The sequence below is a fragment of the Schistocerca piceifrons genome, chromosome 3 (assembly GCF_021461385.2).
Source record: "Schistocerca piceifrons isolate TAMUIC-IGC-003096 chromosome 3, iqSchPice1.1, whole genome shotgun sequence".
Lineage (NCBI taxonomy): Eukaryota > Metazoa > Arthropoda > Insecta > Orthoptera > Acrididae > Schistocerca > Schistocerca piceifrons.
This window is the reverse complement of record NC_060140.1, coordinates 846,350,375-846,494,553: the sequence shown is the minus strand read 5'-3', so window position 1 is coordinate 846,494,553 and position 144,179 is coordinate 846,350,375. Positions and strand designations below refer to the sequence as shown.

General features: G+C 43.4%; 1 protein-coding gene across 1 annotated transcript; it reads right to left on the bottom strand.

The window, feature by feature from the left end:
- Nucleotides 1-33,435: 33,435 nt before the first annotated feature.
- LOC124789114 (prolactin-releasing peptide receptor-like) lies at nucleotides 33,436-132,660 on the bottom strand. The gene is made up of 3 exons (XM_047256402.1): nucleotides 131,080-132,660; nucleotides 66,473-67,308; nucleotides 33,436-33,980 (listed from the first exon to the last, which is right to left on the bottom strand). The coding sequence occupies exons 1-3, from the start codon at nucleotides 131,410-131,412 to the stop codon at nucleotides 33,677-33,679; spliced, it is 1,473 nt and encodes a 490-aa protein (XP_047112358.1). The 5' UTR covers nucleotides 131,413-132,660; the 3' UTR covers nucleotides 33,436-33,676.
- Nucleotides 132,661-144,179: the final 11,519 nt, after the last annotated feature.

The following is a 144,179-nucleotide window of genomic DNA, read 5'->3' as shown; positions in this document are numbered from 1 at the left end:
TAGCTTGAGAAGAACTGAGGGCTGTCTGTGGACATAAGAATCAAAATTTGGTGCACAACCCTCGGGAGGAGGTGGATGGACTCAAACTCCCGAGGACCTTGAGGACAACTTTGAACCGTGTCAGAACAAGTTTGGCAGGTGTATGCAACTAATGACTAAATGGGGCCTATCAGACAGTCCTGGATGTTGAGTGCGGGGAAGTCCAGTCAATAGACCATTTACTTGTGTGCCAAGTGTATGGCTATGAGGGTGACCTGAAGAACAAAAACAGGCACGCTGACACAGTCGTAGTATGGCTCAAAAATATTTTTAGTGTTGTACAGTATAACAAGGACATATGTAAGGAATATTGTAACTTAGTATAGAGCAGTAAGAATACCGTACTTAACACATTATGTGGTGATTCCCTTTGTAAGAGTTTTGATTTATACAGAAATTTGTAAGTTTTTTAAAGTTTATGATGTCACGAGTAAAGTTCCTATAGCATCTGACTAATAGCTGTCAACATCTCTGCCAAAGAGGTTGTGCTGCGAGAGACGATTAGTAGAACCTTTACGTGTGAGTGCAGTGCAGTCTTGGAGCGAGAGAAGAGGAGGAGTCGCGTTGTATATCGTGATGAAGTAAGATGTCTTTAGGCCACGCTGCAATAATTTTATTACATTACTTTTGATTTATGGAGAGATATTTTACAATTTCATTCACAAGACTTCAAAAAGTGCCGCTATAGCACATTTTCCGAGACATCCAAGTGTTGTAAATGGGTCAGGCATTTGGAATGGGAGCTTTTTATAATAATATAACAATGTGTGATCTACTAATTTTTCTTCAAATATGGATAGCATACGTGTTTGTAAGAAAGTAAGGAGAATCTTGTTCATGTTTTTCCATAAGTAATGAAAAGAGAATTTTTAATATTTGAGGTGTTAAAATATTTTGTCTTCAGCCAGCAGCTGTATCTTTATTTCAAGTTTCACGTATGTAATTTTGGTTTCCTGAGTTTCACAGAAACAGAACTTTAATTGAAAATTATCGTTGCAGTAATGAGATTCATTAGTACAGAAGTTTTGTGGATGTCTCTATAGTTTAAAGCACGCATTCCACATCACGTTGCTAATAGTTCGAATTTTTATTTTTTAACTAGCATAGTAGCAGCAGCAGCCACAGTAGTTTGGAGATAGCAGCAGCACAGCATTTATTCATTGTGCAAATAGGTGGGCGACTTATAATTTACGTGTGATACAATTAACGTTTGAGGATGGTAGTGACATATTTCTCAGACAGGGCATTGTTGGTAGTTATTTATATTTCATATTTTTATCGCAGTCATTTTCTTAAATTTGATAGAACAGACTGTACTCTCGCCATGAGCGTTGCAGTACACAGGTTAATGTTGCATTTCTGATTAATTTTTGCATTGCTGGTCACTTTTCAAGCATTACGAGATTACTGATGCACTTAAATACGAGCTTAACTCTTTATCTAACCACGAGTTCATCTTCACATTATCACACAGGCAAAATACCAGTGAACATAACTATACATTACCATACAACTAAAACTAATTAGCTACTTTCACCTTTGTAAATGCCGAACGAGTAAATAGATAACTAACAGTACTGTATCTGAAACTTCCTGCCAGATTAAAACTGTGTGCCCGACCGAGACTCGAACTCGGGACATTTGCCTCCGAGTTCGAGTCTCGGTCGGGCACACAGTTTTAATCTGCCAGGAAGTTTCATATCAGCGCACACTCCGATGCAGAGTGAAAATCTCATTCTAGTACTGTATCTGTTCACCGTATTTCACGAGGATGGTTTGATAAGTCACGTAAAAAGCAAGAAAAAATGTTTCGTAAACACCTCACTCCTCGACATGGTCTTCTTCGAGGGATATACATTTGGTCCAGCGATCCTCCAGCTTTTTCATCCCATCGGAGAGATAGGTCCTGTCGAAGTCTGCAAAATATTCGTTGACTGCAACTGTCGCTTCCTCGTTTGATAAGAATTTCTTTCCAGCAAGCCAGAATTTCAAGTTAGGGAGTAGTAAGAGGAAACTTGATGTTAATTGAGGCGCACAGGGTGAATGAGGGACCATTTTAAAGCGCAGTTCATGTACTTTCGCCATTGTTAACACTAATGTTTGGGATGGTGCATTATCCTGATGAAGAGCGTTCCGGACCTGGTCTTTTTTCAGACATCGCAAATTTCAAATTATCCATCAAAGAGGCATTATAGGGTTCAATTATGGTTCTGCATTTTTCCAATTAATCTACGAGGATTATTCATTGGGAATTCCAAAACAGTGGCCATCACCTTACCAGTGGCAAAATTATGTTTGCGTTCTTTGGTACAATTTCACCAGCGTTTGTCCATTGTTTTGACTGCCGTTTTGACTTTGGTGGGTAACGATGGATCCTGATTTCATGAACAGTCACAAACCGACGCAAAACGTCTTGCGGACTGCGATTAAACATCACCAGACTTAGTGTTGAAATGTTATACCGGATGCTCTCTTCGTCGACAGTTAGCAATCGCGGCTCCCACCTGTCGCGCAGCTTCTCCATAGCCAATTCTCCATGCAGGATATTATGCACTCGCTCGTTTGAGATGCTTTCAATCTTAGTAAACTCGGTGGTCTTGCTTTACCATATTGTTGGTTTTGCCAATGTTTTTACTTTTACATGATCTCAATTGGACGGTCGGAAAGCGCTTTGTCTTCAGTGCTTGTCCGATCGCGCTTAACTTCATTAATCTAAAAGTAAATGGTCTTCAGTGATGGTGCAGAGTTCGCGTGAACCTCATCCAACTCTGTTTTGATTTCTGTGGCAGTCCAACCGCTCAAATGAAAAAGTTTAATCACAGCACGAACTTCAGTTTCCTGTATTCCCAGTCGCATGGACACTCTAATTTCGACGGCTGTCAGTAATGAACTGTGCGCTGTACTCCGTTGAAATTCTTTATACGATACTTAGAATAATCAACCACGAAGGTGCTACAGAAGTTTTCTATTCTTTCTTGGAAATTTATTAGACTTATCAAACCACCCTAGTCTGGTACGTAGATTGAATTTTAGTACATTCAGTACAGAAAAAAGATATTTCTACAGAAGAAGAATAGCGTAAGTAAATATTACGAAGGAATTGAAGACATTAGCTGCTAGTTGCCATTGATTTATATCGATAGGACGAGTTGAGAATTTATGCCAGACCAGGATTCGAATCTGGGTCTCCTACATATTAGGCAGTTGCACTGACCACTTCGCCATCCGGACACAGTGGTCACTGCAGCTGCTCGGGCTACCCTCGCACATGTGCCGTCAGACCCACATGTTCAACTTACACCTCACACTACTGATGTGGTGTCTGCATCTCGCTGATTCATGTAAGAGTTCGAGCTTGGTGCGCATCTGCACTGAAGGGATCATTGGTCGTCATCGCCTTAATTATACATGAAAGAACAAACATCACATATATATATATATAATTAAAAGCGATGACGACCAATGATCCCTTCAGTGCAGATGCGCACCAAGCTCGAACTCTTACGTGAATCAGCGAGATGCAGACACCATATCAGTAGTGTGCGGTGTAAGTTGAACATGTGGGTCTGACGGCACATGTGCGAGGGTAGCCCGAGCAGCTGCAGTGACCAGTGTGTCCGGATGGCGAAATGGTCAGTGCAACGGCCTAAAATGTAGGAGACCCGGTTTTGAATCCCAGCCTGTCACAAATTTTCAACTCTAGCAGCTAATGTCTTTAATTGCTTCGTGCCTTGATTCATAGTGGCTGTGAGATCAAAATAGTGTCTGTTCCTTCAGACAAGTCCGAAAGAACAGAAACCACATGTATGCTTGTTGGCTACTGGGCGTGCCTGTGTTACTCTTACGAGGGTAAGTCAATTATTATCCGCAATGAAGTTATAAAATTTTACTGTAGTCAAATAGGAAACTTACAAGAACATCACTTTTCGACATAGTCTCTTTGCGTTTTAACGCACTTGGTCTATCGTTGTACAGGTTTCCTTATACCCTCATAAAAGAAGGTTCTCGGTTGAGTTGCGAGCCAGGAATGCACCGCTTCTTTCACTGCTTTGTCCGAGGCAAATCGACGGTCCCTTAATGCTTGTTCGAGTGGACCAAACAAGTGATAGTCAGAATGGGCAAGATCGGGACTATATGGAGGATGATCCATTACTTGAAATCTGAGATTCTGGAGCATTTCAGCAGTGGGGGCAGCAGTATGCGGACGGGCATTGTCGTGCAACAACACAACACCATTTGACAGCAATCCTAGGAGTTTGCTTCGAATTATAGACTTTAGTTTGCTAGTAAGCATCTCACTCTAACGTAAACTGCTTATTGTTGTGCCCCTTTCGCCATGATGTTCCACTACTGGCCCCTGCGCGTTCAAAAAACCGTAAGAATCATTCTGCGAACGGTTGGGTCTTGAACTTTTTCTTGCGTGGCGAATTTGGATGTTTCCATTCCATACTCTGCCGTTTACTCTCCGGCTCGTAATGATGGATCCATGTTTCGCCACCAGTAATGATCCTGTCTAAGAAGTTGTCCCCTTCGTTACCATAGAGATCCAAATGTTTTTTGCTGATGTCCAAGCGCGTTTGTTTATGCAACTGTGTGAGTTGTTTTGGGACCCATATTGCCACATACTTATGAAACCCAAGTCTGTTGTAGATGATTACGTAGGCAGAACCGTGACTAATTTGCAGACTATGTGCTACTTCGTCAATGGTTAATCGTCTGTCTAAGAGAATCATTTCATGTGAACGCTCAATGGTTTCTTCATTTGTGGCTGTAAACGGTCGTCCAGCTCCTTAATCTTGCTTAACACTTGTGCGACCATTTCGGAATTTTTCAATCCATTCGTAGACACTCCGTTGTGGCAAAACACTGTTCCCGTACTGTACCGAAAGTCTTCGATGAATTTCGGCCCTGATATGCCTTCCGACCTTAAAAAACGGGTCACTGAACATTGCTCTTCTTTGGTGCAAGTAGACAGTGGAGCAGCCATGATTAACAGCACGGCAGCGGTAACGAAACTACCCAAGCAGCTTGAAAGTTGCTAAGATGTAACAACAAATAAAAAAAGCATGTGTCATCAACGTAAAACGACAGTACTACCAAAATAAACAAAACTATAACTAAATTGCGGATAATAATTGACTTACCCTCGCCGGCCGGTGTGGCCGTGCGGTTCTAGGCGCTTCAGTCTGGAACCGCGTGACCGCTACGGTCGCAGGTTCGAATCATGCCAGGGGCATGGATGTGTGTGATGTTCTTAGGTTAGTTACGTTTAAGTAGTTCTAAGTTCTAGGGGACTGATGACCTCAGATGTTAAGTCCCATAGTGCTCAAAGCCATTTTGATTTGACTTACCCTCGTATTTTTCAGGTGGAGATCATACCACGGTGTGGCCAGAGGATGTGCCTGTGGGTCTTACTGCCACATTTAGGACTAAGAATGATCGAATCAGTGGCATGGTGTATATGGGAGAATCATATCGACTGATCGCACACACATTTGACAGTAGTACAAATTCTGCAGTACGGGTGACGACGAGATGGAGGCAGGAAACTGCGTGACAAGGTACTTCTAGCAGGACTACATCAAGACAGGCTCGTAGGATTGTCCCGGTGATCCTGACGAACAGACAGTCGACAACAGCTGAAATCCAACCAGAGGTTACAGCCAGGGTGTCACCACGATCTGAAGGGAGAGAGATTATTGGAAACTGCGACTGCGTAGAAATCTCGATTTAGTATGCGTCGTTTACTCCTGGCACCATGCCACAGACAGCAGGAACTTGCGTGGCGTGTAGCAACAGTCATCTGGGACATCGACTGGCATTGTGTGGTATTTAGCGGTGAGTCCTGCTTCCGTCGTTGACAGATCGACGTCGTCTTGTCCGTAGGCAAGCTGGCTGAAGGTCACAGGAAGCAGTCGCTCTGTGCACCCGTACCTTTACAACCCCTCGAATCTTGATGTGAGGTACTATTCGATATGACAACGGCACAAACTTCGTAATTTTGAATTGAGGTTCAAATGGTTCAAATGGCTCTGAGCACTATGGGACTTAACATCTGTTGTCATCAGTCCCCCAGAACTTAGAACTACTTAAACCTAACTAACCTAAGGACATCACACACATCCATGCCCGAGGCAGGATTCGAACCTGCGACCGCAGCAGTCACGCGGCTCCGGACTGAGCGCCCAGAACCGCGTGACCACCGCGGCCGGCTTTGAATTGAGGCTGGAGGCTGAATGCTCGTTGGTAATTGGCACGAATGATAACTCCTGTTGTCATGCCTCTCATGACAGGAATGCCATGAGAGGCATGACTGGAATGTCTGGAATGTGATGGGAAGACATATACTTTCATATCAGTACCCAATGAGCAACCTTCACGAGCTGAGAGCATCTTTTTCAGACAATTCCTCAACAATACACTCCGAGTCTGTTTGCTTCCTTTCCACAACGAATACAAGAGCATATTCGTGTGTGGGGGGGGGGCCCAGACCACCTTGCATTCCGAATGGAATGAAAGTTTAATGATTTAATTCTCACTATGTGATAAACTTGTTGCAAGTGGACTCGTTGTGAGTGAGCAGGTATTCTCGAATTGTTTAGTAATGGTTTTGTGTTATATTACGTCATTAATGAATATCGTCTGATACAGGTAGGTATAACGATGGAGATGTTACGACCGGTGACTAAGTGGACTTACCTGTGACCTATGTTGTAGTTCGCCCACAAATATCGTTCATGTTCTCCTTCGCAGCCGCTGCGGCCACACGCTGTAATAAACCTGTCACATACACACTAGGACTGGGCCTAAACAAACACTGCGTAAATCTAGGAGTACCATTTAAACTGTGTTTATTAATATATATATCTATATTAATAAACACAGTTAAAGTGGCTATCCGTCTACATTTTAGCAGACGGTTAGACGGTTGCTGTAATTAACAGTTATCACAAGTCAGCCTTTACACAACGCTCTTCTACAGTGTAGGATGTTTGTGTAATATAGGAGGATACTCCCGAGCATCACATCTTTACGAAGGTTAACTAAACTGTCATTGACCACCATTAAGATTACTTTCCAGATAATTTACAGCCTATTACAGCGTTAATCCCACTGTTTCAGTCCACATTCGTGGAGGGTTCGATTGTTACTGGTAGTCGGGTGCAAAGTATATATTTCAGCATTAAATTTCACCCTTTCAACAGTTGTTAGGTGGCACTTGGCATTCGCAAGCGCAAAACTGCACATCAGTCTTTGTTTTTAAGTATTACTTGATCTAATTGTCGGCCATCCGCGCCCCTCACCTGTTTGCTACTCTCATTGCGACCTGTCGACCTGTAGGAGACGGGAGAAGGGGCTGTATCGGTACAAGATGTTCACAGGCTACACAAAGTTTGATAAATATCGGACAGCTGCTTCAAGCAGTAAAATCGTTTGTTTCCGACAGTGTAAGTAGCGGAACTGACTCGCAAGCAGCCCATATGATGTCAAATCGAAAAGCCTGCTCAAGGTAGTGAACTACACGACAATGTTATGCTATCTTACCAAAAGTATCTGGACACCTATCACTGGACGTTAATATGAGGTGTGTGCACCCTTTGCCTTCATGGCTGCTTGAACTGTGCTGGCGATACTTCGAACGGGGTGTTTGAATTTTGGTGGAGGATGTCAGCCCGTTACACCTCAAGAGCCTAAACCAGAGAACGTGGTGATGTTGGGCGACGGGTCCTGCAGTGAAATCTACCTTCTAATTCACCTCAAAGATGTTCCTTAGAGTTCAGATCCTGAGTATTGGCAGACCATTCGTTTTCAGGAAAGTTGTTGTCCACAAACCATAGTCTCACAGATGCTGCTTTGTGACAGGGTGTACTATCATACTAAAACAGTCTTTGCCTTTGAACTGTTCCTCTATTGTCCGTAATACATAATACTGTAAAATTTGATGACATTCTTCTGAACTTAGCTTTATCTTAAATGCAATAAGGGGACGACATGCTAACCACCAGAAACACCGCAATGCTGGAACACCACCCACTCTGTATTTCACCAGTCGACAGGTGGCATCATGGCAGGTAACATTCTCTGGGGATTCGCCAAACATAAACACTTCCATTGGATTGCCATAGAGTGTAGCGCGATTCATCACTCGAAATCACTCGTTTCAAATCATTCTGTGTCCAGCGGCGTCGGCCTTTACGGGACCTAATGTATTCTATAATGTTGACAGGCTGAGCGGTTCTAGGTGCTTCAGTCCGGAACCGCGCTGCTGCTCTGGTAGTAGGTTCGAATCCTGTCTCGTGCATGGATCTGTGTGATGTCCATAGGTTAGTTAGGTTTAAGTAGTTTTAAGTCTAGGGGACTGATGACCTCTGATGTTAAGTCCCATGGTGCTTAGAGCCATTTGAACCATTTGAATGTTTACAACATGTGGCTTATGAGGAGCTGTTGGCCGATTATATTCCATTCCCTTAACTCTCTACAAACAGCTGTTGTGCTAGATGGACTGCTGGAAGCACTATGGTACTCACAAGCGATTCCTTATGCTGATTTCAAGCATTTTTTTTACGACCACCTCGGCAGTGCTCTATGGTCGCTGTCGGTCAGTACATGATGTCAGCCTGGTCTTGGTTTGGCTGTGCCTGTTCCCTTACCATTTCTACTTCACAGTTACATCGCTAACAACCGACTTCAGCATCTTTAGAAAGGTTTGGGATGGTGCGTACACCTCTCGTGATATGTGGTGGCGAATTACACATTATGTAGGGGTGTTTGGATGCTTTTGAGCATATAGTGTATCACTGTACCACGAATGAGAGACGCCTACATGTTGATTTGGTTTCCTGTCCTACAATGTTAACTACTTCCTAATGAAGAAATCTGTTAATTACATGGTAAAAACCCTCATTAACCTGTTCTTGCCTCCCTCTGGCAGGGTTATCTCACAACAGATTGGCTTCATAACTTCAGTCAGTTGTTTAAGGACAATGCTTCCACACCTCAGCCTGATACATTTGCCCTATTCCATCAACCATGCAGGTTTGCGTTATCGTCATGGAAAGCACCCAGTTCAGTCATCGACGTCACATACGGATTAACGTGGCACAGTGACACAGTGTGTGCGAGTGCATTCTGCAGTCTGCGTTACGTGGCTGGAACACTGAGAGAATTCACGCAAAGAAATTTGGACCACTTGGTTTCAATGTACATCGACCCTCTGCTAATAACTGTAAAGTGTGCAGCAGAGGATGTAGTTTATTGTACAAGATATTAAGGTTTCTTGCCCTTTCCACTCATGGATGGAGAGTGGGAAGAATGCTTGTATGCCTCTGTGAGAGCTGCTGTTTACCTGATTTTATCTGCACTACCTCTAATGGGTTGACACAGAGGGGGAGAGGGGATAAAGGATTGCTGTAGTCTCTTGCATGGAAGAAATTTTCTAGGAAGGTTCTTACAAGATGTATGGCGTTTCTGTCAGTTACGTCTTTTCAACAGTTCTGTTACACTCACTGCTTAGTCAGAAAAGTGTGTGAACATTCGTGCTGCATTTCTTTGTACACCGTTGATGCACGCTGTTGGTCCACCTGATATGGGTCCCATACACATGCACAGTTTACATGGTGGGCTGTACAAGTGTTGTATGCAATCTATTTTGCATTCAAGCTGCAATTTATCCAGTATACTAACAATGCATTGTAGACTTTTTTGTAATTAGACATGACTGTCTTAAGGAGAGTGACTAAATGTAATTTTTTTTCAAAATTATTTAACTTCAGTACAGTATTCAAGCCATTGTATTGTATGTTAACATGGGATCTAGAAACGACAGAGAGGCTCCGTCCCCACTGCAGCTGCAGTGGTCCACAACCCCACGACAACTACTGAGTCCACTTCACTCCTCCGCTGCCCCACACCGAACCTAGGATTATTGTGTGGTTCAGCCCATGGTGGACGCCCCCCCAAGGACCGTCTCACACCAGACGAGTGTAACCCCTATGTTTGCATGGGAAAGTAATGGTGGTGTATGCGTATGTGGAGAACTTGTTTGTGCAGCAATCGCCGACATAGTGTAGATGAGGCGGAATAATGGGAACCAGCCCGCATTCATCGAGGCAGATAGAAAACCACTTAAAAACCATCCACAGACTGGCCAGCTCACTGGACCTCGACAGAAGTCCGCTGGGCGGATTCGTGCTGGGGAGCAGGCGCTCCTTCCCACTCCAGAAAGCCGTGTGTTAGACCACTCAGCTAACCGGGCTGGCATTCAAGCCATAGTCACCGTAACCTACAAAAAGTTTACATGACTAGTTTTGATGAAGCTCAGTCACCATGATCAAATGTAACAAGTATGAAATAAGTCTGCCATTAATTATGAGAACCTGAAATGTAAGTAACATCTAACTACAACAAATTTGTCATAGAAACAACACTGTGAATTTATCATGATAAATTAAACCTCATTATGTAGTAATGGCAGGGAACCAACATCGTTGCAACTGGTCGGTGTGAATCCTTTATCTATACAGAGCATCAAAATCTTAACGTCGTATATGTTGGATTAGGATCGGCGTTGTCCAACTACTTCCATATCGAACCTGGCAAGTGAAAATCTTGTCTTATTAATCTAAGCAATTCTGCTGTTATCCTGAAACATGCAGTGCCCAAGTATGAGATGGAACCGTTAACTGATCAGATGGCATCTTGGTGAAGCTGATGAAATAACAACGTTTATGGATGAATACTGTGTATTCGTATCTGTATAAATCGTCTCCAACCCAATTAGACCAAAATCTCCACATGTCAACGCCTTAAAGTTGAAAATACATAGCTTGTAATCTTAAACACAGCACTCAATAGCACTGTGTACAACTATGTGCGTAGGCAACATATATAAAGCCGAGGTTAACACATAATTGATCAACACATCATAGACTGTCGTTAGCGTTATCTACATATGAGCCCATGCGTCTATTTCAATTTCATTTCATGTGTCTAAACAATGCTGCTCCTCAGAAATTTCCACTCTTCAATATCCCACTCATCGTAGAGAGGATGCTCAGTTTTTCAGGCTTTCTGAGGGGAGGACATAGAGGTGTGCATGGGGCACAGTAGCATGTGTACCGGCCTGGAGTCAGTTTTCCGAAGAGACCAGAGTTGGTGCAGGGAGCGTACCAGCATGTTTGTCTCCCAGGAATCATCAGCGGGTGTTGTTGGTGTGTGTAGTACTGGAGTGGGAAACATAAGTAATCTGGTGCATACCCTGCATCATTCTGAGATGATCCCTGGTTGAATAAATAAATCAAAGCACATGACTAACTAGATATTACAAGACTAAGTAGATAGTAATAATGGCATCCGTCCATCCTTGAGGGATGATGGTGTAGCATGCTTGGTTCAGAGTCTGCAGCGTCTGCTGTGGCTAAAATGTCCCACTCGAGAGTGGCAGTCCCTACTGCAATTTGGACATGTGAAATTTGAGGGACTTCGAACAGAAGCCGCTCTGTCTCCTCGCTTTGTCCTCTTCCTGATATGTTCCTGTGTGCGTTCGTCCTCTAAGAGCTTGACGCCGTTGCGCACGGTTACTCGCGACTTGAAACGGTCATCTGCAATGCTTTCCCAGCGACTTGGATTGATGCTGGTCTTGGTCATGTCTCTCTTGCAGACATCCTTGAAACGAAGATGCGGTGGTCCCACTGGACTCACACCCTCCTGAAGTTCTCCGTACAGCAGTTGGTTCGGTATCCGTTCAGGATCCATGCGCCTGACATGTCCCAACCATCTTAGACGTCGATAACTGAAGAGTGCAAAGATGCTGGTTGTGCTTGCACGATGAAAGACTTCGATGTTGGGTACTCTATCTCTCCAAGAGATCTGAAGGATCTTCCGGAGACAGCGGAGATGGAAGGTGTTGAGCCGAGATTCATGCCTAGAACGAGTTGTTCATGTCTCACAGCTATAGAGAAGGGTGCTTATAACACAAGCGTTGTAGACTTTTAATTTAGTTTTTGTGGTAAGCAGTCCGTTGTTCCATACTCTGTTTTTCAATCTAGCCATGACAGATGATTCCTTTGCGATTCTGTTAGTAATTTCAGTGTCCATGGACAAGTTGCTACATATTGTGGATCCCAAGTAGGTAAAGTCATCAACTACCTGGAGAGGATTGCCATCAATGCTGATGGATGGAAGGTTGGTACAGCTCTGCGCCATGATCTTAGTCTTTTGAAGGCTGATGAGTAGACCAAATTTTTCACAGGCATGTGATAATTTGTTGATTATATACTGCAGCTCATCTTCTGTGTTCGCTACTAGAGCTGCATCGTCCGCATATAACAACTCACGGATAACAACTGCATTTACTTTGGTCTTGGCCATGAGGCGAGCAATGTTGAAAAGATTTACATCAGACCTCGTATGTAGATACACTCCCTCCTCACAGTCTTCTAAGGCAAATCTGAGCAGAAGGGAAAAGGAAATCCCAAATAATGTAGGAGCTAACACACACCCCTGTTTCACACCGCTATTAACAGGGAATGCTTGTGATGTTTTACCGTTGAAGCAGATTGTTGCTTGTGTTTTCTCACGGAAAGAGACAATTATCTGTAGTAGTTTAGGTGGGCATCCAATCTTCTGCAACAGTTTGAAAAGCCCATTTCTGCTCACTAAATCAAACGCTTTAATAAGGTCAATGAAAGCAATATAAAGTAGCCTCTGCTGCTCACGACATTTCTCTTGTAGCTGTCTTAAGAAGAAGATCAAATCTTCGGTTGATCGGCCACACTGAGATTCTGGGTAGATTCTGGAAGCTAAGATTTGTAATCACATTAGGATGACTCTTGCATAGGCATAAGTAGATATTACTGCAGTATTCACTGGATAAAATCTCCACATAGACTGCTGCACGGTATGCAAAAAGCTTGAGATTTCAAGTGATACTTTCCGCAAAGACATTACTGTATAACATGGACAGCCATGGTCCTATTACACTCCCCAGCGGCACAGCAGATATTGCTTCAGTTTCTGTAGATGACCGTGCGTTCAGAATAGCGTGCTGCGTCACTCGAAAATTTTCGAACCAATCGTAGAACTATTCAGGTATGCCATAGTAAAGGATTTTCCTTAGGCGACATTGATATGGTACTGAATCAAAAGCTTTCAAGCAGTCTAGAATCACCGAATCAATTTGGCTTTCCCTGTAAATGGCACTGAGTTTATCATGTGAGAATGTTGCGTGTTGACTTCGTGAGCGATGTTTTTGGAATCAATTTTGATTCCGATTTTGTTTCGAGACAAAAGTGATGAAAATAAGGAAGGAGGAAGCTCCAATTAAAATAGTACTAAGCGTAAAAAAACTCAGAAGAACTGAAAATCCTTCGAGTAGCTGGGAAGTGTAATGACATGGAATGGAAGCTGTACAGAAGACAAAGAGGGAGGATTTGTGTGGGAATGAGAGCATTAGGAAAGGTGAAGCAGGTACTAAGATCTAGAAGAAACTATTTGACAAATATTACGTCTATGTTTGGTCTACATCAGTAGCTGAAAGGCCAAAGCGCCTGACTGCCATATGGAACATCCAAGTTCGATTCCCAGCACTGCCAGAGCTTTCCCGTTGGTGGGAGGGCAGGAATGGAACCCAGTCACCCTTGTGAGGCCAACTGAGCTATCTGAGTGAAAGGTAGCGGTTCCTAGGCCAAAAAAGTCGACAACGGCCAGGAAATGTGGTGTGCTGAGTCCACTCCACTCCATACCTCAACCGAATGATGTCATAATGTCAGGGGACGACACGGCAGCCGTTCGGCATCGCGTCGTTCTCTGGGGACTGATCGCAGAGTTCAGTTTTTTTGGTTTTCGGCCACAGTGTTTGAAATGTGAGTGGTATAGGACGGTAGTTACGTGGATTATTTCTCCTTTCTTCTTTAGTGATGGGTGTTCTAAGCTCTTTCCCAAACATGCGAATTTACCTCTGGTCAAGGAATCTGAGGTACTGTAGGGTTAGGCGCTCAGTTCTCACAAATGTTGTATATAGAACATGACAGGGACTCTGTCAGACTCTGGAACCTTAGTGAGATTTTGTGATTTGTCCTACTTTTCAACACCGCAGTTATTGATTACTATGTCAAGCATCGGCGGCATGGACATTGAATGACGTAAATATCACTTAATTTCCGTTTGTGAATCAATACATTCCAAAACAAAGAAAAAAAGGGGCACCACGAAGGAATTATCCGAATGACAGATGTGATGTACATCTGCAGACAAACAAATGATAACAATTCCAGAAGAACTGGGTGATCTGTTCAAGAGAAAGAGCTTCTCAAATTGTTCACGTCAATAATGTGTAGCCGGCCGCGGTGGCCGTGCGGTTCTAGGCGCTTCAGTCCGGTGCTGCTACGGTCGCAGGTTCGAATGCTGCCTCGGGTTGGATATGTGTGATGTCCTTAGGTTAGTTAGGTGTAAGTAGTTCTAAGTCTAGGGGACTGATGACCTCAGATGTTCAGTCCCATAGTGCTTAGAGACACTTGAATAACGGGTAGGTCCGCCCCTGGCCCTTGTGGAAGCATCTATTCGACTTAGCACTGATTCATAGAGTTATTGGGTATGTACAGAAAGGAGAAATTGCAATCTGCGCCGCATTCGTGCAATGAAAGAACTCCTTGACGAGAAATGAAAATTGTACCAAGGACGGCATTCGGAGTCACGTCTCCTGCATACTGGGCAGATGCGTTAACGATCTACGCCACCTTTGCACAGTGATTAGGCACAACTGCACGTAATCCAAGCACGCCTCCGTCCTCTATCCAAATTCTCATTTGCCACACACAAACCAAGTAGCGTCTCATAGCCCTTTTTCCTCTTTTTGCTCGTCGCATCACGCCAAGTCCCACACGAGGTCGGGCCAAGAGTACTCTGCACTGAATAAGCATATTAGCCTTCTGGGCAGATATGTATATATAAAAGAGCACCCACCATTCATATAATGTTACTGGATGTCCTCTCGATGGATGTAATCCCAAATTCTGCCTAACTGACACGTTAAATCTCCAACTTGGACAGCCCTGCTCCAAACGTTCTAAACTGGGGGGACATCTGGCGACCTTGCTGGCCTAGGTACGGTGTGGCAAGCATGAAGACAGCCAGTAAAAATTCTCGCCGTTTGGGGGCTGGCATTATCTTGCTGAAACGTAACCCCAGCATGGCTTGTTATGAAGGGCCACATACGGGGCATAGAATATCGTCGATGTACCACTGTGTCGTAAGGGTGCCGTGGATGACAACCAAAGAGCCTTCGACCTGGGATCTCATTGGCTGTAGCAGAACAGTCTTCAGTGGCGAGTCTTGCTTTGAACTGAGCCCCGATGAGCAGTGGAGATGTGTCAGTAGCAGCCCCGGACAGCAGTGGTGTACCAACCTCAGTGTTGCCCGTCATACGGCCCGACAACCAGAAGTGATTGTCACAGCGGTACTTCGACGATATTCTACGCCCCGTTTTGTTACCCTTCATTGCAAGCCATCATGAGCTTACATTTCAGCAAGATAATGGCCGCCCGCACGCAACAATAGTTTCTATTGTTTGTCTTAGTGCTTACCAAACTCTACCTTGGCCAACAAGGTCGCCGGATCACTCATCAATTCAGAATGTTCGGACCATTATGGGCAGGGCCCTACAACCACCTCGGGATTTAGACGACCTAACGCACCAGTTGGGTAGAATTTGGGACGATATCTCTGAGGAGGCCATTCAACGACTCTATCAATCAGTGCCAAACCGAACAACTGCATGCGTAAGGACCAGAGGTGGAGCAACGCATTATTGATGTGTTCAGTTTGTGAAGCTCTTTCTCTTGAATTGTACTTTTTTCTGAAACTGTAATCATTTGATCATCTGTACATGCACATCACATCTACCGCTTTCCGTTCTATTCAGATAATTCCTTCGTGGTATGTCGTTTTTTTTCCAGTTTGCTACCTCATTCCCTGTCTCATTAACTGAGTTTTGTGCTCCTCACAGACGTAACATACGATCAGAATTTCTTTGAGTTTCTAGACAGATTCCGTGTTGAGTCTACATAATACGAGTATATAAAAGTGCATTCGGCTGACCCTGCAGCCGTACCTGTCACCATATAAAACGGCAGACGTCATGTTTCCGGCTACAGTACTCCATTCTCCCCCCCCCCCCCCCCCCCCCCCCTCTGTCCACCGGTTACCAGTTTTCTTGTCAGGCGAGCTGTCATTTGGCGCTGAAAAAGCTCGCTTTATTTGTTCACCCGAGGCGCCTTCATTTCCAGGTCGATCGTAACTCTCCGTGGAAGATACGACGCCAGAGGGAGAGAGAGACACACAAAGAGAGATACCAGAACAATAGCGGAGACAGGCGAGTCCGTATCTCTTCGTAACTGGGAGTCAACAGATAGTTGCGATCTGGTGGCGCAGGACAAGTTGTGTGGCACCTCATTCACTGGAGTCGGCATCGTATGTCACTTCCAGTCTGAACGTTACACCACGAACAGAAACTCTAGTAACAGGATGCAGCCAGACGGCAGAGGCGGGGTTGGATTGTCCGCGTATATTCCCTAAGGTATAGACATCAAGAGACGTATATTATTATAAAATATTCATATCTAAGGAGTCATTATTAATTTCTAGTTTTTGTCGAGAGAGTCATTAACGCATTCTTCGGAATTTTAAATATAAATCCTTAGATGCTTGAATCAAATTAACATCATCACTGAAAATTATCAAATACTATTAGAAGAAATATAAACTGTATTTGCGTTATGTTTTTGAGACTTTAATAGGCAGACGCTGAAAGGTGACAAAATAGGTGCCAAAAAGACATATTTCTTTACTCCCTGCAGCTCACCACATCACAAGGATGGGGCCCCTCCACGCCCACACCAACGTGGTGACCAAACCAAAAGTTCTACTGTCACCTCCGTAAACATGTTAGTTTTTGAATCAGGCGTCACAGGATGCGGGCTGTGATGTTGTCCATGCGTCTGGGTAAGATTACTCATTAACATGGTCCATCAGGAGATAGAAGTGGTTGAAAACGATTGAAGGGTAGCGGTTGTAAGGGCAGAGGAAAAAAAGTGCCAAGGCAAGAGCCAAGGGAAAAAAACCTCTGCGACAGTAGGACGGGTAATAAGGGCAGTAGCGGCTTGCTATCTGCGACAGTGCATGCAAGGTGTGGTTGTGTTAGTTCGAGGTATCGTGCATCGTTACCTTTGTCGTTGTTGGAGCTTGTTGCGGCGCTTGCTGCAGTTGCTGCGTCCCTGCAACAGTTCAAGGTCGTTGTGGATTAGTGGGCGATCGGTCATAGATCGGCTCACAGACTGTGTAGGGGGTGTGTGTGGCTGGTTTGCGTGCTGTGTACAGTACGGTTTCCCTGCGGTTGCCTGTTTTTCGGCTAGTCGCACATCTGGGCTTCCAGTAATAACTGTGTTGCAGGGGCTCGCCAGTACTGTCGTGTTAGCGTTCTATAGACCATAGATGTTCAGTTCCTAGCCAGTAATGTCTTTGGTCTGTTATGCTTCCATCTATGGTTGTGGTCGTAGTTACCCAGAGAAAGGATAAACGGGTTGCGCGAGTGTCTCGTGTTATTGTACAGTCGTGTGGAGAGTTTTTGGAATACCTGCAAGATAATATCTAGCCGGTATTCCCGGTGAAGGTCCGCGATGCGTGTGTAGCGCGGAGCGTTGCTTATGATTTTGAGTACTTTGTTCTGTATGAGCTGCAGACGGCGCAGGCGAGTTGGCGCAGCGTATCCCCAGACAGGGGCTGCGTACGTCATCAGGGGTCTAATAAGTGTCATGTACATGGACCTAGACACCCTCCTGTTCAGTGTGCTACGCCTGTTAAGCATAGGGTAGAGTTGTTTGAGCCTCGCGTTAGCTTTGTTGGTCACGTGTTGAATGTGGTTCCCCCAGAGTAGTTTCCTGTCCAGGCAGACACCGAGGTATTTGACCTTCTCGCAGAAACGTATTGGGCGTGTGTGTAGCGTTATTGGGTTGCAGTGCTGATGTTTGCGCAGTTGCTTCGGTCTTCTAGTGAACAGAACGACCTCGCACTTGTCGACGTTTACTCTAACACGCCATTTCACCAGCCAAGGCTCCGCCGTTCTGAGTGCGGTCTGTAGTCGTGAGTTAATGTTAGACAGCTTCCAATCTTGCGCAAGGATGGCAGTGTCATCCGCGTAGATTGCTACCGTCGTGTTATGTGTAGCTGGGAGGTCGTTAATGTAGAGGTTAAACAGTAAGGGCCCTAGGATACTTCCTTGGGGTACTCCTGCCTGTATACCATGTCGTGTCGATTGTTTGTCCTGCACGTCAGTGTTGAAACTCCTGTCCGTGAGATATGAGTGTATGAGACGTACGAGCCCGTCGGGGAACCCTGCGTCGCTGAGTTTGCGTATTAGGCTGTTGTGCCATAGACGATCGAAAGCCTTTTCGATGTCCAGGAACACCGCCCCAGTTACCTTGCTTGTGTTGTATCCGTGTGTTATGTATTCAACGACGCGGAGGAGTTGTTGTGTTGTTGAGTGGTGATCCCTGAAACCGAATTGCTCCGGTCTCAGGGTGTCGTTTGTGATGCAGTGCCTGGTGAGTCGTTTTAATATTACCTTCTCAACGATCTTGCCGAGCGCGCTCAGCAGACTGATGGGTCGGTAGTTTTGTGGGAGGGAGTGGTCTTTCCCCGGCTTCCTGAACATCAGGATCTTGGCCGTCTTCCAAAAGGCGGGGAAGTGTTGGTGCTTGAGTATGGCATTCGTAATGTGTGCTAGGTAGTCTACAGCTTTGTCCGTGAACTCCTGGAGGACCGGTTTTGAATGCCATCGTGACCAGGGGCCTTCCTAGCAGTGGTATGCATGATGACCCATTTGATTTCTGCTGTACTAGCTTGTCGGATGTTGTTGCGCGCTGGTTGGGCCAAGATGCGTGTGGCCTCCTGGTCCGTAACAAGTGTGAATGCTGGGTCTGAGGGATCCAGGTTCGGTGTGAATGACGCTGCGAGTGTGAGGGCCATCAGTTCCGCTTTTTCTTCCGCAGAATATGCTGGTCCGTCTGGCCCTTGTAACGTGGGGGTGTACATTTTCTCCCTGGTGAAGTGTCGGGCTAGCTGCCACACGCCAGGCCGCGTAGTGTCTAGCCCTTCGAGTTTCTGGTCCCACTGTTGTGTCTTGAATGTTTGTATTTTTTCCCGGATTATACCCTGGAGCCTGTTAATGTGCCGTTTGAAGTGCTGGCGCCTGGTACGCTGCCAGTGTCTCCTGAGGCGGTTCCTCATTGAGATCAGGCCCAGGATTTCCTCGGGCAGGGCAGCACTGTGTTGTTGTGGCGTGCGGATTGGTATGGTGTCGGCTATTGCGTCCTGGACGGCGCCGGTGAGGGTTTCGACTGCCTCGTCAATTTGGGCTGTCTCGTTAATCGCGTGGGTTGGTGGGATGCGACTGTCAAGCGTTTCCTTGAACTGGGTCCAATTCGCGCGTCTGTAGTCTAACATCCTGCGTTGTTCCATGTTCTGCAGTGTTTCTTCAATGTACAGTATAACGGGTTGGTGATTTGAGGGCAGATCGTTTTCAACGGCAACGTTGAGTGTCGTTGTTATGCCCTTGATGAGGGCCATGTCTACCACGTCTGGCCTGTGTCCCCTCCGGTAGGGAATGTGCGTCGGTTCGGTCGGCGCTAGTGTGATGTAGTTTCGTCCTAGTGCGTGTTCGTATAGTTTCTTGCCGTTGGAGTTTCGTATTCGTGAGTTCCAGTCCGGGTGTTTTGCGTTAAGATCTCCAGCGGCTATTACGCGCGGTGATATGTTGAGTATTGTGCTGATGTCGCGTGTATTGATGTTTTTAGGGCTGTTGTATACTGACACCAGTGTAGTGTAGGCTCCGTTGAACACGACCCTGACGGCGGTTGCCTCTAGTTTTTCGAGTTCAGGGAGCACTATGTTTGTGTGTTCTATGTCTTTGTGTATGATGATGGCTGTTCCGCCGTGACCGGAGCCGTCCGGTCGGTCGGTACGATAGACGCAGTAGCCGGTGAAGTTTAGTTGGTTGCGTGGTTTGAGCTTCGTTTCGCTCAGCAGTGCGATAAGGATACCCTTACGCTCCATGAGCGCGGCGAATTCCGCCCTTTTGTTGTTGATCCCGTCTGCATTCCAGAACAGGATCTGTGTCAGTGTCTGGTTGTTTGCGATGAGGGCGGGGTGTGGTGTGTTATCCATGTATGGGTGTAAACAGTGTGGTGAACGCTGTTTGTATGGCAGTCAAGTACTGCCCGGGTTGAGCAGTCGTGAGCTGTGTGAAGAGTGTGCCGACGGCCGCCAAGATCTTGTGAAGGATCTGGGTGGTCGTGTGACGGGGGAATAGTGTTACCAATAAACCCCCAGATGTTGTGTTGGCGTTGTGTGTGTCGGCCTGTGGCTCGGTTGTGGTGCTGGCGTCCGCTGGTGCGGGTGTTGGCGTCATGGATGGGCTGGCGGTTGTGTTGTTGTTATGTGGAACATTTTGAGGTGCCTGTGTGTCAGATGTGGTGGGGGGAGGAGTAGTGTGTGTGCTGGTGTCGCTGGCTTGCTGACTGTGTGTCTGTGTGTCAGTGTTTTGTTGTCGCTGGGTACTTTGTTGTGGTGCACGTGTGTTCCCGCTCCTGTTTCCACGTGTTCGCCTACGCCTTCTCTGGGTTTTTGGTTCTGGGGTTCCTTGTGTTAGTGTGTTTTCTTGTGTGCCATGTGTAGGTTCGCAGGCAGTGGCTACAGGTGGTGGGGTCGTGTTGTTTCTGGGGGCTGGTGTTGGTACCGGTGTGAGTGCAGTGTCGTGTGTTGGCTGAGACGATTGTGTTGCTGTCGCAGCGGTTGTGATAGGTGCGTGTGCTGGGCGCAGAGGTTCCGCGGCCTGCACCGCTCCTCCAGGGTGTGTAGCCATGGCGAACGACACTCCGTTCCTGACAGGGTTTGGTGCGGGCCTTGGTCGTGTTATGACGTTGGGTGGCTTCGACTGTTGGTTTTTGCGCCTCTGCGCCTCTCTGTATACGTTGCAGCCCCTGTAGTTGGCCGCATGGGCTTGGCCACAGTTGGCGCAACGGCGTATGTTTTCGTGTATTAGTGTACATGCGTTGGATGCGTGTTTGCCAGGGCATCCGCGGCAACGGGGTGCCAGGCCGCAGCGGAGGGGCGAATGACCGAACCGCTGGCAGTTGTTACATTGTTGAGGGACCTGTGGCGGTTCGTAGATTTCTACCCTTACGTCCATCCGCAGAAGGCTTTTTATCTGCAGAAGGCCGCGGGAGGCGGCCGTGTCGGCCATCTCGACCAGGTAGTGTGGTAGACGGTGGTAGGAGCGGAAGCCTGTCATTCTGGAAGCACTTTTGCAGTCGAATCCAAGGAAGTTAAGCGCCGCTTGTACTGTGTTGTTTGGGGTGTTGGGGTCCACTCCCTTTACCACGTACTGCTGTGTCCGTTCTTCGGCGGTCCTGTACGTATAGTGTTCGATTTCCTTTTCTTTGAGGAAGATAAGGAGATCTTTATATTCACTGTTAGTTGATACGTACAGTGAGGCCCTATCCCCAGAGTACTTCGTGTGTAGCGTGCAAGGTGAGTGCCTTTCCGCGAATATTGTGTTGAGGACGCTGAGGTCCCCGTAGTTCTGGATTACGACTGGGGGAAAACCAGTCTTCTGTTGTGCGGGCGTAGCTGCGGTTGGTACTTGTGTGGTGTTGCTGACCGCAAGTCGGGTCGTGTTTGTTGTTGTATTGGTGTTCCTAACCGGACGTGCGGGTTTTGGTGTAGGTAGCAGCGCCTTTCGGCTACCTTGCGAGTGTGGTGGCTCGCTTGTTTGCGTGGTGTTTCTCTGTTTGCGTCGTGGGCCCTCCACCTGCCAGGGCCCAGTGTAGTGTTGTTCTGTGTCCGCATCTGCGGCTGCTGGTTCCGCCGTTGGAGTCAGCTGCCGCAGTGGGACAGTGGTGCATGAGTCACCAGATGCGGGTGAATGTAGTGTTATGTGCAGTGTACTTGTCCGCGTGGGGGACTCATTTGGGCCGCAGAGGTCGGTTATCAATCGACGCTGGCTCAGCAGTTCCTGCGCTTGCGCAGCGATCTGCCGGTCCTTGTCGGCCAACACCTCCTCAACGGCGGCAAGCGGGACGCTGACGTCGACGGGAACAGCCGACTCTCGCGCCTCTTTAGCTGCGGGTTAGGGCGGGGGAAACACCGGCGGAATCTGCCATCGTGTGTTTGCAGGAGCTTTATTTGGTATGGGTGGGCACGACAATTATGCTTTTTCTGAAAAGAAAAGGCTAATAGTAGGTCCCACAGAAGAGGGGGAATGCCCTACGGCCTAGCGTGCGCCGTTGGTGCAGTGGCGCGGCACCTAAAGGAGGTGCGGAGGAAGAGAAGTGGCCTACAGTACGCGGGGTGGTCCGACGTGAACGGGCCCCTGGCACTGATCAACCCTAACACAGAACGAGAGAGTCTCGCTAGGTTTGTAACCGAAGTTACGGGTTACTGTGAGTCAGTGACTCTTGACGACAATAGAGCTTCTCCGCGAGCTACGCGGCTTTTCGACGAAAGGGAGCAAGCTCAACCTTCCGCCGATCCACCGAGCGCTACTGGCGCCTCGAAAGGAACTCTCTGTAGAGCAGAGCGGTCAGCGAGGCCTAAACCCCAATAGCTACCGTTGCACCGGCCATCACCGGCTGAGAGCTCCTTCCGCTACGACGGCAGGAGCGCGTCTTGGGGGTAGCTCACCATGTCTTTTCTTGATTGTCCTAAACCCTGTGTGATATTCTATGGATTCTACCTCCAGCTGTTTTTCAGTTGTTTTGAGAAGAGCTGCAGAAGAGTAGCTCACCATGTCTTTTCTGCAGCTCTTCTCAAAACAACTGAAAAACAGCTGGAGGTAGAATCCATAGAATATCACACAGGGTTTAGGACAATCAGGTCCTGTGCAGAACAAATCAACTATCTGAAGCTAATGTTTCATGAAAGGACTAAGAGACCGAAAGAATACTGCTATACATACGTAGATTATAAAATGGCATGCATCGCTATATACAGGCTGTTTTCATTCAGAAACCTGGAAGAATTTGGAACAGATAAGAAAAAACGGAATTCTTAAAAGAAAAACTAACAGGAAAAATTTCGGATCAGTTTGCGATTGAACACGCGTTTTACAAGGCAACGGCCAATCTCCAATGTTTTTCAACGATGTACTTGAAAAAGAGATTCGAGAGCAAGAAACTGACAGCATCTAACATCGAAAGTGGAATATAAATTGAGCAGAAAAGAGATAGCGTCAAATTTGATTTATAGATTTCCTGCATGCTGGACTAGTTACGGGACAACAACTTGTGTCAATCAGTTTGACGTAGAACACAGCCAAAGTTGCAACATTTAGTTTTTTTATTTAGTAGATGATTAGTTTCAAGTCACCTGAACCCATTTTCAAATCATCCTGTGACACAGAAAGTTAATATTACAATTTCTCCAATAAATTATCATTAAAACTGAGTGCAGTTACAGGATACAGGGTATTGGCGGAGTACATCGGGAAAGCTCAAAGAAGGGCAGCACGTTTTGTATTAACGCGAGGTAGGGGAGAGTGTGTCACTGAAATGATACAGGATTTGGGATGGACGTCATTAAAACGAAGGTGTTTCTTGTTGCTGCGGAATCTTCTCACGAAATTTCAATCGCCAACTTACTCCTCCTAATGCGAAAATATTTTGTTGACGCCGACCTAAATAGAGAGAAACGATCACCATAACACAATAAGGGAACTCAGAAATCGCACCGAAAGATATAGGTGTTCGGTTTTTTCACGCGCTGTACGAGATTCGAATAATAGAGAATTATTCTGAAGGTGCTTCGATGAACCTTCGGGCAGGCACTTAAATGTGATTTGCAGAGTATCCATATAGATGTAGATGTATATCATACCAGGAATATACATACCAAACAGACAAAATGGTATAGTCTGTAATAGTGTGCAAACCACTTTAAGATTGTACATACGCATATATCAAAATAAAATTTTACTATGAACATTGGCAGGACAGGCAAATAACTGATTGTCTACTCTCTACACTGCCTCAGGTTGTGAGTGCCCTACGAGAATGCAGGAAATTTCTTTATTACAACTTCCACTCATCAAGAACAAAAAAATTTAATACAGTAAAAATACAGGTCAACTACCACATTCCAACTTTTAAATTTTCCCAGAAACAGCAGTTCATTTAAAAGCTCTTTAATTTTTTTTCTGAAAAGAACAGGACATCTAAAAACAATGAATAGTAAAAAATGGCTCTGAGCACTATGGGACTTAACTTCTCAGGTCATCAGTCCTCTAGAACTTAGAACTACTTAAACCTAACTAACCTAAGGACATCACACACATCCATGCCCGAGGCAGGATTCGAACCTGCGACCGTAGCGGTCGCGCGGTTCCAAACTGTAGCGCGTAGAACCGCTCGGCCACTATGGCCGGCAATGAACAGTAAACAACGGCAGCGTCACATTAGCGTATACAAAGAAAAGTCCTATGTACAGCGACAAATAACATCGTCCATTGTAATCCGTAAATACTGTGGAAATAAAGATAGTATCACACTGAAAAAAACATCACCTTCCGAATTATTTCGCTCTTGTAAAACATCTAACAAGAAGCAAACCTAACAGAAAACATATCTATAAATATATGTTTAATAACACTTCATAGGTAAAACAAAAATTAAAATGCTGGGTTGTCTCTTCCACTGTACCAAATGCTTTCCCTTCACCTTCCCTAGCCCCATCCCCCTCGTTTTTCTTTTCTTGGAAGTGCTTCCATTCCTTATCACTCCACAGGATGCCCGTTGATCTTTGACCTTAACCCAATACATATTTTACACATCTGACATCCCTACACTACTGTTGGATTAAACAGACAATCAGGTTTTCATGTGTCGTTACAGCCCCCGAATTTGGTACTGTGGAAGAGGCAACCTGGCATCTTAATTTCTATTTTACTTACGAAGTGTTATTAAAAATATTTTTACAGATACATATTGTGTTAGGTTTGCGTTTGATTGGGTATTCTACGAGTACAAATTAATTCGAAAAATGATTTTTTCAATGTCATACGGAGTCTCTTTCCCAGCTATTTATGATTCACAATGAACGACGTTATGTGTCGCTATGCTTACGACTTTTGTTTGTATACGCTGTATGCAGCGCTGCTGTTGTTTACTGTCCATCGCTTTTAAACGTCTCGCTGTTTTTTTAAAAAAAGAACTTATAGAGCATTTAAATGTCCTGCAATTTCTGGTAAATTTTAAAAAGTGGGAATGTGGTAGTTGACTTGCTTTTTTATCGTATTAAATTTTTTGTCTTTGATGGATGGAAATAGTAATAGACAAATTTCCTGCATTATTGTAGCCTTGGATCTATCTTACATTCAGTGGCAAGTACCTGAGCTACCATGTATGAAGACATGCAGATCCAGTAATACACAGTTTTTGAGGATATACTTACCTTTCAGATTTTAGTTCATTTCTTGTAGAGGCACAGGTCCACAACTTGTCATCACACTTTAAGAGGTTTCTATTGCCGAATAGCCAAGTGAATAAAACAACAGAAAAACTTTGCTTAATATCTGTTTATCACTAACACAACAAAAACATATTAATGCAGATAAACAACCCTTGTGTTGACAAGAATGGGAACAACTCCTCAATATGTTCTTACTTGCTGGTCATCACAGCACATGGCATATGTGTAACACAAAAAACGCGAACACTGCTCCCAGCCGCAACTGCATTACCTTCATATCCCTAAAAGAATGTCCCAGGTCTTATCCTAGCAACCCTTGCAACACGTTACAACATCATACTCTCCACAGGCTGTAAGTCATACAAAATCTTCATACTCCTGATTTACCTCTAACTCAATGAGTACTATAACCATACTTCCTCACATTTACCCATCAGCACTATCTCAGTGTTTATCAGGGTCTTTATCCTCTCTCAACACAACCATAAAACCTGAACCAGCTCCTATCCCTTCTTTAACCAGAGTGGATTCTCCTGCAACTTTTTCTCTGATGTCGGGCAACTGCTGTACCCAACAAAAGAAATAAACGCGATTTTGGTGTCCTTTGACCTCGGAAAAGCCCATGAGCATGTGTGGCATTATGATCTCCTCTTCAAAGTGCTGACATACATTATGTAATTAAAAGTATCTGGACACCACCAAAAACATACCTTTTTCATATTAGGTGCATTGTGCTACCACCTCCTGCCAGATACTCCATATCAGCGACCTCAGTAGTCATCAGACATTGTGAGAGCAGAATGGGGCGCTGTGCAGAATTCATAGACTTCGAACGTGGTCAGGTGATTGGGTGTTAGTTGTATCATACGTCTGTAGGCGAGATTTCTACACTCCCAAACATCCCTAGGTCCTCTGTTTCTGATGGGATAGTGAAGTGGAAACGTGAAGGGACACGTACAGCACAAAAGCCCACAGGCCGACCTCGTCTGTTGACTGATAGAGACCGCCGACAGTTGAAGAGCGTCGTAATGTGTAATAGGTAGACATATATCCAGATCATCACACCGGAATTCCAAACTGCATCAGGACCCATTGCAAGAACTATACCAGTTAGGCAGGAGGTGAGAAAACTTGGATTTCATGGTCGACCGGCTGTTCTTAGGCCACACACCACGCCGGTAAATGCCAAACGACGCCCCGCTTGGTGTAAGGAGAGTAAACATTGGACGATTGAACAGTGGATAAACGTTGTGTGGAGTGACGAATCACGGTACATAATGTGGTGATCCGATGGCAGGGTGTGGGTATGGTGAATGCCCGGTGAACGTCATCTGCCAGCGTGAGTAGTGCCAACAGTCGGAGGCGGTTGTGTTATGGTTTAGTCGTTTTTTTCGTGGAGGGGGCCTGCACCCCTCGTTGCTTTGCGTGGCACTATCACAGCACAGGCCTACATTGATTTTTTAACCATATTCTGGCTTCCCACTGTTGAAGAGTAATTCGGGGATGGTGATTGCATCTTTCAGCACAATGAGCATTTGTTCATAATACACGGCCTGTGACGGAGTGGTTTCACGACAATAACATCCCTGTAATGGATTGGCCTGCACAGAGACCTGACCTGCATCCTACAGAACGTGTTTTGGAACGCTGACTTCGTGCCAGGGCTCACCGACCGACATAGACACCTCTCCTCAGTGCAACACTCCGTGGAGAATGGACTGCCATTTCCCAAGAAACCTTCCAGCGCCTGACTGAACGTATGCCCGCGAGAGTGGAAGCTGTCATCAAGGCTCAGGGTGGGCCAACACCATATTGAATTCCAGCATTACCGATGGACGGCACCACAAACTTGTTAAGTCATTTTCAGCCAAGTCTGCGGATTCTTTTGATCACATAGTGTATTCTCTTCCAATTAACTGTGCTCACTTTATTGTTTCCGTTCTTTGTCGTTAATAACAATACCTGTTCACGTATCTACATATCTAATACACTCTTGCAGTTGTGCCCCGATTCTCTGTCCTCTCTCCTTTCCTTCATTTATCCTCTACGCTGCCAATACGCCTAAATCACCTTCTGCTTTGCACTTAATTCAGTACACTGAAGACATTGCTTTCCTAGCCCTCTAACCAACACTCCAGAAGCCCAAACAGTTGATCCAACTCCATTTTAAACAGCTTTTTTCTGGTGTAACCAGTGGCTATTGAGATAAAACCCCTCCTAAACCCAGGCAATAATTATAAGAAAGCCCACACAGAATTTCCGTAGCCATGGCATTTACGTGTGTAGCCATCTGCGAATGGGCTGTTGGTGCTTAGTATCATCTTTAGATTTCAGATCTGTTCTGCCCACGATATGTACTGTAGAAACTCGATATTAACCTGTCTGTTCTGTCTCTTACTTAAAGTATATTGGCATTTCATTACCAACCGTGCTTAGCTAATTTTTTAAGGTTGAATAACAAGTACACAGTTTTGGTCTACTGATTTTCGTTTACTTCTAACGAGTTTTCTGCTTATTAGGTCATCTTAGGGAAGCAACTGACTACCGTTTGCAGGGGACACTATTTCTTAGATAACCAATAATTACAAGCAAAGATGCTGTTCACTTGCACAGAATGTTGCGTACCAAATTTGTTTTTTAACGTTGAAATTTCACTTTAGGCAATGTAAACGTTAAAAACGAATTTGGTGCACAAAATTGTGTGCAAGTGGATTGTATCATATTGTGGATAGTGTCCCTTGTGTACGCTAGTCAGTTGTTTCTTGAAGATGGCCTAATAAACCGAAAACTAGTTATAAATTTTAACAAAAATCAGTAGAAAAAACAGTGTACTTGTTATTCAACCTTAAATATCGAATTTTTATAACAAGAAGTAACAAAAGAATCCATAAATAAGACTAATTTATTACTGTGAGAAGGATTGGTCTATGTTTATTACTGTACACTGTTTGTACTGAAAGAGGCTGAAAGAGTGCAGCCCTTAATATCAAAACAGTTTACTGGCACAGCACCAGTTGTTTTCAACTGTTTACATCGTTTAAAATATTGTCAGAGTCAAAGTAGTACCTCACGCCCAACATGCTTTTCTTATTACTTCAGTAATTTCAGTTAAAATTTCCTTAGATTTTTCCTAGCACACTTACCTTTACATATGCACCTGCTGCACACGTAAAACAATATTCGATCACACCACCAAATTAACTGAGCGCCAAGCGCCAGCATAAACTATAAATTGCCCATTGCAAAACATAAACTGTTCATGGCTGCCATGCTACAAAGCCTCTGACACTCTCAAAAGTAAAAAAAATATCTGTCTATCTATGAGGTGACGTCTTTATCTTACAGCTTCAAAGGAGATTTGCCACACCCAGGAGCCACAACTTCTTATTTTGTCACTTCCGTGGCTCTAAATGCCATCTTCTCACAATGTCTTTCATTCGCTACCCCAAACTTTCCCTCAGTCCATCTCATTTCTTTTTCTTTGCAGGGCTGCATTTTCGAGTTACCTGTGGCAGCTCCTCCGTCAATAAACTTATGTCACAATACCATGGTAACTGCTTCTCTCCTACAGCATCACAAAGTTATTTTTCAAATTTGCAATTTTCTCTCAATTTCAGTCAACCCAATTTTATCTCGTAACGTCATCTCACAGCATTGTCTACAAAACCTGTTTCCTACTCTCCTGATTCCTGATTTTATTTTGCTGGAGAGGATACATACTTGTGAACCGTAGGTGACAGTGCTCTCCAGAGATGATGTGGACGTATGGCCTTTTTCTTAATGTTAGTACTACACAATGATTAGTTTAGCTGACTCGTTACAGTTGTTCCTAGTCCAACTTTATATATATCGTTTTCATCAGTGACTCCCCAATCAACTGAATTTCTGCGTATTTTTTTATTCTTCATAGTTTTCTCCAAGTTGTTTTCGATGTCTGTTTCCCTGTATTGCACATTCCTCAATGCGTTTTGTCACCATCTTGCACAGCCAGGTCATCAGGAAACGATAGGTCATGTGGGTATCTTTCTCCATGGTGAACACTCATTTTTCTAGAATAGTGTTCAGGTTTTTCACTAACACATACTTTAAAAAGTGTTTGTGAAAGATATGAACATAGTCTGTGGCCCTCATTTATGAAGACGTGACCTGAAAACCCTTTGCATATTTTAGCTTTAGCCATATTATCATATAAGCATTTCACAGTATTAACATGTTTTGTATGTATACCACTTGACGCTATTGCTGTACAGAATTTAACTATTAGTACACAGTCAAGTGCTCTTATAGTTAAGTGAATAATAAGTTTAGTTCTTAAGACACTCCAATGTTTTCTCTGTTATTTGTTTACGAATAAACAGATACTATTGCCGGCCGCGGTGGTCTAGCGGTTCTAGGCGCGCAGTCCGGAACCGCGCGACTGCTACGGTCGCAGGTTCGAATCCTGCCTCGGGCATGGATGTGTGTGATGTCCTTAGGTTATGTTTAAGTAGTTCTGAGTTCTAGGGGACTGATGACCACAGATGTTAAGTCCCATAGTGCTCAGAACCATTTGAACCATTTTTGAACAGATACTATTGACACTGATGGTGCTGAGAGTACAAAATTATTTTCATTTACGCCTAACCGACATTTAGACACCCTCTCTCTCTCTCTCTCTTTCTCTTTCTCTCTCTCTCTCTCTCTCTCTCTCTCTCTCTCTCTCTCTCTCACACACACACACACACACACACACACACACACACACACATACACTGTTAGGGATACCTAAAGGTAAATGTACAAATCTAAAACTAATAATATACAAATCGTTAGCAGAAGGAAAAAAAAATTAATAATAACTGCAGGGTGTTGCAAACTCGTTTCTGCTCTACATACCAACGTTATCTTTATTGTTATAAAGAAAGAGGCAACGTCGTTTCTGCTGTAAAAAAACAGTTAGTTTTATTGATAAAGTGAAAAATGTAATGAAACAATAACTTTTTCCTCAAATATGTTACGTACATTCATTTGTGCGACAGACATTTTGGATAAGTACCAAACATATAGACTAGTCATAGATGTATTTCACTTGTGTATTATTGAATCCAGAGTAGAACGAGCATACATTTAGTTGTGTTCATGTCACTGATGTTTCGTTCAAGGTACGAATGCTAGATGCAATAGAAAAAGCAAATAAATTCTACATCATTTCCCAAAATTACTGTCTTCTTAACAGAATCGCTCGTTGTGTTTCACAGTTTGAATGGTGAACGTATGTGACAAAATTATCGTATAATCAGACATCAAACTGTCAGACACTACACTTATACAACTGTTACAATTATCAGGTTACTTGGAGTAGACAATACGAAAGTTTGCGAAACTCAAGAATAAAAAGAAATTAAATCAAGGCTGCATTGCATCTTTTTGCTGCATACAGTATGTGTGCACACTAAAATAAAGAGGTTATAGTAGTTTAATAGAGCAAGGAGAAAATCAACTAAAACAATGAAGAGGAAAGGCAAAGTGAAACAAATGTGCACACAGTTGGTAAGAAAACTTTGTGATTGACAGCTGGGGCAGAAGGATGCGGTGTTGCTAGTTGGCATGCAGTTAGGATGCACAATTGCCTTGTCAACATTACTTTCTACAGAAATGATAACTGAGTGGAATGAAGACCAAAAGAATGCCTGAAAGAGAGCCTTTAGGAAGATGGTATTTCTCACTGTTATTCTAAATAATCACTTGAACCAAATAATAATATCCATAAACACTAGAGATTTGCAGAAGCATCACATAGTAACCGCTATGCCTGGAAGTAAACTTCGATTACATTATTCCATACATGATAATGTAGTTATGAAACAAGCTTTCTACATTCATTACACATAATCTACATTAGCTGAAGTTTTTACTTGCTTTTGTGTGAGATCTGGCCACTTATCATCACAGCAAGTACTACTCAGTTCACTCTATTCAAAAATGCGCAGAACAGATGCTTTTCACACAGACTTAGTGGTACACTTCTGACTAGCAATGGTGTCAATACTGTTACATCCCTCTGTGTGGTAAAGGGATTATTGATACAGAAATACAAAAGCAAAAATGCACTGCATCTCTGAAATGTATTGCATGCAGACCAATGAAAACACCAGCAATATTTTTATGGATTACATATAACCTTAACAGCTGTGAAAAAACCACACATTGTAGACGAATCTGAAGTCTTCACAAGTCTCTTGCTGAGAGTTAGCTGTTAAGTCAATGAAGCTTAGCATGCCATTCAACACTTGACATATTTGGGGTACATGTTGATTAATGCATGAAATTTTTATTTTCTAAAGTTTTTTTTTTGGCACCACAGTCATAAAGTATTTCACAGAAAAATATTCAGTTTGAGACAACATCCACTTTCTTTAATTTGTGATGAGAAGGAGCGGTACACTTCAAAGCTACATTATCAACTACTTGTAGTGTATCAGTATATCATTACTTTAATTGCCTCCAATTTCACTGAATAAAAGGACTCAGTTGTTTGCGATAATTATTTATGAGATTTATCCACAATGTTTAATAATGATAATTACAATATATTATACACACAACCCAATTTGAGTGAACATGCTTCCGTCAGGAGGCAAAACCCACACAAGAATCTTACAGACAAAATATAAACAAACAAATAAAAACAAACAAATGAAATGGATTTTATTTGTTTGCTTCTCTTATTAACCTACAGATGGCCAAAGTCAACTAAAACTGGCAATTTCTGTGAACAGTGAAATGTCAGTCTGGTTTCGTCAGCAATGTAATCACTTTCTGTGGTGTCATGTTCGTAGTGATCCTTAACTTTTTTTCGTTTCGGATTGTGGAGAAGATTCTGAAGGTGACCAGAAGCTCTTTGTCAAGTTGTTACACCTACTGGGCTTCAGAGGTGAATGGCAGAAAAGGGTGAATGCGATAACGGGGTGCACGTGTAGAAAATTCAGTACTGACGTGGCTGCTTCACCATCATATGATAATTTTACAAACCATTTCTTCCGTGCTGTGACTGTTGCAAATAGCGATTTTTTCTTCTTATATATTCACAGTTCATAATCCTCTAAAAGAGATTCAAACGCAGTTAAGGAAGCCAACAAATGCGACGCCCCATACTAAGTGGTGCTATGAAATGACTATGATAAAAGTGGGCAGACAAAAGACCATTACTGGGGAAAAAACCAGAATAGTGTACACAAGGAACCGATGGCAAAATGGCGAGTTCCAGCAACGCAAAAACGTTTTCTGAGCTGGAAGTACCATTAGCTTGGTGAACATACATCGAGAGAAACAGTGTCTCTCCAAATGGCAGTTAAATGTGAACATAGAGTGAAAATCAGTACTCATACAAGCACATTGAACGTTGGAAATTCTGACCCGTTAGCATTACGTGGTGTATGTTCTGTTTGTTGACGTTTTGCCTCAGTTTTCTCTTGACTGCTGCCCCTTTCTCTGTATATGTATTACATGTGCAAATATGTGGTCCCTCCTTTATATGAGATTGTTAAAAGAATGTATTTTATAGGCAAGGTTATCAAGCTATTGTAGGTTCCCACATCTTTACTGCACCAAGGCGAAATTTTAAAATGGAGAGCGGTCCAAAATAAGTCGTTCTGAAAAAAAAGGATAGTAGTGAAGCTGAAGGTGTCTCACGATGATGTCACTCAAACATTGGTTGAATTGGGGATATAGGTAACAACAGAAATGTACAATAAATTTGCATAGCAGTAGGGGACAATGAAAGCGTAACAGTAATTCTTAAACATGATGTTCCTAAAATTACTATTGCCTATAGATTTTGAGGATTATAGAATTGCGTATGCACTTAACGGGTTGTCTGTGAAAGGGCCTCAGTTGTACATACAGGTATAAGGACTTTCGACTTTCGACCTTCTTTGTTTTACAAACACTAAAGATGCACAGAAATATTCCCACTGAGCTGAATGATTTTGTAAGTATATGGTCAGCCAGTATCTTCAAATCATTTCGCTAGTTCTGTTGTATTAGTAGGTGACAGCAGTGGGACAGATCTATTGAGACTTGTTAGATGTGCACGCCTGAGGATTTTTTATAGGTCTTCCCACTGTTTATTCATACACCAATGTTACATGAAACTGTATTTCAGAGACCTAGTCTTATATGCGTAGACTGTTGACCTTATTGGTTTTGCAACTGCCCTAGAGGAGGAAGTCTTCCAGTAGGCGATCTGTATCGTAGCCCATCTCTGGTGTGCCCAGTAGCTCGATATCATGGACATTACCATCTGTAAGAGGCAGGTCCTTTGCGTAGAATGGCTGTGGCAGACTCTGGATGGGCTGGACTCCCACAGATGTGGCTGGAATATAGGCGGCCTGGTCGTGCGGGGTAGAGGCACTGTCAGGCGTCTCGATCCCAGCCGGACACCAACCCTGTGGACAGCAAATCCCATGATCAGACTCCTGTCCACTAACAGCCAATAGTCCTCATTTGGCTAGGAGAAGGCCGTCTCAATGAAAAAAAATTCTGTTTTTTCATTCTTTTCTACATTTCCTGTTTTTTATTACTAATTAGTTTTTATTTTGTGCATTACAACATTTCAGCTATGTAGTCACTCTCCAGGAAAATGATTTAGCATTTTGCTTGAGAATGGGTACTACTAGTTAATGAGTTAAACATTTAGCTAGAGGATGACTACAAATCCAAAACATTGCAGTACACAAAATAAAATAGTAATAAAAAACAGAAAATGGAGTAAATTTCTTCCTTCAAGAAATTTATGGCAGGTGTGGACCCTAAAATGTTTGTAATTGTATGATGTTATGCCATTGTCAGGAATATGGTATGTCAATTGTATTTTCTATTCTTTTAGTGTCCTACATGGACTGTCAATGTACATACAGGGTGTGCACATACCCACCACATTGCATCATTGTTAGGGAAGCTATTATATTTTGAACTTTCCGTTCTGTTGTGCAGATCATGATTTGCTGACAAATGGAAGCAAACAAAGCAATTTTTATTTGATCTAAGTAACTTTAGCATGTGTATTTGTTCGAAACAGCTCATTATCTGCCGAAACACCAGACAAAGCGTGCCTGACAACTGTTTAGAGAGACACAGAGGTCCCCAAAAGGAAAACACCAGGAAACTTTACAGGCAGGTTCCTTAAACGAAAACAAGAAGCAATGTACACTAACACGGGCTTTAAAATACATACCATAAGAGATGTGAGTGCTTGTTGGGTAGAAGAAGAGAGGTAGTTCACACTAGTGAATGTTAAATTTAGGCAGATAACTCAGTTTTACAAACATTTGTAGGCCAGCATCTCCGGCGGAATATGTGACTTCACAGTCCAGTACTATCGCTAAATCGTCCACAGAAGCAAAGCAAGAGATCTGAATGTCATCTTTTGGTCTCCAAATTAGGTAGGCTTCAAGAGATTTTGGCTTTTTAAATCATTTTCCCTTTTCCTTATGCCTTGTCTAGGATGAGTCTGAAGGCGAGTTGCAACATTCCATCTCCTTGGCGAACACCGTCGTTAATTCTTGTGGGCTCTGATCTTTTCCCATAAATTTTACTTTGCACTTCTTGTCCATGAGGGCTTACTGTAATTGACGATTGGAAATTGACGATATATATATACAGGGTGTTACAAAAAGGTACGGCCAAACTTTGAAGAAAGAAAATACGTTATGTGGACATGTGTCCGGAAACGCTTACTTTCCATGTTAGAGCTCATTTTATTACTTCTCTTCAAATCACATTAATCATGGAATGGAAACACACAGCAACAGAACGTACCAGAGTGACTCTTCAAACACTTTGTTACAGGAAATGTTCAAAATGTGCTCTGTTAGCGAGGATATATGCATCCAGCCTCCATCGAATGGAATCCCTGATGCGCTGATGCAGCCCTGGAAAATGGCGTATTGTATCACAGCCGTCCACAATACGAGCATGAAGAGTCTCTACATTTGGTACTGGGGTTGCGTAGACAAGAGCTTTCAAATACCCCCATAAATGAAAGTCAAGAGGGTTGAGGTCAGGAGAACGTGGAGGCCATGGAATTGGTCCGCCTCTACCAATCCATCGGTCACCGAATCTGTTGTTGAGAAGCGTACGAACACTTCGACTGAAATGTGCAGGAGCTCCATCGCGAATGAACCACATGTTGTGTCGTACTTGTAAAGGCACATGCTCTAGCAGCACAGGTAGAGTATCCCGTATGAAATCATGATAACGTGTTCCATTGAGCGTAGGTGGACGAAACTAAAATGAGTTCTAACATGGAAATTAAGCGTTTCCGGACACATGTCCACATAACATCTTTTCTTTATTTGTGTGTGAGGAATGTTTCCTGAAAGTTTGGCCGTACCTTTTTGTAACACCCTATATATGAAAATGAATATATTCTATAAAATCGTTTTTATTATTTTCAATCCTATCTACCAATAACAGCACACACACTTGCTGTTTAAAAAGTGCAAGCAGCTGACTTTGCAGTTGCAGAGTCTTTTAACTGTCAGCTATGTCACGTTTATAAATTGGTGGTACTAGTTGTACGGTCTGGGATTTGGTAGGACACACCAGATCTGGAAATTGGTAAAACTGGCTGTAAAATTGGCAGTTAGATAGGATGCCAGATCGCAGAAACAGTAAACTGGATATATAACTGGTGAACTGGCGTCATACTCCACGTATGCCCCAACTGCTCCACAGTCTCACCACAATTACGCTATGCATAAGCCTCAGATACGCCAAAGAATACACCACGTACACACCATACATACACCATACATAGACTGCACACAGGATGTGTGTATGCCATACATACATGGTGGTAAGACAGTACTAAACAATGGGATCACAGCATACAGCACATCTCAGATATCATACATTTGCTGTTGAGTCTCTCTCCAGTTGCGTGATATACATGGACAGATCCATTTGGTGAGCTGGAAAATACCGTCTCAACGTAAATATAACTTGGTCCCAGTACGAAAGCTGCTTCCTTCTGTACGCCAGTACGAAGTTTAATTCAGCAGCCTTATGCTACTCTTTCAAGATTTCCTTAACGGCCGATTTTCGTCCATACCTTCCTTTCTCGTTGAGATGACAATGTATATTCAAGCTGCTCATGCACAGCTGACGGGTGTTCCTAATTTCTGTGCTGATCGTGAAAGTGTCTTCATAACTACAGTGGAATACACTAGTGTCTTGATCTTTCATCCACCATCCTCTTTGTGCAGTCCTAAAGCATCGACTGCACACAGACCAGTGCAGCGCCACGAAACGGCATCAAGAGGCGCTGACCCACGCGCCACTGGAAAGAGCGGGCAGCGCCACACCTCCACGAAGACAGAGTTCAGCGCCCCCTGTCAACACTGATGTAATCAGCCGCCCATCGCTGGTCGGCCTCAGTTTAGTCGCAGACTTCGAGAGCGTCAGTGGTTGAGTAATAGGAAGACGTTACTTAGCTGCGATGTGCGAGTAGAAATGTGAATGATGTGGCTGCGTGTAGGAGGCACAGGAAACACAGGAGAAGTTAAGCTCATTTCTTATTAGAAGTAAATTGTTCATTTCTTCAAGTGTTATGTACAAATCTACCTCTACATAGATATCTAGATGTATAATCTGCAAATCACATTTAAGTGCCTGGCAGAGGGTTCATCGAACCACCTTCACAGTTCTCTATTATTCCAATCTCGTAGGCGCGCGGGAAGAATGAACACCTACATCATTCCGTACGAGCTCTGATTTCACTTATTTTATCTTTGAGATCGTTCCTCCCTATATAAGTCGGTGTCAACAAAATATTCTCGCATTCGGAGGAGACAGTTGGGTGATTGGAATTTCATGAGAAGATTCCGTCGCAACGAAAAACGCCTTTCTTTTAATGATGTCGATCCCAAATCCTGTATCATTTCTGTGACCCTCTCTCCCCTATTTCGCGATAATACAAAAGACTGATAGAAGCCGACCTCGGGGAAGATCAGTTTGGATTCCGTAGAAATGTTGGCACACGTGAGGCAATACTGACCCTACGACTTATCTTAGAAGAAAGATTAAGGAAAGGCAAACCTACGTTTCTAGCATTTGTAGACTTAGAGAAAGCTTTTGACAATGTTGACTGGAATACTCTCTTTCAAATTCTAAAGGTGGCAGGGGTAAAATACAGGGAGCGGAAGGCTATTTACAATTTGTACAGAAACCAGATGGCAGTTATAAGAGTCGAGGGGCATGAAAGGGAAGCAGTGGTTGCGAAGGGAGTGAGACAGGGTTGTAGCCTCTCCCCGATGTTATTCAATCTGTATATTGAGCAAGCAATAAACGAAACAAAAGAAAAGTTCGGAGTAGGTATTAAAATCCATGGAGAAAAAATAAAAACTTTGAGGTTCGCCGATGACATTGTAATTCTGTCAGAGACAGCAAAGGACTTGGAAGAGCAGTTGAACGGAATGGACAGTGTCTTGAAAGGAGGGTATAAGATGAACATCAACAAAAGCAAAACGAGGATAATGGAATGTAGTCGAATTAAGTCGGGTGATGCTGAGGGAATTAGATTAGGAAATGAGACACTTAAAATAGTAAAGGAGTGATATAAAATGTAGACTGGCAATGGCAAGGAAAGCGTTTCTGAAGAAGAGAAATTTGTTAACAACGAGTATAGATTTAAGTGTCAGGAACTCGTTTCTGAAAGTATTTGTATGGAAGTGAAACGTGGACGATAAATTATTTGGACAAGAAGAGAATAGAAGCTTTCGAAATGTGGTGCTACAGAAAAATGCTGAAGATTAGATGGGTAGATCACATAACGAATGAGGAGGTATTAAATAGAACTGGGGAGAAGAGGAGTTTGTGGCACAACTTGACAAGAAGAAGGGACCGGTTGGTAGGACATGTTCTGAGGCATTAGGGGATCACCAATTTAGTACTGGAGGGCAGCGTGGAGGGTAAAAATCGTAGAGGGAGACCAAGAGATGAATACACTAAGCAGATTCAGAAGTATGTAGGCTCCAGTAGGTACTGGGAGATGAAGAAGCTTGCACAGGATAGAGTAGCATGGAGAGCTGCATCAAACCAGTCTCAGGACTGAAGACCACAACAACAACAACAACAAAACGTGCTGCCTTTCTCTGAACTTTTTCGATGTACTCAGTCAGTCCTATCTGGTAAAGATCCCACACCGCGCAACAGTATTGTAAAAGACGACGGACAAGCGTAGTGTAGGCAGTCTCCTTAGTAGATCCGCTGCATTTTCTAAATGTCCTGCCAATAAAACGCAGTCTTTGGTTAGCCTTCCCCACAACATTTTCTATGTGTGCCTTCCAATTTAAGTTGTGTGTAATTGTAATACCTAGGTATTTAGTTGAATTTACGGCTTTTAGATTAGACTGATTGATCGTGTAACCGAAGCTTAACGAATTCCATTTAGCACTCACGTTGATAACCTCTCACTTTTTGTTATTTAGGATCCACGACCAATTTTGCGCACCATAGAGATATCTTTTCTAAATGGTTTTGCAATTTGTTTTGATCTTCTGATGACTTTATTAGTCGATAAACGACAGCGTCATCTGCAAGCAACAGAAGACGGCTGTTAATTTTGGATTCCTGCCTTTGGCCATTGCAACTTCTCTCCTCCCTTGTTTGTGTTGCTGTGACTCCCACAATAGCCAACATAACTCTTCACCCAGAGATGAATCACAGATTTGCTGTGTTCTAGGGGACGGCAAATGTCACTGGTACAGTATCCATCTTCATAAAGTGCAAGAATGCGACCTTAATAAAATTCCTTCAGGTGTGACATATCGCCATGACGCAAGTAAGTACCTACTGAAGCACTTCGGAAAAGATTCATAAATACCTTCCTCGTAAGTATTACTTCAAATGTTGTGGAAATGTATTTTTTCTTTAAACATCACAGCTAGTAATAAAGTCAGGCTTTTCAGAGACTGAAAGTGAAATTTAGTGAATCAGGTCATATTGCTAGAGCTATCGCATGCTTTTAGTCAACTGTGCCACCCGATGTTTCAGACCATGCAAGTCGATAACAGCACCGCACTTAAGTGAAAGAATGGAGTAGTGAATTAAGCGGTAAGTCGAAACCTATAACTGTTGGGTTCGAATTCTGCTAGTTTTAGAAATTTTTATTCGTTGTAAACAAAGAATTATTAGTTTAAGAGGAGAACGTAGTTGTGGCGTTCAAAGTATTCATAGTGTTGTGTACATTTGAGTGTATGGACTCCAATTCTCGCTCGAGGAATGTGTACACAATTAGTCTCCACTAGCTGCCATATTTTAAATACGCCTCAGTTTGAGGATAAACTCAGCATTCAGTTGATTATCTTATTCTAGTTTTAGCAAAACCGTGGGGGTGAAGCTGATTCCTGCACGTGGTGCCCCTGCATAGGTATCTGAAATAGGTACTAAACTGAACATCAGCATTCCAGAAGCACTTATGAGTTCAAACAAGACACGTGTAAATAAACGGTTCTTTTTAGAAACTGTTCTGACAGTTATTTCAGTAAATACTGAAGGCATGTCACAACCTAAGCAACAGCTGCTTCAAGAACTGCGCCGTGAACAGAAGTGTGACGTACTGTGCATACAAGAAACTCACAGAGATACCCAGCAAAGACGACCGAAAATACCTGGTCTGCAGCTAGCTGCAGAAATACCTCATGCTTAATATGGAAGTGCTATTTTGGTCAAGCCAGAAATCCAAGTCTTGTGTCCCTATTGTACACTTGACAATAACATCGAGGTCATCACCATGCGTTAACATATAAGAGGCACTGCCTAAATACCGAGCACAAAGTGCAGCCAGGAACAATATCATCAGAAAGCTAACAGGCACAACGTGGAGAGCACAAGCCAACACTGTGAGAACCTCTTCCCTTGCATTGTGTTACTCTGCCGGAGAATACGCAAGCCCAGTGTGGCTCAATTCTTGCCATGTCAAAACCGTAGATGTCGTTCTTAATGATACTTGTCGTATCATCACCGGGTGCCTGAAGCCTACTCCTCTGGATAAACTGTACAGCCTCAAGGGAATTGCGCCCCCCGACATCCACCGAGAGGTAGCAGCAAAAAGTGAGAAGAAAAAATCAGAAAATTCTGAAGCTCTCCCCCTATATGGATATCAACCAGCAAACCCACGATTAAAATCCGATTAAGAGCTTCCTCAGATCAACCGAGGCTCTAGCTGGGGCACCACAGCAATGCCGAATTGAAGTATGGCGTGCAAGGCTTACCAGTACCGTGGGATGGATTACACCAATCGAAAGACTACCACCCGGCTACACAGAGAATTGGAATACATGGAAATCCCTCAACAGACTACGCTTGGGTGTCACGAAATGTAAGAGCAATCTGACTAAATGGGGTTTCCTAGAGGAGCCGCCGCTCTGTGAGTGTGGAGCAACGCAGATGACCTTCCACCTGCTCCAGTGTACCCAATGTCCAGCAACATGCACAACAGAAGACCTGCTACATGCAACGCCAAATGCAATAGAGGTCGCTAACTTCTGGGCGGTAAAAGTGTAAATAATTGTCTTGTAAATATAAATACACACGACATGTAAATAGTGTACATTATTTTATACATCGTAAATGCTTCTGACACGAATAAATAAATAAATAGCAGAACTGTACCCATAGGTATGAAACACATTTGCAGCTAATAATTTCCACAGCAACAGGGACACGACTATTGTGTGTTTAAAATTACTTGACAGTTGATGTCTGTCACTTTTCGCTACAGCCTTGCCAAACCGGTCGCCGGCTACTGCTCGGTTCTAGGTAACACACAATCACGGCCAGCCACTTCAGAAATGCTGTTAATGCGGAGCAATTTTTGAAGTGGCCTCCGCAAGGTATGTCGGAAACGCGAGATTCTCTGTCAATAACTGACTTTAAGTCGAATGAAAACTGTGACAGGAGACTGATTTTGTAGCCCCGAATTTAAACTCATGTTCTAACAAAAATCTCGTGATGTGCGTTGGAACCGAGAAAGTGGTGGTCAACAATCTTCAGAAGAACTAAAATCACGTTCGCTTTGATCACGGTTATGAAAGCTAACCTCTACGAACAAACCAAGGCAGAAAAAGTTCAGTTTTAGCTTCAAAAGCGAACTGTAAGTCATTGCTATCATTGGTTACCTAAAACTGGCTACAAGACCTGTCACGTTACCAACTGATCAGCAGTTCTCGTTGGCACTTGGTTGCAGATTATAGATGACACAGGCAGATTCCAGACGAAAGTAGAACGTTAGGTAGAAAAATAAAAAAGTCAATACGATGATGAAAATGGCGTGGCAAACAATTAGAAATAAAAAATTACATTTAAATCGATTAATTAAATAAAAATGATGATCAAACTCTTTTGATTAGATTCAGAAATAAAAAGAAACCCTGGTATTTGATGAGATTCGAACCTACGACCTTTAACATTACAACTTTTTACGCTAACACTTGCGCTATGGCACAACCCTGAGTGACAATGTTGTATTTTTAACTGTAATCATGCAGTTCGCAATGATGAATTTCAGCCTTATAAAACTCGGGTTCACGCAGTGTCGTCCGAAACTTATCTAATGTAAGCCATCTCTGTGTTTATGATAACCGCATAGGTGACGTTGAATCGCGCCTTGAGCGGAAGCATCCAATAGTGTTTAGTTAAGGTGTGTATGAAACGTATGTATTTCATTAGCATCGTTATTTGTGTGTTGTTTGTGGCGTGATTGTCATTTATGATGAAATACGAAATAAAAGTGCCAGACCCATGATTCGGGGCACATAACACATCAACAAAGAATGCCGGACAAGGAACTTGAAGTGATCTGACGAATTATTGTGGCAGTTTTGCAATGGTGAACGGACGCTGAGCGCTCTGATTGGACGAAACCAGTTCCAACGCTTCAAGTGTCAACTATCAAGTAATTTTAATCGGACTGTTGTGTCAACTCTTACGCAAAATACTTGTGGTGTGCTACCAGACGAAACGATCGATCTGGCCTAAGATATGCAGACTTTGTTTTTAAAACTCTTACTAGCTGAGTAACGAGCTTTTGTTATTAGATAGATTTGTGAATGTTGTTACTTTAGAAGTTTTTAGAGGAAACTAAGCCCCTTCACCTACGATGAACGTTAAAAGCTTCTTAACAGCAGTAAACAGGGGTTTGTGAATCGATTTACTGGCCTCATTTTGTTGCGTTTCCCTGGCTGAAAAGGAAAACCTGAGTGACTGAAAATAGAAAAAAATTAAGTATGCGTGACGATCTGCTTCCGAACTATGCAACATTTTTTTTTTACATTCTTGAAGAGGATAGTCAGTTTAAACTAATTCAGGAAACTGTGAACTTGGACCACGTAGAATGCTAAAATTTGAGTTTATTGCAACGAAGACAGTTGAAATGCTGCAATATTTTATAGCTTTTTTTTTTTTTTTTGAGTTATCAGTCTTCAGAATGGTCTGATGCGGCCCACCACGAATTCCTCTCCTGTGCAACCTCTTCATCCCAGAGTAGCACTTGAAACCTACAGTTTTTGCCTTGTACAGCTCCGTCTAGTTCCATGGAAGTCACTCACTGATGTCTTAACAGATGTCCTATCATCTTGTCCTTTCTCCTTGTCAGTGTTTTCCACATACTCCTTTCCTCTCCAATTCTGCGAAGAACCTCCTCATTCCTCACCTTATCAGTCCACCTAATTTTCAACATTCGTCTGCAGCGCCACATCTCAAACACATAGATTCTCTACTGTTCCGGTTTGCCCAGAGTCCATGTTTCACTACCATACAATTCCGTGCTCCACGCATACATTTTCAGAACTTTCTTCCTCAAATTAAGGCCTTTGTCTGATACTTGCCAGACATGACCTTTTTGCCAGCGCTAGTCTGCGTTTGAAGTCCTCCTTGCTCCGCTTATACTATTTGAAATAGGTGACGTCAAGGAAATCATCTGGGAAGAATGATCATAGCAATTACCGGAAGACATTAACATTTTCAGCATTCTACAAGCGTCATTTCTAAGTGGAAGAAACTGAAGTAATGCAGCACGATTTTTGATATCAGTTAATTTAGTTTTAACGTAATGGCAATGAACAGTTAAGATAAGTCCGATACTAACTCGAAAAGTAGCAAAAGCAGTTAGATATGGAAAGAAATTACTTAGGTAGATTAGTTACTTAGAAATGGAATGAACTAACTAAATTAACTGTTTAAGGGCAGTTGCTTCTAAAAATGGCCAAAAAAGAATTAAATTAAATTTCAGGCCCTCCTGAGCGTAAAATTGAAACTGAATGACATTTGGATCTCGGTGCTGAGGAATATGTGTACCAGGCTCCCACCATGGGGTGTCAGCAACAGCGGACGACGACAATCGACGACGGCGAATTGCGCTCGGGTATTCGAAATGTGTGACGTAACGCCACAGCGCGGCAGCACGCCTAAACGGAATTTTACTGCAGTCAGTAGGGAGCCAGGGTGAGAATGGGACACTCGAAAAAGCTCATATCTCCGTTGAAAATTTCCTCTGGAGATGGTAACGAAAAGTTGGTTATGAATGCGAAATCCATTCGACCACGGCTGGCTATTAAAATTGCTACACCACGAAGATGACGTGCTACAGACGCGAAATTTAAAAAATGGCTCTGAGCACTATGGGAATTAACATCTGTGGTCATCAGTCCCCTAGAACTTAGAACTACTTAAACCTAAGTAACCTAAGGACATCACACACATCCATGCCCGAGGCAGGATTCGAACCTGCGACCGTAGCAGTCGCGCGGTTCCGGACTGAGCGCCTAGAACCGCGAGACCACCGCGGCCGGCCGCGAAATTTAACCGACAGGAAGAAGATGCTGTGATATGCAAATGATTAGCTTTTCACAGCATTCACACAAGGTTGGCGCCGGTGGCGACACATACAACGTGCTGACATGAGGAAAGTTTGCAACCGATTTCTCATACACAAACACCAGTTGACCGGTGTTGCCTGAGAAAACGTTATTGTGATGCCTCGTGTAAGGAGGAGAAATGCGTACCATCACGTTTCCGACTTTGATAAAGGTCGGATTGTAGCCTATCGCGATTGCGGTTTATCGTATCGCGACATTGCTGCTCGCGTTGGTCGAGATCCAATGACTGTTAGCAGAATATGGAATCGGTGGGTTCAGGAGGGCAATACGGAACGTCGTGCTGGATTCCAACGGCCTCGTATCACTAGCAGTCGAGATGACAGGCATCTTATCCGCATGGCTGTAACAGATCGTGCAAGCACGTCTCGATCCCTGACCCAGCAGATGGGGACGTGTGCAAGACAATAACCATCTGCACGAACAGTTCGACGGCGTTTGCAGCAGCATGGACTATCAGCTCGGAGACCATGGCTGCGGTTACCCTTGACTTTGCATCACAGACAGGAGCGCCTGTGATGGTGTATTCAACGACGAACCTGGGTGCACGAATGGCGAAACGTCATTTTTTCGGATGAATCCCGGTTCCGTTTACAGCATCATGATGGTCGAATCCGTGTTTGGCGACATCGCGGTGAACGCACATTGGAAGCGTGTATCCGTCATCGCCATACTGGCGTATTACCCGGCGTGATGGTATGGGGTGCCATTGGTTACACATCTCGGTCACCTCTTGTTCGCACTGACGGGACTTTGAACATTTCAGATGTGTTACGACCCGTGGCTCTAACCTTCATTAGGTCCCTGCGAAACCCTACATTTCAGCAGGATAAAGCACGACCGCATGTTGCAGGTCCTGTACGGGCCTTTCTGGATACAGAAAATGTTCGACTGCTGCCCTGGCCAGCACATTCTCCAGATCTCTCACCAATTGAAAACGTCTGGTCAATGTTGGCCGAGCAACTGGCTCGTCACAATACGCCAGTCACAACTCTTGACGAACTGTGGTATCGTGTTGAAGCTGCGTGAGTAGCTGTACCTGTACATGCCATCCAAGCTCTGTTTGACTCAATGCCCAGGTGTATCAAGACCGTTATTACGGCCAGAAATGGTTATTCTGGGTACTGATTTCTCAGGATCTATGCACCCAAATTGCGTGAAAATGTAATCACATGTCAGTTCTAGTATAATATATTTGTCCAATGATTAACCGTTTATCATCTGCATTTCTTGTTGGTGTAGCAAGTTTCAGTGGCCAGTAGTGTAGGCCGAAACATTTAATTAAGTGTCAGCACCTCTTCTACAGACGCCAATCTGAAGCTACCGGAACTTCATGAAACTACAGGGACTGCAGAGGGAATATTTCACGACGCCATACAACAAATTCTTTCATTTTTCAACCGCAACTGGAAGAGGAAAAAAAAGTTGCTTTAATTATTGAGTGCCCCTTGTATAATAGTGTCCAGTCACATCAATGTGACCACCCGCCTTCAATGTGCAACAGCCACTCACCTGCGCCAGGTGGCAGCACTAGTAGTGGAGATTATACAAAGCGTGTCGGGGGATCGCAGACAACAGTATAGTATTTGTTGTAATGCGGAAACAGAGCGATTTATCTGACGACCAAAAGGACGTGCCGAGGGCGGAAGCATTTCCCAAATGGTTAAGTTTGTAAACTGTTCGCGTTCTGCGATGGTTAAGGTATAGTGTGCATGTCAAAACGGCGCTATCGAAAACTGGTGCCGATGCAGCTGGGTTGCACCACGGGCCATAGGTGACAGGGGTGAATGACGGCTGCGGAGATTTGTACGGGCGAGTAGACGAGCAACTGTTGCGCAACTGACCGCCCGGGTGAGACAAGGGGCTGCCAGCAGTGTCTCCTCAACGATCGTTCAGCGAACGTTGCTGCGCACTGTAACGCTTCGCACGTGTAGGTGAGTGATTCGGTCATCCACTATTGGTACGGTGTAGGAATGAAACTGTTGTACCGCTGAACGGTACCAGGCCCAGGGCTCAGGGCGCGCTAGGCGACCGGTACGGGCGAGTCCAGGTACAAAGATGAGCAGCTTTGCAAGAAATGGGAAGGTAACAAAGCTGGAAATTTGGAAGGCTGTTGCTCGCATGGCCTTCGTGCAGACGATGCTTCAAGAAATGGCGGATGTCAGACAAGCTGAAAGTTGGCTTTTTGTAGCTTCATAAGTATCTACAACAACTCACAGTCAAGTATTAAAGCAAATCTGAACACATCTGCGATCTCAGATACATGAGGCACATCCAATGATACAACAATATTTCCAATATCTTTAAAACTACATGAGTTAATACTTCACAGTGACTGAACATTTTCACAGTGAACCTCTGAATTAACAACTTTTAAACGGTTCAGGTGATTATAACATTCGATACTCAGATGATAGCATAGCTGTCATCTCTGAAAAGTATGGATCTGTATCTATTTGATTTATTAGATTTTTATATCTCTTCAAATGGTTCAAAATGGCTCTGAGCACTATGCGACTTAACTTCTGAGGTCATCAGTCGCCTAGAACTTAGAACTAATTAAACCGAACTAACCTAAGGACATCACACACATCCATGCCCGAGGCAGGATTCGAGCCTGCGACCGTAGCTGTCCCGCGGTTCCGGACTCAGCGCCTAGAACCGCTAGACCACCGCGGCCGGCTTATATCTCTTCATTATGCAAATATTTGTGAGAACTTGTAACATTTTCCTCTTGTGTAAGCTGACTATGTGTTTGAATTACCCGTCTGACAGACACAATCTGGACTTGTACCTGTTTGTGGCATGAGAAATTGTGGGGACATGTATTTACAAGCCGCTTCTGGGTTAGTCGGGATCTGTATTTTGTGGCTGATGGGTCAATCAGGACTTTTATTTATTGGTGGTTTAGCAAACAGGTCGGACTTGTAATTTTTCGTGGATCTTTAAACAGGGGCTTATTTTGAGTATCGGCGCAGACGATTTAGAAACTTTACAACGTATGAGGTTCAAATGGCTCTGAGTACTATGGGACTTAACTGCTGAGGTCATCAGTCCCCTAGAACTTAGAACTACTTAAACCTAACTAACCTAAGGACATCACACACATCCATGGCCGAGGCAGGATTCGAACCTGCGACCGTAGCAGTCGCGCGGTTCCAGACTGTAGCGCCTAGAACCGCTACAATGTATGAGGACTCGTGAGTCAGTCTACAGACTTTTAAATTTTTTAAGCACGCTTGGCGCTGGTTTGTACTAGTGGGACCAAAATGAAAATTATGGTTTACAGTACGTAACAGTAGCTAACGTTGTGATACTTCCAAATAAACTCAGGTATTCAATCGCAAATAGTTTTTCTCGACTAGAGTAATTTATAATAATTTGTTATCACCATCATAGTATTTACTTATTGTACACTTCCAGGAAATTGCGTGCTAGTATTTTATTTATTATTCTGCCTGTAGCTGACGTAATTACCCTATAGACAATTAAGAACTGAGAAAAAATAGTGTGGTTGCATTTTATTTCAAACGGTGTTATGATAGCCGCACATTACGTGATATTTTTATTATTGGCAGCCACAGATGCATTACAAGGTGCAGACGAAAAATGCATTGCAGTTCACCCATTCTCACGATCTATAGCCGTAGATTTACTCCGTTTCTGGTAAAAGTTAGGTGCAAGTCTTACACAGACATCAAATACGGACTCTTCCCACTTTCTGACGCCACTATAGCGCCATGGACCACAATTCAGTACACACCTCAAAGAACAGCAGTTTGAGCATAAAGTGCCAACGCATCTTACAACCAAGCCAGGTACCTGCAATGCTTAGCAAGACGCTGGACCACCGCATGTAACTCGTGATGTTTCCAGGTGGCCAACAGTGTCGTAATCAGGACAACATTTATTGAATACAGCAGTGGGCGGACAAGCATTCATATAACCTCTGTCCCACGCCGTGGTTTTTGTTGTCATAGACTCCCCAGTCTCACTTGGCGGCCAGAGCTGCCTCTGAGTCCACGGCAGAGGGCTCCAAACACTGTCCTGCGTTCCCAATAGGCACCTCTATGTTTGACAAGACCCTGAGATCAGCAGGATGTGCCTAAGCAGGCATTGACAGTAGCGCCAGCAACAGCAGTCAGTCTCTACACAGAGGCCCCTACTTTCCAATCAGGCAGTTCCAGCAGGTGACAGTCCCCATTTACCATATGAGGTTGGGAGGTTACACCACTGGAGCTGCAAAGTCCGTGGCTTGACTGAGTGAGGTCTTCCGTTGAGTGGGCCCTGATAAACCTAGAGCCGTCTGATCTGGGCCTAGTTCATCAGCAGGCCTCTCGTCGACTTCTTATGGACATCATCCGTCATACCGAGCACTCTGTGAATGTCAACCCCTCTCAAGATGATCCCAGCCCAGTTCCAGGGCGGAGGTCGACTTGCATAGCCAGCACTAGGATCCGCATTTCTGCCACTGGTGGCAGATACCGAAATTTTTGGGGAGGATCATGGGGCCAATCAACGTGCAGCTATCGTGGATAAATCTTCTGGCCCTTCCAAGCTCAGGCACAGACCTGTAGGTTCCTCATTATACTATGTGTCACTTTTACCTTGTGGCAGAAAATTTATTGTAGGAATTGCTTATTGAGGTTGGGTTGTCATTAACATAGCGTTTAATCGTTACTACCTGTTCTTTAGAAGAGAATCATTTCATAATACTGAGTCCAAATATTCCGATAAACTGTAGGAGGAGTGGCTAATAAGATACTCTTTTACTCTGGTATTGAACTCTAGGGTTTCCAATTTTGTACTCAATGCCTATTTTCAACCCAGAGCAGAACTTTGCACCATATTGGGAAACGATATAAAGAGATTTCTAAGTGTAAAGCAGGCAGAACTGACGTTTTTGATCAATTTATTCACTAGTTTCCTGTTCTTCTGGGTGGCTGTAAGTTTCACACAGTTTCATTTATTGTGTGCCTATCGATCTCTGCTTCTGGTCAAGCTGTTCTTTGTGAACCAGTTGCAAGCCCCATGTACTATTCGACTGGGTGTATCTGGTATGGATACACTCCTGGAAATGGAAAAAAGAACACATTGACACCGGTGTGTCAGACCCACCATACTTGCTCCGGACACTGCGAGAGGGCTGTACAAGCAATGATCACACGCACGGCACAGCGGACACACCAGGAACCGCGGTGTTGGCCGTCGAATGGCGCTAGCTGCGCAGCATTTGTGCACCGCCGCCGTCAGTGTCAGCCAGTTTGCCGTGGCATACGGAGCTCCATCGCAGTCTTTAACAGTGGTAGCATGCCGCGACAGTGTGGACGTGAACCGTATGTGCAGTTGACGGACTTTGAGCGAGGGCGTATAGTGGGCATGCGGGAGGCCGGGTGGACGTACCGCCGAATTGCTCAACACGTGGGGCGTGAGGTCTCCACAGTACATCGATGTTGTCGCCAGTGGTCGGCGGAAGGTGCACGTGCCCGTCGACCTGGGACCGGACCGCAGCGACGCACGGATGCACGCCAAGACCGTAGGATCCTACGCAGTGCCGTAGGGGACCGCACCGCCACTTCCCAGCAAATTAGGGACACTGTTGCTCCTGGGGTATCGGCGAGGACCATTCGCAACCGTCTCCATGAAGATGGGCTGCGGTCCCGCACACCGTTAGGCCGTCTTCCGCTCACGCCCCAACATCGTGCAGCCCGCCTCCAGTGGTGTCGCGACAGGCGTGAATGGAGGGACGAATGGAGACGTGTCGTCTTCAGCGATGAGAGTCGCTTCTGCCTTGGTGCCAATGATGGTCGTATGCGTGTTTGGCGCCGTGCAGGTGAGCGCCACAATCAGGACTGCATACGACCGAGGCAAACAGGGCCAACACCCGGCATCATGGTGTGGGGAGCGATCTCCTACACTGGCCGTACACCACTGGTGATCGTCGAGGGGACACTGAATAGTGCACGGTACATCCAAACCGTCATCGAACCCATCGTTCTACCATTCCTAGACCGGCAAGGGAACTTGCTGTTCCAACAGGACAATGCACGTCCGTATGTATCCCGTGCCACCCAACGTGCTCTAGAAGGTGTAAGTCAACTACCCTGGCCAGCAAGATCTCCGGATCTGTCCCCCATTGAGCATGTTTGGGACTGGATGAAGCGTCGTCTCACGCGGTCTGCACGTCCAGCACGAACGGTGGTCCAACAGAGGCGCCAGGTGGAAATGGCATGGCAAGCCGTTCCACAGGACTACATCCAGCATCTCTACGATCGTCTCCATGGGAGAATAGCAGCCTGCATTGCTGCGAAAGGTGGATATACACTGTACTAGTGCCGACATTGTGCATGCTCTGTTGCCTGTGTCTATGTGCCTGTGGTTCTGTCAGTGTGATCGTGTGATGTATCTGACCCCAGGAATGTGTCAATAAAGTTTCCCCTTCCTGGGACAATGAATTCACGGTGTTCTTATTTCAATTTCCAGGAGTGTATATTTGGGCCCTTTATCGACATATTTCCGTTTTAGAAAACATGGCAGCTTTTGAGGAGTCCACCGAAGGACATATAAATCATTTATATACTTTGAAAGAAGAGAGGACCAAGCGCCAGATTCCTGTTGAACACGATATTTAATGTTTCCACACTCTGGAACTAGTTTAATTCCTTTTGTATTATTTGTTAATATGGCCCTCGTGATTATATTGCTAAGATATAACTGTATTTATGCAAGAGGGACGGTTGCAAAGAAGTAATATTTTTCGTACCAATGAAAAAGTTCGTATGCAAAGTTCCCTAATGAGTATGAGATTCTTCAACAAAATAAGCAAACGGCATAACGATTTATAATAAGTTAACGACTCCACGCAAAGTGTTTCGCCCACGTCCGGAAGACACATTAAGAATAACTCTTTTCTGCTCTGCTGAGTTACCTGCTTCTTTGTATGCTGGTGAATTTCTCCTCAGTTGCCTGGCGTACTTACTTCCTCAGTCAGGAACGGATGCCCTCCTCAAGACAATAAGCTGAGGGCTGATTACGTAGCCGCAATTTGCATCGTGACGTAGCGTCCGCAGACACTTGCCGGGTTTCCGAGTTTGTGCATCGGTTCAGCACCCTCTTACGTACTCGGAAAGGGAATCACATGTCTCGCATCGCAAATAATGTCACCTGTGTTAATCGGAGCTGGTAGTAAGAACGGATGGCACAGAAACACTCTGGACTCCTCAAAGAGGAGGAACATGACCTTGAACTGCATTAACACGGGAAAACAAAGCTGTTTACAAGAAAGGTTGTGAAGTTAGCTTCTACCTAACAACTTTCGCAGTTAGTACCGTTCTCGATGGCAAATTTAAACAATATGAATAGCAACGGTTTCCAGTTACACGTGCACCAAATAGCACACTGGTGCCGGGCCGTTTGGCCGAGCGGTTCTAGGCGCTTCACTCTGGAACCGCGCGACCGCTACGGTCGCAGGTTCGAATCCTGCCTCGGGCATGGATGTGTGTGATGTCCTTAGGTTAGTTAGGTTTAAGTAGTTCTAAGTTCTAGGGGACTGATGGCCTCAGATGTTAAGTCCCATAGTGCTCAGACCCATTTGAACCATTTTTTAGCACAATGGTGCAAACACAAACGGGTGGTTACGTTGCAGTGAAACGTAGTGCCGTGGGCTCGACGAAACGCAAAGTGCAGCAATATTTCATGGCACAAATAAATTGTTGTTAAGTGGAGTCTGTAGTATGAGACACGTAACGTTGTATGGTGATATAAGGACGCTGTTATATCGTACATTTCTATCTACACTGCCTGATCCAAAGTATCCTGACACCCCTGTGTAATGCGGAATTGACCACTAGATGTCACGAGTGTTGACCCACCAGTATAAAAGGAGGCGATGAGTGTTGTGTTGTCAGTAGAGAAGCAACAACAATAGAGTGAGTCCTTCAGGACAGCTCAGCGACTTGGAACGTGGACTACTCACTGGATGTCCTCTGGGTAACAAATCCACCACGGACATTTCAACCCTTACAGAGCTACCCACATCCACTGTTGGTGAAATCACTGTAAAGTGGAAACGCGGAGGAACAACGACGACGAAACCAAGACCAGGTAAACCAGATGTACTGACGGACAGGGACATTTAGTAGTGCGTAGGGTGGTTGAGAAAAATAGCATGAAAACAGTGGAAGAACCATTCATGAGTTACAAATTACTACCATCGGATCAGCTAGCGCAGTGACTGTACGTAGGGAGTTAAAAAGAATGGGCTGCAATGGTCAAGTAGCTCCTCCTAAGCCACATATTTCTGAAGTCAGTGCTAAGCGACATTTGAGGTGGCGTAAAGGGCGACCACACTGTACACTGAATGATTGGAAAAGGATGAGTTGGAGTAATGAATCACGCTACGGCCAGTGACAATCCGACTGAAGGGTTTGGGTTTGTCGAATGCCTGCAGAACGTTACAAGCTACGATGGGCTGAGCCAACAGCGAAGGTCGGGGCGAATGGTGTTACGGTATGGGGGTGTTTTTGCATGTGGTCCCCATATTGCGCTTAAGCAAATACTAAATGCGGAAGGATGCGACCACAGTTATGTACTGCGCACAGTAGAGCTACACTTCTGGGTTGATGGCTGTTTGTATCAGCATGCCAAGGAACAACGTCATCAAGCAGTATCTGTTATGCAACGGTTTGTGGACAATAACATTTCTGAAATGGTTCAAAATGGCTCTGAGCACTATGGGACTTAGCATCTATGGTCATCAGTCCCCTAGAACTTAGAACTACTTAAACGTAACTAACCTAAGGACATCACACAACACCCAGTCATCACGAGGCAGAGAAAAAATTCTGAAATGGACCGTCCTGCCTAGATTCCCGAGCTGAGCCAACAGACCATCTTTTGTTAAAGTCAGAAGGCCGACTTCGCTCCAGACCCAAGCGTCCAGCAGCATTACCCTCTCTGGTTTCGGCTCTTGAGTAAAAATGGGCTGCCATTCCTTCACGGACATTCAAACACCTCATTAAAAGCATTCCCAGCAGAGATCGTGCCATCACTTATTAATGTCCACTGCTAGGTGTCCAGACACTTTTCATCAGACAGTGCATACACCGTTGCCCACATCTGAAAGACTCTAGAACTAAGCGGACTGACAAGTGTCCAATAATTTTCCGTTTTCAGCATACTCCCTAAGCTGCATAAGTCCGTGTGAAGGACAAGCTGGACCTTTCAGTATCGAGTTTTACATTTTCCACCTTCTTCAGCACAGGACTAAAAATTATCATTTTATGTCTATAGAGCGAAGCAGTGAGTGAAAATTTATACCAAGGCTGGGAATCTCACCCGGGTCTCCTACTTACAGGACAGCTGCTCTAGCCGCTAAGCCAGCTTGGCACAACAGTTCGCACAGCTGCACGGATTGTCCATCCAGATTCTCACTGCCGCCCCAGTTTACTTTAAATTTCTCCTTAGACACGAACGGAATTACCGAGGCTCTCCACGTTCTGAAACAGCACCTCAGCACCGATCGTAAATGAGGTATCCAGCCTGAACACTGGAGCAGGTACTTATACAAATGAAATGACACAGTTTCATAGACATTAGTTGTCTCATGCAGATGTGATTTTATATATATAGACTGAAGCGGCGAGTGAAAATTTGTATCAAGACCGGGAATCGACTGGGGCGGCAGAGAGAATTTGGATCGAGGAGGGAGGTGTGCGAGGGTAATCGGTGCAGTTGTGCGAAAAGCCGTGTCAATGTGGCTTAGTGGCTAGCGCATCTGCCTAGTAAGCAGAAGACCGCACTTCGATTCCCGGCCTTGGTACAAATTTTCGCTCGCCGCTTTAGTATATATAAATACACTACTGGCCATTAAAATTGCTACACCACGAAGATGACGTGCTACAGATGCGAAATTTAACCGACAGGAAGAAGATGCTGTCATATTCAAATGATTGGATCTTCTCTATTTCTTTGTTAAGGCTAGACTGACTCGCGAAGTCAAGAATAGATCACACGAGGGTTTTTCTTACACCCAAAGCTCCAGATGTCAGACTCTCAGATCGGTACCAAACGTCGTATGTCGATACAGGGTCAACCAAAACACCGATTTAGTTCGTACTGTGTGCCGTCGTCCAGTAGAACATGTGTGAATTGTAACTGAAGGTAACATCAGAACTACGGAGCACAGGAAATGCGTATCTGTGAGTGACAAACATGTATAGCTTCCGTGGGGAAGTGGTAGAGCGTTAGATCGTCATACCGACGGACGTGGTGTCATACCCAATGATGACCTTTTTTTTACTGTATTATGTGTCAGAGTGTTATATGCGACTATTGATACTTCCGCATGTGGGGTGCAATTGTTTTTTTATTCTACTGTTCCGATTGTTTATGTTTATTCTGTGAAACTACAAATGCACTAGCTGCTTCGTCACGAACGTTGTCTGTTCTCTTGTACATGCCCAGTAGAGTATCACACCTATCTGTACAGTTGTACAAGGTATACAACTTTGCTTCGGCCTTTTTTTCCCCAACATATGAGGCTGTAAGGAAACAAATTGGTTACACATGTGTCATTCAAAGTATTTTCCATCGCTGGCCACTACTTTCTCCCATCTTTCGGGCAGTGTACGAATCCCGCGTCGAAAAAATTGTTCATCTTTTGAAGCGATCCACGAATCGATCCAATTTGTGACTTCATCATGAATCGGAAGTGTTGGTCAGACAGGCCCTGCGCCATTGATCTAAACAGGTGATAGTCAGAGGGAGCAATGTCTGGAGAATACGGCGGGTGGGGTAGGACTTCCCATTTTAACGTTTCCAAGTATGTTTTGATCTCCTTTGCAACGTGGGATCGAGCGTTGTCCTGCTGCAAAATCACTTTATCGCGCTTCCGGCTGTATTGCGGCCGTTTGTCCTTTAATGCTGTGCTCAAACGCATTAATTGCGTTCGATAACGAGCACCTGTGATTGTTCCACTTGGTTTTAACACCTCATAGTACACGACGCCGAGCTGGTCCCATCAAATGCAGAGCGTGATAGAGCCGTGAATACTCGGATTGGCCGTCGGCGTGGATGCATGGCCGGGATGTACGCACGATTTTTTGGGTTTAGGGTTATCGTAATGAAACCATTTTTCGTCCCCGGTCACAATGTGATGCATAAATCCCTTCCGTTTTTGCCTCTGAAGCAACTGATCACAAATACACAAACGCCGTTCAACGTCTCTTGGTTTCAGCTCTCACGGAACCCACGTTCCTTCTTCCTGAATCATGGCCATAGTCTTGAGACGTTTTGAAATGGCTTGCTCTGTCACTTCCACTAATCGTGAAAATTCTTCTTGACTATGACGCGAGTCTTCACTCAGCAATGTCTCCAATTCTGCATCTTCGAAAACATTCTCTCTTCCAACACTATGCCGGTCTACGACGTTAAAATCGCCGTTCTTGAAGCGTTGAAACCACTCAAGACACGTTCTTTCACTAATAGCGTCCTTACCATACGTACTTGAGAGCATTCGGTGAGACTCGCCCGCTGTTTTCTTCATACTGAAACAAAACAGTGACACCTCCCGCAAATGAAGAGAATTAGGCTCGTAAACTGACATTGTCAATCAAGAACAACTTTATGATGCAGTCACAAATCGACTAATGTTTGAATGAGGTTATATTGACCAAGGTCTAAACTAACTGACTGACGCCTGCGATCTGTTTCTTTCGACCGCTACTTACCGTTGTCGCCGCCTATCGGCAAACGGCGGAGGCAAAGTTGTACACCTTGTACTCTATAGGTTTCCTACTTTCAACTAACGAAGAGGAAACAGACTTCCAAAAGAACATTGCTACAAATTCCGAAAAGTTCTTTTACGTGCCATGAAGATGTTCTCCCATAGAACAGTTACACGCGTAAACAGATATATTAAATAGTCATCAGTGGGGTTTGAACGCGGAACTTTTGCTGTGACGGCCTCACCCTCTACCCAAGCACCCACGCGAGATCTACAAAACGATCACTCACAGATATGCTTCTCATGTGCTCCGTAGGTCTGGTGTTACTTTTAATTGCCATTTACGCACGTTCTACTGGACGACAGCGCATAGTACGAACTAAATCGGTGTTTTGCTCGATACTCCATGCTACGGCGTAAAGTGCTGCATGACAAAGCAGAGAAGGCTGTGAGAAGAAGCAGCCAATCGCATTCTGACCGGACCTCCCTCCAGGACGACAACGCAGCAGCGGCCCCTATGTGAAGAGGACATAAGCGCCGCAACCAGTTGGTGACGCCTCCTCTCTACCCCCCGCCCGTTGCCGTGCCTCTATCGCTGTATCCCTCCCTCTCTCCACCTCCACACCCTCCATCTCCTTCATCAGGGCACCTTCCAGCGCCTCCCCCTCACAGATGATGAACTTTGCCGCGACATATACCCTTCCTTCCAACTGTAACCTGGCCTTGTTCCCCCTCTCCCCAGGGCCCCCTTTTTCCTCTCCGCTCCTTCTCCGAGAGCGGATTTTCCTCGTTCTGCGTCCCCCCCCCCCCCTGAGACCCCATCCTCGCCTCTTTCTCTACCACGTCCCTCCCTACCTGGCCCTCTTTGGCGTGACCCCCGCCTATCTCCTCCCCTCTCTTCCTCTCCTTCCCTTCTCCTTTATCTCCCTGCACCTGGCAGATCCTCCGTTTTGATCATCGTCAGTGTGCCACATCAGTGTTGTGTTTAGTGCTGTTGTCCTGTGCGTCCAGAGGTGTGATTTTAATTGTGTGCTGGCCTTGTACTTAGTGTTACTGTCAGTGATTGTTCTGTGCTACGCCATCAGCCGATCCTTTAATGCTCTGGTCATACTTCGCCTTGTGGTCTTTTAGTTGTCCCAGTGTGTGGTTTTTTGTGTGCGCTACTTTTTTATGGTTTTTATCTCCATTTTACAGTCGCCCCTTTTTTGTCTATTGTCTTCCATATTCCCCCTTTTTTATATCTATGTACACCATGTTTTCTCCTTTATGTTATTTTTAAATATCTTCTATTGTTTGTGCTATGTCTTTCGGCTGAAGAGCAGCGCATATGCTGCTGCCAGCTCGCCCCGATGGGTAATTGAAATACAATAAAGAAAATAAAGGAAAAAAATTTAAAAAATTGGTAACGCCCCGGTTCAACAGAAGCTTCAAGACTGGCGACTTGGATAGCAGCGTCAGCTCTAGTAATTTTGCTTGCATTCTCTATGTAGCAGAGACTTGGGATTGTTTATGCGAAAGAAGATTAATTACTTTCTATGCCGTCCTTTGCTTGCGACACATGTGTGTAATTGCAAAATTTAAGTATTGTAATTTTCTTTTTGTAATAAAACTCGTTAATGCGACTTGTTTGAATGTTTGTCTAACGATCCGAGTTGGCAGGCTTCCTAGGCACCACATTCGATCTACATACAACTTTTGGCACCGATCTCAGTGTCTCACATCTTGAGATTGGGGTGTTAGCTTCAGGGGGTGGACGAAAATATGGAAGCACCAAAGCACAAAATATTAACACGCCTAGTACGGTCTAGGAAAACCAATCGCATTCAAAACAACTTCCTGTCATCTCACAGTGCATAAATATAGATTCTGTATGGTTTTCATGGGGATTGTATTCCAATCTTCCTGCAAAATAGCGCGGAGTTCAGGAAACGATGAGGCGGAGAGCGATCACGCACGCAAAGTAGACCACAAAGGCTCAATTGGGGACTGTGATGGACAAGGCAGACGCGACCTTTCATCCTGGTCCCCACAAAACCAGTCGTGCACGATGCGAGCTGGGTGAATAGTGCCCCTGTCGTCATGGAATACAGCTTCACCCTACGCTGTACCACGGGATGGACCTGATCCGCTAAAATGATGTCATAATACCTGGCAGTAATCCAACCCTGTAGGATAGCCGTGTGGCCCATGGAACAACACGATACGGCTGCCCAAAACATCACCGAACTCCCACTGTGTTTCAATCTTGGGCCACCTAAACTTGCCCAGAAGCAGTGGAAAAGAAGACTGTTCCGACCAAATGCCTCTCTTCCATTGCTCCATAGTCCAGGTCGCCACGTTTTCCTGTTACAGGTACTTGCATCATTGATGAGTGTTTTGGAATTCCAACTCGCTCTAGAATTCCCTACTTATGGAGCTCCCATGCTGACAGACATCGCGAGTGGGATATTCAGCTCTGCAGTGACCTTTTCAGCTGTCGTCCTCTTAATGTTTCGTCACAATCCACTTCAATAACCGTCCGTCACGATCACTCGAAACATATTTTCGTCAGCGTTGTGACTTGGGAAATGAAGTTTTTTCCGCTTTCTCTGACTGCGCTATAAATCTTCGAGATGGTGTCTCCTAAAACGTGAGACATTTGAGTTATCTTGGGTTACCGGACTACCCACCACACGAGCAACAACACTTTGCCCACGTTCGATCGGTTTGTCTGTAGACATAATTATGGCTGTCACGGAAATGGATTGGATGTGGGCGGGGCGTGGAGCCACATCTGGCTGTTTTCGATGATATAGCACAAGAAGTTTATAAAACGTGTACAGCGACGATCTCTTACCATAATTTACTTCACGTTCGCTGAGGGGATCGTACAAAAACAACCTTACGATACCATTTAGCGCTGGCATTACGTACTGACACCTACACAGAACACTGTTCCGACCCCCTCTGGCAGTTGAAACCTGTTGAGGACATTCCACAGGTGCCGTTCGTGGCGAAACAGAGCAGCGTAACCTGCTGGCTTTGCTAGTATCTGCATTTATGTTCAAGCATTTTCACGGCGTTCCCATATTTTTCTATAACCCCAGTGTATATTTCGCATTAACGGCGAGTCCCTACACCAAGCACGATTCCTTTGTTTTAATTCCTACACTTTGCTACAGTTTTCTGGCGTTGCAACTTTCCTTCCGACAACGGCACCACCTGCTACGTCACGAAACTTCCTACAGTATCGACCGCATAATTCACACGGTGACAATTATTGAACTATAGGGAAAAAAACGTAAACTAGTTACAAATTACGGCGTGCACACTCTTCATTCAACATGTAAACTTCACTACAGATATTCGGATTTACACTACTGGCCATTAAAATTGCTACACCACGAAGATGACATGCTACAGACGCGAAATTTAACCGACAGGAAGAAAATGCTGTGATATGCAAATGATTAGCTTTTCAGAGCATTCACACAAGGTTGGCGCCGGTGGCGACACATACAACGTGCTGACGTGAGGAAAGTTTCCAACCGATTTCTCATACACAAACAGCAATTGACCGACGTTGCCTGGTGAAACGTTGTTGCGATGACTCGTGTAAGGAGGAGAAATGCGTACCATCACGTTTCCGACTTTGATAAAGGTCGGATTGTAGGCTATCGCGATTGCGGTTTATCGTATCGCGACATTGCTGCTCGCGTTGGTCGAGATCCAATCACTGTTAGCAGAATATGGAATCGGTGGGTTCAGGAGGGTAATACGGAACGCCGTGCTGGATCCCAACGGTCTCGTATCACTAGCAGTCGAGATGAGAGACATCTTATCCGCATGGCTGTAACGGATCGTGCAGCCACGTCTCGATGCCTGAGTCAACAGATGGGGACGTTTGAAAGACAACAACCATCTGCACGAACAGTTCGACGACGTATGCAGCAGCATGGACTATCAGGTCGGAGACCAAGGCTGCGGTTACCCTTGACGCTGCATTACGGACAGGAGCGCCTGCGATGGTGTACTCAACGACGAACCTGGATGCACGAATGGCAAAACGTCATTTTTTCGGATGAATCCAGGTTCTGTTTACAGCATCCTGATGGTCGCATTCGTGTTTGGCGACATCGCGGTGAACGCACATTGGAAGCGTGTATTCGTCATCGCCATACTGGCGTATCACGCGGCGTGATGGTATGGGGTGCTATTGGTTACATATTTCAGATGTGTTACGACCCGTGGCTCTACCCTTCATTCGATCCCTGCAAAACCCTACATTTCAGCAGGATAATGCGCGATCGCATGTTGCAGGTGCTGTACGGGCCTTTCTGGATACAGAAAATGTTCGACTGCTGCCCTGGCCAGCACATTCTCCAGATCTCTCACCAATTGAAAACATCTGGTCAATGGTGGCCGAGCAACTGGCTCGTCACAATATGCCAATCACTACTCTTGATGAACTGTGGTATCGCGTTGAAGCTGCATGGGCAGCTGTACCTGTACGCGCCATGCAAGGTCTGTCTGACTCAATGCCCAGGCGTATCAAGGCCGTTATTACGGCCAGAGGTGGTTGTTCTGGGTACTGATTTCTCAGGATCTATGCACCCAAATTGCGTGAAAATGTAATCACATGCCAGTTCTAGTAAAATATATTTGTCCAATGAATACCCGTTTAACATCTGCATTTCTTCTTGGTGTAGCAATTTTAATGGCCAGTAGTGTATATTTCGCGTAATATCCACGAAGGTGAGATTAGAGAGATTAAGGTTCGTACGGACTTATGTATACTCTAGTTTTCCCCTTGCTCTCTTTGCGAGTTGAACAGGAAAGGAAATGACTAATAGCGGTGGAGTATATCCACCGCCACAGCCCATAAGGCGACTTTCGTGTACGAATGTAAATGTAGATGGTTTACCTATTACTGACCCTATGTTATTGTTCAATTTCATAGCGTTACGGAGGAGAAAATTGGTAATTGAAATTTCGTGAAAAATTCTCGCCTCATCGAAAAATGTCTCCTTTTTAATGATTGCCACAAAAAATAGTGCATCATATCCGTGCCACTCTCTCCGCTATTTCGCTATAATAGGAAACGAGACGCCCTTCTTAGAACTTTTTCGATGTCCTCCGTCAATCCTATCTGGTAAGAATCCCCTATCGCACAGCAATACTCCAAAAGAAGACAGACAAATGTAGTGTAGGCACTCTCTTTAGCATCTTATAAGTGTTCTTCAAATAAATCGCAGTCTTTGATTCGCTGATGTGATCGTTCCGTTTTAAATTACTCATAATCGTAATCCTTGCGTATTTAGCTGAATTAACATCTTTAGGTTTGCATTATTTGTCGTTCAAAGTAAATTTAGTGGATTCTTTTTAGTACTCGTGTGCATGACCTCACACTTTTCGTATTTAGAGTCAATTACTCCTTTTCGCAACATACCGATATCCCGTCTAAATCATTTTGCAACTGGTTTTTAACGTCTGATGAACTTACAAGATGGTAAACGATAGCATTATCTGCAAACAGAGCCCTAACACAGTTCCATGCGGCACGCATGAACTTGCTTATACATCTGCCGACGATTCCCCGTTCAAGATGACACGCTTCTTCCCCCCTATCACGATTAAATATCTCAAAACTTATTTTCCGTCTCAGTCAACAAGAACAATAATGTAGTGATAAACGGTGTAGCACGAACAGGACGTCACAAATCTTTTGGCTCAAAGTTATGCAGACTGTCGAGAATCGTACATTGAGTTCTTTCAGCTAAACAACCAATGGTCGTAAATGTGTATTTAGTTCATTATCGATATAGGCGAGTTATACTGATGACACAAAAACCCTTCAGAGAAATAACTACCAGTCTCAATATGCGCATAACAGCATATTCCATTGAAGAAACTGATTTCTGGGTTCAGAATCACTTGACCCCATCGTTTGTATACTGAATTCCTGCTCTACCAGCAGTCTTCAAACATTGTATTTTTCGAAGCGTGCTCTATCATGGACATAATGTGTGCTCATTGATGAACCTACTCTCACATGCTCCAACGACGATTCTGCAAATTCTACTGCGCAGATGTTCCTTATCGAGATCCTTGACATACTCTGTTGACTGAATGATTCAGTTCCAGTTAAGTTTCCATCCATAGCGATAAATTTCCTGCAGTTACTTCGATGACCATCACGAAACTTTTCTTTGCAAACAGGTTTAGCCTGGCATGCTCTAGATATTGTTACACCATACGTTATATGCATGTCAGTTTGCAAGTTCTTCTAACCTGTAACGTCACAGATTTGACAACTATTCAAGAACTGAAACTTCCTGGCATATTAAAACTGTGTGCCGAACAGAGACCCGAACTCGTGACCATTGCCTTTCAAGGGGCAAATGCTCTACCAACTGAGCTACCCAAGCACGACTCTCTACCTGTCCCCACAGCGTCAATTCTGCCAGTACACCGTCTCCTATATTCCAAACTTCACAGAAGCTCTTCTGCGAACCAGATGCCTGCACTTGGATGCCGGACTGTTTGGGTCTGCCAAGCGTTGTTGTACAGGGGGGTGTACTCAGCCCCTGTGAGGCCAATTGAGGAGCTGCTTGAGTGAGAAGTCGCGGTTCTGTTCAGGACAATTAACAATGGTCAGGAGAGCAGTGTGCTGCCCACATGCCCATCCATATTCACATCCAGTGATGCCTATCAAGTGAGCATGACACGGCAGTTGGTCAGTACTGTTGGATCCTCTGAGGCTTGTTCAGATGGAGATGGAGAGAGAGAGAAAGAGAGAGAGAGACAGACAGACAGACTTATGCCACCTATAAACAGAAGATATTTTGAATCACCTCCAATGTTTGATGGCAGATGATTGATAAATAGCGTGTAGCAAAAATACACAGGCAAATTTCAAGGTTTGCAGAGGCTGTAGGAAAGACAAGGAGATAATACAAAACTATATCTAAAAACGATGCTCTACAGTGTCATGCTTATGGAGGTCTGTGTCTGCTGCTAGGCCACCTATTTGGCAGCAAATGTGAGCTATGAGAAGAGGGGACGTGTTATGAATACCGTGAGACCTGTTGCAAGGATGTTTGTTTTTGATCTGACAGTGTATAACCTCACATTCGCTTCCAACAGTGAGGCCTATAAAATTTTTGTGGTCTGTAGTACTGCTGAATGACTCTTAAGGACTTGAGCTTCTAACTCGCTTGGTTCATCAAGAAACCGTCTAGATATTCTTGAAGTTTGACACTATAATGGGCTCAGAACAGAGCCCTGTGGGACCCCACTTCTTGTCCAACAGTAATCTGTAAAATGTATATTTCAGGTGTAACATAATGAGTGCATATTATTGAGAGTCCTCAATGTATAGTTAAGTAAGTTTTCAGTGACTCATTTTCGTTTGTCATAACATGATTTCTGGAAATCCTGCAAGTGTTTCATGATTTAAACAAAAAACTACAGCATTTACTTATTTTTTCATAATTAGCGGAACGCATTTAGAGAATTTATTCCAATTTTCATGGGCATTTCTTCACAAGAATTTTTTTTTTATTTGCAAGTGTGATTTTCCTTCTCTCTTGCACTGTACGGGGTGTTCAAAATGTCTCTCTGCAGTGCCTTATTATTGTTAGCCACGTGTGCCATATGCTCCAGTGAATATACCGAAATGAAATTCATTGAAATACAAGTTATTACTTTATTGAATATTCATTTTTACTTACAAATTTTCACATTAAATGTGGAAAGTGTCCCCCCTGTTGTTGAATACACTATTCAGTTCGTTTAATCATGTTTCCAAACACAAGCTGTAACATTTCTTCTGTAACAGAAGCAGTGAAAGTGGATATTGCAGTTTTCAATTCATCGATGGATTTTGGACGGTTCTTATAGACAGTTGCATTCGCTTCACCCCAGAGGAAAAAGTCAGGTGGTGTTAAGTCAGGCGATCGTGGAGGCCAAAGTCACTGTGAAATTGTGCGATCACCAAAAACATCAGCAAGCAGTGACATTGAAACGCGAGCTGTATGCGCGGTTGCACTATCTTGTTGAAAATAACCGTTCAGTATTTCACTTAACACAAGTTCTGCTATGAATGGGTACAGAATATCATTGCAATATCGTTGTGCGTTTATTTTTTCGTTGAAAAATATGGGACCCACAATCCGACGCCTAGAAATTGCAATTCAAACTCCTATTTTCACAGAATGAAGTGGTTCCTCATGAATACACAATGGATTTGCAGTACTCCCCATGGGAGAATTTTGCGAGTTCGTGAACCAGATAAATGAAACCATCCTCATCAGTGAAAAACGTTCCATTAAGAATATCCCTTCCATTTTGTTGAACGAAATTTTTGAATCATTGACAATAATGCAGTCTCTTGCCATGCTCAGTATTTTTCAGTTTCTGCACGTCTGTCACTTTGTATGGGAAAAGCTCTAATTTTTTCCTTACAGCTGTGTGGGCCGTTCCGACACTAACATCGATTTCCTGGGCGAGTTTTCTTACTGACTTGTTCGGACTCATGGATATTTCATCGGTAATATCGAGTAATTTATCCACAGACAAAACGTTAGAACGATCGTTTCTCGGTGCATGTGTCACTGAACCTGTACTTCGAAATTTGTTAATCAAATCTCGCACAGTATCGCGAAGTGGGAGTGTTGTCTCCGGGAAAACTGAATTAAATGTTTGACGAACTGAAACTGTGTATTTACCGCCAGCTTTGAACACTTATTCGACTAAAAACACACGTTCTTCAATTGTTAGCATTTTAACAGTGACAAAGACGAAACAAGCGAACAAAGGAACTAAACTCAAACGTTCACGTCAACACGTAACGACACACATCAACGATACTACTGACGCTGGCTGAGATAAACGAAACAGTGGAATGTTGGGAGAGTCCACTTGAAGGGAAGTAACCCAGGCAGGCGAACAATCATACGGCACTCTGGAGAGACTTTTCGAACAGCCCGTAGTTGCCTGTAGGAGGTTATAGTACAATCGGTTAATTGCACAAAATGGAATCTTCTTAGATGCTCTGTTTGAGATGGTATTTTTGTTTGTCTGCTTCCAAGATTGTGGCTCCTCCATTACGGAGAAAATGACACAGGCAAATCATTTATACTGTTTTTTTTTTTTTTTTTTTTTTTTTTTTGTAATCGAAACATGCTACAGAGGTATTACGACAGTTTGGCTTCGCAAAGACTTTGTACACAGTCAGAGGTGTTACACTTTATGTAGATTATATTATATACACGAAGATGTTGATTATAAAATTTATTTTGCTATCATTGCACACTCTCTCTCTCTCTCTCTGAGAAAATGTACATGTTTATGAAACTTAGTACTGTTATCACATGTAGGAAGAAAGTTTTGAAAAATTGCTGATTCGCTATGTACTTTATCACTGAATCTGTTTTCAACTAACTTTTTGTGCTGTACAATAATTTCGAGCTGCACCATTAAACACCTTTGACTGTGGACAAACTCTTTGTGAATCCATAATGTTGTAATACCTCTGTAGCTTGTTTTGATGACAGAAACAAACAGTGTAAATGATGCTTTGCTTGTGGGTGCTATTCTGAGTAATGGTGGAGGCACAATACTTGTCAACAGAAAAACAAAAATACCGTCTCAAACACAGCATACAGGAAAATTCCGTTTTGTCCTATTTCCCAATTGCACTATAGCCTCATAGAGACAACTACAACGCAAGACAGGCAGAAAAACGGGCATGATAACGTCACAAAAACATTTATGTAAAAAAATACATTTGAAAATGAGAATAGATTCTAGAAACGTGTTGTGCTAAGCATTAAAAAATGGTGAAGTTTTCAATATATGAAGAATACCGGATCTATGTCCACCCCTGGCAGCCGAGGAAGGCACATGAAGGAGAGCGAATGGAAGGGCTAGACGGGGAGATGGGAGGCCCTAAGGGAAAGGGAAAAAAAAAGTGGTCAGTGTGACAGAATGTCAATCCTAAGGGCCCAGGTTCGAATCCCAGCTAGGTCGGAGATTATTTTTGATCAGGGACTGGGTGTTTTTCTTTCCTAATCATCGTCATTTCATCCCCATAGACGCGCAAGTCGCTGAAGTGCGTCAAATCGAAAGACTTGTACCTGGCGAACGGTGTACCTGACGGGAGGACCCAGTCACTTGACATTTTTACCGGATCCATGAGGAGTAAATTGTGCAGTTTTTCATTATGTAGATCACGAAATTTTCGATATATGAAGAATACCAGATCTACAAGGAATGTCAGTTATGGAGACTGACCTACATGGAGGGAGTGAGGTCCAGCAGGTTCTCGACAGTCGAGAAGTGGACGACCTCGCCAGAGGCGCAGTAGGAAACGACTGGGACCGCGACGACGCCGACGTCGGACTCTGGCAGCAGCGTCTGCGCCGACTGGCCGGGCTCACAGGCGCCGGCGACGACGTCATCGGCGTGGGCGCCGCCCGCGCCCCCACCCCCGCAGCAGCAGGGCAGCAGGCGGCGGAACTCGCGCCGGAAGTTGTCGTTGAGCCAGGCGTACAGGAATGGGTTGTAGCAGGCCGAGCTGGTGGCGAGAACGTGCGCCACGAAGAAGCCAAGGTGGAAGAAGCGCCAGCGCGTGGCGCGCGCGCTCAGGTCGGCGGCCAGGTTGAGCAGCGCCAGCGGCAGCCAGCAGGCGGCGAACACCGCCACGACGGCCACCAGCAGGCGCAGAGTGCGCCGCGCGCGCGCGCGCGCAGCCTCGCGCACCGCGACGGGCGGGCTGGCGGCGCTGGCTGCGCGCCGGTCGCGCTCGCGCGCGCGCAGCCGCAGCCAGACGCGGCCGTAGCAGAAGGCAGCGACGGCGAGCGGCACGGCCAGCTGCGCGCAGAAGGTGGCTGCGCCGAAGGTGGCGCGCGCGCGCGCCGACGGCCAGTGTTCCTCGCAGGCGCCGTCGGCCGGCCGGTGCTGCACGTGCAGCGCGTACGGCAGCGCGCCCGCGCACGCGCACAGCCACACGGCCGCCACGGCGAGCAGGCAGCAGGTGCCGCGCGGCCGTGCGCGCAGCGGCTGCGTCACCGCCACGTACCGGTCCGCAGCCACCACCGCCAGCGACAGCGACGACACGTACACGCTCGTGCCCTGCACACACACGCACTCACATAACAGGCACATGCGTGCGCTCCGCTGTCACGACAGCCGCTCTCCTCCCCTCCATTTGACATCACAGTAACATCCACCACACCCAGAAGCGCGAGAAGGACTGGGAGCATTTTGGGCCACACACAGACCAAGAACGAATCGCTAAGACACAGATGTAGTCTTTCGACCCTACTGTTCAATCTCTACACCGAAGAAGCAGTGATGGAAACGAAACAAAGCTTCAGGAGAGGAACTGAAATTCAAGGTGAAAGGATGTCAGTAATACAATTCGCTGATAAGTGAAGAAAAATTAAATGATCTGCTGAATGGAATTAACAGTCTAATGAGTACAGAATATGGACTGAGAGTAAATCCAAGAAAGACGAAACTAATGAGAAGTAGCAGAAATGAGAACGGCGAGAAACTTAACATCAGGATTGATAGTCATGAAGTAGATGAAGTTAAGGAATTCTGCTACCTAGGCAGCAAAATAATTAGACAGATGGAGCAAGGAAGACATTAAAAGGCATTCCTGTCCAAGAGAAGTCTACTAGTATCAAACATAGGCCTTAATTTGAGGATGAAATTTCTGAGAATGTACTTTTGTAGCACAGCAATGTATGCTAGTGAAACATGGACTGCAAGAAAACTGGAACACAAGAGAATCTAAGCATTTGAGATGTTGTGCTACAGATGACTGTTGAAAATTAGGAGGACTGATAAGGTAAGGAGTGAGGAGGTCCTGCACAGAATCGGAGAGGAAAGGAATGCGTGGAAAACACTGATAAGGAGAAGGAATAGGATAATATGGACATCTGTTAAGACATCAAGGAATTACTCCCATGGTACTACAGGGAGCTGTAGAGGATAAAAACTGTAGAGGAAGACAGAGATTGGAATACATCCTGCAAATAACTGAAGACATACATTGCACGTGCTCATCTGAGATGAAGAGATTGGCTCAGGAGAAGAATTCGTGATGGGCCGCATCAAACCAGTCAGAAGGCTGATGACTCAAAAAAAGAAAAACCACACAGTGGGCACCAAATTTATTCTGGCAAGATTACAGTCAGCTCGCTGTCATGTCTATTATAGATCAGAAATGAGGTCTTTTTCTCATTTTAAACTAATGAGTGTCACCTACAATGTTACCGCGCGGGGTAGCTGAGCGGTCTGAGGCGCATTGTCACGGTCTGCGCGGCTCCCCCCATCAGAGATTCGAGTCCTCCCTCAGGCATGGATGTGTATGTTGTCCTTACCGTAAGTCAGTTTAAGTTAGATTAAGTAGTGTGTAAGCTTACGTACCGATGACCTCAGCAGTTTGGTTCCATAAGACCTTACCACAGCCAGCCGTGGTGGCTGAGGGTTCTAGGTGCTTCAGTCTGGAACCGCGTGACCACTACGGTCGCAGGTTCGAATTCTGCCTCTGGCAAGGATGTGTGTGATGTCCTTAGGTTAGTTAGGTTTAAGCAGTTCTACGTTCTAGGGGACTGATGACAGATGTTAAGTCCCATAGTGCTCAGAGCCATTTGAACCATTTTCAACCTTACCACAAATTTACCTTTTTTTTTGCCTACATTGTCACCTCCGAACTCACTGCTTTGGTATATTTGGAGACTCCACCGACCAGTCTTTCGCCACTGTCCATTTAACCAAAAACTAGTCACTTGAGTCTTCCGTTGGGTGCAAGTGGCCTATATCAGTGTAGAATTGCGTTTTATTGGCAGGACACTTTGAAGATGCAACAGACCTACTAAGGAGAGTGCCCACACTACACTTGTTCGTCCTCTTTTAGAATACTGCTGCGTGGTGTGGGATCCTTACCAGATAGAACTGACGGAGTACATCGAAAAAGTTCAAAGAAGGGCAGCACGTTTTGTATTATCACGAAATATGGGAGAGAATGTCACAGAAATTATGCAGGATTTGGGCTGGAAATCATTAAAAGAAAGGCGTTTTTCGTTGCGACAGAATCTTCTCACGAAATTCCAATCACCAACTCTCTCCTCTGAATGCGAAAATATTTTGCTGACACCGAACTACATAGGGAGGAACGATCACCACGATAAAATAACAGATATCAGAGCTCATACGGAAAGATATAGGTGTTCATTCTATCCGCGTGCTATACGAGATTGGAATAACAGAGAATTGTGAAGGTGCTTCGATGAACCCTCTGCAGGCACTTAAATGTGATTTGCAGAATCTCCATGTAGATGTAGAATGGAGAGCGATTACGCGAGATTGCAGGAGCAACTGAGGAGTTATAGTATTGCCACTCCATACACAGCTGTTACGAATAACTGTTGTTATTTACCAATATGCTCACCAGTCACCATTGATGAGCAGAAGTGATGAGTGCGGGTCACAGAAACATTTTTGCTGTTAAATACGCCATACTTTGTGTCACTGCATTTTCACTGTACACAATGTCAGCCTTTTATGTATCTTCGATAACAACTGTATTGCAACAATTGGTCTATAAGACCACAAATATGTTTTTTTGATGATGACATGTCTCAGACCAGACTGACATATTTTAACATTTCAAGATGTACTTGAAAAGGCTATAATGACGAAAACATGATTGTGTAAAATATATGAACAATTAAGTCAAATGGTGGAAATTTCTCTCAAAAAATCTATATACCTGTGGTCCCCCAGGAAGGATAGATCATGTTGCTTGTCTGTTAGCACTGACAACTCTACGAAAACGCTGCTGCTGTGGGTCATTAAGTGAAGATCGTCGGCCAGTGCGCTGCCGTGGTGAGCACTAATGCCCGAAATTTGGTATTCTCGGCACACTCTTGACACTCTGGATCTTGGAACATTCAATTCCCTAACAATTTCCGAAATGGACTGTCTCATGTGTCCAACTCTAACATTACGCGTTCAAAGTCTGTTAATTCCCGTCCATGCAGCTATAATCTGGTCAAAAAACTATTCACATGATTCACTTGATTACGAATGACACATCTGCGAATGCACTGACCTTTCATACCCTGTATACGCGATACTACCACCATCTGTATATAACTTTTATTTTCTCCTGCGGCCTTTTCCTCAGAAAATAGCTCTGAACACTATGGGACTTAACATCTGAGGTCATCAGTCCCCTAGAAATTAGAACTACTTAAACCTAACTAACCTAAGGACATCACACACATCCATGGCCGAGGCAGGATTCGATCCTGCGACCGTAGCTGTCTGTGGAATTGCATAAGTGCCACTGATTTCGTATTCGTTGATTTATAGTGAGTTTTTAGAAGTATATGTCGCGTCAGTTCTTTCGGACATGTCTCGAAGGACAGGCACAATTTTGATCCATGTGTTATTACTAATTAGACCCAAATGAATTACAGACATTAGCTGTGAGCGGGAATTGATTGAAGTAGATTAGGAGAATTGAACATTAGTGTCAGATTGGGATTCGAACCCAAACCTCTTGCTTACTAGGCAGATGCTTTGACCACTAATAATCTGAACACAGTAGTCATTGCAACTGCGTGGACTACCCTAGCACGCCAATCGATTTCAATGAATTCCCGCTTGCAGCCAATGTCTGTCATTTATTTGTGTCTTTGTTTACAAGTGGTTGCAACGCAGTAAAGCTTACGAAAGTTGTGTGTAGATCTATTACTACAATCTGCGCAAGCCTTCTTCCAGTAAAGTATAATTACTACACTTTAATAACATGAGTTTACTTGCGATCCGGCAGTAACGTCATCCAAGGTATCCTGTAATGCGACGTTTGACTGACATGGACCTTACGGTAGCTGGGTGTGAAGTGAATTGAAGTCACTGCCTCTCCGGCTGTATTTATACAGGGTGTTACAAAAAGGTACGGCCAAACTTTCAGGAAACATTCCTCACACACAAAGAAAGAAAAGATGTTATGTGGACATGTGTCCGGAAACGCTTACTTTCCATGTTAGAGCTCATTGTATTACTTCTCTTCAAATCACATTAATCATGGAATGGAAACACACAGCAACAGAACGTACCAGCGTGACATCAAACATTTTGTTACAGGAAATGTTCAAAATATCCTCCATTAGCGACGATACATGCATCCACCCTCCGTCGCATGGAATCCCTGATGCGCTGATGCAGCCCTGGAGAATGGCGTATTGTATCACAGCCATCCACAATACGAGCACGAAGAGTCTCTACATTTGGTACCCGGGTTGCGTAGACAAGAGCTTTCAAATGCCCCCATAAATGAAAGTCAAGAGGGTTGAGGTCAGGAGAGCGTGGAGGCCATGGAATTGGTCCGCCTCTACCAATCCATCGGTCACCGAATTTGTTGTTGAGAAGCGTACGAACACTTCGACTGAAATGTTCAGGAGCTCCATCGTGCATGAACCACATGTTGTGTCGTACTTGTAAAGGCACACGTTCTAGCAGCACAGGTAGAGTATCCCGTATGAAATCATGATAACGTGCTCCATTGAGCGTAGGTGGAAGAACATGGGGCCCAATCAAGACATCACCAACAATGCCTGCCCAAACGTTCACAGAAAATCTGTGTTGATGGCGTGATTGCACAATTGCGTGCGGATTCTCGTCAGCCCACACATGTTGATTGTGAAAATTTACAATTTGATCACGTTGGAATGAAGCCTCATCCGTAAAGAGAACATTTGCACTGAAATAGGGATTGACACATTGTTGGATGAACCATTCGCAGAAGTGTACCCGTGGAGGCCAATCAGCTGCTCATAGTGCCTGCACACGCTATACATGGTACGGAAACAGCTGGTTCTCCCGTAGTACTCTCCATACAGTGACGTGGTCAACGTTACCTTGTACAGCAGCAACTTCTCTGACGCTGACATTAGGGTTATCGTCAACTGCACGAAGAATTGCCTCGTCCATTGCAGGTGTCCTCGTCGTTCTAGGTCTTCCGCAGTCGCGAGTCATAGGCTGGAGTGTTCCGTGCTCCCTAAGACGCCGATCAATTGCTTCGAACGTCTTCCTGTCGGGACACCTTCGTTCTGGAAATCTGTCTCGATACAAACGTACCGCACCACGGCTATTGCCCCGTGCTAATCCATACATCAAATGGGCATCTGCCAACTCCGCACTTGTAAACATTGCACTGACTGCAAAACCACGTTCGTGATGGACACTAACCTGTTGATGCCACGTACTGATGTGCTTGATGCTAGTACTGTAGAGCAATGAGTCGCATGTCAACACAAGTCAACATTACCTTCCTTCAATTGGGCCAACTGGCGGTGAATCGAGAAAGTACAGTACATACTGACGAAACTAAAATGAGCTCTAACGTGGAAATTAAGCGTTTCCGGACACATGTCCACATAACATCTTTTCTTTATTTGTGTGTGAGGAATGTTTCCTGAAAGTTTGGCCGTACCTTTTTGTAACACCCTGTATACAGGCGCAGCGGACGGCCAAGGGAACGCCTGTTGTCATCCGCCTTATGCCACCAGTAGTAGCCTCTAAATGGCCGCATCCTCTGACACATAATATTTTATAACAATGCCATGAATCAATTTAGAATCTTCGTAATTTTTGTATGAACGGCTAAAATCATAGAAAAAGTTTTAGCTCGTCTGCGTTTAAACTTTCCAGTCCAGAATTTTTTGAACGGAACTGACAGTAGAACATGAGCTCTGAACTATGAGTTTAAGTGAACTTACATTTGTTTTTATTTACATCCAGGTCTTGAAACTTGTCATAGCGCTATTATTTAATAGGCCTCATTACGTGTTGTAATCAGAACTTTCTAGCATTAATATAACAGATACATAATTTACTACAAATAAAGACGTTTTTGTTCCAAATTTAGTTTTCAGTAAATTATTCGAAAACCATTGGAGATAGCTTAATAGGGTCACGTAGTTCCTGTTTTTATGCTAAACTGAAGCGTCATACAAATTTTCATATTTCTAAGTCTAATATTTAGCACCTTCAATTTTTCTTAAAAACATGGATTCTGACCAAAATATTGCTTTAATCACGTTGACACTTATACCAGTTAATTTTGACATGCATCTGCACATTATAGCTTTATTATTTGGCACCACTTATTTTTTTCTTAATACCAAATGGTTCACATGGCTCTGAGCACTATGGGACTTAACTTCTAAGGTCATCAGTCCCCTAGAACTTAGAACTACTTAAACCTAACTAAACTAAGGACATCACACACATCCATGCCCGAGGCAGGATTCGATCCTGCGACCGTCTCAATACCATGTATTTATAGAAAGATACTTATCCGATTAATCTCAGATTGACAGTTTAAACATTAATATGCTAAAGCACATGCTGACAAAATTAGGAAAAGCAACTTTAACTTTTAATTTCATTCTTAAATTATGGTGCAATGCTCATGTACTACGCACATACGCTTATTGTGACGTGGAGCTACTAGCAGTGAACTGGGGTAAGTCCCGGCACACTCGCCCGCCTCTGTATCTCTCAAACAATACAGCGCTTGTTTCGCCACAGTACGAATTTAATGAGTTCTAGATTGTGTAATTGTGAATGTTTTTGGGGAACGTGTTCATTGCATCACTAAAGCGAATAATCTTTCCAATGACAGAGTGTCCTAGAACATCCTGCGTATCTGTCTGTGGCAGCTTTCGTAAACTGCTAAGTGACAGCTAGCCATGCAGCCAAAACAGGTCTGGTTCAGCCGTAAGGCAGCTGGTGATGGGATGGAAACAGGACGGACGTATCATATTGTGAAAATCCAGAAAGATCGCTACGTCGCTATCTTCAGTTATTCAGATGTGAAGAACACATTTACCGTCTCCAGGATAAGGCGCATTCAAGCAAATATTGCGGGATTCCGTAGCTAATGGGTAATAATAATGACTTAAACAACAATAAAGATTCTTGTCGGTCGCTTTTAATGCAAACATAGACGAAAATCATAGTCTTGACACTATTTAATCTATAACTACTGTGAATACCCGCAAGTGTAAGGTCGGATATCCGCATCTACACAGATTTTTTGTCTTCAAAGTTAATAGGAGTGGAACTGAATAACGTTCTATGTGTAGTTGATCGCAAACCGCTATTTCAGCGCTATGGTGTCCTCGGTGGTCCGTTGCATGTCCCTAAACTTGATCCAGGTGCCAAACCATGGAGAGTCTTCCAAACATGAATTAGTGCAGGGGACAGGCAAAATAATGCCAGGGTGGTTGCCTTTGACGGTCAACAATGCAGGTAAGGCACGTTGCGCTGGACTGTGCGTGTTCAGTATGGACTTGGCATCAGTGCAGGTTGTTAACGAGTAGTGCACTCCGTCTTCAGGCCACGAGTGGCCTACCGGGACCATCCGACCGCCGTGTCATCCTCAGCAGAGGATGCGGATAGGAGAGGTGTGGGGTCAGCACACCGCTCTCCCGGTTGTTATGATGGTATTCTTGACCGAAGCCGCTACTATTCGGTCGAGTAGCTCCTCAGTTGGCATCACGAGGCTTAGTGCACCCCGAAAAATGGCAACAGCGCATGGCGGCCTGGATGGCCACCCATCTAAGTGCCGACCACGCCCGACAGCACTTAACTTCGGTGATCTCACGGAAACGGGTGTAACCACTGCGACAAGGCCGTTGCTTTACGAGTAGTGCACACTTCGTGTTCGCGTTCAGAGACCGAGGTCGACATGCAGTAAAAGACCCATCTGAGTTCCAAAGTGAGCAGATTGTGGGCGCCCGATTAGCTGGAGCATCAGTATCCGAGACAGCCAACTTATTAAATATTTCAAGAGCAACTGTTTCGAAAGTCATGACAACCATCAGAAAAGATGGAAAGTCATCATCGTTGAAATGTAATAGTGGGCGCAAATCAAAACTAAATGACAGAGATCGTCGTACGCTAACACGTATTGTGTCAAAACAACACAAAACTACGGAGGCTAAAGTGACTGCAGAGCTCAATAGCCATCTTCGAGACCCCGTATCTATCGACACTGTTCGCCGAGAACTCCATAAAGCGAAAATTAATGGACGAGCTGCTATACCGAAATCAATAGTGACGACAACCAACGCAAGGATGCGTAAAGCATAGTGTCTTGGACGGCTGATAAGTGGAAACACGTCACATGGTCCGATGAGTCATCGTTTTCGTTATTTCCAACGTCGGGCTGGATTTACGTCTGGAGAGCGCCAAAAGTAGCCGATAATCCTGACTGCTTGATTCCAGCGGTTAAGCATGGAAGTGCAAGTGTGATGGTGTTGGCAGCCATATCATGGTATTCTGCTGGTCCCATTATTACTCTCAAAGGACGTGTTACAGTCAACGATTATGTGAACATTTTAGGTGATTAGATGCACCCCATGATTCAAATGTTGTTCCCCAACAATGATGTCATATTTCAGGATGATAATGCACCCATTCAGGTAGCCAGGACAGTACAGTCGTGGTATGAGGAGCATGCAACTGAACTGCAGTGACTTCCCTGGCCAGAACATTCCCCGGACTTTTAACAATAGCGAGCCGTTGTGGTCGGTATTGGAGCGCAGACTCAGGAGCAGATTTCCACCTCCGCCGTCACTATAGGAGTTACAAGAGGTTCTGATCGAAGAGCGGTATTACATTCGACTATACAATCATTATATGCCAGTATTACAAGAAGAATCGCGGCTGTATTACGGGCAAATAGGGGTCCAACTCCTTATTAATAAACCATTTTCAAGTAAGTACAGGTGTTCACATTATTTTGACTATACCCTGTAGATCGCGCATGGTTTTAGTGTCAAGCTGTGCTTCCCTCTGGGGATCTAAAATTTAAAACACATGAGAAGTGGTTGACTGCTCTACTACGAGTAAAAACAAAAGACTAATGCTGTATTTCTGTATGTATATCACCACGGATAAAACGTATTACATCCGTATTAATGGCGCTTGGAACAAAAACTTCCTTCTTGATATTTTGTCGGAAACTCACATTTTAGAGTCCGTGGTTGTGTACAAAATATGAGTCTCGCAAAGACGAAAACAACAACCATCCACTTTTAGTAATGTCATTTATTTACAAAGGCAGACACGTTCATCATCAGACAGCTGTTCACGTATATATTAGATTTGTTGATGTTTACACTCGTTGTTGAAAAAACAAACGGGCAAGTAATGTACACAACAACAAATGTAATATAGACGTGAACAACCATCTGAAGATGAATCAGGCGGTTCGAAAACCGATGTAACGGGACATCCTCCTCCAGCGTTACTTTTCTTCGACAGTAGTTGCCGATACCAGTATTATTTTTTGAGTTTTGGACACGTCAGTATTATTTCAATTGCATTTCTGAAAACTTTCATATATTTTTGTACACAGTATATTATATTTCAAGCTAAAATTTATGAAAATGAATTACTAAATAAAATGTTTTAATCTCGATGTTATAATCGATAAGTACTAGTTCTGAATGTAGGGTTAAAATTTTTTTTGGAAACATTTGAAATTACGAACTATTGGCACACTTCAAATTTATTTATTAATTACGCAATACTGTACTGGTTACTATGTTTATTTCTGGATTCATTTATGAAATAATATCCGAAAGTAATAATATAACAGAAACTAGTAGAAAGTCATCTGTTAAGAAAAATTGTAAACCCTTTGGAATATGGTTATTTTCGCAGAGTGTGAGAGTCGTAAGCATGCCTCTGATGTGATCGGACGCATTTTTGTATTTTGTGCGAACAATGTACTCTCGGCTTTGTTAATGTGAAAAATCAAAAGACTCTATGGTATACTAAAATGTGAGAAAATGTAATTACGTAAAAACAAACAAAAATTCTGCAACAATGATCTTCAAATTCATTTAGATCAATCCAACCGTGAGGATCTAAAATGTGACATTTTGAGCTTCGAGAATTAGACCCCTAGACAAGAAGAATTGGAGCCAACTCCACGTGACAAGCTAAGTAAACTGGAAAGCTTATTGTAGTCTTCGCTCCTCTCAAATCTTCATAAAAGACTAATGTGGGCAATAGATAGAATTAGCAAGGAGGGGGGAGATTAAACCGGTAACGGCGCTGTTTATGTAAATATGAAGGCAACTTTTTTTTTTTTTTTTTTTTTTTGCAAGGTCTGATCTGTCGCGGAATGGAAACCACAGTGATAATCAAAAATGTTTTATTTGTAACATTTCATACCTGCCACCTACTTGTCTAAGTAATCGATACTCCGACTTAGACATCTGTCCAACATCGACGTCACAGCTGGCAACCGCCTGTGTTTTCTGCCTACTCTCTACGCTGCTCCGCAGCTCGTTCGTTGTCTGTGTGTTCACAAATGAAAAGTGCGACGTGACGCGATCGACAGGCGTATCAGAGCTACTGCGCAAAACATCTGCGCAAAGCTCCATCGGATTTTCAGTGTGGTTTAATTTTGCGACCGCTCAGACCTTGAAAAACGAAATAGCCCGCGTAAATAGTAGTATTAGCAGTCGTTTGTTGTTTTCTTCTTCGCAACAATTAGTTTGTAAAAACTTTCGTATTGGTACTTAGAACCAGCCAGTTTTCTGATGTGGCGCTTAGAACGGTCTTAATAAAGTATTTATTTTCTACTTTGTTTTAGCGTCGATTCGGGGAACAGCATTTCCTCAATTTTTGGAAACAAATCAAATATGTTTAAACAAGGATATATTATTATTATTATTATTATCATTATTATTATTACTAGAAAAGCTCCCAGAGTGGAAGACGCTAAGTGAAGATGGTTCATTTTCCGTTCTTCTGGTTCTTTTTATTTGCCCACCAGTTTCTCATTGCGAGAATTTAGCTCTTCTTTCATCGCTCCACTTTGTTCCGGTTCTTCGGGCTCTTGTCTCTGGTTTAACCTCCCATTTTTCTACTTTTAGTCTAAAATTGTTCCTTATGTCTATTTCTTCTTTGGTGATTTTGGCTAATTCCAAGTCTTTGTTAACATTTTGGATCCATTTTCCTCCATTAGCGAGGGAATCTATGTATTTTACTATTCTTTTTGTTCGTCTCGTGTTCGGGAAGCCTCATTATGTAGCCATAGAATTTGAGGCGTCTTTTCCTCATGTCCGTTTCTGTGTTAGAATATTCTTCAATTTTGGACGTTTCCTGTAGTCTATATCCATTCTCGGTCCATCTTCGTCCCAAAATTATCCTAACTATTTTTCTTCCTTCTTTCTTTAGATTTTTTATATCAGTTTTCCTGTCTAGTGCCAAGGTTTCGCTAGCATATAACATTGATGGTTTATTTACTGTTTTGTAATGTCTAATTTTGGCATTTAAAGATAAGCATTTTTTATCACAGAGGCTTTTCACTAATCCTAAACCTTTACAAGATTTTTGTATTCTTTCTTGTTGTGCATATTTTCAGAGATAATTTCTTCTAGATATTTAAAGTGTGATGCTATGTTAATTTCTCTATATTTGGTTTGTAATTGGAAAATTTCTAAATTTGTTGTTGTAAACACTGTATTTTCAAACAATATCGGCAGGCCGACTTTCTCTGCACATTCTTTTAGAGTTTCTATATGTTTTATAGCCATCTCACAAGAATCTGCCATTATTGTGAGATCGTCCGCAAAGTCTAAGTAAGGGATTCGTAGGTTATTTTCTTGGTTGATAATGAAATTGGTTTCCAGCAATTTTCTTCTTCAGGTTTCTTTTCCCATTCTTCCATGACTCTTATCTAGAACTACACTGAACAACAAAGGCGATAACCCATCACCTTGTCTAACCTCAGGTCTCATCTCGAATGGTTTTGAAAGTTTTCCCATAAATTTCACTTTGGATGTTATTATTCATTCTCCACACAAATGTCAAATTTTGAACTTACAAGTTTTTTTTCTGAGAATATCAGCAGATATCAGCATCTGAAGAGAGTCCTGCCCATACCCCTCTAACTGTACGTACGGTCAACAGTGAGTATTTAATTAAAGAAATAGACAACATACTTAACCCAATTGCATGGCTTAAGAATAAACAAAGCAATGAAGTACACTACTGGCCATTAAAATTGCCACACCACGAAGATGACGTGCTACAGACGCGAAATTTAACCTTATTGACGGCACTTTGAACAGTGGACGTTACATTTCAGATGTGTTACGACCCGTGGCTCTACCCTTCATTCGATCCCTGCAAAACCCTATTTTCAGCAGGATAATGCACGGCCGCATGTTGCAGGTCCCGTACGGGCCTTTCTGGATACAGAAAATTTTCGACTGCTGCCCTGGCCAACACATTAACCAGATCTCTCACCAATGGAAAACGTCTGGTCAATGATGGCCGCGCAACTGGCTCGTCACAATACGCCAGTCACTACTCTTGATGAACTGTGGTATCGCCGGCCGAAGTGGCCGTGCGGTTCTAGGCGCTACAGTCTGGAGCCGAGCGACCCCTACGGTCGTAGGTTCGAATCCTGCCTCGGGCATGGATGTGTGTGATGTCCTTTGGTTAGTTAGGTTTAATTAGTTCTAAGTTCTAGGCGACTGATGACCTCAGAAGTTAAGTCGCATAGTGCTCAGAGTCTTTTGAACCATTTTTTGAACTGTGGTATCGTGTTGAAGCTGCATGGGCAGCTGTACCTGTACACGCCATCCAAGCTCTGTTTGACTCAATGCCCAGGCGTATCAAGGCTGTTATTACGGCCAGAGGTGGTTGTTCTCGGTACTGATTTCTCAGGCACTATGCACCCAAATTGCGTGAAAACGTAATCACATGTCAGTTCTAGTATATTTGTCCAATGAATACCCGTTTATCATCTGCATTTCTTCTTGGAGTAGCAATTTTAATGGCCAGTAGTGTAGTAAAGGAAGAACAGTTGCAACGCTAATAATGATCTGGAGCGCCGCAATGACCAAAGAAATGGAAGTGTTCTCTTATCTTGGAAGTAAGATTACAAAGAATGGACGAAGCAAGGCAAGTATCAGAAGTCGATCGCCGTAGATGAAGAAAGCTGCCTTCAGCAAAACGTGTACTGGTACCAGATAACCATATGCAAATGAGGAAGAAGCTGCTGAAAGCGTAGGTCTGGAGGTCGACGTTGGACTGTAGTGATAACCTCTGCCTGCGTGAGTTGTGGTCAGCCGCAACCTTGTCATAACAGGCAGACGTTACGGCCATTGCGTCTGCCTCTGCAGAGCCACACAGCTCTATTAATTCACAACAAAATCTGCGGCTAAATTCTACAGAGCGCCGTCTACTTGTCGCGCTTGTCCTCGGTAAGCACAGATGTCGCCAGTGCATCTCGTTGTCAGTTTGGAGGCAGTCAATGGGATACCATAACATGCAGTAAATTTTTGTGCTTACGATACTTTGATCGGCAACGGCCTTGCCGCAGTGGATGCACCGGTTCCCGGGAGATCCCCGAAGTTAAGCGCTGTTGGGCGCAGCCGGCACTTGGATGGGTGCCCATCCAGCCGCCATGCACTGTTGCCATTTTTCGCGGTGCACTCAGCCTCGTGATGCCAATTGAGGAGCTACTCGACCGAATAGTAGCGGCTTCGGTCAAGAATACCATCTTAACGACCGGGAGAGCGGTGTGCTGACCCCACGCCCCTCCTATCCGCATCCTCCACCGAGGATGACACGGCGGTCGGATGGTCGCGGTAGGCCACTCGTGGCCTGAAGATGGAGTGCTTTTTTTTACGATACTTTGTTCAAGAGTGTGGAAGGCTAAAGAAAGCATTAAGTGAACACTGCCACAAGCATTAGACGTAAGCAAACTATACGTATGACAATATAAATGTACTTATTGTTTCTCTTGTTTCTGAAAACGTGAGCATTATGATTGAAAAATAAAAAAAATCCTTTTCAGAACATTAAGTAAATAATTCTGTTATGAAAAAGCAAATCGTTTGGCAAATGACGTATGTTGTCAAGGTTCACTGATAATGTGTTCGCCAATATTTCGAACGAAACGTGTTTTCTTTTGTTTCCAAATAAAAACAACTAACAGGTATTACGGAAACACAACCACGCTGACAACGTTAAACTAGTGTACCAGAGCAACGAAGGAGTAAAGTGGTTGTTACGTTAGTACTCAATATTTTCCCACGATCGAACGAAAACATAGTTACGTCACTGGCAGTACAAGTCAGCTCTTTCGCCATCATAACTTCCCCCGATCGGTCGCAAGGAATGTTTACAACATAGAGCGCTAACGACACCTCATATACTTTAACCAAATCAGCATACATTTTGTAGGAGTTTCGTATATGTTCCACAACAAGTTTTCGAATTTCAATTAAAAATGCGCTATTATCTCTCACGAATTTACATTTCTGTTGCGCTGACATCACAATGAAAGTTCGTCAGAATGCAGTTGAAGCCGTACAGCGGCAACTGTAGCTCCGAATTTACACTGACTGATGGACCTCAGAAGTTAAGTCCCATAGTGCTCAGAGCCATTTGAATCATTTTACACTGTTGAATTTCTACTTTTCCTTCAATTGGCTCAGCAGCGCAATTGTCTGTTTACAGCAAAATGTTGTCAGCTAAGGGTCAGCACGAGTGTAGCTGCAGTGTGTTGAGTTCGGGAGTCTGCCTTAAGGGCGTGAAAGGCAGTTTGTGAACGAGAAGGCGGCACCTGGCGCAAAGGGCAAAAAAAGGAACGGCAGGGCAATTTTCTGGTCGCAGGTCGCTTCTTGAAAAGGCACAGTGGGGGCGGAGTTTCACCGCCACGCATTCACTGGGACTTGAAGTCTCTTCTTTACATTTCCAAGAAACGCTAGAGCCCACGAAGGGCTTAATAACCTTCTCGGAAAGCGACTCCCGAAAGTATGTAGCTGCCGCACATGCGACTGGACAAACTTACAAGATTACACCTAATTGTGGAGTTAAAACTTGGTATTTATTGAAATCCACAGCCTCCAGATGCTTAATAAACAAACATGGCCCATAGAAGAAATTTGCGCAGTAATATTTTATCTTAATGTGGGGTGTCTAAAGCGTTAGTTATCCGTGTGACACATGCAGACAATGTAGTGGTTTTCAATGTTGGTGTTACAAGTGCTTGATAATGACAAGTAGTCGAAATTAGCTAATCGCACGATTAAATAAAAGTCACGCTACGGCTTACTACGGACCGTGTTTACGTTTATTAACTGTGAACTGCTGGATCAGTTTCGTAGTGACAATTAAACGACACATTTTAGCATAAGTGCATATACCGGTATGTTACACGTTAGTTTTGAAGTTTACGTATTTAATATCAAAGAAAAAAAGAATATTCTGCCATATTTGATTCATACTTTGAGAAAAATAAAAGAGACAACGTTTACAAAATGGAAGCCTAGCTGATATCAGTCTCTTCCGTGCAGTTCTGCAGTTTAGACCTTCCTCCTTTTACTCGTTATTTATCGGTCTCTTCTCTCGCTGTCACTTAGTAGGAATATCTATGCAGTGACCATAGTGGACTACACATGTCGGAAACATAAAACTGCAATTGTCACGTGACTTCCGTATAACGCTGTTTACTTACGTTTTGCACCAAGACTAAAACGCTTGCCATGTTTTTACACATTTATTTATCAGTAGCAGCAGTCGTGAATCACTGTTGTTGCTATAGATGCAAATCCACATGCGCCATAGGGGGAAACAAATATTCGTAGCCAAGTACAACTAAGGTCTAATCACAGTTAATCATACTAGTTAGAGGCGGTATATGAAATATATCGAGACACAGTCTATAAATAGTTAATACTGTAGGGTTAATTTATATGACTGTAGGTTCACACGGTTTAAGAATGGCCGGACGGAAGTTAAAGACAAAACCCTCGTTCAGGACGTCCTTCGACGTCTACCGACGACGCTCATGACAGGAACGTAAGCGAAATTGTGCGTGCCAGTCGAAGACTAACTGTCTGAGAGATTGCAGAAGAATTTCAGTTGGATCATGCCACGAAATATTGTCAGAAGCAAACGGCCTGAAACCTGACGAGACAATTCATGGCCCCTGAGTCAGTACAACGCCCCCGGACATTCATCCCTGTAGGTGTGTGACTGTTGCACAAAAAGCGAAATCACTGAGCTGCCTCATCCTCCGTACTATCCAGACCTGGCCCCTTCGAACATTTTTTTATTTCCAAAGTTCAAAACCTTGCAACGGCAGACAAGATAAAGGAAAATTCGCAAACGGTGCTTCGTGCGACGCAGCAAGAGGCGTACAAAGACTGCTTTCGGAAGAGAAAACGGCGTTGGGCACGATGGAGGAGAATATTTCGAAGGAGACTACGCACAATAAGTAAAAGGTAAGTGTAGAAAAATTTTGTGGAAAAGTTCCAGAATTTTTTGAACAGACCACGTACATCTACAGGGTGGTCCATCGATCGTGACCGGGCCAAATATCCCATGAAATAAGCGTCAAACGAAAAAACTACAAAGAACGAAACTTGTCTAGCTTGAACGGGGAAACCAGATGGCGCTATGGTTGGCCCGCTAGATGTCGCTGCCATAGGTCAAACGGATAACAACTGCGGTTTTTTTTAATGGGAACCCCCATTCTTTACGTACCACGCGAATATGAAATAAAAATGGGGGTTCCTACTTAAAAAAACGCAGTTAATATCCGTTTGACCTATGGAAGCGCCATCTAGCGGGCCAACCATAGCGTCATCTTGTTTCCCCTGCTGGAACGTACGACGTTTATGCAGGATGGCGTCCCACCCCATACTGCTAGACGCGTGAAAGATCTCTTGCGCGCGTCGTTTGGTGATGATCGTGTGCTCAGCCGCCACTTTCGTCATGCTTCGCCTCCCAGGTCCCCAGACCTCAGCCCGTGCGATTATTGGCTTTGGGATTACCTGAAGTCGCAAGTGTATCGTGATCGACCGACATCTCTAGGGATGCTGAAAGACAACATCCGACGCCAATGCCTCACCACAACTCCAAACATGCTTTACAGTGCTGTTCACAACATTATTCCTCGACTACAGCTATTGTTGAGGGATGATGGTGGGCATATTGAGCATTTCCTGTAAAGAACATCATCTTTGCTTTGTCTTACTTTGTTATGCTAATTATTGCTATTCTGATGAAGCGCCATCTGTCGGACATTTTTTGAACTTTTGTATTTTTTTGGTTCTAATAAAACCCCATGTCATTCCAAGCATGTGTGTCAATTTGTACCTCTCTATCTACATTATTTCGTGATTTATTCAGTTTTCAAATTTATACAGACTTTTTGATCACTCGGTATTTGTTTATTTGTATGAATTTTGGTTCCGCTGTAATTTTACTGTACATAGTGGTTTTATTTCCGCCATTTAACTTTGGATTTCCTATCATTCCAACTCGAAACTATCGCTGAGTGAACGCTGTGAGAAGGAAAGACTGGAAATCGACTAAAACATAACTAAATATGCTCAGTGCATTTTCGGGAACAGGGCATAGAACGTCAAGTACTTTAGTCCGTGTTTAAGAGAATACCGAATTACGAAAGCAGCCTTTCATATCACATAAATCTCTTCTTGGTTATTCGAAACGTGTAACAAAAAGAAATTTACGTAAACATTGCGAAATGCGTCGTATTACTGGGTAAAATATGCTCTTAAGACCAGAAAAATGTCTGAAAATGCCTTATTGACGCTGTGTTATTCACTAAAGCATTATAACATTTTCTGTGTAAAACAACTGCTGCGTGCGCACGACAGAAATTAAGAACAAGAAGTAATCGTCTGCTAATGTTGCGGAGCATCTAACATGGCGACGCCGGCTTCAAAGCAACGTACAGTATGTATCGTCATTTCTCCTTATTATACCTCCATGGTTCCGCCAAGAAATCGCTTTCATCGAGCGATGTGGCGCAGTGGTTAGCGAACTGGACTCGCATTCGGGAGGACGACGGTTCAAACCCGCGTCTGGTTATCCAAATTTAGGTTTTCTGTGATTTCCCTAGATTGCTCCAGGGAAATGCGCGATGGTTCCTTTGAAAGGGTTACGGCCGATTTCTTTCCCCATCCTTGACACCATCCGAGCTTGTGCTCCGTCACTAATGACCTCGATGTCGATGGGACGTTAAACGCAGTTTTCATTCCTTCTTTGGTTCAGTTTGCGCACAACATTATCTGTGTTCGTTACAACTTAATTTATTCTGAACTATAATCCTTAAAATACTTAACTGAATTCAAAGCCTTTACATTTACGTGATTTATCGTGCAACGGAAAGCATTGGGTTCCTTTTAGTATTCATGTGGATGACTTCATACTTTTTATTATTTAGAGTCAGCTGCCACTTTTCACACCACACAGATATCTTGCCTAAATCACTTTGCAGTTGCGTTTGATCACTTGATGACTTTACGAGACAGTCTAAGTGATTTTATTCGTGTTATTCACATCTCCAAACCATTCCGCTTGTTTTAAAGTGGTCATAAAGATCGTATGATGTGGTGAACGATTAAGCACGATTCATATTTTAGTTTGTCAGGATGAACAAAAATTTAAAAGGTTGTACCAGAAAATAGAAATGGAAGAATTTCGTTCATAAAAATATTTCAAAGAGAAATTAAACGCTAACTTTCCGCATATTATAGCTCCAAATTCGAACTTTTTGGGACACTTTCTCTCTGGCGTACTAAGAACACATTTCGCAATGTCACCGAAGCATCATTTATTAAAACAGGCTCGGCAATATGATCAAGTGCAACATCTGAGATGTTCCACTCGTCGCAAACAAGTCCCTTCTTCTCTTCAAAGGTTTAAGGTTTTAGCTAAGTTCGTTGCAGATGTCGAAAGTAAATTGTTAAGATACATATGAATACAAAATTCACGACACTTTTGAAAGAGACCTGCCGTAAATAGCGTTGTAGTTACACTCAGTATTTGCATGGCGTCTCTGGAGAGTCCTCAACGCTGTAGTACGGTCACGTGACTTTGGAAGCAATGTATAAATGTTGTCGATAAAAATCTTGTTCTGTGCAACTGTATGCTCACTCCATAGGTGTTCTTACCGTACTCTATTCTGTAGCCAGAGAACTCACTTGAGAAATGATACAACAGTCAGATGTCTCCGAAACACGAAGACAAGAGAAAGGAGAGCGGCAAATTATTCGCTTGTAGGAACAGAAATAGCGTGACTGATTTCTTTCATTTGTAATAAGTAGTTACTACAATTCGAATTTTATCATTATTATTAATATACAAGCCCTCAGATCTTTAGCGATGTGTAACGAGTCGCGATATACGTTGGCACAAGGTAAGTAAATCGTAGACTGTATACCGTATCAACAGTAAACTAGCAATACGGTATTCTTGCTACTGCCTGCTAATTTTAATTAACTACTTTGGAAAAATATGTTGTCATTTCAGTTATACTGAGTAGCTGCTGTTCCTTTCCTATTGGTAACTTAATATTCCTTTGCTTATATGGCCATTTTTCAAAGAAAATGGTTATCCGCATCTGTAAATATAGAGCTCTGACTCCAGTACATTACAAATTGCCATGTATCTTCAAAACGAACGCTGCTACTTGCCATGTTGCTAACAGAAATTTTCGATCTTTGAATCTAGATATTCAGATAATTTGCTAATGAGGTAGCTTACGTTATTAATTTTCTTTTTAACTGGCTAAGATTCTCAATTTCTTGCTTTCTATTACTTGGAAGTTTCTTGAATGTATCTGCACCAGAGTTCGTAGCTTCACTCTGAGTCGTAGACAGGGAGGCAAAGTCTACATAAAAATTACTTTTGTGCCTTACATTTTGATTGTGAAGATGACAGTTCAGCTGAAATTGATTTTTATTAGCAGAACTAAAAACCTTTTAAGTAGTAAACGTATGAGTAAGTGAGTGCAAGAATTCCAAGATTCTTAAAAACTCTTTTGTAAGATGCGCAATGTTTCTACTGCCTACTTCTGCAGATTAAACATTATTTATTCTTGTACTATTTTATTTTTTCCCCAGAAGACAATTCCATAACACAACGAAGAATAAAAATGTGCAGAATAAACCAACAAATTTGTCTTCAGGTAAACGCATTGAGTGATACCTCTAAGGATAAAACAAGCTTATCTGAGCTTCGTGTTTAATTTATCATGTGTTGACTCCACGTTAACTGGTTATTCAACTAGACCCCAAGGAATTTTACACATTACAGTGCACTATGTGTATGAGGTTTAATGCCTATTTATGATGCTATAAAGAAGTTTTTTTAGCTTGTTTGATACCGCATAACACAAATATTTGTGATATTGAGACTTAAACTGCTAAGAAGCACTTTCAGGAGTGCTGAGCTGTTATCTGAACTGTGTCTAGCAAGGGTGAGTTTGGACTTTTGATTATTATGCTTGTGTCAACAGCAACCATAACAGTTTTTGAGCCGTTCTTTGAAGTTGGAAGATCATTTTTGTACGTTAGAAACAAGAGTGGACCCAAAGCAGATCCTTGTTAGATCTCACACACGTTGTTACGCTTATTGAGCTCAGTTTAATGTTTGTGACTGTCTGGCCCTCTGATTTCTGTTATAAAATTAAGCTCCATCTATGCAACAGGGATGCTGTTAATGATGTAGGCCTTACTCTTTAGTTCGTAAAGTAAAATTCTGTGATCCACACAATCAAAAGTTTCGCCAAGGTCACGAAATATACCAACAGGGTACTTTTTCTTGCTTAACTCTGCCTGGACTACATTTGTAAGCTATTTCATTGCTTTCTCCGGGGATAATCCTTTACTGAAGCTAAACTGAGAGGCAGTTGACAATTTGTGCCCAAATAAATGAGTATTCTGTCCTAGACCATTTCATGTAACATTTTTTAAAAGACTACACAGACTGGAATAGTTACGTAACTAGAGGTGGTTTGCTTTGCTTCAGTTCAATAGATGGTATTACTATAGCATATCTGTCTTTCAGGAAATGCGTCCTGATTGATTAAAAATACAAGATAAGGGGAAGTCTATCAATTCAACACAAAATTTTTAATTTTCTGCTAGAAATATCATCATTGTCATCAGATATACAACTTTTAGTTACTCGAATTTTGTACTCTTCTTACGGGTTGTATTTTTGAAGGAGAAAACCAGTTGTGTTCGTAGCGTCTGCTCAATCAAATCTAATGCATCTGTATTTGATTGTATATTAGCGGGTGCAACGCTTGCTGCTACTCTAAGAAACTAATAATTTGAAAGTGTTACCATTTCTACCAGAGCTATTTTCGGTGGGTTCAGCTTTATTTAGGTCGCTATTTATGTTTGTAGTTTGTTTAATAACTTTCCAAAATATTTGTCTTACTGTTGGAGTATTTTATTTAGAGTTACTTACAGTATTACTGGTATTGGAGTTTCAGGTGTTGACTACAACTTGTCTTCTGAATTGGGTAGATCTCTCTCTTCTTAGCACAAGATACTTTTAGCCAAAGTGTTATCCATCCTTGATCGTAGTTTACTACTCTTGTTATTTTAATGCGATAAAAAGGCTCAGAGTGCTGTAGGAATATGTTTAACTCTTCATTACTGTGTTGGAGTTTCATACACAGCAGTGGATGTAGTTCTCAATATTGTCATGAGATTGCACACAATTTGTACTTGAACACTTCGGCAGCTATTTTCTTAATTATTATTATCTGTAGATGACGTTACTGTAGCTAATGTCAGTTTGGCTTCGTTTGTGGAGGAAGATAGACGTATTTTTCGTCGCTGGTATTTGTCAAACGCAAATTTTGCTGCAGCCAATGTACATGTGGTACTGTTTTCAAACACTGGGCCTAATATGAAGAGAAGCGAATTCCTAAATACTTAAGGTGGTAGAAATTTGTATCCAACGCAAAACAAAAGTCATCACGTAGATTGCCAAGAGATCTTCGTCTCAGGCAGAAAAGGAAATTTAACACAATTCGAGTTAAACTGTCTCTAAAATAAAATAATCCGAAAGCATGTGCATGGTATGTCTTTGATCCAAAGATAGGAGCACCAGACATCAGTGCCGTATGTATAGTGAATTTTTGTGTTTAGAATACATTATTCCAACGTATGAAAGGTGTTTGCATAATGAAGAAGATACTGAACGAACACTGTTCCAAATATTATATGTAAGAAAGCTATACATTATAATTAAAATTAGAACAATATAAGCATACGTATTATTCGTCCTGTTTTTGACAACAATATCATTATGACTGTAAATTACAAAACTTTTCAAAACTTCATGAAAATACTGTAATGCTGTTACGGAAAAATCAAAACTTTCTGTAACTGATGTATGTTCTGCAGGCTCATTAATCATAATAGGGGCAGTTGTAACCGATTAATCAGTAAATCAGGACTCGAACTCACGTGTATAAAACAACTTCAAACGTATGATTATTTTACAGACGACCTGATGTGTTGAGTATTTGAGGTTAGATTCGAAACGAGGAAAAGATCAGGAAAAGTTTGAAATTGTGTCTAAAGTTTGTTGGGTGTCGATAAGTGTTCTCACTATCGAATACTGAGTGAGCACAGTCCGGCTAATTCGCGCTCCGTTTTAAGCAAGAGGTAGTTTTTCACGTTTTTCAATCTTTATGATGATGTTTGGTTTGTGGGGCGCTCAACTGCGCGGTCATCAGCGCCCGAACAAAGTCCCAATTTTTACACAGTCCAACTCTTACACAATCCAATCTAGCCACTGCCACGAATGATGATGATGATGAAATGATGAGGACAACACAAGCACCCAGTCTCCGAGCAGAGAAAATCCCCCAACCCGGCCGGGAATCGAACCCGGGACCCCGTGATCCAGAGACAGCAACGCTAGCCACTATACCACGAGCTGCAGACTTCAATGTTTATGATGTCTTACCTCCATGTCGTTTAATGAAATAATTCTGCGTGTACGATGAGTGGTATATGTGGAAATTACCTGAAAAATGAATTGTATGCTGAGCTTTACTGTACATATAGCGAAAATATGCTAACCGATAAGCTTTTTTTCTTTCAACATTTTGTGGGGGTTGTCAGCGAGAAAAAGTTTCGTAAAGGATTGAAATTATTTGTAAAGTTTCATTTGGCTCTGAAATTTTCACCGTTTTCTAATTACTTTACCAAGCGTTTCGGTCTGAATTGCAGACTGGCTTTGTAAAAAACGATTCCATTTACGCAATACATCCGCACTTCGTTTCGTGTTGAAAAGTATTGCAAACATTGTTCTAACCACCAGCTAACTTCAGGGAATATTTCTGGTACATAACAGTACTGCAGGAAACAGTATATTCTGGAAGAGTAAGTGAATGGCTCTTCCATAAGAACTTTGTTTGGTGTCTGATGTGGGAACACAGGATTACTTTATCAGGGAGTAGCGACTTGACGATGTTGAAGACTCACATTCTGTTCCAGTAAATAAGATGAGCGTTCGAAATGGTGGGTAACGTTTTGTTTGTGATGTCATCTCAGAGCGAACGAGGAAGAGAGATTTCCGATATTCTTCTAGTGACAATAATGAATTGAAGTTGAAAGAATTTTCAAAACTTCATAAATGTTTTGGGTGACAAAAGAAAATCATTTATCCCAGACACTACAGAAATATTTAGTAATATATTGTAACTTACATGGTTAATAGACTGTAGCTAGGTGAAAATTGGCACTGTTGAAACTGGTAATAAAATTTCGAATCTGTAGGAAACTCTAATCTTGTTCACGTTCGTCCCTGTTGAACTCAAACTGGAACAATTTTTAGTGTAGTTTTCCCACATTGTTGTACATATATTCACCAGCTGCCTAAAGTTTGATTTGTTTTAGTACAAATCATTTAGCCATATTTGATAACAGGTTTGTGACGTATTTAACTGGAAGAGATCGTGAATGTAGTAAATCGTTACTAAGCAACCATAACTTTGGAATGTGCGCAACACTATGGTGAATGTAATAGGGCATGGTAAATAAATAAGGAGATTAGTAAAAGATACTAAAGAAAGCCCTCATTTATGTATAGCTCAATTTACCTTTTTTATTTGTTGAAATAATATAAATATACCTACAAGCGCACTCCGCAACGGCGAGCCGCAGAGGGCATATGATATACTAGAATCAGTTTATTCATTTCTTATGCTATTGGTCAATTCTTGCATGCGAAGAAAGATTCTCCTTTTCTGTAGCTCCAATTTCTCTTATTTTACCCTTGTGGTGATTGGACGATATGTAAGTTAAAATAAATAATACAGTGCTCACCATTAAAGTTATGATATCAGGACGGATAGCAATAATTAATAACGAAATTTTACTTATTGTATTTATACACTATACTAGGAGGGATTGAATCTCTAAGTGATTTGGGCATATACTGGGTGCGAAATTCAGCGCACAGAGCCACCATCTCTTGCAGCAACAGTCGCTTTATTGTGGCTTGGTATGGAGTGGAACTGAGCCTGGATGAGAGATTCAAGCAAATCATTCGTGCTGTTTCAGCTCTGCGCGACAGTTCGTCAATCGTAGTAACTGATGAGAGGTGGTGTGTCAGTTTCTCGTCAGCCTGGAGATGCCGAGGTCCGGAGAACGTAATGACCAGGGTAAAAGTCGAACGCCGTTCTACGTATATGGAGGCAGGCCACGGCAGTACAGCCAACACGCAACATACAGTCCTGTGTAAACGCCACAGAGACTTCGAAGTTAGGAATGAAACGTCTACTGTCCAAATTACTGTCTATGCAAACCAAACGTGATCTGTTGTGTAACCATTGGTACCTTATACACACCTGCACTGGGTTATGGTCCGTATGACGAACGCAAAAGGGATAGGTTTGTTATTATCAGAGCCCCCGTACATGTGATGCTGCAAGCAGAACGGGGATTCGCCCTAGGAGACAATGTGGTGTCACTCCTCTATCAGTCCACTCTTGTCGTTGGGCGCACCACTGCCTCTGCTGCTACGTCAAAGGGAAGCCGCGACAACAGTCGTACTGACAGTTCGTAGTGCCCCAGCTGTCGTGGATACTTGTCTTACTGCAGACAAGCCCATTTCCTGGCTCAAAGTAACTGACACGCTGTGCGATCCTGTGCAGCTGAGCGAAGAATATCTCTATCCTCTCAGGCGCTAGTCACGTGCGGCCTTAAAGATGCTGATTGAAATTGACTGTGCCCTCCTGAAACCTCTCATTCAGTGTTTGCGCGACAGTCGCTGTATCACGACCAAAAGAGAGCAGCAACATCGCAGATCGGTAAACCAGACAACTGTATCGAGAGGCCACAGTGTCGACTTCATGGTGGCAGACGTGGCACAGACGAGGCATAGTAGGATATTCTCAGGAGCAGTCAATAGTCAAACACGCTTTCTGTGTGGGAAACCCGCTCCATAATCTCTCCTTACAAGCAGAATGTAGAAAGCGTTAGTGCTTACTGTTTCACTTCATTTTAATTTGACATTTATTGCATAGTCTACGCTGTTGCAATTTTTATAGCGAGCAGTATACAGAGTGAATCTCTGATGTATACTGGTATTGACTTACTAGTGTCTGTTGCAGGGTGTTTTCTTTCAGACGTATCACACCGTACACCTCTCGCCACTTAGTGGACGTGTAGTTGCGGTATTGGCATACAAATTGCAGCCTTGATCGCCAATGAACAGCTGTCAGCCTCAAGGGCGCCCATACTATAGTTTGCAGGTGGTGGGGGCGAGAAATGGGGCTGTGGAAGATTCTTAAAATCTTGGAACACGAATGGTGACTTGTAAGTTGCTATAAAAGTGTTCAGTTCCAACTCTGTTAAAAACCTGCATAATACCAACTTTGTAATAATTTTCCTGAAAGAAAATCACGTGGCTACACTACTTTTTTCCTTTCCCTGAGAGGTAGTGGGAGCCCCCCTCCCCCTTTCTTGCTCCCAGTATGGGCACCCTTGCTCAGCATGGATGCATGAACCAGGCGCGGAAGTACATACCCTGCAACGTTCGCTTAACGGTCGTCCACGAGACACTGCTGGTGGCCCCGTGGTTCATCTGCGCGGTCAGGTGCTCGATAGTTGCATGTCTACTAGGCCGTACACATCTCCGCAGACGTCGCTCACCCATCTATGTGGCCTGTGATGCACCACAGTTGACTCCGCGCCGATTTCGAATACCACCATTTTGCCATACACGATATTCTTTCACCGCGGCGACACGCAGACAGTTTTCGAACATAGCTGTTTCGGGAATGTTTCCACGCTTGACCCGAAAGGCAATGATCATGCCGGCCGGGGTGGCCGAGCGGATCTAGGCGCTACAGTCTGGAACCGCGAGACTGCTACGGTCGCGGGTTCAAATCCTGCGTCGGGCATGGATGTGTGTGATGTCCCTAGGTTAGTAAGGTTTAAGTAGTTCTAAGTTCTAGGGGACTGATGACCTCAGTAGTTGAGTCCCATAGTGCTCAGAGCCATTTTTTTGCAATGATCATGCCCTTATGGACTTCAGATAAATCTCCCCCTTTCTGCATTTTGATAACAACTTCGCTGTTTTTCCGGGTTCCCCCCCCCCCCCCCCCCAACATGCTTTATAAGCCCTCCACTGCTAGTGCTGCCACGTGTCTTCTGTAAGTGGTTACTACACTCTGACGTCGCACATATGCATCGATCACATTTATATGAGTGGACCGTCTATATCTTTGAACAGTACGCTGTCCGGGAAGCCAACAAGCTTCTTGTAGCGTATTACACTGCCGTTGGTTCCGTAAACTTACAGTGAGTAAAGGTAACATTCGGCCACCATGAGATTTTTTACATTGTAGCAACATAACTTTATTTTTTAAATTTAAATTTGTGGTAAGGTTTTATGGGACCAAACTGCTTAGGCCATCGGTCCCTAAGCTTACAAACTACATAATCTAACTTAAACTAACTTACGCTAAGGACGACACACGCACCCATCCCGAGGGAGCACTCGAACCTCCGACGGGGGGTAACTTCATTCTTGACGAACAAAAAACAAAAAGTAATCAAGTATTATATTAAGGTCGATGACCAGTAAATAAAAGCTTGGAACTTTTCTTACAAAGCCTATAACAGTTGTTAAATAATCCGATTTAAATGAAACACTGTTCGATATTCACTTATTTTGATCCTTCACGGCAAGTTGTGTACTCTGAGGTGGGAGGCAGTGTTTGCTTACAAGCGCGGTCGAGTTTCCAAACGGTGCAGTGCCACGCAAAAATAATACCAGTTTTGATATAACGACAGCTTGTGATTTTTCACTACGCGAAAGGTGAATCGCCGGCCGTTATGGCCGAGCGGTTCTACGCGCTTCAGTCTGGAACTGCGCGACCGCTAGGTCGCAGGGTCGAATCCTGCCTCGGGCATGAATGTGTGTGATGTCCTTAGGTTCGTTAGGTTCAAGTAGTTCTAAGTCTAGGGGACTGATGACCTCAGATTCTCATAGTCTTCAGAGCCATCTGAACCATTTTGAAAGGTGAATCACATAGACAAACTGATGCTGCGCTCAACAGGGGTAAGAGTACAGGGGTAAGAATACGGTGACAGATATCGTCAGACGATTCAAAAACGAGGACCATATAGACTGTTTACCTCAAAAGGGCCAACCGAAGAAGGTGGATGCACGTGAAAAGTCGAATTTAATACCAAAAATAATAAAAAAATTATCTTACATTCAGTAGACCCAGATTATGAAGCGAGCTGCTAAACGAGACTAGGGAAAAGGAACATCTTAAAACGATTTGCAGAGCATTGAAAGATAGTGACTATAGTGGAAGAGTGGCTAGAAAGGAACCGTATGTGAATAAACTGAACCGAAAGAAGAGATTGGACTAAGGTGATGACTGTAATAGGAGGCATCGTGAACGAGTCATTTCACCGCCGAATGTAAATTTAACATTTTTATGTCAAATGGACTAAGGATGGTGTCGGAAGAAGAAGAGTGAAGAGTTTATTGTCACAAATATTAAAGTATGGAGCTGGCAGTGTTATTGTCTGGGGCTGCATATCCACATTTGGACGGAGCGAATTAATGTTCATGGACGGTATTACGGTCAAATATGTCTATATGAACGTACTAAAATGCAATTTGCTGAAAAAATGGGGATACTAAACACGTTCACATTTTACTAGAATAATGACCCGAAACATAAGGCTCGCATTCTGCAGGGATATTTGTTGTACAATTGCCCGAAAGTCTTACAACCACGACCCTAATCACCAGATCTCCACCCTACTGAGAATGTATGGGGAGAACTAGAGCGACGTATTAGAAAAACACCTCTATCCTAAAAGAAACATCGAAGCATTCATTAGAAGAAGATTTAGTGGGCCTATGTACTGACTATTTAAAAAAGGTCATCAGTAGTACGCCCCAGCGTTTGAAAGAAGTGATACAACAGAACGGCTACCCGACAAGATATTGAAACACAAATTTTTCATAAAAATTTCTCTTCAAGGAATTAGCCCTGGAAAGTGTCCGAACATTAAAGTAATGTAAAAATAGGACCCAGTTTTATCTAAATCGTATTACTAAACAACTTTTGTAACTGACGTTAATAAAGATTGTTCTATTATTCACAAGATATAAAACTTCATATAACACTTGGTTATGTTTCCTGTTTGTTTTGTTAAGAATGAAGTTATGAGACTACAAAGTAAAAATCTCATTGTGGCCGAATATTAACGTTACTCAATGTATTAGAAACACTCTCCCTGAGTAAAACAACACGGAGATTTTCTTTGAATCTTATCCTTTTTTCTCTCTCTGTTTCAAGGATAGGAAAGGCTACCAGCATGAGGAACGGCCCTTAAGAACGGGTCAAAGATGGGTTTTTGTACGTGACGTAGTTTTCTACGTGATCGATGGGTGATTTGTCTGTCGGTCGCGCAGACAGGGAAGACCTGGCGTTAAGCCATTTATTTTCCGCTCCTCGCCTCTCGCCGGCTCGCGGATTACACTTGTAGATAAATGTGTATTATTTCAACAAAGAACACGATAGCAAGAATACATAAACGCGTGGTATTTCTTATTTTATTTTTATATTATTTATTTTGCTGTAACACATTAACTGCGCTCAACATGCTGTTGCTCAGCCGCCAAGGAAGCCGTCGTTTCCCCAAGAATACGTCCACATTTTTTGGTAAATGTTGCCGAGCGTTGTTGTGGTGACATATAGCATGTGAGGTTGCTTGAATGCCGTACAGAGCTTTAGGTTCTAAAACCTTCCAAAAGAGGTGGAACTATCTAGATCTCTCTCTCTCTCTCTCTCTCTCTCTCTCTCTCTCTCTCTCTCCCCACACACACACACACACACACACACACACACACATTGAGGTCCAAAATGTTGTTTTGTACGCAATGGCTAGAGGTATGTGGTGATGGAGATACATGCTGGTAATCATTGCTTCGAGGATAAAAGCCTTCGTCTAGGCGGATATCCCAGGACGCAACTACAGATACCCGCAGTAATAATTAGTCTCTGGCACCGTCGATATTACGAGTCTACATGAGAGCGATGGCAGCGATTACGTGAAGATGAACAGCAAATGAAAACCGGGCATCTAAAGGTATTTGCGAATGTTTGTGAAACCCACGCTCAGCAGAAGTTCTTTTTCATCCTTAAATTTTTTTATTTTTGCTTTTGTACAGAGTCAATTAATTTAAATTGTGTTTTAATAATCATTTTTGAGTTTTAAAGATATTGGTTCACCCTGTTATTTCATCTTAATCATATTCCTTTATAGGCATCCTTCCTGGTGTTCGATTAATCTGAATATCCTGTTTTATAGATTTATGATGTGCCAAGTTAATACAAAGAGGCACCGTTTAAGTTGTTTTTGTGTAAATGGTTCAAATAGCCATAAGCACTATGGGACTTAACATCTGAGGTCATCACTCCCCTAGACTTAGGACTGCTTAAACCCAGCTAACCTAAGTACATCACACACATCCATGCCCGAGGCAAGATTCGAACCTGCGACCGTAGCAGCAGCGCCGTTCCGGACTGAAGCGCCTAGAACCGCTCGACCACAGCGGCCGGCACTGCGAAAATAATGAGAAAGTTTTCTTAACTATTGCAAAGTGTTATCGTAAAAGTTTGCGTACATAAAATTAAATCAGAATGTAGCCAAGTTACTAGAATCTGTTAAATGACTAAACTGAGTTAGTTCAAAGAATAATAGCTTTTGAAAGTAAATTCCAGTAAGAAAGAGTTTTTGTTGAAACGAAATGTTCAGTATAAAAATTGCGCGCTTTAGTATCTAAATATTTTAGCATTTAAGTTTGTTGATTATGGAAAGTGCCTTCTAACGGTCCCTCCTGGACAATTTTTTTTTAGCTTCCTTGAAGTTATCTACTAGACTTTTTCTCCTTTCAAAAGCCTGTATAAGGGTGTACTCCAACATTGTTTTTGTGGATTAACATTTATTTGAAGAAGCAACTTAAACAGTAGCAAGAAAATAGGGAAAATTCATAATTCTGCTTTTCCAATACTTCACTGTTTCACTGCCTGGATAGGCTGGCGACCGTTAGCATGCATCTTAAACTTGGAACTGGGTTCTCCTAGCTTCAATCTAATACTATTCATACCGCGTTTCTTTCTAACCGCTGGGTAAGATCTTAGGAAAAGAATTGAATAGATTTACTTTTCCACTAGATACAAGACACGATCAAATCCTGTAAAAAGGGTAATTTTATTGATTAAGTTTTATTATTAACAGGACTATTCTCCTATAGTGTACTTTATATAGTAAGGGGGTTATACGTGGCAACATAGAGACAGGAGTTTTGTTATTTAGGTAAAAGCATACTAAATTACAGTAGTAGTGGTAGGGTTATAAGCAGCGTGTGGAAATCAGTGAAAGCCTATAAAATGACTTTTATCTTAATAATGTGAATATTTATATATGTGTTTGGAGAGAGGGACATTGATTTTTGATTGAGATATTTACTTTAATTCGTAACTGGTACCTGAATTTTGGTTGCTGCCTCCTTGAATGATAGGCTTCTGCACCAGTTGATGACGTATTATAATTTAGAGGAAGTTATTGTTCTTTGAGGTTTAAAATACGACTCTGTTGGTTACTTGGCCGTATTGCGGATAGCTTTTCATACCTAAGGGACCACTGTTGTAAATAAATAAGATCGTGAGGAAAGGAGATTGCTTGGCACACAAACTTCCTTCAAACTACGCGTCCTGCTGCATCAAAATTGGTCAGTGGAGTTCAGCACCATACTATTATAGAAGAACATAATCCAATTACTGCAATTAAGAAATTATGAGAGGTTGTTACGTATTGAATGAAAACTATAGAGAATGCATTTCCTTTCCTGTTTTTAATGAACTTTGTACACTTACAATTCTGTCGATTGGTAGCCGGCGACGACAATGAAGTTCACCTCCTTTTCCAAAAACAAGATATTTCTATTCTTCATTTCCAGAAAATTTGTATACATTAATGGTTGGCAACTATTTCATATACTTTACTCGGTTTTATCACTGAAACAGCAATTTTCGTTAAATGTAACAATACGTTCTGAGCGACGGCCTAGCAACACGCCCTCTTTCCACAAGATACAGCTTAACAGTTCTCTTTTTTTAATAAATAATTTTTTCTTCAAGAGTCCGTACTCAAAGATTCACAACTACTATCGTTCCGGGGATTGTGCTCTAAAGATTTTCTTGCTGTCCAGCTGCGCTTCACTTCACTTCAAGAACTTTTTGAATCAAATTTACATACACGGTATTTACATATATTATTCAGCTTCTAAGAATAAAATTAGGCACAAATTAGTTAAGAAAATGGCAGTCAGGCTCGTATAACATGGCTGGATTTGAATGGTCACCATTCCGAATACAAGTCCGGTATCCTTACCACCGCCTTAGCCACCATACGCAATCTTATTACGGGGTGGTTGTAATTAAACTTTCGTTACTTGAGCCAGTTACACGGAAAACTACACTACTGGCCATCAAAATTGCTACGCCACGTAGATGACGTGCTACAGACGCGAAATTGAACCGACAGGAAGAAGATGCTGTGATATGCAAATGATTAGCTTTTCAGAGCATTCACATAAGATTGGCGCCGGTGGCGACAGCTACAACGTGCTCACATAAAGAAAGTTTCCAACCGATTTCTCATACACAAACAGCAGTTGACCGGCGTTGCCTGAGGAAACTTTGTTGTGATGCCTCGTATAAGGAGGAAAAATGCGTACCATCACGTTTCCGACTTTGATAAAGGTCGGATTGTAGCCTATCACGATTGCGGTTTATCGTATCGCGACATTGCTGCTCGCGATGGTCGAGATCCAGTGACTGTTAGCAGAATATGGACTCGGTGGGTTCAGGAGGGTAATACGGAACGCCGTGCTGGATCCCAACAGACTTGTATCACTAGCAGTCGAGATGACAGGCATCTTATATGCATGGCTGTAACGGATCGTGCAACCACGTTTCGATCCCTGAGTCAACAGATGGGGACGTTTGTAAGACAACAACCATCTGCACGAACTGTTCGACGACGTTTGCAGCAGCATGGACTATCAGCTTGGAGACCAAGGCTGCGGTTACCCTTGACGCTGCATCACAGACAGGAGCGCCTGCGATGGTGTACTCAACGACGAACCTGGGTGCACGAATGGCAAAACGTCATTTTTTCGGATGAATCCAAGTTCTGTTTACAGCATCATCATGGTCGCATCCGTGTTTGGCGACATCGCGGTGAACGCACATTGGAAGCGTGTATTCGTCATCGCCTTACTCGTGTATCACCCGGCGTGATGGTATGGGGTGCCGTTGGTTACACGTCTCGGTCACCTCTTGTTCGCATTGACGGCACTTTGAACAGTGGACGTTACATTTCAGATGTGTTACGACCTATGGCTCTACCCTTCAATCGATCCCTGCGAAACCCTACATTTCAACAGGATAATGCACGACCGCATGTTGCAGGTCCTGTACGGGCCTTTCTGGATACAGAAAATGTTCGACTGCTGCCCTGGCCATCACATTCTCCAGATCTCTCACCAATTGCAAACGTCTGGTCAATGGTGGCCGAGCAACCGGCTCGTCACAATACGCCAGTAACTACTCTTGACGAACTGTGATGTCGTGTTGAAGCTGCATGAGCAGCTGTACCTGTACACGCCATCCAAGCTCTGTTGACTCAATGCCCAGGCGTATCAACGCCTTTTATTACGGCCAGACATGGTTGTTCTGGGCACTGATTCCTCAGGATCTATGCACCCAAGTTGCGTGAAAATATAATCACATGTCAGTTCTAGTACAATATGTTTCTCTAATGAATACCCGTTTATCATCTGCATTTCTTCTTGCTGTAGCAATTTTAATGGCCAGTAGTGTAATTACCGTGTGGGTAAGAGTAATGTGCCAACGACCTTGTCGCAGTGGTAACACTGGTCCCGTCAGATCACTAAAGTTAAGCGCTGTCGGGCTTAGCTAGCACTCGGATGGGTCATTGTTCTGGTCTGCTGAGTGCCGGTGGCAAGGGTGGTGCAGTTGGCTCTTGGGTGGCCAGTTGAGGAGCTCTTGATAGAGAATTAGTGGCACCGGTTACGAAAACTGACAACGGCCGGGAGAGCGGTGAGCTGACCACATGCCCCTCCGTATCTGCATCCGGTGACCCTTAAGGGCTGAAGATGAGACGGCGGCCGGTCGGTACCGTTGGACCTTAAAGGCCTGTTCGGACGGTGTTTCTTTGTTGATTGAGTGGGAATGATGTTCAGACTTTGCGCCTCAGGTTTAGCGCTGTCACTAGTGTTAATGTCATCACTTACCGTTAGGGTGGTTCACAGCAAATGGATTGTCACTGAATTTTGACAAGACCTAGAAAACCTCGCTCTATAAATATAACGTATTCACACAATTAAATTAAAGCTGTAGGCAGTGTCAAATTTTTAGTGCTACAAATAGACCACAACCTAAATTGGAAAACTCACACTCTAGACTTAATGAAACGCCTTAGTTCAACTACATTTGCAGTACGCATGATAGCAGAAATGGATGATTTCAAAATGAAGAAGTTAGTTTTTTCGGCCTACTTCCATTCACTAATGAGTTATGGAATCATCTTTTGGGGAAACTCCTCCCACAAAGAGAACATTTTCAAAATTCAGAAACGAGTCATTAGAATTATATCTGGTGTCAGTTCTAGATCATCGTGCAGAGACTTCTTTAAGAAACTTGGCATTCTAACTACTACTTCTCAGTACACTTACTCACTGATGTCCTTTGTCATTTTCAACATGTCTCTTTTTACACAAAATAGTGCAAAACATGATTATAATATCAGAACTAAAAACAATCTGCATAAGGACTATAAAAACTTAACATTAGTACAAAAAGGAGTCAAATACATGGGTACTCATATATTCAATAACTTACCAGAGCATATCAAAGGTCTTGTTAGTGATAAAGATCGGTTTCAGAGTGAATGAAAGAACTTCCTGTTGGCCAACTCCTTCTACTCCATCGATGAATATCTTCACAAGTATTATTGCTCATAACTGTGTCTGCATTAGAATTGTACAATATCCATGTACCTGAGAAAGAAAAAAGAAAAACCATCCCGGAGATTCCTCTCCAAGGGATGCATGGGAAACGATAAATGTAATGTGATGTAGGCGCCGGTACTGGTACGGCGACACAGCGTCGAAACACAAGCATCGGTGTGTATTACAGTCAACATGGGCGTGGACAAAGTGACCAGTTTACTCGTAAAACTGTTTTATCAAAACAAAAGCAATAGTGCTGCTGTTCTTCTTGACTGTGGAACATAAAAGGGATACGGGGAGGTCCTCTTTCAACAGGGGGATTGAAGAACATGATTCGGGAGTTCGAATTAACTGGCGTTTTACAAATTACTCCTGGGGGAAGCTGACGGCCCATTTCGCCACAAATTGTCTATGAAGTTACTGTTGTCACTGCTGAGAATGCTGGACGCAATGTTCGGGCTTCAAGCAGTGCACGAACTGTGTCACGACAGCTGAACATTTCGTAGTCGACCGTTCAAAAAGTACTGCGAAGAATTGTAAAATTTATCACTAGTTCGGTTCCAGGCTGTCGTGGATGCAGATATTTGTCACATGGACCAACGTTTGTAACCTGGAACGTTAACACAGTACGCGATTGACAAATGTTACACTTTCATGTGAGAATTAAAATGTACGTTTCTTTTCAATCGTGTATTAGTTAGTCCTCTTTCGCCTGTCCTTACATATGTTCCGGCCGCTGTGGCCGAGCGGTTCTAGGCGCTTCAGTCCGGAACCGCGCCGCTGCTACGGTCGCAGGTTCGAATCTTGCCTCGGGCATGGATGTGTGCGATGTCCTTAGGTTAGTTAGGTTTAAGTAGTTCTAAGTCTAGGGGACTCATGATCTCAGATGTTAAGTCCCATAGTGCTTAGAGCCATTTGAACCATTTTTGAACATATGTTCCCACAAAGTTTAATCGTCCTACGATCGCTGGTTTTTCGTGGTGGCCCTCTCAAGTCGTGAAAGTTTGATTGTACCACCTCGTAAATCGAGAAGTGTAGCACAGTGGGATGATAATGGTGTAACGTACATTCCGTGGATAACATGTAACAGTATGCAAGATGTGACGACAACTTGTAGTACACCTTCATTTAACTTCACAGTGTTTCTGAAACTTTCCTCGGCAAGTTTCAACTAACCCGTTTCTCTAATTACGACACGTAGTTGTAACTTACAGAATGCATCAATAATATCACAGTTTTAAACTCCGCGATCAGCCCCAGAGGGCCACGCGATACCGATCATTCGTCACGCCACCTCATGACATATGACGTCATTCGACCGCGGTGAGAGAGGGGTGGGGACAGCAGACCACTCTGCCTGCCACGGTCATTGTCTTCATTTCGTTGAGGCTGCAGTCCGGTTGACATCATGGGACTGACAAGAACCCGGTTCAGTCCTCCCACCGAGGAAAAACCCCTTGTAGCACCGGGATTTGAACCCCAGCCCAAAACGCGACAGTCAGACTCACTCAGCTACGAATGTGAATGAAATGAATTGATAGTATAGCTGGGTTCCCACTGGTATGAACTACTTACACTTGCATTACCCCACCACCACTAGCGTTTAGTCAGCTTACATGTGGAAGCACCGTACTTGTACACTGTCATGCCAGCTTTTTTTAAGTTTCCCACCATGCCTACAAGCTTCAGCAACTGCCGTTAGGTGGACCTGGCCTCAATCTTCTCTGGTTCGTTCGACAGCACACATCTAGAATCCGTTGTTTATGTACGTGAAAAATAAGTGTCATGTCAAAATAATGGGCTTTGTCTTCAACCAATACATTCTAAAGTGAAAGAAAATGTTATAATACAGTGCGACCTGTCTTTCCAGCATTCACGATCCTCTTCAAACCACTTATTTGCATAAGTATAACACGTAGTCGTTTGAAGAGACGAAATTATTACATAGTATGATGAGTGAGAGAGTGAACTTTGTTGAGGTTCATATTACTGCCCACCAATCAACATTGTAAAGGCATTTTTTATTTCAGTGTAATACTAACAATTTTTTTGCTTTAATCACTGAGTGTAAATATTACGGTGAAATGAAAATTTATTTGCAGCCTTAGAGATTTAAAACTACTATTGATGCTCATTAAAATCGTATGTAAATATGAGGCGTGCTATTGTAAGAGTGCACCGGCTTGAAATAAAAATAAGTCGATTTTTCTTAGAAATTTTTTTTACATGAAATCATATACTTTAATCAACTTTTCTACATAATTCAAACAAATATTAAGGCACTTATCATACTGTACAGCCAGCTCTGAAAGCTATCCTTGTAGAAATCTGCCCGCCTGAACATAACTTTCGATGATTTAAACGTTCTGTAACAACTGCATAAAGCACTCTTCTTGGCACCTGAGGAAACCCATCACATAACGTCGAAATCATAAGGCGTCTGTTCTCCCTCACTTTTTCGTTACCTTTCTGCATCAGATCGTCAGTGACGAGTTAATAGCGCCCGCTTTGTTCCTCATCATGCACTTTCGTGCGGCCATCTTTAAAAGCTCTCATCCATTTCCCTATCATCCCGTCGCTAGTAAGTGATATTCAAAGCTGGTTGTACGCAACGATAAATGTGTAAATATTGATGGTCATTATGTAGAAAATTAGATTGTAGTACAGGCTTTCATGTAAAAAAAATTGCTAAGAAAAGTCTACTTGTTTCATTTTTATTTAAAAAACGTTACTTACTTAAAAAACACGCCAGCGATCGAACTGGCGCTATGATTGAGTAATGAGTGTTGTGCACAGAAGTATGAAGTTCGGTTAGAGAATTAAGTAAAGTACCAGAAAACTCGTATATTTACAGGGCCTGCGACCTATCAAACCATTGAATAACTCTGAAAGATAAAAACAAAGCTGAACTGTTGAGACAAAGATCTTACTTTCCGATGTACCTTCAATGTACTGTAGATAACATAAAAATTAGGAACTGTGCTCTTCGGAATGCGATACGTGTATTGCAGTGGCTCCAGTTGCCAGATACGTACTTCAGTCTTACTTGCAGCTTAATGCGAGCTGACACGACATCTCGCATACGTGTGTTAGATTTTTGTACAGAGGCAGAATACGGTTCAAAAAGATTTCAAAACTGATTTCACTCTGTCCAAAATCACTCTGATGTGTGATATTACCAAAAGTATGCCGTATGACCTATGCAGATCACCACAAGTCAGAAGGCAGATACCTACCTTATTAACGTACTGCATGTTTCCAAACGATTCTTACGGAATCCCGGTTTCCATACCATACATTGTGGGTTCGTGTTTTCTTCGTCAACGACTCTATAAGCTCTTTCCGTTGGGAAGTTGGGGACATATGCGCAACTTTCACATAAATAATTTCACTTGTCGTCATTTTGAAAGTCGCTTAAATAACTTTTCTAATTTCGACGTGTGGAAACGCTGACTTGCATGTAAGGATAGCGGTGGGGGCATGGACATGTTAAGAAATTCATGCCTGTGGAAACTCTACATATGGCAATATTGGCTTGGAGATCCCCCCCACCTCCACTCTCCCTCTGACGTCGTTCGGCCGCCTATTTGAAGCCACTTCGGTGACCTGCGCGTCGGTGATGATCAAATGATCATGAGGATAAGACAACAGTGTCCCCCAGCGGATAAAATCTCAGGGAATCCAACCCGGCACCCACTGATCTACAGGCTGCAACGAGCTGCGGACACACAAGTGGATAACAGGCTGAAGAGGTTTATAAAAATTTAATAGCCACAAACACGGATAAAAGACTTGCGGATGGGGGTGAGAGACTAGCGGATTGCATTTTCTTGTCCGCGGAGACGGCTAGAAATGACGTTTGGCACTCGATGATGTCGACTATTAGACCGTGAAAGCCACGATGCATGCATGTATGCGGCCATCCCGTGTGATATAAGTCCAATTATTTGTTATCCATCATGCGTAATAGATCGATTGCTTGCACAAAGTTGATGACAGGGACTACTGCAGGCTGGAATATCTTAAGTTCGTTATATTTCAGTTACATATCGATTACACACACGGCACTTCTCACAATACCATAATTTTAATCATAGTATTCCCATATATTTGATACCAGACAAGCTACCTAACAAGAGAATAACAAAACACCGTAATATAGGAACTTATTTGGAACCATTATTTAGCGCAATTATTGTATACGCCTGACAAACATGTATTACAGGCGACTGAAGATATTGCACAAGTAAAAAGAAGACAAACGTGTGTGCTACGAAACAAACAACTTTACATTTGTTTGCTTAGACGAACCACATCTCCAAGAATACAGAAGCAGCAAAAGATGACGAAACTAAATACATTTGCTCATGCGGATATCTGTGAGTGAATGAATTCAACACACATGTCCAGTTGACAGTTTTGTGTTGACAACAGACTAATGCTAGCTTTAAAGGAAAACAGGAGAACACGCAGTTCTTATCCTCATCATCATTTGATCATCACCAACGCGCAGGTCACCGGGAGGGGCGGGGATTTCCCAGCCAATATTGCCGTAAGCCGAGTTTCCAGGACAGTTTCGTTTCATTAACCCGTCTGACATGGTGATGTGCATAAGTCGTACTACATAATTTGGTTACATCACGCAATAGAGTGGTTAACTTACATGTTAGTGCAGACAATGCATGTATCAGATTACATCGATACAGAAAATTTAAGGCAAGTAAGATGTATTTTAATTAATAATGAGCTAATTAATTTTTAATTAATAATGAGCTAATTAATACAATCAGATTAAATCATTAATTACCTCATATAGATTTATTACAGGAATGCCAGAAAACTCAGTCGCACATACTGAAAGTGAAGTACAAACATTCGAAAAGTATTTTTATAGTTGTGAATCTGAGGGTAAAAGCAGTTATTCTTACTTTGAAATGCAACTCATGTTTCCCTGTTGTTGCGAATCCAGTTGTTAGACAATTATAAATAAATGTTCCAAACCAGAAGTACTGTTCCAGTGTGGGGCACGCCTGCGAAAACTATGCCCTATTAATGTATGTTTAATTCTGGTCTTTGGTATAAATAAATAATGGCGTGTGACGAGGGCCTCCCGTCGGGTAGACCGCTCGCCTGGTGCAAGTCTTTCGATTTGACGCCACTTCGGCGACTTGCGCGTCGATGGGGATGAAATGATGATGATTAGGACAACACAACACCCAGTCCCTGAGCAGAGAAAATCTCCGACCCGGCCGGGAATCGAACCCGGGCCCTTAGGATTGACCTGGTCTTTGGTCAAAAGTCATGTTAGTCAAAATACCTTCTGGCTCATGATCAGTCACAAGCATTGAGTTATCTGTAAAAAGAACCTCTGAAGATCACTGTTGTTACTGCTCCCGTATGAGCCTCGGGTTAATTTATTATTGCCGCCTGAGGAAGCCTTTTCTTAATAATTGAAGGTTGGCACATGTTTTCCACGTATGTTTCGTGTGGGAAGTGGCCAGAAAGTCGCACACTGTAGGTCAGGCTGGAGATAGTAAACACAACATTTTCCTACCTAGCCACCAGCGACTGCGCTCACAAGACGGTTGCAGTCAGCACAAACAAATCGACATTCACCGCAGTTCTCCAGCGTCGGGCCAAACTTTCTGTATTATGTACACTGGCTTCCAAAATTAAAGCAAAAAACGGAAATTTTACAAGGTTGCATTTATTGTGCCACAAAACAGTACAAACAGATGACAGTAAAATTGAAACACTGTAAAGAATATAGAACGAAAACAACTGCAACATGCATAAAGGTGGACAAAAATGTTCTTCGTTTTTTTTTCAGTTTGAACGGATTTGCACAAATTCCGACAATTGTTAAACTACTCAATGACCACCTCTGGCAGCAGTATAGGTCTGACAAAAGACAGGGCACGCTGGCAATGATGTAATCAGTCTCACGTTGAGCCAATAACCCCCATTCTGCCTGCAGACCAGCACACAAGTCTTGGAGAGTGGTTGGTGGATGCTGACGTGATGCAAGCGGTTTCCCTAGTGCATCGACTCAAATCAGGAGGGCGATCAGGCCAAGCCATGCGTGCAGTATCTTCCGTTTCCAAAAAAATATCAACCACACTTGTTCTATGCGGTCGAACATTAATGTCCATCAGTACGAAGTCTGAGTCCACAGCACCTCGCTACAACCGCAGATGGGGTCCCAAGATCCTGTCACGATACTTGACAGCAGTTAAACCTTGTCGATTTACTCGTACAATGTCATGAAGAGACGTTCGAGCGGTAAAGATAATCCCTGTTCACACTGTTAGGGATCTTCCTTGATATCGGTCTCTTTCCACAATGTTTAGGTCCAGAAATCGTGTTCCACGTTCCGTCCAGATGCGAATCCATCGAGAATCATTCTCCAGACTAAATCGGGACTCGTCTGTGAAAAGAACATTGGTCCACTGTTCGAGCGTCCAGGTGGCATGTTCATGACTCCACTCTAGACGTTCTCTTCTGTGAAGATGCGTCAGAGGCAGACACACAGCAAGTCTCCGACAATAAAGGCCACTCTGCTGAAGCCTTCTGTACACCGTTTGTCTCGATATGTACCGTCCAGTGGATGCTGCGAGGTCAGATGCCAGTTGCCGTGCAGCACTAAGGCGGTACTCCGTGCCCTTACAGCCAAATAATAGCCCTCTCTTCTGAAGCTACGCGTGGTCGGCCCTGTCCTGGTCTCTGGGATACAGTTTCGTTCTCTGTAAACTGTCGCCACATCCGAGGAACAACAGAAAGATTCACATTAAGCCATCGCACCACATCAGTTTGTGACTGTCCTGCTTCCTTTCTGTCTATGGCCCTCCACCGAAGAGAGTCTGGTAGGCATCTTCTCTGTGCCATGCTGCAAAGTCTGTGACTGTGTACACAGTGAAGTGGATGTGCGACTACCCGACAAACACCCGTCTGATAGATGCCATGACGTCATCGCTGGTGTAGTTATCAATTGAGCGGAATGTTATCTTGCGTGCAGAACACGATCGTACGGACATCTGGTTGACAGTTTGTATGATTATAGCGTGAATTAGACACAGGACGGGGAAATAGCGGTTAGCTGCTTTAATTTTGGACATCAGTTTAGGCTACCTCCCCGTCTTTGGCTGCGGAGCTGGCTACTGGTTTTATTGTATCAAAGCATCTACAGTTGAATGTTGATTCTTTAAATAATTAAGACAACGCAAATATCGGAAAAACTTGCTGTATTATCGATCTGTTGCAAATACGTGCTCGCTACTTGTCTTGAGTCAGGTCTACATATTTGTAACGTCTTTCGTTTATTTCTGTTTTCTCTGGCCGGTGCTGTGACCGAGCGTTTCGAGGCGCTTCAGTCCGGAACCACGCGGCTGCTACGGTCGCAGGTTCGAGTCCTGCCTCGGGCATGGAAGTGTGTGTTGTCCTCAGGTTAGTTAGGTTTAAGTAGTTCTAAGTCTAGGGGACTAATGACCTCAGATGTTAAGTCCCATATTTGTCACACGTAATGAATATTCGTCACACGCCAAGTGTTCGATGGATCGGAGCGTGGAATGTCAGATCCCTTAATCAGGCAGGTAGGTTAGAAAATTTATAAAGGAAAATGGGGGTAATGCAGGAGTAGGTTTAATAAGAAATAAAAAATAGGAACGCGGATAAGTTACTGCGAATAGAATAGTGAACGTATTATTGTAGCCTTATAGACCCGAAGAGCACGCCTACCGCAGTAGTCCAAGTTTATATGACAACTAGCTCCGCAGATGATAAAGGTATTGAAGAAATGTATGATGAGGTAAAAGAAATTATTCAGATAGTTAAGGGGGACGAAAATTATTAGTAAGTCGGTAGTAGGAAAAGGAAGAGAAGGAAAAGTAGTAGGTGAATATCGACTGGGGTAAAGAATGAAAGAAGAAGCCGCCTAGTAGAATTTTGCACGGAAATAACTTATTCATCACTTGGTTTAAGAATCATGAAAGAAGGTTGTATACGTGGAAAAGACTTGGAGACGCCGCAAGGTTTCAGACTGATTTTGTAATGGTCAGACAGAGATTTAGGAACCAGGTTTTAAATTGTAAGACATTTCCAGGGGCAGATGTGGACTCGGGCCACTATTTATTCGTATTGAACTATTTATTGGTTTAAACTGAGGAAACTGCAAAAATGTAGAAATTTAAGGAGATGGGGCCTGGATGAACTGAAAGAATCAGAGGTTGTACTGAGTTTCAGAGGGAGCATTAGGGAACGCTTGACAAGGACAGGGGAAAGGAATACAGTAGAAGAAGAATGGGTGCTTTGAGAGATGAAATAGTGAAGGCGGCAGAGGATCAAGTATTAAAAAGACGAGGGCTAGTAGAAATCCTTGGGTAACACAAGAGATACTGAATTTTATGGATGAAAGGAAAAAGTATAAAAATGCAGTAAATGAAGCAGGCACAAAGGAATACAAACATTTTAAAAATTACGATCGCAGAAATTTCAAAAGGCTAAGCGGGAATGGCTAGAGGACAAATGTAAAGGTGTAGAAGCTTATACCACTAGGGGTAAGATAGATGCCGCCTACAGGAAAATTAAAGAGACCTTTGGAGAATGTACATCTACATATACGTGATTACTCTGCTATTCACAATAAAGTGCCTGGCAGAGGGTTCATTGAACCACCTTCATGCTGCCTCTCTACCGTTGCACTCTCGAACGGCACGCGGGAAAAACACGCACTTAAATTTTTCTCTGCGAGCCCTGATTTCTCTTATTTTATCGTGATGATCATTTCTCTCTATGTAGGTGGGTGCCAACAGAATGTTTTCGCAATCGTAGGAGAAAACTGGTGATTGAAATTTCATGAGAAGATTCCGTCGCAACGAAAAACGCCTTTGTTTTAATGATTGCCACTCCAATTCACCTATCATGTCTGTGACACTACCTCCCTTACTTCGCGATAATACGAAACGAGCTGCCCTTCTTTGTACTTTTTCGATGTCATCTGTCAGTCCCACCTGATGCGGATCCCACACCGCACAGCAGTACTCCAGAATATGGCGGACAAGCGTAGTGTAAGCAATCTCTCTGGTGGACTTGTTGCACCTTCTAAGTGTTATGCCAATGAATCGCAGTCTTTGGTTTGTTCTACCCACAATATTATCTATGTGATCGTTCCAATTTAGGTTATTTGTAATTGTAATCCCTAAGTATTTAGTTGAATTTATAGCCCTCAGATTTGTGTGACTTATCCAGTAATCGAAATTTAGCTGATTTTTTTTAGTACTCGTGAATAACTTCGCACTTCTGTTTATTCAGGGTCAATTTCCACTTTTCGCGCCATACAGATATATAAATCATTTTGCAAGTCGTTTTGATCATCTGATGACTTTACAAGACGGTAAATGACAGCATCATCTGCAACAATCTAAGAGGGCTACTCAGAATAGAGAACCAATTGTATGAATATTAAGAGCCCAGTCCTAAGCAAAGAAATGAAAGCAGAAAGGTGGAAGGAGTACATAGAGGGTCTATACAAGGGCGATATACTTTAGGTCAATATTATGGAAATGGGAGAGGACGTAGATGAAGATGAGATAGAATATATGATACTGCATGAAGAATTCGACAGAGCATTGGAAGACCTAAGTCGAAACAAGGCCCCCGGAGTAGACAACATTCCGTTAGAACTACTAATACCCTTGGGAGAACCAACCATGAAAAAACTTTTCCACCTGATGAGCAAGATGTATGAGCCACGCGAAATAGTCTCAGACTTCAAGAAGAATATAATAATTCCAATTCCAAAGAAAGCAGATGCTGACAGGTGTGGAAATTGCCGAACCATCAGTTTAATAAGTCACGGTTGGAAAACACAAACACGAATTCTTTACAGACAATGGAAAAACTGGCAGAAGCCAATCTCGAGGAAGATCAGTTTGGATTCCGTAGAAACGTAGGAACACGTGAGGCAATACTGACCCTACGACTTATCTTAGAAGAAAGGTTAAGGAAAGGCAAACATACGATTATAGGATTTGTAGACTTAGAGACAGCTTTTGACAATGTTGATCAGAATATTCTGTATCAAATTCTGAAAGTGGCAAGGATAAAATACAGGGAGCGAAATGCTATTTACAATTTGTACAGAAACCAGATGGCAATTGTAAGAGTCGAGGGGCATGAAAGGGAAGCAGTGGTTGAGAAGGGAGTGATATAGTGTTGTAGCCCATCCCCGATGTTATTCAATCTGCATATTGAGCAAGCAATCAAGGAAACAATAGAAAAATTTGGAACAGGAATTAAAATCCAGGGAGAAGAAAAAACCCATATCGATGATGTTTTGTTGAATGATTCGCACGCTGACACTTGTTGATGGCCCATCATTGAAATCTGCAGCAATTTGTGAAAGCGTTGCACTTCCGACACGTCGAACGATTCTCTTAAGTCGTCGTTGGTTCCGTTCTTGTTGGATCTTTCTCCGGCCGCAGCGATGTCGGATATTTGATGTTTTACCAGATTGCTGATTTTCACAGCACACACGGGAAATGCTCGTACGAGAACATCCCACTTCATCGCTACCTCAGAGACGCTGTGTCCCATCGCTCGTGCGCCGTCTATAACACCACATTCAAACTCACTTAAATCTTGATAACCTGCCATTGTAGCAACAGTAACCGTACTAACAACTGCGCCAGACACCTGTCTTATATAGGCGTTTCCGACAGCAGCACCGTATTCTACCTGTTTACATATCTCTGTATTTGAATACGCATGGCCATAACAGTTTGGCGCTCCAGCGTATATTCGCCGCAAACAACCATATGGTGCGTGGCGCAGGGTATACTGTACCACTACTACTAATTTCCTTTCCTGTTCCACTCTTAAATTCAGCGAGGGAAAAACGAGTGTCTGTGTACCTCCAGATGTGTTGGTTCAAATGGCTCTGAGCACTATGGGATTTAACATCTGAGGACATCAGTCCCCTAGATTTAAAATTACTTAAACCTAACCAACATAAGGACATCACACACATCCATGCCCTAGGCAGGATTCGAACTTGCGACCGTAGCAGCAGCGCGGTTCCGGACTGAAGGGCCTAGAATCGCTCAGCCACACCGGCCGGCTTCCATACGTGTCCCAAATTCACTAATCTTATCTCCATGGCCCTTAGGTGAAATGTAAGTTGGCAGAATCGTTCTGCAGTCAGCCTCAAATGCTGGTTCTCCAAATTTTCTCAATAGTGGTCCTGGAAAATAACGTCGCCTTCCCTCCAGTGATATTCATTTGAGTTCCAGAAGCATCTCTGTAATACTTGCATGTTATTTGAAGCTACCGGTAATAAATCAAGCAGTCCGCCTCTTAACTTCCTTTCTTCCTTTACTCGGACCTGGTGCGGATCCTAAACACACGAACAGTATTCAAAAATGGGTCGCACTAGCGCGCTATATACGATCTCCTTTATAGGTGAACTACTCTTTCCTAAAATTCTCCCAATAAACCAAAGTCTACCACTCGCCTTCCCTACCGCAGTTCTCACATGCTCGTTTCACTTCATATCTCTTTCCAGAGTTACGCCCAGATATTTAAACGACTTGACTGTGTCAAGCAGGACAGTAGTAATACTGTACCCCAACATTACAGGTCTGATCTTGATACTTGTCCGTATTAACTTCCATTCTTCTACATTTAGAGACCACATGAACTGTAAATTTTATTTAAGTCATCCTGCATCGTCCTACACTGATTCATCGGAGACACCTTTCCATACACCGCAACAGCATCATCAAGAGACAGCCGCAGATTGCTGCATACTCTCTCCACTAGATCATTTATTTACACTACTGGTCATTAAAATTGCTGCACCACGAAGATGACGTGCTACAGACGCGAAATTTAACCGACAGGAAGAAGATGCTGTGATATGCAAATGATTAGCTTTTCAGACAAGGTTGGCGCCGGTGGCGGCACCTGCAACGTGCTGGCATGAGGAAATTTTCCAACCGATTTCTCATACACAAACAGCAGTTGACCGGCGTTGCCTGGTGAAACGTTGTTGCGATGCCTCGTGTAAGGAGGAGAAATGCGTACCATCACATTTCCGACTTTGATAAAGGTCGGATTGTAGCCTATTGCGATTGCGGTTTATCGTATCGTGACATTGCTGCTCGCGTTGGTCGAGATCCAATGACTGTTAGCAGAATATGGAATCGGTTGGTTCAGGGGGGCAATACGGAACGCCGTGCTCGATCCCAACGGCCTCGTATCGCTAGCAGTCGAGATGACAGGCATCTTATCCGCATGGTTGTAACGAATCGTGCAGCCACGTCTCGATCCCTGAGTGAACAGATCGGGACGTTTGCAAGACAACAACCACCTGCACGAACAGTTCGACGACGTTTGCAGCAGCATGAACTATCAGCTCGGAGACCATCGCTGGAGTTACCCTTGACGCTGCATCACAGACAGGAGCGCCTGCGATGGTGTACTCAGCGACGAACCTGGGTGCATGAATGGCAAAACGGCATTTTTTCGGATGAATCCAGGTTCTGTTTACAGCAGCCGTGTTTGGCGACATCGTGGTGAACGCACATTGGAAGCGTGTATTCGTCAATGCCATACTGCCATATCACCTGGCTTGATGGTATGGAGTGCCATTGGTTACACGTCTGGGTCACCTCTTGTTCGCATTGACGGCACTTTGAACAGTGGACATTACGTTTCAGATGTGTTACGACCCGTGGCTCTACCGTTAATTCTATCCCTGCAAAACCCTACATTTCAACAGGATAATGCACGACCGCATGTTACAGGTCTTGTACGGGCCTTTCTGGATACAGAAAATTTTCGACTGCTGCCCTGACCAGCACATTCTCCAGATCTCTCACCAATTGAAAACGTCTGCTCAATTGTAAGGTGTCAGGCAAATCCAACACCTTCGATGAAAACCCTGACATGATAAGCAAATCCTGTAGTATGTCACATAGCTCCGAATAAATCGTGACATTAAATTAACCAAAGTAATACGAGTAACGAGTGAGCAAATGGAATACCACAGACTAACACAAGAATGCCTAAATGCATGTCATACCTTCCCACCGTGAGACAGACGCAGTTCCGAGGGGAGAAACGAGAACAGAAGCCGAGAGCAGAACCGTGTTAAGCTGGAAGGCCCTATGATAAGGGACGGACACCCACGTCGCCAGCTAACCGCTAGGACCACCCCCAGCCCATGTTAAAAGCTAGAGCCCTCCAGAAGAACAGTATAGATCTTACGATAACAAAAAAGGGCTACCCCAGCCGCAAGTTTTAGCGTGAGACTTTTTCGCGTCTCTGTTACGTCAGGACCACTGCCCAGCCCATGCTAAAAGATAGAGCCCTCCAGAAGAACAGTATAGATCTTACGATAACACTAAAAGTGCCACACCATCTGCAAGTTTTAGCGTGAGACTTTTTCGTGTCTCTGTTACGTTTCAAACTTTAAAAACATTGCCCCACCACAAAAAGGATAACGTTTCTCATTGGATAGATAGAATTTTTGTAGGCGGATCTTAAGGTTAACACTGAGACCCTGACTGAACAGATGAAAACACAGCCAGATAGTTTTTTTTTAAACCAACTTCGGTAAATTGTAGTAAGGAGAAGTTAGGTAAGAGTTGCTACCGAGACGGCGAGTTGAGCGGAGCTGTGATGTCCTCCGCCCCCTGACGAACACCGACAAGGTAATGAACGCACGCGATGCTGCATAACAGCGCATAAAACTTCACTCAGATCTGCAGAAGTCTCATCTGTTACACCCCCTTTTTGCGTAATACTAGTGTCGATCGTCAATTAAAGCTCATGGCGCTCACATTTGCCACTTGAAGTAAAAATCTGAAACGCGATGATTTTTCTGTTATATAGTTACTGAGAGGCCACATCAGCCACTGTAATTTACGACAAGTTAGATAAGTAATTAAAGATAATTGAGGGTCACTGTAGACCATTTTGATAGTTTTCTCTCTTGTGAAACTTAATTTAAACCTAGATTATAGATGTGATATGGCATAGGTCATCCTTCAATCCATTGTAGAACTTGGAAACCCACTCAGGGAATATTCGTTCACATTTTTGTTGAACGCGGTTGGTTTTTATCATCCTGCATTAAAACGTTTCCTTTTATCAATAGTGCAGTTTATAAACAATGTTTTGCGAGTAGAATAAAATTTCCAGTGGTAAACTTAACTGCTTTTTCGACGTTATTTTACCAGCTAACTAAAAATACTCAGTTCTTAATGCAAGGAAGTCTTTAATCCAGTCGCAAATCTGGTCCGATACTCGGTAATATCGCATTCATTCCACTAAACGGCGGTACGGGACGGTGTCAAATACCTTTCTGAAGTCAAGCCACACGGCATCAACCTCAGCGCCGTTGTCTACAGCGCTATGGATCTCATCGAGGAGCAGAGCAAGCTGAGTTTCACATGATCTCTGTTAGCCAAACCCATGTTGATTTTTATGGAGGAGATTTTCGCTCTCCAAAAAGTCAAATTCTTGAGCGTAAAACATGTTCCATAATTCTACAACAAACTGTCGTCATCGATATAGGAATATAATTGTGTGCCTCTGTCCTATGACTCTTCTTAAAAACGAGAATGACCTGCGCTTTCTTCCAAACGATAAGTACCCTTCGTTGCTCAAGCTATCTACGAGAAATTACTCCTAGAAGGGGAGCAAGTTCTTTCGCATAATCTTTGTAGAATCTTATAGGTCCTGACGTGTTTAAACTACTAAACAACTGTAGTTGCTTTTCTGTTCCTCGATCGGCTACCCGAATAGTCGCCATTTCGACGTTCGTACGATGGTTCGAAGGAGAGACCGTATTATGATCTTCCGCGGTGAAGCTATTTTGGAAGACGGAATTCAGTATTCCGACCTTTTCTCTCTGTCATTTTCCGTTTCGGTGCCTGTGTGGTCACTGAGTGAATGAACAGAGAATTTCGAACTGCTTACAGTTTTACCTGAGACCCCAAAACTTCTTAGGGTTTTGACTCAGAATGGTTGACCATATTTTACTTTCAAAGTCATTGAACGCTTCTCTCATTGTTCTCCTTAAACTTATTCTCGGTTTTTGATTACTCTTGAATCCATGCTTAAGCTCTCTTTATGTAGCAGGTTTCTAACATGGTTATTAAACCAAAGTTGGTCTTTCCGACCACTTAAAACCTTGGTCGGAACGTACTTACTGAACGCTGCTTTTGAATTGTTTCCATTTGTCCTCCACATCTTCTCCTCAGCAATGAATATTTGATGTTGACTACTAAAATACTCTGCAATTTGTTTACTGTCACTCTTGCTAACACATCTGAGTGCAGACTGCATTCTTTCGCTCCCTGGTTCCTGTAACCCTGAGGGCTCCATTACTCGCCGAATGTTAGAGCTTTCAAACACTAGCATACGCACCCTCTGCACTTGTCCGGACTGGGCAGGAAAATCGGCCGCTGGCCCAACAGGAGAGGCAAACCGTGCTGGCTCAGAAGTATTTTCAGCACTGGGTAGCACCTCGTACCTGTTGCTAAGGCGTAACAAGCCAGCCGTCCAGACTGTTCTCTCTTTTGCCTTCCGCCCAGTATCACGCGAATCCACCACTGTCCGCCACCCACTCTGGAGTGTAGAGAGACAGGTCAGATGTTGCGTATTTGAAGACGCAGCGATAACCAGGTCACCAGGGTATTCCAGTCGCACTAACGGTGTCGCAGGCCTTGTCACTGGCGTCCCAATATCTCCACAGCTTTGAGTAGCAGCAAAAAGCCTGTCGACAGTGTCCAGCTCAGCTACCAACTGTTTACGGACAACAGCCAATTCTCCTTGCGTCCGCCCACAGCAAACACAGTCCCTACCCATATCGTACTGTGTAAAAAAAACTAATTACGATCTCTGATAATACTAACAAAGCAGTCAGGAGTAACTGAAAAAATACAAACAGACCTCCCACAGAAGAGAAAATTACGCAACTGACGCGCTACTGAAGTTGGAACATAAGCAAAATATAAACGAGGTGAATAAACAAGCTCTAAATCAGCTCTGCAAAGTTCTCACTATAGCCTAAGATTGCAAACTCCTGAAACAGAAATATATTTCTCTACTGAAAATGGATGTATCAACAGTTAATTGTTACTAGAAACTCTGTTTACACGAAAGCTACTGCAGGAAATAAGTATGCAAATTCCAAAGAACTGATTTAAACTATTGACGGTGTACTAACACAAAATTTAAATGGAATCTCGTGACATAGCGGTTCTGGCACCAGGAAGCTACACGAAATAATTTCCTCACGCAAAGATGTGCATTTGACAGACTTCACTACGAACAGACTGATGGCGTGCTTATAGGTAGTCATCTGTCACCTGTGGTGTCCAATATGTACACAGAAGACTTTGGGGACAAGGCACTAGACTCAGCTCCATTATAACTGTTAGTCTTCTACAGGTACGTTGACAATACATTCATAATTAGCCTCACAGGAAAGATGAGCTTCAAGTTTCTTGCAGCATCTTAATATTCTATCCACAACCAAATTCAGTTTTACATGGAAATGGATCAAAATGGTCAGCTGGCATTCCTGGATGATCTGGTAGAGAGAAAACTGGACGACATACTGGGACATGGCGTCTGTCGGAAGGAAACCCACACGGGCCAGTGCCTCCACGCCTCTAGCTGTCATCAGTCGTCACAGAAGCAAGGAATACTGAACAAGGTGGTCCACAGATATCCGACGAAGAAAGCCCAAAACCGTCAGCGGCGTGGTCCAGAGAAACGGCTATAGCAGCTGCCAAATTTGACGCACGAAGTATGTGCACCAAGAAATGTAAAAAATATTGGAAAAACGGTTTAATTACTGTTGCACAGTGTTTAATTTTTGCCTGGAATGATACTGATCTTTCATTATATTGCTTTTAGGCGAGTTTGTATGCTACTTCTATCTTTCCTTACTTCTGGTGCTATTTAACGCATTTGATTGTATCCATTCTCCCAAATACACTCCTGGAAATGGAAAAAAGAACACATTGACACTGGTGTGTCAGACCCACCATACTTGCTCTGGACACTGCGAGAGGGCTGTACAAGCAATGATCACACGCACGGCACAGCGGACACACCAGGAACCGCGGTGTTGGCCGTCGAATGGCGCTAGCTGCGCAGCATTTGTGCACCGCCGCCGTCAGTGTCAGCCAGTTTGCCGTGGCATACGGAGCTCCATCGCAGTCTTTAACAGTGGTAGCATGCCGCGACAGCGTGGACGTGAACCGTATGTGCAGTTGACGGACTTTGAGCGAGGGCGTATAGTGGGCATCCAAACCGTCATCGAACCCATCGTTCTACCATTCCTAGACCGGCAAGGGAACTTGCTGTTCCAACAGGACAATGCACGTCCGCATGTATCCCATGCCACCCAACGTACTCCAGAAGGTGTAAGTCAACTACCCTGGCCAGCAAGATCTCCGGATCTGTCCCCCATTGAGCATGTTTGGGACTGGATGAAGCGTCGTCTCACGCGGTCTGCACGTCCAGCACGAACGCTGGTCCAACTGAGGCGCCAGGTGGAAATGGCATGGCAAGCCGTTCCACAGGACTACATCCAGCATCTCTACGATCGTCTCCATGGGAGAATAGCAGCCTGCATTGCTGCGAAAGGTGGATATACACTGTACTAGTGCCGACATGCATGCTCTGTTGGCTGTGTCTATGTGCCTGTGGTTCTGTCAGTGTGATCATGTGATGTATCTGACCCCAGGAATGTGTCAATAAAGTTTCCCCTTCCTGGGACAATGAATTCACGGTGTTCTTATTTCAATTTCCAGGAGTGTACTTAAGCTTATCGACCTCTTTGATTTTTCTGCGTTGCGTTTGTTATATTTTCCTCTGTTCACAGGAACTATAGTGCATATAGAATACTGTCGCCAGTAGATGTTGCAGATGGCAGGGCACATGTGGGGAGAGTGACAGTCGTGGGGGTTATGGGCAGGCGATGTAGGGGAAATGCCGAGGACTGGAGGGGAAGTGACGTTCTAAACTGAAGCCTAAGCTCACATTTTCTGTAAATATTAAATGGAGCCCTCAATGTCCACACTTGCATGGTGGCCATTCCCAAAGATCAACTGGCACCTCTGCTTTGGTTAGCATCTAAAAAGAATTTCGCTGGAAATGCAGCGATTTGCTTTTGCCTGGCTTGTTAACCATTTATAACTGTCAGAGAAGCGTCATGAGTGGCGAATTTTGAGTAAAACCTACACATTTCTCTGGTTGCCATGTTAAAATCTGCTTCTTTTCCCAAAACTCAGCGGAGTTTACACAGTTGTACCTCACTAACATGATGTGCAGACCCAATTGTGAGAGAATTCTGAACTGTGGTTTATTAAGTTTATTAAGTGAGGAACTGACGGAAAGTAAGGTCATTAGCTTATGAAGAGTCACATCCTTGGTACAAAAAAACATGTAATGCCTTCACTTAAGTTGTTCCAAAACCCATAGCATTTCTTGTCTCACAAGCCATCGATGGCGTTTAAAAATTACATTGTTTCATCGAAAAAGTCTGAAGTTATTGGAATAAGACCGTACACAACGAAGTTTTACATAATAACGATATGTGTTATCATTTGCCACAACCTCATTTTGATATCTGAATTTTTTTATGAAATATGAGGAATGTCATGGGGATTTCACTCTGGCTTTATCGCTGGCACAATCGCAAATGATCTGCTATGTCAGACCAATTTTCTCGAGAATGGTGAGAGATAGAAACCTCCAGCCAAGTCTAAATAAAAATTCAATATGTTAGCTAAATTTCATATGCTGCAACATATTGTGTAATATGCACCGAGCGCGATGTCATAGGGAACTCTAGTTTTCATTGCAAACTTTTTCGAAATTCGGACAGTGCCTTACTTCCATGTAAATATCACAATAACTTTGGCCATTAACGAAATGATGAACATTTCATCATGAACGTGACATATAAAGCTATAAGCAAAGCAAAAATTAATTTTTTTACCAAATAGTTTCTTTAAAATCGTTTGAGAAGGTCTGCAAGGTGTGCGCCTCGATTCTGTCATCGTGGACAGGCCGAAAGGTTTCAGACACTATAGGCCTCCCATTCCAAACAAACGGATGAAGTCGCCCATCCCTTTGGTCGAAAACTGGTCACTGCACATTGGCCACCGATTCTGTGCGGGCTATACTGTAGCGAATTTTAGATGGTTTTCAGTAGAAGACTGATTGACGAGGATGGCTTGTGGGTACTGGAGACAGGCTTATGGTAGCGCAACTTCAGCACCAGGCTAGCTATAGCTACCATTGCTGGGAGGCCGGCATGAGCTACTGACAACTTCCCAAACCATCTGCAGTACAGCCACATGCAAGACTAACTCCCTGAATGTCGAAAATCCTACTGAAAAAAAATGGCACACCCTTGACTTGCATAGCCAAAGACAGCTGACCTGTGGTCACAAACATAGTACTGAGTGCAATACTAATAATATTTAGTGCACATTTAGATTTTATATTGCGTAGACTATCATGCTGACAAAATAATGAGAACATTTCCGCCATGGACTCCACCTTGTAGTATAATTTCCACAGCAGTTTCAACTTTGGTTCATTATTGAAACTGCTCCTGCAAGCTTTTACCAGTACAGTGTACGTTACTGACATATGTACAAACCACGAATCCTCTTTAACGAGATTTTTTTATGTATCTGATACATACCATTGGTCTGTGGGAAGAATGCCGACGAGAGCTGCCGGCCGGTGTGACCGAGCGGTTCTAGACGCTACAGTCTGGAACCGAGCGACCGCTACGGTCGCAGGTTCGAATATCTGCCTCGGGCATGGATGTGTGTGCTGTCCTTAGGTTAGTTAGGTTTATGTAGTTCTAAGTTCTAGGGGACTGATGACCTCAGATGTTAAGTCCCATAGTGCTCAGAGCCATTTGAACCATTTTTTTGACGAGAGCCATTTAAACTCAGATCTTGTTTACTGAATTTACTAGTGTTGGAAACTTATGTATTTTAGACACCTTAACCACTTGTAAATACCATATAAGTCGAAACTGCAGCAAACTAGCGAGCCCCCCCCCCTCCCCTTGCTTCACATGGGTAGCACTAAGTACCTGAAGCCAGAGAACTTCCTCACAAGGCAAGGCACTGTGAAGAATTGTTATTAAAGTTGAGAAAACAATATTAGGTATCTGAACATCAGGACAGCCATACACTGCCAAAAAAAAATGCAACACCCTTATGGAGAAGGCCATTTTACTGAGATGTAATTTCAGAGATGGTTCATCATTGTAGGAGTGTATGATAACAAATTCGGGCCAAATGAGACACGCATCGAGCGGTCTAACGCGCTGCAGTCATGCACTGTGCGGCTGGTCCCGGCAGAGGTTCGAGTCCTCCCTCGGGCATGGGTGTGTGTGTTTGTCCTTAGGATAATTTAGGTTAAGTAGTGTGCAAGCTTAGGGACTGATGACCTTAGCAGTTAAGTCCCATAAGATTTCACACACATTTTTTTTGAGACACGCATATGTGTCCAAAGAGTCGTATCAATGTGTGCCCCTTCTGGTGGCAATGCATACACGTATTTTCGCATCCAAACGATCATAAAGATTCCATATGGCACCTTGTAATAGGCTGTCCCAAGAATAATGCGCCTTTTGTTACAATAAGGCAGTGGCTATTCCCGACTCAGGAGTACATGCAAGTTTCTACTTCATAATATCCCATATATAGTCAATTGGCAAAAGATCACGTTATGTTGCTGACCAGGACTATTGTACCATGAAGAATACATAGCTCAGGGATAACATCCTGTGGAGTGTAGTGGGCATTGGTTTTGGTACTTTATCTTGCTGCAGTAATACCAAACGGAACTATGGGTTGTAGCTGATGGATCTCCACTCCAGGAAGCCTGGAATAGAACCTACGTGTCGCGGCCGAATGCGCTCTGCAATAGGTAGCTTACCAGGCTTACACCATACACATGTACGCTCATCATTTGCCTACTCTCATCCCTGCCGGAAACAGCGCACCATTCCACGATGGTCCAGTCGGCTATTTCATGAAACCAGAGTAGCCATAATTTGCAGTGTCGTGGTGTCAGTGGTAGCCCAACCAGAGGCACACGTGATCTTTGTTCTGCTGCAAGCAGACCATTCACTGTGATTCCTGTTAACACAGCAGATCCAACATTGTCCTGCTGGAAAAGCACTTTTCTTAGGGGAGGCTCGCTCCCTTTCTGCCTTCCTTATTCAACTCTCTGTGGTTTGTCAGTTCTACCTGTGGTGTCATGAACCACAAAGGGTTTGTGGTTGGCTCCAGGCACAGTCAGGCTGTGAGTGGGCACCTCTTCCTCGCTGGTATGTTCTATCCAGTCGAACTGGCTGGATGTTCATCCAGGTGGATTAGCCCACAGACAAGCAACTGAAAAGTAACCTGCTTCAAGAATAGCCTGTAATTCCTAGAATATCTCGCCATTTCCGACACTTAGTTTTGATACATTATTCGTCAAGCGAGGACAGAGAAATTTGGGTACTGATATAGGCTATGCTAAAATATAATCACTTTTACTACACTGTTGCTTGGGAGGAAGGTTTGTGGCCCATCATGTCGCAGACCTCCCCTGCCCTCTTGCATACACACCTGGCATGAAACATTATCAAGTATACGATCATATAGGGTATCAAGGGAAATTTGTGACTGGAAGTAGCATCAAGTGTGCCTCAGGGAAGTGTGCTAGAACCCTTGCTGTTCGTGTTGTATGTGAATGACCTAGTAGACAATACTAACAGAAAATGCAAGCTTTTTGTAGATGATTTAGTTCTCTATGATTAAGTACTGTTGAAAAAAGCTGCTGAAACATTTGTTCAGATCTTTATAAGATTTGAAAGTAGTGAAAAGATTAGAAACTTGCTTTAAGTCTTCAAAAATATAAACTGTCTACGTCACAAAACGAAAAAAACTGAACCATCCTATTGCTACCCCATTAACTAATGGCAAAAGCAGACAACTCATAAAAATACATCAGAATGACAACTTGTGAGGATATGAAATGTAGTAATTACATCAACCCAGACAGAGGTCAGAGACGGCAGACTTTCATTCTATGGTGTATACATGCAGACTGATGCGCCAAATGAAAATTTGTACCACGGCTGGGATTCAAACATGGGTCTTCTCCTCACTAGGTAGACGTGCCAGGCTCTACACTACCCTGACACAGTGGCTTTGCACAACTGCAAGTAGTATCCTAGCATGCCTTCCTCCTCAGTACAAATTCCCATGGATGCATCAGCCCACTTGGCATTCTCCCTAAACCCGAACAGCATTGCAGAGCCTTTCCAACTGCTTTGATTAAAGCACCTATGCCTGGGTTTCTGGCAGAATTCCCTGTTTCGTTCGTTGCTGAGGTGCTATTCCAATACAGCAAGAGAGCCTCTGCAGTGCCGTTCAGTTTAGGGGAAATACCAAATGGGCTGATGTGTGAATTTGGATTGAGAAAGGACTCATGCCAGGGCAGTGTGAGGAGTTATGCAAAGCCACTGTGACAGGGTGGTGTAGTGTCTAGCACGTCTACCTAGAGAGCAGGAAAACCAGCTTTGAATCCCAGCCTTGGTACAAATTTTCATTTGTCGCTTCAGCTCCAGTGTTTGGGACCTGTGCAAAGTAGGACTAACAGAGGATATTGAGTGAATACAGAGAAGGGCAGCACAAATGTTCACGGTTTTTTTTGCGACACGGAAGAGTGCCACAGCGATATAAAAGCTGAACTAAAAAAATGGTTCAAATGGCTCTGAGCACTATGGGACTTCACATCTCAGGTTATTAGTCCCCTAGAACTTAGAACTACTTAAACCTAATTAACCTAAGGACCTCACACATCCATGCCCGAGGCAGGATTCGAACCTGCGACCGTAGCGGTCACGCGGTTCCAGACTGAAGCGCCTAGAACCGCTCGGCCACAAAATCTGAACTGGGAGATGCTTGTATGTAAGCACTAACCATCACGTGAAAACCTACTAACAAAGTTTCAGAAAGGAGCGCTCTTCGATTAATTTTGTGACTGACAGACGTGTGTGGTGGGAAGCAGATTTGCTGGCTCATACACAACGTGCCATATGCTCATTCAGCAAGGCTGTAAGCAGGGTATACCATGGCGTGCCAAACCATACACAAGAACGATGTGCAGGCCACGTGCAGATAGATGCTTAGCCCGTCTAGGCTATGCTCTCTCCTTCTCGGAAGTACCAGGCACAGTGTGAGATATCATTTAGTACTGCAGTGCACCATGTTTTGGTCAGCATGACTTTCTCAGTTTCGCAGAATTGCTGTGTTAGCGATGTTTATCCTTCGCTATTTGTTCGTGGTATAAGCAAAGTTCAGATGTGCAGTGGCTGTTTGCCCAAAAAGAAGCAGGTAGTGATCAGTCGTTACAAGCGTTCAAAATGAATGGAAATGACAGGAAGAAGGATGAGAATTCTCAATAAATATTATGAAGCCGTATAATAGACAGGTACCTCAGATTTGCTATGGAACTATATTGCAACACCCTGTGGAAAGAATTTGAAGATTTAATTGACGATGAAAGAGCAAAAGATTGCACTGATCAATAGACAAGTTTCATTGTGATGTACATCAGGAAGCACTCTGCACTAAATCTGCAGGCATGGAGAACGTTTTGGAATTTTGTGGTAAAGAAGTTGCACAGGTTATTATACTGTAAGTTGCAACAGTTTTCGATGGAACTGTTTGAAGAGTATGGAGACTTTGTATAATACCCCAAAGTATGTTGGTTAAGTCAAAGGACATACCTGAAACAATATTTCGATTTAAAACTCGCTATTGTTGAATCTTTGAAGGAGAAAGGAGAGCAAGGACCAAAACTGGAATGGATTGCACACTGCCTACACTGTAGGGTAAAAAACAAATATTTCTGAGTTGATGGGAATGCATTAAAAAAGAAAATCGCATTATGTGACCAAATACTGGCAAAAACGCCGTCCTATTCCCTAAACTCACTGGCATAAAAGAAAACATGGGTTTTGAAGAAGTCATTATGGCCTTGAAAGTATTACAAGGGTAGCTTTCTAAATGTTTTTTGCGCACTGCCAATCTTACATCTGTCTTCGTGATCTCAGTTTCAGTTGACAGCGCCACTTTGCATGTGTGGATATAACTGGTTGATCTGCAGGGTAATTCCTCTTTAAAACGCAAGTTCTTTTACTTTAAAAAGTCCTTGAGGTCGTCATTATTTTCCTCAAGAAGAGTTTCCATGCCTCCACACTGAGGTTGCAAATGTGATAAAATATTTCGATCAACATACGAGCGGTGTTCGAACAGTTATGTAACACATTTTTTCTCGGCCAGTTTCCGTTGAAAAAAATGTGGCATTTGTTGTGCAATGTGGTGGAACATTCGTACTTCTACTCCTACAGTTTCATGAGGTCATGAGAGGTGGCAGCAGTATACACACCGTAGCCTTAAAAATGGCGTTTGTAATGGTGGTGCATTCCAAGCAGAGAGCTGTGATTGAGTTTCTTTCGGCAGAAAACCAGATATTCATAGACGCTTCCAGAATGTCTACAGACACTTCACAGTGAACAAAATCGCATTGAGCCTCTGAGCAAGGCATTTGCCATCATTGCAACAAGGTCACGTAAACCTATCTGATATCCCATGTCTTGGTTTGCTGCACACAGCTGTGTTACCCTCAGGAAACTGAAGGAACAGCTACAGCATGTTCGGTGCCACCCTAGAGGAGCTCACAAAAATTCATCTAATTGTTCTTTCTCATTCACAATACTTCCCAGATCTCGCACCTTCTGCTTCCGTCTGTTTCGCCCAATAAAGAATGCACTCCATGGGAAGCAGTACATGGATGTTGGGAAGGTTATTGATGCAGCAAGACGTTGGTTATGACGTTGGCTATTAGAGTGGTACCATGTGGGCATACAACCCATCGCGATAAGGTGGCATAAAGCTGTCACATTGTACAGAGATAAAATATTCCACCAAGAATCTATGAATCAATCAATCACCGGAGATTATGTTGAAAAACTTGGTTTTGTAGCCAGAAGATTAGCGAATCATATGATGTACTGGAATACCAAAGAAATCCAATCTGGATTCAGGAAACAGATGTGTTGCATTACTTCTTGAATGCTCCTCATATGTTCTGTGAAGAGTTTTTTTCGATTATAAAACTAAGTCACTATTATGTGGCAACCTGGGTGTAAAAATCTGTGAAATTGTCTGTGTCTGTCTGTATGCTGTTAATTTGTACCAGATAAAAATTATATTATGCCTTCAGCGTGCTAAAAATATCTAAATAACCCAGAAATTTTTTTTTCTCTTTTGTGATCTGTTGTTGAGCAGTATGAAACATAAGAAGCTAAAATGAAATGAATACCACTGGCTGCATACAGGCGTTGATATAAGTCAATGGGGCCAGTTGAAAATGTGTACCCCGACCGTGACTCGAACCCGGGATCTCCTGCTTACATGGCAGACGCTCTATCCATCTGAGCCACCGAGGACACAGAGACCAGTGCGACTGCAGGGACTTATCTCTGGCACGCCTCCCGTGAGACCCACATTCGCAACGTATTGTCCCGCACTATATTCAAAGTGCCCCTGCTCATCGTACTTATTACTCGCGGCTTTACTGCCGATTCTCGTAAGAGTTCGGACACTGTTTGTGTATCCGCACAGAAGAAGATGGTGCAGGACAATACGTTGCGAATGTGGGTCTCACGGGAGGCGTGCCAGAGATAGAAAGTCCGAAAGAACAGATACCATCTTCATATAAATATAAAAAGTCTCATACAGTGCGACTGCATTGCCACTTAATGCAGCACTTTCGCAGTTTCCTCCTCATCCGCGTCTGCACACTCACACAGTGTAGCACGGAAGTAGAGGCAGTGTGCTACTCATGTGAGGGAATGGCTCACATGACAAATTCTCAGCCATCCCTGCTATACAGTACGCTGCTTGTGCCTGTAGAACAGACATCACAGGAAGCGCATGGACTCCAAGGGAGATCTGGGAATAGCTAACACCCAGTCCCTACCACTGGACATGCTGAAACGCCAATAGTAAACATATTTTAATCAAAGTATAAGCGAGGAATCAAGGTATCACAACCATAGGTGGAAGCACAAGTGGCCAAAGACACTAAGAGCTAGGGCATAGCCACCTATGGTAAGCTAACATACACAAACAAGCGACAAACGTCGGCAAGCCAATGCATATCAGCAACACTGACAGGTAATTACCAGCTCCTATAAGAGCCGACCAACAGGCCACAGCAGGGACAACGACAAGCTCGACCACTGACGCACAAACAATTCGCCAACATCACCCTACACTGTGCAACCGACATATGACCTATCGGACACAAAAACGATGATAAACCTAACTGTTGCAGGTTGCTGACGCTGAACTAGAGCTCTACACCGGCACCCAGTGGCAGCCCCCGAGCAACACCACCGCACAATGTCAAAGGTATCGACATGCATGATACCCACTACTAACAAAGCCTATCCTTGCACGACCTATCGCAGGCAGCAAGACATCCACTACTGCTCTTACCACCGGACCTAACTATCGCAGAGGTGTTTTTCCCTTGGCTCTTCCCTCGGCACCTTTTTTCGTCTGCCCTTCAAACCGCTACCCTTCTTTCGACTTCGACCCAATTTATTTCCAGATGAGCGCGTATTAATAGTTAACCTTAACCAGACGTGCGTAAACATCGCAGTACCCACATCCTGTGACACCTCACTTTAGTGAAAACTAACCCTTATGCAGAGATGGAAATAGACCTATTGAGTTGGCCATCATACCGGTTTGGGCATGGAGGGGCTCCACCTCTATTTTTTTAAAAAAAGGAATCAAGGACGTCCGCATCTCGTGGTCTTGCGGTAGCGTTCTCGCTTCCCACACCCGGGTTCCCGTGTTTGATTCCCGGCGGGGTCAGGGATTTTCTCTGCCTCGTGATGACTGGGTGTTGTGTGATGTCCTTAGGTTAGTCAGGTTTAAGTAGTTCTAAGTTCTAGGGGACTGATGACCATAGATGTTAAGTCCCATAGTGGTCAGAGCCATTTGAACCATTCTGAATCAAGGATAAAAAATAGTTGAAATGGCTCTAAGCACTACGGGAATTAACATTTGAGATCATCAGTCACCTAGACTTAGAACTACGTAAACCTAACTAACCTAAAGGCATCACACACATCCATGCCCGAGGCAGGATTCGAACCCGTGACCGTAGCAGCAGTGCGGTTTCGGACTGAAGCGCCTAGAACCGATCGACTACAGCGGCCAGCAATCAAAGAGATACTACAACCTCCTACACATCACACCTGTAGGGACCACAAAGCAAGAGTAGTGTAACTGGAGCCGGCATGTAGGCATTTATAAATTCTTCTTGTGCTCCATATGTGAATGGAATGGGAAGAGACCTAATAACTGGTTCGTTGGGAAGTAGCCTCTGCAATGCCTTGCACTTTGCTGCCGTGGCCGAGCGGTTCTAGGCGCTTCAGTCTGCAACCACGCTGCTGCTACAGTCGCAGGTTCGAATTCTGCCTCGGGCATGTATATGTGTGATGTCCTTAGGTTAGGTAGGTTTAAGTAGTTCTAGGTCTAGGGGACAGATGACCTCATATGTTAATTCCCATAGTGCTTAGAGCCATTTCAACCATTTGAAGGGGTTCTTACAGCACAGATATACAGGGTGTTACAAAAAGGTACGGCCAAACTTTCAGGAAACATTCCTCACACACAAAGAAAGAAAATAGCTATGTGGACATGTGCCCGGAAACGTTTACTTTCCATGTTAGAGCTCATTTTATTACTTCTCTTCAAATCACATTAATCATGGAATGGAAACACACAGCAACAGAACGTACCAGCGTGACTTCAAACACTATGTTACAGGAAATGTTCAAAATGCCCTCTGTTAGCGAGGATACACGCATCCACCCTCCCTGATGCGCTGATGCAGCCCTGGAGAATGGCGTATTGTATCACAGCCGTCCACAATACGAGCACGAACAGTCTCTACATTTGGTACCGGGGTTGCGTAGACAAGAGCTTTCAAATGCCCCCATAAATGAAAGTCAAGAGGGTTGAGGTCAGTAGAGCGTGGAGGCCATGGAATTGGTCCGCCTCTAACAATCCATCGGTCACCGAATCTGTTGTTGAGAAGCGTACGAACACTTTGACTGAAATGTGCAGGAGCTCCATCGTGCGTGAACCACATGTTGTGTCGTACTTGTAAAGGCACATTTTCTAGCAGCACAGGTAGAGTATCCCATATGAAATCATGATAATGTGCTCCATTGAGCGTAGGTGGAAGAACGTGGGGCCTAATCAAGACATCACCAACAATGCCTGCCCAAACGTTCACAGAAAATCTGTGTTGATGAAGCCATTGCACAATTGCATGCGGATTCTCGTCAGCCCACAGATGTTGATTGTGAAAATTTACAATTTGATCACGTTGGAATGAAGCCTCATCCGTAAAGAGAACATTTGCACTGAAATGAGGATTGACACATTGTTGGATGAACCATGCACAGAAGTGTACCCGTGGAGGCCAATCTGCTGCTGATAGTGCCTGCACACGCTGTACATGGTACGGAAAAACTGGTTCTCCCGTAGCACTCTCCATACAGTGACGTGCTCAACGTTACCTTGTACAGCAGAAACTTCTCTGACGCTGACATTAGGGTTATCGTCAACTGCACGAAGAATTGCCTCGTCCATTGCAGGTGTCCTCGTCGTTCTACAGTAGGTCTTCCCCAGTCGCGAGTCATAGGCTGAAATGTTCCGTGCTCCCTAAGACGCCGATCAATTGCTTCGAACGTCTTCCTGTCGGGACACCTTCGTTCTGTCGTTCTGGAAATCTGTCTCGATACAAACGTACCACGATACGGCTATTGCCCCATGCTAATCCATACATCAAATGGGCATCTGCCAACTCCGCATTTGTAAACATTGCACTGTCTGCAAAACCACGTTCGTGATGAACACTAACCTGTTGATGCTACGTACTGATGTGCTTGATGCTAGTACTGTAGAGCAATGAGTCGCATGTCAACACAAGTACCTAAGTCAACATCACCTTCTTTCAATTGGGCCAACTGGCGGTGAATCGAGGAAGTACAGTACATACTGACGAAACGAAAATGAGCTCTAACATGGAAATTAAGCGTTTCTGGACACATGTCTACATAACATCTTTTCTTTATTTGTGTGTGAGGAAGGGTTTCCTGAAAGTTTGGCCATACCTTTTTGTAACACCCTGTAGATGTAGGAGTGTAGGCCTTGAGTTTGTGCATTTCATTTGTCAACGTGAGTGAGCGACTTTCAAGATTGTCCTCAGTTCTAGTGAGGTACTGACCTGTGCCAGCACGACTACGCGGCAGAGGAAGGCGCCAAAGACCCAGCGGCCCATGAAGGTGTAGAGCGGCGTGAAGGGCACGCACAGCAGGCACAGCATGAGGTCGCTGAGCGCGAGGTTGCCGATGAACAGGTTGGTGAGCGTGTGGGCGGGCCGCGCGCGCGCCACCACCACCAGCACCAGCAGGTTGCCCGTCACCCCCACGACGAAGATGGCGCCGTAGAGCAGGCCGAGCAGCGCCTGCACCCAGGCCAGCTGCACCGGGTCCTCCTCGTTCACCCACAGTGTGCCGTTGTACTCCAGCACGTCCGCCAGCTCGAAGGGCGCCTCCATGATCTCCCACACCCACAGCTCACTCACTCCCGTCACGAATGCACGATGCACGCTCCCAGCTCAACTACTGACAGTATACGAGCCATCCTCGGATCACTGTGTGTCCCACATTTTCACCTCCCAAACATCTCTTTACACGCGAACACTTTTAGGACTCACATGGAAGCATCAGTGGATGAATTGAATTGGGGTGAAGTGACACTACTGCCCTCCACTGCATACAACACACACTGCCTGTCAAACCACCGTATTTCCCACTGTCACACTCTTAACTTCTCTTTGCAGTTCAAAACTTTTGGCCTTTCATGAAAGTATCAGAGAATGGTATAAACTTGGGGTGAAAAGGACACTATTGGTCTATATATCGTCAGCCACAACCAAATACACACCACGTGCTGGCTGTCTGGTCACTGTGCGTTCTCAGCCTTCATGACCTAAACACCTCTTTGCAAGTCATCACGTTCGGGTCTGCACAATAGCGAAATGACAGTTCCTATTGTGCCACAACTAACAATGAAAGGGGCAAGACTGACGTAAAACGACACTACTGTGCAACGTACCCTTGCTACACACCACACGGTGGCTTCCTACAGACGTAAGAACCACAACTCTTTTCAGTGAAACAGAAAGACCTAGAAATCATTTTGGCTCGCTTAACCTGTAATCACAGCAACGCTGTGGCATACTTATCACGATCGTGGGTAGGGTACATTGCTGTTTCTTTCATGCTAAGTTACGCTAAGATGTCTTCACATTCAGAAAAAAATATGGGCTATTTTTGTTATTTCTTACTGTTCAGAAACACCTGAAAGAATCAAAACACTTTAGCTTCCGATTAGTAACTTCCATTCGTGCATTGTTTACTTTCCAAACAATGCTGCTACAATGCATATCCGTCCTGCGATTTTATTATCGGTGTACGCCATCGAAACATAGCTGGGCGTGCAGGTACTGAGCAAGAGAATCGAATCTGGTAGTGATACAGCAGAGCATCTGAAGAGCCCCTCAGCTATCAAACAATCAATGTTTACGTGCTCTATCTACTGCAGCACTTCCCAGAAAACTTCCCCTTTCTGTTAGCGTTTCCTCCGAAAGAGACTTGGACCTTCACACGTATCAGTCTCACGCTAAGTATCACTATTCAGTGATCGCAAAAGATACGAACGTTTGAAGCCAAACAGTGCGATCGTAAACGCGACCGCGACGTTCCGCAGAGCGTGGCGCGTACTCCGGCTTCGACCGCACCGACGCACGACTGGTCGCAGACTGAGCGTCGTTTCTCCCCCAGGCGTGGTCCACAGCCCTGTGCTCCGCGCATGCGCGGCAGCAGGAGCCGACCGCAGCGCTGCCGGCGTCGCGCGGAGACTGCCATCAACTACGGCGCCTCTAGATGCCTGGTAGCGAAATTCACTCACCTCTCCTGTCGATGGATGCACTTCTTTACATATAAAAGGACACACACAAGATCGCGTATACGGTGTTATTATTTGTACATTATAGAACTGCCTTTCCTGCTGCACCAGTCATTCCTAATCTAGCGGTAATCACTCCGTGGGAAGTATACAGTGTCGCTGTAAATAGAAGTTGCCCTAAAAACGTTAGGAAGGTGTTCATAAAAACGTTCTAGCAAACATGGGCCCGCGTTTGTGAGATAATTTCGAATTTACGGGCCACCACTGATTTCACCATTAAATAATGTTCTAGTTAATACAAACGTATTTAAAATGTAAACTTTTCGAATTATGTTCCCATCTAATTCGGCTCAAAGTTAATAAAAGCCATTCAGCGCCAGCCTCTCAACAGGTGCCACGAACAGCTCCAGAGTCATTCTTCATCTGGTTTTTGAGGAATAATTTATTCAGAGTGAGAACCACAGTAATGCATAGTCAGCTGTACGTAGTTTGCGTTCCATAATAAACAACAGATATCAGAATGAGCATTTTGTCTAAACTACGACTTAAATATACAGAATCTGAGGCCTGAGAGGGACGTTGTGTAAACCACGAGAAAGATAGGTTCATATACAGCAAAGCTTTCCTGGTGTATTTTCTTACGTAGTTTTGTAATACATTCTCTAAAGATTATTTAATAAATAATTAACAAAATGACAATTACATCATCTCTTAACCCTAGAACATTATAGAGGGTGGATGTTACATTGTTGCACACTATCGTAAATTTTACTACTCCATATTTTTTTCTAATAAATTCATAATTTACAGTTTATGGTATATCACATACAAAATAAGTACAAACTGTCCTGTTTTATAACCTACACTAACAGTACCGGATTAGTAAGAACTGCAAATTGGTACCAATTGCAACTATATATTTTACGAGGTTTCAGTAATGTAGGTTTAATGTGAGCCCTCCTGGAGCTGAGAGTGACGTACATTAAACTTTCCGAGCGCTGAAAAGAAAACTAGTTCAGCTGTGGTTTAGTCGTTTCTCTAAATAATTTTTATAAAGTAACCTGCAGGATCATCACCACGATAATTAGCCTTTTGACCTGCATAATTGTGTACTAGAGTTTTCATGTAATAAGGAATTGAGATACACACACCGCAGTTGCTCCTATCAAGTCTTCTATTAACGTTAACTGAATTTTTCTTCGCTACTCGGCGGAACATAATAGTAACATTAAATAGAAAAATACCTTCTAATATTGTGCAAAATTATGTTTATTTGGTTATGAACCGGTTTTCGGCTTCATATGCCATCTTTAGACGACAACTGAATGTCACAAACGCAGACAAAAATGACGTGCATCTTACACAGATATTATTTGTGCAGAAGATACGAAAATGACGTAGAGTGTTTACAAAGTAAAACATTGCACTTCCTATGCAAATACTCTACGTGATTTTCATATCTTCTTACAGGTCAAATTTTATTTTCTTAGACGTTAAATTTAAAAAAAAAAATACACTGTAACACGTTTTTTATTTCTAACTGAGAAGCCAAATACAAATTATCAGAGTTTTAAAAATGCTTCAGTGATGAAATATTTCAATAAAAACGTTCATACCGTATTTCGCCCCTTTAGTGGTAGAATTTCCAAAACACTGATACACATTTTTTAAATTTCTAGCCGAGAAGCCAAACACCAATTTTCGTAGTATAGCTCTATTACTACTTTAATGTTGTTGTTGTTGTGGTCTTCAGTCCTGAGACTGGTCTGATGCAGCTCTCCATCCTACTCTATACTGTGCAAGCTTCTTCATCTCCCAGTACCTACTGCAACCTACATCCTTCTGAATCTGCTTGGTGTATTCATCTCTTGGTCTCCCTCTACCATTTTTACCCTCCACGCTGCCCTCCAATACTAAATTGGTGATCCCTTGATGCCTCAGAACATGTCCTACCAACCGATCCCTTCTTCTAGTCAAGTTGTGCCACAAACTTCTCTTCTCCCCAATCCTCTGCAACACCTCCTCATTAGTTATGTGATCTACCCATCTAATCAGCATTCTTCTGTAGCACCACATTTCGAAAGCTTCTATTCTCTTCTTGTCTAAACTATTTATCATCCATGTTTCACTTCCATACATGACTACACTCCATACAAATACTTTCAGAAACGACTTCCTCACACTTAAATCTATACTCGATGTTAACAAATTTCTCTTCTTCAGAAACGCTTTCCTTCCCATTGCCAGTCTACATTTTATATCCTCTCTACTTCGACCATCATCAGTTATTTTGCTCCCCAAATAGCAAAACTCTTTTACTACTTTAAGTGTCTCATTTCCTAATCTAATACCCTCAGCATCACCCGACTTAATTCGACTACATTACATTATCCTCGTTTTGCTTTTGTTGATGTTCATCTTATATCCTCCTTTCAAGACACTATCCATTCCATTCAACTGCTCTTCCAAGTCCTTTGCTGTCTCTGACAGAATTACAATGTCATCGGCGAACCTCAAAGTTTTTATTTATTCCCCGTGGATTTTAATACCTACTCCGAATTTTTCTTTTGTTTCCTTCACTGCTTGCTCAATATACAGATTGAATAACATCGGGGAGAGGCTACAACCCTGTCTCACTCCCTTCCCAACCACTGCTTCCCTTTCATGCCCCTCAACTCTTATAATTGCCATTTGGTTTCGCTCCCTATATTTTACCCCTGCCACCTTCAGAATTTGAAAGAGAGTATTCCAGTCAGCATTGTCAAAAGCTTTCTCTAAGTCTACAAATGCTAGAAACGTAGGTTTGCCTTTCCTTAATCTAGCTTCTAAGATAAGTCGTAGGGTCAGTATTGAATCACGTGTTCCAACATTTCTACGGAATCCAAACTGATCTTCCCCGAAGTCGGCTTCTACCAGTTTTTCCATTCGTCTGTAAAGAATTCGCGTTAGTATTTTGCAGCTATGACTTATTAAACTGATAGTTCGGTAATTTTCACATCTGTCAACACCTGCTTTCTTTGGGATTGGAATTATTATATTCTTCTTGAAGTCTGAGGGTATTTCGCCTGTCTCATACATCTTGCTCACCAGATGGTAGAGTTTTGTCAGGAGTGGCTCTCCCAAGGCCGTCAGTAGTTCTAATGGAATGTTGTCTACTCCCGGAGCCTTGTTTCGACTCAGGTCTTTCAGTGCTCTGTCAAACTCTTCACGCAGTATCATATCCCCCATTTCATCTTCATCTACATCTTCTTCCATTTCCATAATATTGTCCTCAAGTACATCGCCCTTGTATAGACCCTCTACATACAGTAAGTAGGCTGTTTATGTTTTCTCCATGTAAGTGGGCTGTTTATGTTTTCTTATTGGCAACGTTACGTAGCGCTCAATATGAAAATCACTGGCTGTGCTGTGTGCAGTCTGTGGCTGCTTTGCATTGTTGTAATACTCGCCATTGTAGTGTTAGGCAGCTGGATGTGAACAGCGCGTAGCGTTGCGCAGTTGGAGGTGAGCCGCCAGCAGTGGTCGATGTGGGGAGAGAGATGGCGGAGTTTTGAAATTTGTCATGAACTGCTATATTTATATATGATGATATCAAGGTAAATACATTGTTTGTTCTCTATTAATATCTTTCATTTGCTAACTATCCCTATCAGTAGTTAGTGCCTTCAGTAGTTTGAATCTTTTATTTAGCTGGCAGTAGTGGCGCTCGCTGTATTGCAGTAGCTTGAGTAGCGAAGATTTTTGTGAGGTAAGTGATTTGTGAAAGGTATAGTTTACTGTTAGTCAGGGCCCATTCTTTTGTAGGGATTATTGAAAGTCAGATTCCGTTGCGCTAACAAAATATTGTGTGTCAGTTTAAGGGCAGTCGTGTATAATTGTTCAAAAGGGGACGTTTCAATACTCCTTCCACCTTTCTGCTTTCCCTTCTTTGCTTAGAACTGGGTTTCCATCAAAGCTCTTGATATTCATGCAAGTGGTTCTCTTTTCTCCAAAGGTCTCTTTAATTTTGCTGTAGGCAGTATCTATCTTACCCCTAGTGAGATAAGCCTCTACATCCTTACATTTATCCTCTAGCCATCCCTGCTTAGCCATTTTGCACTTCTTGTCAATCTCATTTTTGAGGCGTTTGTATTCCTTTTTGCCAGCTTCATTTACTGCATTTTCATATTTTCTACTTTCATCAATTAAATTGAATATTTCTTCTGTTACCCAAGGATTTCTACTAGCCCTCGTCTTTCTACCTACTCGATCCTCTGCTCCCTGCACTACTTCATCCCTCAAAGCTACCCATTCTTCTTCTACTGTATTTCTTTCCCCCATTCCTGTCAATTGTTCCCTTACGCTCTCCCTGAAACTCTGTACAACCTCTAGTTCTTTCAGTTTATCCAGGTTCCATCTCCTTAAATTCCCACCTTTTTGCAGTTTCTTCAGTTTTAATCTACAGATCATAATCAATAGATTGTGGTCAGAGTCCACATCTGCCTCTGGAAATGTCTTACAATTTAAAACCTGGTTCCTAAATCTCTGTCTTACCATTATATAATCTATCTGATACCTTTTAGTACCTCCAGGGTTCTTCCATGTATGCAACCTTCTTTCATGTTGCTTGAACCAAGTGTTAGCTATGATTAAGTTATGCTCTGCGCAAAATTCTACCAGACGGCTTCCTCTTTCATTTCTTACCCCCAATCCATATTCACCTACTACGTTTCCTTCTCTCCCTTTTCCTACTACCGAATTTCAATCACCCATGACTATTAAATTTTCGTCTCCCTTCACTATCATTTCTTCAATTTCCTCGTCATCTGCAGAGCTAGTTGGCATATAAACTTGTACTACTGTTGTAGGTGTGGGCTTCGTGTCTATCTTGGCCACAATAATGCTTTCACTATGCTGTTTGTAGTTTAACAATGTTTAATAATGTTTTTTTAAAGGCTTTCACCCACTATAGCACCTCCTTAGCCGCTGAATTTGCAGAAATGCTGACGCAATTTTTTTTCTTCTGATCGAGAAACGGAATACCAGTTTTCATAGTTCTAGCTTCAAACTGCCTTAATTGCGACATATTCTCAAAAAGCCCTTTATATCCTACTTCGTCTCCTTAGGGGTGGAATTACGAACAATCCCCTAGTAAGCGATGTGTACAGTACAAGATCAACACCCTCTGCAAATTTCAAGTTTCTATCGTTCGAGGTTTGGGATTGGTGGTGAAGAGTCAGTTAATTAGTCAGGCCCTATTTCACCCTCATAGGGTCGAATTTTCCAAAAACACGTATTTTTTTAAATTTCTAACCGAGAAGTCAAATATCAATTTTCATAGCTGTAGGTTTAAAAATGTGCAAGTACTTCTTCAATAATGATTTATTTTTTTAAAAAGTTCACCCCCTACTTCACCTCAAAAATGCAGAAACACGTATTTCTTTTTTTCTGAGCGTGAAATCAAATATTAATTTTCGTAGTTGTAGCTTCAAAATTACCTTAACAGCGACATATTTTCAAAAACTTTTCATCCCCTATTTCACTCCCTTAAGGCTGAAATGTCGAAAAACTCTTTCTTAAACGATATCCACCGTATAAGGCCAACACCCTTTACGTATTTAAAATTTCTGTCCTTGGTGGTTTGTGCTGGGCGATGATGCATCAGCCAGTCAGGACATTTCCTGTTATAGAAAGAGATTATGCGCCAACCAGATACTTATAAGTGGAAATCAGTTCCGTTAAGGAATACATCTAAGCTGCCTCCTAACGGCGCTGAAAACTATGGTTTAAACTGCGCTAAATAAAATGCAGCTTTCATGGACCATCAAAGGTTCAACACCTCTAATTTGCTGGAATTTCTTCCACTCACGTCGTTCCAGTTAATACAGAAATCACTTTGAGTATTTTAAGTTGGGGTACTTTGCGTAATACTGGTTAATCATTGTAAATGGAGTGAAAGGATTAGTAGGTATGAGCTGTCATAGAATTCTGCGGAATTCATGATTCCGTAACACTGAAGGATCCATGCGAAGCACTCGATCTGACCGAATGATTCCAACTGAAGGTCTTTCTTTGTTTAAGCAAACGGAAATCACTCACTTCAAGTTGATCCTGGCTTACCACGGGGTGTCCGGGGTAGAGGTATACAAAGGCATTTGTTCATGTTTCAGTACATGTAATTTACCACAAGGTGTCCGGCTTAGATATGTACAAAGGCAGTTATTTATATTTCAATACCTATTAAGGTTTGTCTCTTACATTCGTCCAACGTTGTACACAGAAGCTCAAATTTGTTAATGCATGTTGATACAGTTCTCGCCACAGTTCGTAAGCACGACAGGTTAATGATGTAACTTATGAAACTGAACTATTATACCAAGTTCTACTTAATATCTGTTATCCATTATGTTAACAATAAATTATGAAATATGGCTGGCAATTTTATTTTTCTTTGCTATTGTGACGAATGTGCACATTCATCATTACTCTTCATTGTAGTGATGGATGATATAATGAATACAGTAGCACAAATAATTGGTGAAAGGAAGATGAAAGCTATGGTGTTTGCAGAAGGTTCAAATGGCTCTGAGCACTGTGGGACTTAACATCTGAGGTCATCAGTCCCTAGAACTTAGAACTACTTAAACCTAACTAACCTAAGGACATCACACACATCCATGCCCGAGGCAGGATTCGAACCTGCGACCGTAGCGATTGCGCGGTTCCAGTCTGAAGCGCCTAGAGCCGCTCGGCCACACCGGCCGGTTGTTTGCAGATGATCTGATGATTTGGGGGAATAAGGAGGAGGAAGTACAAGAGCAGTTTGACGTATGAGAACGAACAGTACAAGAATATCGGATGAAATTTAGTATAAGTAAGAGTGAGATGATTATCATAACAAGAAAGAAGGAGAGAGAAATAACTGGAATAACAATTGGTGGGGAATGATTGAGGAGGGTGGAAAGTTTCAATTACCTAGGAAGCCTGATACAGGAAGATGGAAAAAACGACAGAGAAATAAACGAGCGGGGGAGAAAAGCAGAAGCATTTCAGAAGAGTGTCAGAAGCCTGATATGGAGCAAGGATGTACCCCAAATCAGTAAAAAGGTTATATACCGGTCATACTATGTCCCGATCCTGACATATGCATCAGAAACCTGGGTTATGAAAGGAAGAGAGAAAAGCAAAATACAAGCTACTGAGATGAAATTCTTGAGCAACAGTATTGGAGTGACAAAGATAGACAGGTTAAGAAATGAGAGGATCAGAGAGTTAATGAAGGTGAAACCATTACAGGAGGAGATAGAGAAACCAAGGCTGAGATGGTATGGACGTGTTAAGAGAATGGAGGAGAAGAGGATACCCAGGAGGATACACGAGATGAAACTGGGAAGAAAGAGAAGAAAGAACACCGAGAGACAGATAGCTGTAAGAAGTAGAGCAATGCGTCCAGAAGAAAGGAGAAGACTGGACCAAGGTGAAGTCGGAGAGACGGGACAAGGTAGAAGACGATGGAGAGGCCTATATTCGATACAGACCCGGCCAGAGGCTGGAAACAGTCCAGGAAGATGATGATGATAACGATGATTATGACTGTGACGAATGTGTTAAAAGTACTGACAGGGAGAGACTGTAATTTTCCTCAGGGATATAATACAGTGTTGAAAAGGCATTTAAACAAGTTTCATTTCATAAACGGTGCAGTTCCAACAGTGAAATATGTACAAGATATCTGTAGGACCTTCGCACATTTGGTTCGTGGTGTTACTGACGAATCTGCATCGCAGTCTTACACGCAAACCTCCAGATGTCAGACACTTAGATCGGTACCAAACGTTGTGTGTCGACAAAGTATCAACCAAACCAAAGATTTAGTTCGTGCTTTATGCTGTCGTTCAGTACAACATGTATAAGTGGTAATTACACTACTGGCCATTAAAATTGCTACACCACGAAGATGACGTGCCACAGACGCGAAATTTAACCGACAGGAAGAAGATGCAGTGATATGCAAATGATTAGCTTTTCAGAGCATTAACACAAGGTTGGCGCCGGTGGCGACACCTACAACGTGCTGACATGAGGAAAGTTTCCAACCGATTTCTCATACACAAACAGCAGTTGACCGGAGTTGCCTGGTGAAACGTTGTTGTGATGCCTCGTGTAAGGAGGAGAAATACGTACCATCACGTTTCCGACTTTGATAAAGGTCAGATTGTAGCCTATCGCGATTGCGGATTATCGTATCGCGACATTGCTGCTCCAGTTGGTCGAGATCCAATGGCTGTTAGCAGAATATGGAATCGGTGTGTTCAGGAGGGTAATACGGAACGCCGTGCTAGATCCTAACGGCCTCCTATCACTACCAGTCGAGATGACAGGTATCTGATCCGCATGGATGTAACGGATCGTGCAGCCACGTCTCGATCCCTGAGTCAATAAATGGGGACGTTTGCGAGACAACAACCATCTACACGAACAGTTCGACGACGTTTGCAGCAGCAGGGACTATCAGCTCGGAGACCATGGCTGCGGTTACCCTTGACGCTGCATCACAGACAGGAGCGCCTGCAATGGTGTACTCAACGACGAACCTGGGTGCACGAATGGCAAAACGTCATTTTTTCGCATGAATCCAGGTTCTGTTTACATCATCATGATCGTCGCATCCGTGTTTCACGACATCGCGGTGAACGCACACTGGAAGCGTGTATTCGTCATTGCCATACTGGCGTATTACCCGGCGTGATGGTGTGGGGTGCCATTGGTTACACGTCTCGGTCACCTTTTGTTCGCATTTGACGGCATTTTGAACAGTGGACGTTACATTTCAGATGTGTTACGACCCGTGGCTCTACCCTTAATTCGATCCCTGCGAAACCCTACATTTCAGCAGGATAATGCACGACCGCATGTTGCAGGTCCTGTACGGGCCTTTCTGGATACAGAAAATGTTCGACTGCTGCCCTGGCCAGCACATTCTCCAGATCTCTCACCAACTGAAAATGTTTGGTCCATGGTGGCCGAGCAACTGGCTCGTCGCAATACGCCAGTCAATACTCTTGATGAACTGTGGTATCGTGTTGAAGCTGCATGGGCAGCTGTACCTGTACACGCCATCGAAGCTCTGTTTGACTCAATGCCCAGGCGTATCAAGGCCGTTAGTACGGCCAGAGGTGGTTGTTCTGGGTACTGATTTCTCAGAGTCTATGCACCCAAATTGCGTGAAAATGTAATCACATGTCAGTTCTAGTATAATATGTTTGTCCAATGAATACCAGTTTATCATCTGCATTTCTTCTTGGTGTAGCAATTTTAATGGCCAATAGTGTAAAAGGAACACCAGACCTACGGAGTACAGGATGAGCTTTCGCTACGAAAAGCTTTGGTAGGTGAGTTGGTAGAGTGTTAGCTCATCATACCAACGGTTCCGAGTTCGAAACCCATTGACAGTGGATTTTTTTTTCTTACAGATTACGTTTGAAACTGTTACAAGGGAGAACATCTTTCTGACATCTAAAAGGATGTTTCGAAGTTTGTGGCACTGTTCTTTTGGAAGTCTGCCTTCACTTCATTAGTTGAAAGTAGCGAACCTGTAGAGTTCATTTGTATACATCGGTGTGGCATTATCTGTATAAATGTACGCTATATGTTTGCTACTTTCAACTAATGAAGCGAAAGCAGACTGTCAGAAGAACAGTGTTACAAACTCCGAAAAATCCTTTTAGATGTCAGAAAAATGTTCTCCATTATAACAATTTCACACATAAACTATTAAAAAAAATTCGTCTTCGGTGAGTCTCGATCCCGTGACGTTTACTAAGACGACGTGTCGCTCTACCAACTCACCCACCAATGATCGCAGCTGCAGCTCGCAGGTACGCTTTTCCTACATCCTGTAGTTCTGTTATTACTTTTACTTACCGTTTACGCATCTTCTACTGGACGACAGCACACAGCACGAACTAAATCGGAGTTTTGGTCGATGCTCTATCTACATACAACGTTTGGTACCGATGTGAGTGTCTGACATTTGGAGGTTTCAGTGTTAGGATACATTGGAAAGCGTTTTTGCCGATGACTCTAGTGATCTGCTGCACGGCTGCGCATCGTCGATCCAAATGATAACTGAATTGCACTGGATCAGTTTCCCAAGCTTCTATGAGAAGTCCTAAATATTCCCAGCAATTTACAGGCGACCGGCGGCCTGCAATTGCTCCTACAGAACAACATCGTCGAGCACTGTTAATTATTTTCTTACAGTTCTCGGCAGGGACTACTGAACTTTCCACGACATGTAGGAAGCTGTCTAATGAAGAGGCAGTGAAGGCAGTCTGTATTTTCTCTGAACAGTTAATAAAGAAAACGATTTTATCTCAATTGAACCTTAATGAGAACCTTCCCTGTCACGAAATAATTTATTTTCAAAGGTCTTGCGTATTAGTTAACTTCATAATTATTTTCTTCAGTTGATATTTTTCCTTCAGCTGTAGGAATAGTAAAGCAAGCGGCCAAAACTAACCCCCCAGCCACATTTTAATTAAAATTAAAGGTAATATCATAACGGGTCTCTGTCGCGGCGTAGATCCGCTGTCTCAAATCTGCCAAATCTCGAACCTTGTTCTGTAAACAATGTCCTTGATAAACTTGTATGCACTGAAACCCAGCGGAGTCAGATCGGGAGACCGAGGGGGGCGCGCAATGGTAACCCTCCTCCCCCTCCGATCCAGGATCCAGCGCTCAGGGATCGTCTTATGGAGAAGCGTAGTAGCATCCCACTCATGATAGGGGGGGGGGGGGGGGGGGAGGACACCATCCTGTTGGAAAATGGAATCGGGAGGCATCAGTGGAACTGCATAGATCGCCATCGGGTCGAGATAGATGTTCCCTGCCAGTGGCGCGCATGCACCATGCATCTCAGCGCTGTTCATCAAACGTTGAGGATCACGTCTGGGAGTGTCGCTGTCGACTGCGTATTTAGCCAGCACCACAAAATGTCTAGCTCTCTCGTTATAAGGATTTGTTTTAGTATGCATCTAGCCCGGACACTCCGTTAGTCATTTTACACGTGTTTACTCTATAAGTAGCCGTCGTGTGAATCAAGTTATCGCTTTCACTTTTCTGTTTAGAAATTCTGTGTACCGTCAATAACAGTTGCTGAAAGTCAAAAAGACATTTCATTCATAGCGAGATGACAGGTTCAGTGGGGGATAGATTCCATTATTCGGTTCAGTAGGGGATAGGTTCCATTATTCTGTCCCACCAAGCCTGAGGAAATGTCCTGTCTCGCTGGCTCACTGATTGACTCATCATCGGCCAGCCCATACCACGAAAGATAGAAACTTGAAATTTGGAGACGGTGTTGATCTTTTACTG

What these genes read in the sequence shown, in the direction of transcription:
- LOC124789114 (XM_047256402.1), bottom strand. Translation starts at nt 131,412, where the DNA reads ATGGAGGCGCCCTTCGAGCTGGCGGACGTGCTGGAGTACAACGGCACA. An exon ending in GCGTAGTCGTGCTGGCACAG is followed by an intron (nt 67,309 to 131,079) that starts GTCAGTACCTCA and finishes GTGTGTGTGCAG; the next exon opens with GGCACGAGCGTGTACGTGTC. An exon ending in CTGGACCTCACTCCCTCCAT is followed by an intron (nt 33,981 to 66,472) that starts GTAGGTCAGTCT and finishes TGCTGTCCACAG; the next exon opens with GGTTGGTGTCCGGCTGGGAT.